A 113,372-nucleotide genomic window follows, 5' to 3' on the forward strand; every position below is an offset into this window, starting at 1 on the left:
AGGTAAAAATATGTTGTTACATTCATAGATGACCACTCTAGATTTACCATGGTTTACCTTCTTAAGTCCAAGGATGAAGCAAGTAATGCTTTTATATCCTATAAAGCGAGAGGTGGAAAATCAATTAGGGAGGAAAGTGAAAAGGCTTAGAACCTGATAGAGGTACTTGAATACTCTAATCTTTCTCGGTTTTGTGAGGACCATGGTATTATTCATGAGACCACCGCCCCTTATCAACTTCGAGTCTAATGGGGTGGCGAGAAGGAAGAATCGAACATTGAAGGAAATGATGAATTCAATGCTCATAAGCTCGGGTTACCCCTAGACATGTGGGGGGATGCCATGTTATCGGCATGTTATATTTTAAATAGAGTTCAACACAAGAAAACCGGATTGTTACCCTTTGAATTATGGTATGGAAGAAAACCTACCATAAAGCATTTAAGGGTATGGGGTTGTCTAGCCAAAGTGGCTATAGAACCAAAGAAAAGGAAACTAGGACCAAAGACATGTGATTGTGTTTTTGTTGGATATGCAGTCACAGATCGATATCGATTTATGGTTATTAAAACCATAGATGATGTGTTTGACGAAAATGATATCATTGAGTCAAGGGATGCAGAATTCTTTGAGAATGTGTTTCCTCTTAAGTCTAACCTATTAGAAAGGAAGGTTGATAGTAGTGTATCATCTTTTGGCCAAGAAGTGTCAAAGAATATTGAACCTATATCTAGTGATTCAAGTCAATTACGGAAGAGTAAAAGGCAAAAGAAAGCTACTTTTTCGGATGGTGATTGGGTTGTCTATCTTTTAGACAATGATCCTTTATCGTATAAAGAAGCGGTGACATCTTTAGATGCCGTGTTTTGGAAAGAGGCCATCAAAAGTGAACTAGATTCCATTTTAGCCAATCACACATGGATATTAGTTGACTTACCTAAAGGTTCCAAAGTGTTGGACACTAAGTGGATATTTCGAAAGAAATTGAAACCAGATGGATCACTAGATAAGTTTAAAGCCCGTTTAGTAGTAAAAGGCTTTAGACAAAAGAAGAATATAGATTACTTTGACACATTTGCTCCAAAGAGCAAGAATAACTACTATACGAGTAATGATGGTGTTGCATCTATGTATAATTTGGTTATACACCAAATGGACGTGAAAACAACGTTTCTAAATGGAGACTTGGTAGAAGAAATATACATTAAGCAACCGAAGGTTATGTTGTGCCTCGGACAAGAACACAAGGTATGTAAGTTGGTTAGATCACTTTATGGACTCAAACAAGCTCCAAAAGCAGTGGCATGAAAAACTTGATTCGGTACTTGTATCGAATGGTTTTCTCATAAATGATGCGATAGGTGCTTGTATAGTAAGTTCAATAAAGGCAAAGGTGTGTTCATTGTACTTTATGTAGATGACATGTTGATAATGGGAACGAGTTTAGACATCGTAAAGCAAACTAAAGGTTTCTTAATGTCTAAGTTTGATACAAAGGACATGGGGGAGGCTGATGTAATTCTTGGAATTAAGATCATCGAAAAAAAAAGAGATTATATTATCCCAATCCCATTATGTTGAAACCATACTAAAGAAATATGGTTATAATGATTTATCATCGGTTAAAACATCTTTGGACATTAATTGTTTTTACAAAAGAATTTGGGGGAACTGTCTCCCAAAAGAAATACTCACAAATCATTGGTTCGATTACATATCTAATGAAGCGCACTGCACTCCGATATCGCTTTAGCGATTGGGAAATTGAGTCAATACACTCATAATCCAAGTATAGAGCATTGGCATGCTATGACAAGATTATTGCGATATTTAAAGGGAACGATAGCCTATGGCCTTCGCTGATGGAAGACCAGCCGTGTTAGAGGGCTATTGTGATGCTAATTGGATTTGGATACCAAAGAAACATTAGCAACTAGTGGATATGTTTTCACATTAGGCGGTGGAGCGATTTCGTGGAAATCGGTAAAGCAATCCGTGGTACAGATCCACCATGGAAGTTGAGTTTATAGCTTTGGAAAAGCGGGAACTAAAGCAGAGTGGCTCGTAACTTTGATGGCAGATATTCCATTGTGGCCAAAACCATTGCCTTCGATATCACTTCATTGTGATAATCAAGCGGCAATAGCTAAAGCTAAGAATAAAATGTACAATGGAAAGAAGCGCCACATCCGCCTAAGACATAATTTTGTACGGCAATATATTAATGAAGGAACAATAGCTATTGATTTTGTGAAATCGAAAGCAACTTAGCGATGTTTTCACAAAACCGTTGCCTACAAAAATAATTCATGATTCATCTAAGGGAATGAGCTTAAGGCACGTGACATAGGTCATGTGATGGACACCCAACCTATGTGAAGAGGTAAATTCCTGAATTAGGTTCAAAGGGTACAAACGAAGTCACTGGATGACCTGTCTAGTACTACTACATTTTTGCTCATTCTAGGTAGATAGGAAAAGTAGTACCACCACAAAGGAAGGAGGATGAGTCTTATAGACTCTTAATCTAGTCGGATCTCATGTAAAGTGGGGGTGTGTTAACTGTGGTGCACACTATGGACTGACCTAAATAGATGTAGGAGGTGAGGCCGCCTCACAGATGAGAATTTTATAGGCTAATTCTCTAAACATCTATGAGACCAGGATAGGGGACAAGGCCGGGTTAAAAAATGTCCATCTTTATAAAAGGGATATCACAAACGGTGCGACTAGTAGGATGGGGTGGTGAACTAGTCGGCTACACCGATGAGGAAAGGTTCAAGAAGTCCGACTTCACTGTACTCGTGGGCGTAGTTCATCGACCTAGTGTAGGTTCAAGTCCTCGAAGACACCGCAACGATGTGTCCTACTATGTCTAATATACTTATCACTCGATATGATCACTATTTTGAAACTTGTGGGGGAATTGTTGTATTATTATTTTATAGATGCACTTTGGGTCAAAGCACTTGTTTCAAAAGCACTTTTCAAGTGTGTGTCAAAGTTTCAAATTGCTGTTTTGTTTCATTCCCTCCTTTTTGTTTCCCTCCTCTATTTTGTTTGAAATTGTTGTACTCTCTGTGTGCAAGAGGCTAGAATTGAGCTCAAGAATAGTCCCACATTGGTTGTGGGAGAGTTACTGAGGGGTATATATATAGGATTGTTTCTTAAGGTGTGAGCCTTTTGGAGAGGAAGACACCCTACTCTCTAGTGTGTGGGGGTCCTTGGGGTGCTTTTGAATCATGCATACATGGGCCGAGCCGAGAGGGCAGGGCTTTGGCCGAGGCCGAGGTCGGGTCAGGGGTGTGGGTGTGGACAAAACCTTATAGGAGTTTTAATGTTTTGTTTAAAACTCGATTTGGTTCATCTATACGGTTGAACCACACTTGTCTATTCGTGCACGTATATATGAATAGTTACACCCTCCTGTACGTGGAGGTATACATACGGTCACACACCTCCCATGTAAGGGTTACACCCGCACGTATATCACCCTGTATTCATACGGATGTATCCCTTCATGAAAGGGTACTCCAAGATATATATATACACCATGGATTATAACAAATTATGCCTTGTTTTTTTTCAGTAAATATCAAATCGTGCCTTGACTTATTGGGGTTCGGATGCCAAAAAATCCAATAAGGTGTAGTTATTAGGTTGTTTTTTTTCGGTTTGCCAATCTGAGGGCCTATAGGCCACTACGAGGCAGCCGGGTTATTAGGGTATTTCATTTTTTTTTTTTGTCAATCATGTTGAGGGTCCATAGGCCACTAGGATGGCAGCCCAAGAGGGCGGCTAGAGAGATTTTTATCATCGGCGTGAGCCTCCCAGACAGGAATCGTTCTCTCCTCCGATTCGCTGCTACCTTCAACTCCTTCAATTCCTTTAATGGGTGTGGGAATGACCACCCTACCCCTATTCGGAAACATTGCTCAAGGTGGGGTCCACTCCTCCCTATTAGAGGAATTGGAGGAATTGGAGGTGTCCACAAATTGGAGGTGATAATTATTCCCCAAACAGATACCCAATTATGATTAGTAATTTAACCTGTTTACAACCGATTACCTTGAGCTTGATTATGGACCGATAGTCAACCGACCAAATAAAGATGTGTCCATGCCCTAGCCTACAAGACATGATTACCTAAATGGGCAGAAATAGTGTGAGACCTTAAATTGGTGGAACTAACCGACCAAATCCAATCAAACGCGACCGGTTCACACAAAATTTAAAGTGAATTAAGCTGAGTAGGTAGCATATAAGACATAGTCAAAGCAGGTCGTTCCACTCCCCCCTTCCCACCATAGAGATGTAAAGGGATCAAATATGGATTGAATATGGTCGGATCCAGATATTTCTTGATCATATACTATACAAATGCAAATCAAATTTAGATTTTTCGACTATCTATTTACATCCCTGATTTGCGTAACTTGTACCTTCCTCTCCCCAACGAATATCAGATATGATTCGTTCTCAATCAATGTCTCTCAATAATCTTATATTTTTCCCTCAATCTCTAGAAGCCGTAGAATCTTCAAGAACCCTCAAGATCATTAGTTATTTAGATGTTTTAATATTTGTTGATATCTATTCGAATCAGATAGATTTTTTCTGAATGGTTTAAATTCGGATACGAATATCCTTTGACTGAATACGGATACCTCTAAATAGATACAGACGCAAATTGAATTCGGATTTTCGTCTATCTATTTGCATTCATATCCCCATGGTTTTAGTGCACGGTATCAGAACGGGTATCGACAAACCGTAAAATCGATACGGTATCGGCTTGGATCGGACAAAAATACTTTTGAGTTTCCTTAAAAAAATGAGTTTTTTTACCATTTTACCCCTTGTTCGTATCTTGCTACCGATATAGTATCGGCGACTAGCAAAACCAATACGTATCACCCGATACAGACGATACAATACCGATACGAATGATATAGGACCGATACGGCGATACGATACGATACCTATCCTACCATCCCAAACACACACGGATGGTAGATTATGAAGTAGGTTTCATTCAATTAAAAAGAGGATGAAAAGTAGCAAATGTTCTAATCATGGGTCCTCCATGAAACAAATCTCTCTTTCTTTCCATCTGCCTAGTTTCAGTAAAAGGACAAATGCAAAATGCAAGATACCTCCAACACTGACTTAAAACCTTGAAAAGATGGAACAAAAAGCTTCCTTCCTTGGTCTTCTTTAAAGTGCATTTCACTTCAAGGGTGTCTTTGCCTATTTAGAATGCCTCTTGGGTCTTTGCACATCCACCTGTAAATTGTCATAGAGAGCAGGAACCCACCGGTTTCACTGACAAAATACCTTAAAAATTCAAAGCTAAAGCAAGACCAGTAATAAGTTCTATAACCTAAAAAGGGTCTATTGTGTCAACTCCTGCTGACCCAATCTCAAAGTAGCAAGTAAAGAAGATAGAAAAACAAAAAACCAAAGGATTCTTATTCAAATCTGGTATGTTATTAAAGCTTGAGTTAGAAGGAAACTTGAACCATGGTTTACAAAATCTGAATTGATCGGCCGATCCAAATTCCAAAATGGGTTTCAAGGTTCGGATCGATTCCAACCAATTCCCGACCGATCTGGCTGATTCCCACTGAATTGGAATCAGATTCACAACCAGGGGTGTCAAAAGTTGGCCAAAACCGATGAAACCAAATCGAACCGACTGAAACCAGCCCAAGCCAAAACAGAAACGAGTTTGATGGATCATGTTTCAGATTGGGGTTCTGTGACACAGAGCCCAAATCGATATAACCCGATAAGAAACCAATACCACCCCAAAATTCATTAAAAAAAACACATTTTTTTCCGTACTTACTGATACCAAACCGAAAAGAGAAACCGAAACCAAATCGGAACTGAAGTGAAACCAATGCATGAACTCCTATTGGATCATGTTTTAGATTAACTCAGAAACCGGTCCAAACCGAATGAGACCCAACAATCCCAAGTGATTCAGTTTTGAATCAGGTTTAGGTAGGCTTAACTATTGAGGAGAGCTGCTACTCCCATTCAACCTTTGTAGATGTATAGTTGACCTGTTATGTCAACTTGATTAATGAAAAGCCTTCTTTATGGGTTTGATGTTTATGGCTGAAATGCTGCAGAACGTCACTCTAGAGGTGAAGTCTCTTAATTGAAATGCTGCAGAGAAACAACCACCCTATCTTTTCACAGAAAATTAGAAAACACACAACACAAGCATTGATTTGTAAATGAGTTCACAAAATCCAAGCTTTCTTGATCTTGGTTGGATCTTAAGAGTTTACTTTCATGAAGAGGCTTTTACCTCGTCAACATCCGGGTTCTTTGTCACTTTTCCCTTTCCTTGGCTGCAGCTTTCTCCATCTCTTTTGTACTGAATTCGAGGGAAATGAGCCCACTGAAAACACTCCACCACAGTTAAAACATATAGGCAAAGTAAGGGCCTTCAAATATATCTGTGTTTGGTATGTATTCTCAGAATAGATTCTTGTCTAGAACGCATTCTAGAAGTTAGAAAATAGAGAAGAATCGGGTTTCAGAATGCATTCTAGATCCAAAATAAAAAAGGCGTACCCAGTGCATGAGACTCCCACCATTGCGTCATCTGGGGAGGGCCAAGGGTCATAATATACACAGCCTTACCCCTGCTTTCACAGAAAGGCTGTTTCCATACTCAAATCCATGACCACTTGGTCACAATGGAGCAGTCTTTACCGTTGCACCAAGGCCTGCCCCCTGTTCTAGACCTAGAATCTATTCTAAAAATGCATACCAACACAACCTTAGTTTCTATTTGGGGAGTGAAGCATCTGATTCACTTACATTTTTGGCAGCTGTGCTAAAGGCTTCTTTGTGGGTGATCTTGGGTTCTCTAGCCTTAAGCCTCTGTATCTCTTCTCTGTCAGAATTAGTATTTTTCATATCTAAGATTACCAATTAAAATTTAAGATTATAAACCAATGGGGCACAAAAACAAATTAAATTTAGAGATGTTATTAGTCTATCTTACTTAATGAAGTGATTGTATGCCGATGGAGCTCGTTGCCTCTTCTCTGGGGCTGTTATGATCAAATCCAATAAACACAAGGTTCAGGGCTTTAGGAACAGAATGTTGAACAAGACTATAGGTTTGATGCATGGGCTTACGCTTATTAACAATCGGGTTCGTGGGTATTTTCTCTTCATCATTGCCAGAAGAGGTCATTGGTGAGCTTTGCTCATCTGAAACTTTCAGAGGCTCCACTTCTTCAATACAGACTTCTTTCCTTTGCTACAAACACAATATATACTTCATAAGGTCCGAATAAGCTTTACTAGTAGTTTCAATACAGTGAGGGAAGTGATGATAATTCTCAGTAAATTTGGAATCATACACTTTCAATCAAAGTTTCTACTTCTACTAATTCCAAGGTAGTTAGTGTGGCTTTCTGAGTAGTGTTTTGAAAGTAGTGACAGTACCTGTTCATGAACTGAAACTTGATATGAATTTATAAGGACATCTTTAATAAAGGGTTTGAATGATTTGTTACCTCATCATCAATGAGGGAAGCATTGTTGAGTGAAGCTAGGACATGTAGAGGAAGAAATGAAGCTCTCATCATGTTTACAGAAAGGAGGCCTTCACAGTGACCACATCTCACAGTAACAACTTTAAATAAACTGCTACATGGAACACTAACCTGCATTTGGAGACAAAGAAAATGGATTTTCTTAAGAGTTCTCCAAAAACTATAGTTACAGTGTCTGAGTTAGTGGTTTACCAATAGAATGGTGTTGCAGAAGCTACAATGTACATAGCAAATCTGCTCTTGGAGATCAAAGTGGGTGTTGCATTGAGACATATCTTGTTTTGGTTTTTTTCTTTTCTTGGAAGGTGTTAGTACTGTGAACAAGGGAGAGGAAAGGAGGAAGAGAAAAAGAAGATACAAAAAAAGATTTTGACTCTTCTGATTGTGGGAAAATGAAATTGATCTTTTTATATGGTTTGTAAGACATTAACTAGGTACGATTATTATCCTTCTTATGTGTTTTTGTCTGCTAAATAAGTTGAAAGTCACTGAAGATCTCCAAAGAACAAATGTTGAATGAAGTGGGAGTTCAGAATGTTTTACAGTTCATAGTCAAATTACCATAACAACCCTGCTTCCTGGAATTATGAATTTGCTTCTCTCTTGGTGATACTTTACTGCAAGGATTAGTAGTGAAAAAACCCACAATTGTTCACATTTTCAGGGATTATTTCAATTTTCCTCAGATTGACTAAGGTGTAACCTTTCTATGGAAGCCAGTATGATCACAACACAGATTTTTAAACCCCAAATTCAAGTACTTGGGAACTTGCATCTGTCTAAGGTTGCAGAGATGCAGAATCTTATGTTGTTTTATTATTAACTCTCCCATCATTTATGTAAACCTTCTTTTCCTGTCACATATGGGTTTTAGCTCTTGTCCATTTCCTAGAGAAGATAGTGAAGAACTGATTCTCTCTTTCTCTGGGTTTCCCTTTCTTTTACTCTCTCTAGTGGGAGAATGTGAATGAAAATGAAGGTGCAGTAAGTTTGCCATACATGAGAGAAGTGGAAGTTTCTAGAAGAGCATTGGAGAAGGAAAGAACAGAGGCATCTTAGGATTTGTCTTTCCTGAGAGAGAATTAAATTGACCAAAACACCTCTCCCCACACTTTTTGTTCAAACACTTTTTTTCTGTTTGCATTTACACTCTTAATGCCAAACACCTACTCCCTCACCAGATTTTATATACTCAACTGTTACCATTCAATAATAATTACCCATGTGAAAGCATGTGAGCATGCATCTTCTCCTTTCACATTCCCCAAACACTCTTTCCACATTGTCTATGAAGAATCTTTAACTGCATATTAATACAATGAGGTATCTTGCAGGTATTAAAGCCCATCTTGGTATAGTACAATTACCAAAAAACAAGAACTATAGATGGTTCTATCTCTGTTGAACTCCTAACATTTGGAAAGCTCATAACACTCTGTGATGTCAAAAGAAAAATCTAAATAAATCAAGAGACTGAGATCCCTTTAAAGGAACATTTTAGTGTCCATGTCTCATTCTTTGAGGTATGGAACTAAGGGAGTCTTTCCTCTTTGGTGCATATATTAAAGGATGATGAAGGTGACCCAATGACTCATACACTCATTTTGATATATGTATATATATATATAGGGAGAGAGAGAGAGTCAAATGTGTGCTAAATTAGTCTTGGCATGTTAATCCCCACAGATGTTGGTTACCCTGTTGCTGCAATCTCATCCTCAGCTGGCTCAGTAACAACTCCCTTGTTTGACCTAATCCACTGCTTTAACTACTGTTTGAGAAGGGCTTTTCACATTAGAATAACTGAGCCCATCATGAAAGCCTACCTCGCGTCCAATGACCAAAATATAATCCTGGTTGGATAATAGTCGTGGAGAAATGCATATACCCTTTCACTAGAGTGTGAAACAGTCGGTTCGATCCGGTTTCAATTGATTTTTTGGTTTTTGTATACATTGGCTAGACTAAAACTGGACAGATAAAGTTCTTAGTTTGCAAAATCTAAACCGAAGCCGATAACTATCAATCTGGTCGGTTTCAGTTCATTATCGGTTTCTTTAGTGGTCTTTTATCAGTTCGGTCTCGTTTTTCATATATAAAAAGGAAAAATAAATAAATAAATCTTATAGTTTGATTTTTTTCCTTCAGTTTTGGTCCAAATGGTCGGTGTTGGTCATTTAAGTTCTAAAAATCAAAACCAATAATGACGAGTAAGGAATTCAATCGGTAGATTTTAGTTCGGTTCAATTGATTTCAATGGGTTCAATTGATCCAGTCTCATTGTAACACCCTTTCAGACTTTCAAACCAAAGGGGTTATCATTGAAGTTGAAATAATGAGCTGCTCTACATCTGAGACTCAGCCCGCATTTAGCTCATTAAGCTGCAAAGCTAATGAGCTAACCTGCTGCTCCCTTTCGTTAAAATTAAAATCTTCAAAAGTTTGATCCATGTATAACATAGAAGAGAGATAGTTCCATGCTACCATTGTGGGGAGGAATCTGCATGTCACACCAATGGGTGTCTTGAATAAAGAATCATTCATATAGGATTGATATTTTGAAAATGTGAGAAAATTTAAAAGAAAAAAATCACGTAAAAGGAAAACTACACACTGACGTCGTGATAATCTTTTTCCCAAATACACTAGTTTTGAGAAAAGATTCTGGGAGAGGGTACGTCTCTCTCATATGAAATAGTCTCACTGCCCTTTCTATGTAAGAAAGGGTTCTATCGCACTCATTAGTGTGCTCCTCAATACCATTTGCTCAGGGAACTCTCTCCCTTAAGTTTTATAGGTACAAATCTCCATCAATAAGACTGGCCCCAAGGGTGGATCTCTTCCTTTCTGCCAACAAAGCTTTGCAGTTGGCTATGAAAAGGAAGAGCACAGATAATTTTATATTCCAACACATTCTTGTGTGCATTGGTTGGCTTGAGAAATTTAAATCTTTTTAGGCGAATTGCAATGCAAATACCTCTTATTAGCCCGTTAGTGGGAGTAAACTAAAGCCTATGGTTAACTAAAGCCTATGGTATCATACAACAACAACAATAACAACCAAAAAAATAAAAAAAACTCAGCCTTATCCCAAAGCCTAAGGTATCATGTGACATTAAATTTCGAAAATCCCTTAATTCAAAGATAAAATTGGCTACCATTGCCCCATTTTGCGACGGCTTCATAAATTATCCATAATTTTTGAACCAATTGGTTAGATAAGGGCAATTCCAACTGGTTTGGTATATTCACATGACAAATTTCAAAACCTAATTCAATCAAATACCCTTCCTATATCTTGGCATGCATCCTTGTATGGTCCCACACTCTCCCATAGTTCTGAATATTCCAAGCACTATTTTTCTACCTTGACAGAAAGAGAAAAAGGATTCTCTATCTCCATAAAATTGGAAACCAAACCAAACCCCCCCCCCCTCCTCACACACTCCCATAGTTTTGAATTTTCAAAGCACTATTTTTCTACCTTGACAGAAAGAGAAAAAGGATTCTCTATGTCCACAAAATTGGAACCCCTCCCCCCCCTCGAATCGTTATCCTCTGCTGTCCCCTCACATGGGCACAAAATGACGATTTAACCACCCTGCCCGAACACACTGCCTGAGGGGTGGTTAAATCGTCATTTCGCACCCATGTGAGAGGACACTCTGCTGTCTGGGCAGCAGATAAAAATTCTCCCCTCCCCTCTCTAATCCACAATGTAGCAGGATTTTAGAGTTGTTTACAATAGATCACAATCTGGTTGTGTAGTTCCTGCACTAGAGCAGGGCCAAGGAGAATTTTTATTTCACTGGGGGCTGAACAGTAAAATCACGGAGTACTGTGTCCGGGCACAGGGCCCACAGAACCAGTAAGCGTTCTTTTCCCTTCAGAAAAATTGCACTAAAAATTTATAAAGTGAAATTGAAAATTTCAGAAACATCACAAAATTTCACAAGAAATTGTATTGATCTAAAAAGACATTATTTTACTGAAACATTACAAAATTTCAGAAAATTTTCAAATTACTAAAAGTGTTTTCAGAGAGAGAGAAAGAGAGAAAGAGTTAATTTCATAAAATGACAAGCAAAATTTCTGGAAAGTATTTCCTGTGGCCATAATACCTTGCAAGCTAAAATAGCAGCTAGCCACTATAAACTAAATGAAAAGATTCCACAAGCTTTTGTTTGTTCATTTTTCCGCAGGCTAGCCCCCACTTAATATGTAAGTATCTCAACCATAATGCAGCCATGGCTACTTCTGATAAGATAGCAGGTCTAGATGTAAATTAAAGTGTTCTCCTTTCAATAAAAGAATCTGACTTCTTAAGAAAGAGAATATGCATTCCAATCCCTGTAAGAAATGATTTTACCCAGGGAATTACTGCTCCAACTTCCATAGCCGGAGTTTCAAACAGCATCCTAAACTTGAGAAATTCAAGCTTCAAGCCGAAAATATCAATCACATAGTAGGCAATTAAAGCCCAGGGCAACATAAATTAACACCAACAACAACAGAAGTTCCAACTCCACTTTTTCCTCACAATAGAGGATAAAGAACAAAGGGTAATTCCAAAAGCAAGATGAGGGAATGGGAAGGGGAAAAGGATGAGCAGGCCGAGGCAATACCAAAATTATTAGTATTCACCCAACAACCACTACAAATGGTCTTAAGATGAGGAGTATGAGGAAATGGAAAAAGAAGAGACCATGACATCCATCATGGCAGACCATTACAATGGCTCATACATGGAAGATTTGACCACCCATAAATGTTACAAAAGTATAATTCATCGAAGTGCCACTAAGAAGGTTGCAAATTGTAGCTTCTGGTAGGCTTAGTTTCGGAGTAAGTGAAGACAAGGTTCGAGAACTCTGGTGAGATCTCGCCGAGTTTCTCGATTTTTCAAAATATCGAGTCGAGATCACATACGCATTCTAAAAGTGCATTTTCTCGGCGAGATCTCCGAGTTTCTCGGTTTGACATAGGAAAATGTCCATCTAGTTCCTTTACATGAGTGCCAGATCTCGAGATCTTGCTGGAAATTCTTGGTATACAGACACCTATCTATGCCAGGAACCAAGACAGACACTTATTTATGCCTAATATCATTTAAGTAAATGCTTCATTTACTTAAGATATTATTCATAAATAAGAAAATACCCCCCATTTGAATCCAATAAAAATAGTTAAAAAATCAAATTCCAAAAGGAAAAAAAATCAACCCCCAGTTCAAGAACAAAAACTGGATTTTCGGTGGTAGGTGCAATTTTCAACTTTCTAATGCTGGGGTTTTTCTCAAATCTAAAAATTCCATAAATCTTATTATGGTAAAACATTGCTAAAAACCAAAAGTGGTGTAAAATATTCATTTGTTTTGATGTCCAAAAAATTATTTCCATTCAGAGCGATTTTGACAGCATTCGTGCACACCGAATTAAGTTTGACCGGTACATAACTCTTTCAATATAAATCAGATTTTAGCAATCTTGGACTTGTTGGAAAGCTTTGTGGACTTGTTGGAAAGCTTTCAAAACAAAGCTTTCCAACAAGTCCAAGATTGCTAAAATCTGATTTATATTGAAAGAGTTATGTACCGGTCAAACTTAATTCGTGTGCACGAATGTCGTCAAAATCTAGTTGCGTTAGAAAGTTTGAAAATTGCACATACGCGAAAATCCAGCTTTTGTTCTTGAACGGGGTTGACTTTTTTTTCTTTTGGAATTTGATTTTTTAACTATTTTTATTGGATTCAAATAGGGGGTATTTGCTTATTTATGAATAATATCTTAAGTAAATGCAATATCATTTACTTAAATGATATTAGGCATAAATAAGTGTGTTTGTCCTGTGTCTGTCCTGCTTTCCTACTAACTGAAATTCCTATTTGGACTTAGTTTTTGCAAAATCTGATAGTGCCATTGTGTTTAAATGGCCTAAAATAGGCTGAATACCAAGTTTCAGACCCAAACTAGGTCTAAAACCCACCGAGATGAGGCTTCGAGTCGAGAAAAAAAAAAGTGCAACAACTCGGCGAGATCTCGACTCGACTCGGTTTTTCAAGGGTCCGAGTTGGCACCGAGACCCGAGTTTTCGAACCTTGAGTGAAGAAAGAGATACATCACAAACAAAATTTCACCAACACAGAATTCCTATCACTTCCACATACAGTATTCACAACACCATCTCAGGTCTTGCCCTGTAAAACCCTATACTTCTTTTCACAGATAGAATCTCACTATACTTCTATATGCCATATTCACAATATCTCAGGTCTTACCCGTTTGAACTCAAAATGGAAAAAGACAACATAATGACCCTAATTGATTCGGAGAGGACTAAAAAAATGTTCCTTCAACATACACCATCAATACAAATGGCAATTAGATCCGTCAACCCTGCTTCTATGTTAATAATATATACCACAAGGGGGGAGGGTGGGGAATCCTTCCCCAGGGCCAGAATGTTTATAAGCTTCAATCCCACAATTGGGATGGGGGGGGGTCCTTCCCCAGGGCAAGAATGGTTTTAAGCTTCAATCCCACAATTCTGTTAAAAAACAAATGACTGTGAATTGACTTATTCCAAACTCGTAAATCATCAAAAGCTTAAATGGCATCATAATCCAACCCGACCTATCTAGTCAAACCTTTCAATGAGAACTACTGTTTCACTCTCGAGATAATCGGCCGGCCCTAAATGGCATCGGTACCCAATTCATTATGGTTTAATAGCCAAGATATCAGGAGAATAGGCTCATTAATAAGATCTCAACCAGAATATCAAACTGGAATACACAAACTTTGAACCTAAGCAATTGAAGACAAACAGTAACAACAACTCAGTCTTATCCCAACTAAATGGGGCTGGCTACATGGATTCTTACACACAAAAAAAGGATTAATAATAAGAATAAAAGAAAGGGAGCACATCAACTACAAGTACAAATCAATCTAAAACAAACTAACTGGGGTTGGCTACGCTGATCCTTGCCCTCCATTCAGCTCTATTCGATGTCACACTAGAAACAATACCTAACTATGCATGTTTTTCCTCACCACTTCTCCTAGGATCATTTTAGGCTCCGAACTGATGCATCCGGCGGCCTCCGTTGAACATGTCCATAACACCTCAGGATAATTGAAGACAAACAGTATGCAATAGAAAGTTGTCAATAAAATGATTAGTGGTCTTCAGGAGGTAAGCATGGGAGTAATGAATTATAAAAGATTTTGGATCAGGAATTAACCGAAAATAGTTACGCCAGGAAGCCATCTTTGGCAACAAGTGACTCAAATCCAACCAACTCAACAACAAAACCACCACCTTCAATACTAAAATGTTATTGCTCAAGTAAATGAAGGCAGTTCTTAAACAAAATTATAAGTTAAACCTAAAACGAGCATATAAAGATAATTTCTACATTTACAAAGACAAGAAGCAATCCAAGAAGGAAGAGTATTACATGTTTCTCAAGAGTAGGACGCATCTCAATGTTAGAATCAAGAGTGAAACAATCAGTTGTCTCATTGACAATTATAATACAACATAACAATAAGAATAAGGAATCCGACATGATAACGCTGCAATACCTGATGGGGAGCAACACCATACATGCCACATTAATATAAACTAAGAAATGTTATCTGATCCATTCAACCACAGGTCCAGGTAAGAAGAATCAATGTTGTAGTCCTGAATTACAAGGGCCCGCACGAAATTTCACGAAAATATTTGACTCATTCATCAAATATTAAGAACTTATGAGCTCGGAAATAGACGAGATTGAAATCAATAAACAATGACTAAAAACATAAAATTTCCCAGTATTTCACACATCCAATTACGGACATAGTAATCAAAATCCTGAAATGAATAGTCTTTTAATCCATGGACTAACAAAATAAACCAAAAGTTCAGGTTCAGGTTCAAATAATCCTACCGAGTTTCCGAGTAAAAGAAATAAAACACTTTTCCCCTTTGCAATCCAAAGGTTAAGGTTCGACATATTCCTACCGATTAAAACACCTCTATTCGCCTCCAGCCTTCTGGTAAACGTAAGTCAATCCACACTTACCACAATAATGACGATCGAAGTGATTCGCCATAAATGTTCCGGCTCCGCACTCTTGATTAGGGCACTCCTTCCGCAGCTTCTGAACCTTTCCTGAATCATCAACCTTGTAGAACTGTAAAAGGGCGAGCTTCACCTTCTTCTTCTTATGTTTGATCTTTTTGGGCTTAGTGTAGGTCTTCTTCTTTCGCTTCTTGGCTCCTCCTCTGAGACGAAGAACCAGGTGAAGCGTCGACTCCTTCTGGATGTTATAATCAGCAAGGGTTCGGCCGTCTTCGAGCTGTTTCCCAGCAAAAATGAGGCGTTGTTGATCCGGTGGGATGCCTTCCTTGTCCTGAATCTTCGCCTTCACATTGTCGATGGTGTCTGAGGATTCGACCTCAAGTGTAATAGTCTTCCCCGTCAGGGTCTTCACAAAGATCTGCATAGTTGCAGAGCTTGAACGCCGAAAGAAGCAGAAACAGAACGAATACTCAAATGGAGGTCGCAAGAGTTCGCTAGGTTTTTATTAGGGTTGTTGTGAATTTTAGGGTTTGGACTGGGTTTTTCAGCACACGGTTTAGGCAAGGGCTAAGGTTGTGATTTTCTTTCTGGCTCATAGTTGGATAGGCCAGGTTGGGTTGAGGCCTTGGGTCCAATCAGTTCTATTCAGGTCCATTTCTCCTGGGGTCATTTTAAGTCTACTCATGGTTCTATTTAGTTCTTTCAATTTGAATCAAATCACTCCTCCTAATAAATCATAAATATACGGACCAATCGTGAGCCGCCACGTGTCCTGACACTAGAGGGAAGACCATCTCAAGCCCAGCTACCTTACGTCTCACTTGATTAGCCCGGAAGACAAAGGACCAACAAAGAAATCCAAGAACCAAGTCCAGGTACTACACGCAGGCTACTATCGTCAACGACAAGATATACATCATCTCATGGGTAGAGGGTACCATCTACCAGAAACACAGTTCCAGATGGACTCATGCACCAAGGACCTTATCCAACACACAAAGACGTATGAATGTCTATCTACCAGGAACATCCTCCCTACTGGGACTCTATCTCCCGTGGGAAAGCAACCAATCAAAAGAGGAATCCTACCAACTAGGAATGTCTACCTACTACAAGGGACTACTCATCATCAACTGGGACTTTCCACACCGCCACACTCCACTATAAATACGAAGGTACTCTACTCCATTACCCCATCTTGAATTCTAACTATTCATCTGTTTGCTCAGAGAGATCTAACTTAGGCATCGGAGAGTCCTAGTCCGGAACCACACCGGTTCTCTTTTGTCACCCAGGTCCTTTGGTAGATTACGGCACTCGAAGGGACCACCAGGCGATTTCTTGACGCAACACCTCCATATTGGAGCATTCAAGGCCTCTGTTGAACATGGTCATGCCAGCTTAAACGACTTTCTCGTTTCTTAACATGATTTGGAACGACTCCCAAATTAGCTTTAATATAATCATTCTTCATCTTATCTTTCTTAGTTTTGTCACACATCCATCTCAACATCTTCATTTCCTCTACACTGAGTTTATCTAATGATGCTTCTTAACTATCCAATATTTATGCATCATACATCATAGTTGATCATATGATTGTCCTATAAAATTTTTCTTTAAGTTTTAAAGAAATACGTCAATCACTCAACACTCCGGACACACCCCTCCATTTCAACCATCCTATTTTAATTCTTTATAAAACATCATTTTCTATATTACCTTCTTTATTTATCATTGAGCCCAACTACTTAAAAAATCACTTTGTGAAATCTCCGTTTCACCAATTTTTACCATTTCATTACCTGTCCTACTGTAACAAAAGTTGTACATTGTATACTATGTTTTCGTTCTACTGGTTTTTAAAGCTTTTGATTTCAAGGCTGATTTCCATAACTCCAATGTTGTGCTAATCCCTATTTTTGTTTCATCCACCAAAATAATATCATCAGCAAAAAATATACACCAAGGAACCTCATCTTAAATGTCTCTGGTTAATTAATCTATGATATATGCAAGCAAATAAAAGGGCTTAAAACTAATCATTGATGCAACCCACTTGTAATTGATTCACTACCTTGACCCCCCCCTCCTCCACAATTCTTAGATTAGTCGCTACAGCATCTGTAGACACTGAAATTGCCACCACCACTGGCGATGATGACAGCAGGACACAGATGGAAGATATCGTACCCATAACCCTTAAAAAGCCCAAGAAAAAAGCCAAATAGGCCCAAACAGACCCAAAAAAAAGCCCAAAGAAACCCATTTGGAGCCCAAAAGTACTTGGTGATGTCACACCTTAAGCACGGCGCCGTGTGGATTACCACAGCGTCGTGAAAGGCCTTCCACGGTGCCCTGAAAGTCCTTCCACTGTGGAAAAGGGCAAACATCATCTTGGTGACATCATCCACGGCGCTATGGAGGTCTTTCACGACGCCATGAGCGACCACCACGGTGCCGTGATTGGTGGGGTACCCCTATAAATAGGGAGGTCCCCCTCCCTCATTTTCATGGAGAAATAGGGTGAAGGAGAGGGTCCTAGTCCGTTTTCTTAGCTCTTTTACCTTCTCTTGAACCATTTTTGAGTGATTTTGAATAGGGGTGTCAATAAAGCCCGGCTGGCCGAACCCGCCCGAACTCCGCCTGAGCGGCCCGGCCCGACCCGATTTTTTGACCCCGAGGGCGGGTTTGGGTTTAGTTATAGTCGACACTGGCAGGGTCGGGTCGGGTCGGGTTTAGATCCTCGGCTAGCTGCCCGGCCCGACCCGACCCACCCTATATTAATTATAGGTATATAATATTATATATATATATATATATATATATATATATATATATATATATATATATATATATATATATTATATACTTAATATAAGTATTTTCTTGACAAAAAAAAAAAAGAGAATTGTACAGAGATAACTACTAGCTTTGTCATCATCATGAAGTGGGAACCCATAAAAAGAGTAGATCATCTACTATTTTGATCGGACCATAAAAAGAGTCACCGACATGATTGTTATTTAGTTGTAGCCCCTATAAGCTTCCAGGCCTATTGAGGGGACACGATAAACTAGAGAGAGAGTTTATACACACGCCATTTTTTTCAACATATTTATTAGTTGTCCCATAGGTTGAGATCCTATGTTACAAAAACATGGTCTAATGAGACACGTGGACGGTGCCATAAATCAAGACCAACCCGCCGGCCCGACCCGCGGCGGGTCGGGTCAGGGTCGTGGTTAAGGCCTCTAGGGTCGGGTCAGGGTTTAGGCAGGCCCGGCCCAACCCGACCCATTGACACCCCTAATTTTGAACAGTTTTCTTAAGCTATGGGTAGATCTGTCGATTACCCCATTTGGGAAACGAGTGCTCCCCTTCCAGTCAAGCTGTTATTCCATTCGCATACGGGTAACAAAAATTCTCTTTTACAGTCGTTATTCTGTTCGTGTGCGGATAACAAAAAACATCCTCAGTAAGCCGTCATTCTGTCCGAAGAACCGGTGACGATTCATCCATCAGTCTCCATCTGAGTCAGGGGACCACCAACAGTCAAGGAATTTTCGTATAAAGGTATAATTGTTAGAATAGTTTGATCCAAATAGGGACAAAACCATAAAACTTAGGATTTCCATAGGACGTTCAATAACATAATCAAACAAATACTAGAGAATCAGAGATAGAACCACTAACATTGTTTCGAATCCATAGTGATGATAATCGCAGCAGAAAATAATGACCAAAGATCTAGGTGCTTCCCCTCTGTGCCTAAAGATAACTGGCTTAATGAGAATGCCGTATGCACAGGGATGATGAACACTGAATATCTCCCTCTCTTTTCAGAATGCATTCCTCGACAAAGATTGAGAATAATTGTTGTGATGGGTAGAGAGGGAACCTAGCTCTCTTTATATAGTAATTCCTATAAGGCCTCTCTCATCATAGTCCTAGTAGGAATCTATTTGCCCACACCAAAGCCAATCCACATAGGACTCCTAATCCAACCCAATGACCCTCTTTATTAGACCAAAACCCTAATTAGCCTGGTTTAAGGATTTAATTATATTCAATAAAATTATATTATGAATAAGATTCTAACAATAATCGCTACATTTTTATCGTTACAATGTAGTCCTTTGTGATTTCCGTTTTAATATGCACAATGTAAATAGAATGCATGTTGTATAGTCATTTTATGTGTACACCATAAAGAGAGAATATTCAACATCTAGCATCTATAATAGAAAATCGATTTTTATCGGGTAAGATGGGGTGCTGACACCTTCCCATAGACTCCTAAGCTCTTCACAATTTTATTGGAACTTCATCAATTCATCTGGGTCTAGTGCCTTGCCTACAGTCATCTTCCTTAAAGCTTCTTTTACTTCACACACCTTAATATTTCGTACATATCTATGGTATGGAGTGTCATTCAGTCTCTGAGACACTATGACTTGAATTTTCTTCATTTAGTAGGCTATAGAAATAGTCTTTACTCCACTCCTTATTGTCCACATCCCTTATCAGTAATTTACTACCTTTATTTTTAGGGCATGAGATCATTGGTTGGTCACACGGTCCCTACAACAGCATTTGGGCCAGTGGGAGAGCACGCTTGGGTATCTACCCAGGGGGTAGGGGCATCATTTCATGACGCCCTGTGAGAGGGCGTAGAGGGCACCACCAAGCAGGGATATTTTTCCCTTATTTTTAATACATCTAATATGGTCAAGATCTCTACTCTTCATGTCCCTCGTTTTAGTTATCTTATAGATAATTTTTTCCTCTTCATTTATTCTCAGATTGTTATAAAGATTTTATATTTCTTTGCCTTTTTCCACAATTTTCTTAGTTTCATTTTTGGTAAATTTATACATTTTAAATCATCTACCTCTTTAGTCCTTTGCAATGTTTTTAAAACTAGTTTTCTTACTCTTAATGGTTGTTCGAACCTCATCATCCTACCACCAAGTTTCCTTAGAGGAACGATGTTTTCCTTTTGATTCTCTTAGGATATTTTCAACAACCTTCTTTATACAAGTAGTCATCTAATTCCACATCGTATTACTCTTTCATAATCTCACTTTCTTTGGTTGAACATTTTATTAATAAATTATTTCAAGGTATCTATTTTCAAGTTTTGCCACCTTATACAAGATAAGGCTATAGATAAAGTATCAAGATATAAGTTAGTATAACCATTGATATAATATATTTAATATACACATAATAAAGGACTAGGTTATCCCTTGAACGCAACTTTCAAATTGGTGGAAGAGGGTATTGTGCAATGGACCCAGATCCTCTCCAGCGCGCCAATCCCTCTAGCGTATATCCGATCACACACCCTGAGTTCCTCCAACCGTCGGATACTCACTGGAGAGGATTTCTTTCTATTGTGCAATAGCAGGGGATATGTTCGGCCATTCACAAATAACAAAACATGTTTTAGGACTTTAGAATGGTGATTGAGTCTGTGAGCCATTCCCAAATGGTGAAGAAAAACTTTCTCCTAATTCTAATATCACAAATCAAGTAAATAGATGTTGAGTTGAGTATAGGTTATTTATTTCTTCAGCGAACTTACAAAACCATCCATGGTGCTGATCAATATTAAATCTGGGATTGGAATTGGGTCGGGTTAACGATGAACATACCTTGAATCCGCACCGACAATTATAATCTTTATGCGAGTTGCAGTTCCCGACTCTCCGCATCACATGATTGTCTTATCTCGCGTTTTAGATTGGTGTCGTAAGAAAATCAAGGTGATTTGATTCCGATCTGACGTAAGATGATCGTAAATCACATTGTAAATAGAGAAGATCAGACGGTTTTGAATTAAATGGCATCGATTCGTATTCGTCTCTCATGTGAAGCTACGATGGCCACAAACATGAAACTCTGAACGCCACGTGGAAGAATTCACGGCTCTTAGCAGACAAGAACAGGAGAGATTCCCTTGCGCGCGAAAGGAAATATCTGTTTCACTGGCACCAGGTAGCGATACGTGTCAGATTCTTCTCCAGAAATCGGAGAGCCGCAAAATTAGAATGTTTAGTTTGGTGGCTCTTCTACAAAAACGGGATAATGCAAGAACCTTTTTTACCAGTTTACCGAAAATGTCACTCTTTTAAGATACAATTACATCTATGGATATTAGGTTCTCAGTTAGCTCCCAAAATCTAGAATCCAAACCACGTCTCGACCAGAGTCCTCCCAAACCGCAATGGTCTGATTAGGGTTTGAGGAATTGGGATTGATCGGATCGACGAAGCAGTAGTCAGTCAACGAAGAGTTGTTCGCTCAGGATTAGGATCGGTTGTGGCTGATCATGATTCCGAACTCTTAAACCAAGAGTGACAGTCCAGTGGAACAGTTTATTTATAAAGACCTGATTAGTTTTTGGTCTTAGACGGTCGGACCTTCTGGCTGGACCAATTTTAGCAGGTTCGTGGTCAGCTTTTACCGGATGGCCCCGGTTGAGGGTTTAGTTGAAATGGTAGGGCTAATTAAGTAAATTCAAATATTTACAACAAATAATGGCGCGTTATGACGGATGTAGCGTAGCGGACGGCTTACATAAACGTATAAAAGTTGCAGTGGATTTCGAAGTTTTGAGAAAAAGGAAGTAAAGAGTTTAGAAAGCAAATATGCAATCGTTGAACCTAAAGGTTTTCACAGAGCTGAACGTAACGACAAGGTCTTGGCCTCGTCGACGAGTAAGAGATGCAAGAGGGAATTTATGTAAGATCGTGGCTTGCAACTCGGATAATAATGGAGCTGCTAGAGAGAATCGGACCTCTGCCTCCTCAGTTTATCGTACCCAAACTTATGCTCTTTTGAAGCAGCAGATGGAAGTTGCGGCCAAATCCGAGGTGGGTATATGGGAATTGCTTTGATTTCCTTTATCTATGGTGCTGGGTTTTGATGGTTTCAATTTCTTCCCCTCTCCATGCCCCACTCCCCTTTAATTTATTTACTTTAATACTTATGGATTTCTTGAGGTGCTTCGGATTTAATTGCAATTTTTTCTGGTTAGAAAACTGACAAGATTTCCTTCGTACTTAGAATTCCGACATGTTGAGAAAACTTTTATGGTTTAAGTGTTATCAAGTTTGTGGACATTGCAGGATTACAAGGAAGCGGCCAGAATTAGGGATTCATTGAGGTCATTTGAAGAAGAAGAGCCCGTTTTGCGCCTTAGAAGATTGATGAAAGAGGCAATCGCTGATGAGAGGTTTGAGGTACAGGGATAATTTCATCTCTTTTGGAAGGTCAAGTTTGAGTCTTGTTTGCATCAGAAACATAAAATGAATTGGATCAAACTAAAACTACGGAGGCTAGGAATTAGGAAGACCTTATTTGCTAGCAACATTCAGGGTTCAACAACAGCTTTATGCACCCAGTATTTGTGCACTCGAATGATTGGAGTACGGTGAACCACAGAAACTTGCGCAGTCTTGGAATGCAAGAAAATAGAATATTAAGTACTGAAAGACACACTAATAGCAGGAGAAGGGTTAGGGGAAACTGCCCTTTGACCTTGTTGTATTCAAATTCAGCACAGTCCTTGGGCATTTCTGGATAGATTTCTCTCAATAGGCAGTATTGCAGTCTCCACAGCTTTGTTCATCAAATAACCCTGAACATGAGAAGAGGGAGAGAAAAATGGGATAGAAAGAGTCATCATTCCTCTATGTATGATGAGCAATGATAAAAATTACTTAGTCCGTTGGTCATTTTATGCAAGGGGTTCATCTCCTGGGGAAAGAAGAAAATTCTTATGGAGAGACGTCTCTCTAGAAAAGCTTATCCACTCATGTCTTGAAAGAAATCAATAGTCAATACCCTTTGAAACAAGGGGGAAAAAGAAAAACGCTAAAATGATGAAGGGGTGATGTTCTCTGCACCGCATTGCCTGCAGGCCCCGTCCAGACACATGGGGTGGTAATTTCAGCCATTCAGGGGGTTCATTTTGGCCACCCCCATGTGTCTGGGCACAGCTTGCACCCCCGGTGCAGAGAACATTTTCCCAATGATGAATGATCTTCATCCTCCAAGATTGAAGCTAAAAGTTTTCCCTGGCCTTTATTTCATGGAGGCCTCTATTGTTTTTATTCTTTTGTTGTTCTTGTTTTATTTTGTGCATTACGGACAGCACGTTAACCTTTCCACTTATATCTTGAAAGTAATCAATAGTCAATATCCTTGTGAGGAATGACAGTGGTCTCTTCTTATATCACGTTGTTGTTGCATATTCTGATTTAAGTAGCATAAGCCATGATAATCTCTGATAACAAAGATCAGTGTCTTCAATTTGAATAAGATCAGATTCTGTCTGCAATACGGGAATTAGCTGCTTTATATCCATCCCCAATCTTTCCCCTAGGACCAAAGAAATACTAACTCCCTGCAGCTTGTGAAGTTTGAAGAGGTATGACAATTACCTCATCGTGTTTGAACTTAAAATGCTGATCAAACTTACATTTACCTTAGTCAGTGTTCAGAAAATCCTAGTATTACTGGAGTTTGTACACTGCAGATACTAAAACGCACTATATTGTGTGAAGGCTTATGCTTCTAATGAATGAATTTTCATATTCACATTTTGTGCACTAGATAAAAATGGGTCTTAGAAGAGCTTTTGGTTGTTTTGGATGTCTAGGTCATTTTTAGCAGGGACATGACTATAATATTTTCCATCACTTTTAGTCTCTGGCTCTTGACTCCTTGGAATTGTTTTGCTCTGAAATCTAACTGATGTTATTCTCTGAAATACAGTCAGAAACTGTCACGCATACTGACTTCTCTATGTTTCTATTGCCTTGTGTATTATCTTCCAGGATGCTGCTAGATACCGCAATGAAATAAAGTCAGTCTCTCCTCATTCACTCCTTAAATGTTCAAGTGATGCAACCACCCTGGTAAGATAACCATCTAATTCTTACAGCAAAATTTTCTTTGGGACTTGTAAGCTTGATTTCCATTAGTCAAAGTTTTGATTTATATGTAAAAAGAACTGCTACATCTATGTGTTTTGCAATCTGATCTGCTTAAGTCTATAAGTTCCAATAAATGATTTCCTTTCTTGGTACGCAATATATTGGATTCCCTATTTGTACTGTAGGAAATTGATACCTATTTGTAATTGACCTTTATTCATTCTTGAACACCCAATTACATTTCTGTACAGAAAATTGTAAATGCTTTAGCAACAACTTCAATTGCCCACTACCAATCTTCAGGCTTTGGACTGGAATGCAGTGCCAAAGCTCCTTTCAGGAATTATATCTTTTTAGCTAGTTAAAACCTTCCTCATATATATTATGCTATATATAGTGGATTGATGAAGCAGGATTTCTGTTTGGCATCCCTATTAGTAGGGTTATTGTTGGACGATAACATGAAATCATATATTTTCACCCAAAGTTTCAAGCAATATAATTTATTTTCCCTCATTTTTTAACAAACACGTCGCTTAACAAGTACTCATTTTGCTTTGTTTTCCTTATAAAATTTGAATTTTTAAAGTAAAAGACGTTGGTGAACTGCTGATTGAGTCACCCAGTTTACACCTAAAGGTCCACAAGTTTAAGTTACAGGACAGTGGGTACCAATCCTTATTACTCTCAACTTTAGTGGGTTTGGGAGGGTGGGGCATTGAGTGTTCAATATTCTCAACCATGGGGTGGTTACAAAATAAGCATGTGTTTCTTCATCTCCCCCCCCCCCCCCCCCCAAGACACACACACACACAAAAAAAAAAAAAGTTGTTTCTCCACAGAATTGGGATTCACTGAATAGATGTGTAAAGGCAGCCAGGGATACCCTCACACTGACATGTCTATAGAGGTACATGATAATGCTTTGATGTATAATTATTCTGTTCTATTTAAGGTTGCATTTAGATACATGTTAGAATATATATATATATAGGTATTTCATATTCAGATACATGGAATATATGTATGTAATTCATAAAATTTAAAAAACAAATGTTACAAAATTTTCCTGATAATTTTGTTATCCTTTCATGCAACATGTCTAAAAGATATAACAGTTATTTTTCGTATATTGCATAAATTATTTGCAGAGATGAGTTAGACATCCAAAAGGTGATTCGGTGTTTTATGTTTTTACCTATATTTGGAGTACTGGACGAGAAGTATCAAGTCTTATCTCCATTGCAAATGAAGTTTTTATAGATAATAGCAAATACCCAAAAATTAAGTTCTTTAGGTGTGGATGGCGGTATTTATTCGTCAAGTAGGAATGTGGATCATTCTTTACATATGACATGAATCCATAAAATAATTCAGTTGTCTGGTCCCAATGCTTTTCTCTAAGTAATAATTTAATTGCTTCAACATTTTTCCCCTATTGGTGTTTCAGGGGATCAGGGTCCAGGTCAGGAGTGTGTACATTGAGGGTCGGAGCCAACCTGCAAAAGAGCAGTACTTCTTTGCGTATAGGATCAGAATTACTAATAATTCAGATCGCCCTGTTCAACTTCTTAGGAGGCATTGGATCATCACTGATGACAATGGGAAAGTTGAGCATGTCTGGTTGGTTCCATCATTCATTCTTATTATTATATTTATAAATACTGTTCCTGATCTTCTTGTCAGATTATTATCCTTTTATTGCATCATATTCTTTCATTGGCATGTTACGCAAAATGTTTTTAACTTGAAATTTCTTTCTGGCAGGGGAATTGGAGTTATAGGAGAACAACCAGTTATTCTTCCTCAGACTGGATTTGAGTACTCCTCTGCATGTCCATTAAATACTCCTAATGGGAGAATGGTAAGATGGGAATTTCTGCATGTTTCAATATAAAATATTGATCACCAAGTAGTTTGGTTCTTTAATGATCTTTGCAGAGAACAAGAATGAACTGTTGCTTTTCATAATTTTTAAGTCTCTAAGATTGGCATATTTTTCTTATTCTTGATATATGGTCATCAATGAGTCTTGTAATGAAATTTTCAGTTTATTGCTGTGCGGCTTTTTGTTAAAATTATCATACTTAAAATTTCTCTGAAAACTTGTCAAAATAAGCACATACTATGGACCAGCAGATTGTCTGTGAAAAATGTCATTGATTTATATAGTTTCATTACAATACAGGAAGGAGATTTTGAGATGAAGAACGTGGACAAAGTGGGCTCTTCATCGTTCAATGTAGCTATTGCTTCTTTTTCCCTCTCTATGATTGGAGATGACACTGATATAATTTGAAGCTATATTGTAAAGCGCACACAGGATTTTGGAGACTTTGTAGGAAAGGCAAACCTTAACACGCATTAGGTTATTACCTGAAGAGTAGTGGAAAACCAGATTGTAATACAACCATAGGGTACATATTGTATGTTTTCATGGCATTCTAAATCATAGACTTGGGAGGCTTTTAAGTCTCTCCCTTTTGTATCTGTATGGAATTCTGCATTTGATTGTGTAACTCCTTTGTGACCGATTCACTCTTGAGTCTAGTTGAATGTTGCTCTCTGGTATGAACATTTGATGTTGTAGGTGGTAGACTTGCTCCAACCTTGTCAGTCAAAGGTGATGGGAGTGGGGAAAACATACAGCTGCCATGCTGAAGGGCATTGTTAACCTCACAGCATCTGTTATGCAGGTCGCTCACTGCTCTATACACATGGGATCCTTTGGCATTGGGAACCCTCTAAAGTATGGGGATGGAAAATTAAAATTATTTTTCTGATAGGTGATTTTGCTGCAAGGCTGAGGAGGCTTAAAGAATCTGTGAGGTTAGCATTTTGTATCCTAAATTATATTACAAGGGAGCTCACCCGACAAATGTACTTGATGGATAAATTTAGTTTTGCTAACATGGGAAAACTGGGGTGGGGGCATGAAGCGCACCACAGCTCACCAACTGTGCTAAGCAGCTGTTGTTGAGTTTGAAAATTTTCACTTGAGTAGGTTTTTGTATCAAGGCAATTTCATTTCTTTATGGGGATCTTGTTTTATTTCATTTATAGGCAAGCAGGTTTTGGGATATGTTTTGAATTGATCGAGTGGAGGACATTGTGTTTGCCCAAGTAAAGTTACATGCTCGACACGGACCTGGGAGCCTCAAACCCTTTTCAAGCTTTTTAAGCCCTCTTAAAACTTTTCTGGGCCGTTCCAAGGAATGCAGAAAATGAACATGTACGTATATGGAGCTCAGTTCCTACAGGCCCATGGTAGGAAGATTTTCTGCCATGTGGAAGACGAGGTGGGACCTAAATCTTGAAGACAAGTAGACTCTTAGGTCCCCTACTCACATATCAAGTTTCAGTCCTCTCTGTGTCTAGCATGTGGCAAACACAGAGCTTTGGAAATCTAGGGAAATGGGTGAGTGCAAATTGCATGGTAGTAGTTGGAGTACAACAAGCATGCATGAATATACATGGGATGCATGCCAATATGTCGTAAGTATTTGCTTAAATTAAGATCACAAATTTGACATATGGCTAATCCAGATCATCCCTATCCATCAATGATGTGTCTCAATAATAGGAAACATGTGGTAAATTTGGGTGGAGTACAAAAATTTTTTCTTTTAAAAAAGGACTGAGTTTCCTTTCACCCATGTTGAAGAGAGAACCACTTAAACAATAACATCTTGGATTGGATTAAGGAAGGGTAGTTTCGACTATGTATAATAGGGGGCTGAAGTTTAATGACGAAATTTACTGGCCAAGAGTCCAATCTTAGGATTACATCACCTGACCGTTTGTTTGATGGGGAAGATGGAAGGGGGGATGTTGTGGGTCTAGGTCCTATAGTGTAGTGGGTTGGGGAATAAGGGTGAGATTTTTACTTTCCCCTGAACAGTAACCAAAGTCCTTTGTATTTTGTGGGACTTTGGATAGCATAGGGGTGGGATTTTTAAATGTTATGTCAACAGATAAAGCATTTACTGTTGTTCCCTGAACTTTTATAAGTTCACCACCACAGGTTAAACAAAAGATTGGGGTGGGATTTTGAAGTGCCAAATCCACATTTTTCCACCCCAAATCTCCCACCCCACCTAAGTCCCTGTCAAACAAACGAGGCAAAATTTTGATGAACGTGGTGTCGGCAAACTTTCTCCTAAAAAAAAGAAGGTATTTGTAGGTTTTTCTTTTTGGGGTTCTTGGGGGAGTAGGTAATATTATGTTTTTTGAAACCATGGTTCCAAATATTAGTATTGGATGGACCGTATCAGATTATCAGTGGAATATTACTTAGTAAGGGTAAATTTTGTTCCAAAAATAAAATTTAAGAGTGGGATAAGCAAACCGACATGAGGTCATTTCAAAGGGGAGCAGAAAGAGATTTACACAACGGGCACTAGTTTGCGGTATGCAGGTGGTGTGTCCAGTCTTTTCTCTTAAATTATTTATTAAAAATGAGAGTAGAACCATCCGATATGATCAGTACATATTGGTATCGATATCTGTATCGATCTTGGCTGATGTCGATATTTAAAATCATATTTTAATCTAAGGGTGTCAGTCGGTACAATATCGGTAATCTGGTTGATTTTGGTACGATACAGAAGATAGAAACCAGGTATTGAAACCGTACCGTACTGGAAACAATATATTTCCAATACTGATATTGTACCGACTTGGTATGGTATGTATTCCGTATAAAAAAATGGTTTTTATTCGGTATTACCTTCATCAACCGGCCAATGTGACTTGTTTCTACTGGATTTGTTCCTGATCCTTGCAACTTGGAGAATGCTGTACTCTATTGTATGAGGAATCACGAGTTTTAGCCTTGAAAGCAGCTGCTATGCCACCGTTACCTATAGCTACCGGTGCCGAGAACGATGGTGGCCAACATGTGCTTCTTCAGTTTCACTATTTTCATGTGGCTCATCCCATCAATAGGTTATGACATGTGGCTAACACCTTGGCACGGAAGGCTGTGTCTATAGAGTGAATGACACAATGGCCATTGTCCACTACGTGGATTGTCGATCTGTGTAAGAAAGACATCACGTCCATCACTCGTTCTTATGAATTGATACCCATTTACTAAAATAAAAAAAAAAAACAGGTTATGACATTAAATGCTCATAATTTGCTTGGAGCAGTTATACATTTGAATTCCAATCAAACCATGCATGTAGCCAACAGTTATTTCTCTGAAGCATCCCCAACTCCTCACACTCCTCACACTCGTGGTAACATAATTTCAACAGTTATGATATCGTATAAAGTTTAATTCCAAAAATCTTAAATTTAAAAAAAAAATAAAAAAATACTATGATGAAACTAAATGTACAAGACATTAGAGAAGTAGTGGTGGTTTTGGCTTGCCCTTTTGTGTGAGTTCCCTCTTATTAAGGAGGAACTACCTAATAATGTGTCCATCATGAAAAGAAGTTTGTAGATTAGCCTTGGATCTCTGCAACAAACCTGGAACCCTCAACCACTATACAAAACAAACTTAACCCACTCCTCTTGCACTATACATTTTCCCTTTTCCTTCCTTGTTTCCTCCTTACTCCTGATGTGCTACCTCGCTATCTAGGACCTAAGTTGTATCTGGTGAATCTCACCAACTCTCAATCAACAAATGAAAGGTACTCTCTCTCTTTCTCTCTCTCAAAGAGCTTTTGTACAAACTATGAATATAATCTCCCTTAGTATTTGTTGTTAAGGGCTACAGTTTCTGCTTTTCCAAAAATGGATCCAGTTTTGAAAGATCATGTCCTTAATTGGGTCAGTCTTGGGTCCATTAAATCTTGCAGATTAGCCCTACTACCCTACAAATAGGATAGCCTGGATTTCTAATTCCTTACAAAGCTCCCAAACATGCTTTCAATTTAGGACCCACACACATTTTTATTTTATTCTCTCCTCTTTTTCTTTTTGACCTATTGACCTATATAGTACCTTCTTCTCTATCTTTGGTGTAGGGTTTTAAAAGTTGGAATTGGCCTCCGAATCCGGTCCAGCCGATTCTGATCTAAAATATGTCGGAACCGATTGAGATCAGGTGGAACCCTAGAAAAATTGTACAGAGAAGTCGATTCAAAGTGACGGCTTGAATTGGGATCAGACTCGATCAATTCCAATTCAAATAATTCGATATCCACCCAATTCGATTCTTTTTTTTCTCTAAAATAAAAAAACCAAAAACCCTGATTTGGTCTGAAGAGGGTTACCCATTGGTGTTGAGGACATGAGTTCCCTTGCTCTCATGCCATTTATGACCATTTAGTGGTCCATTGTCTTCAATATGTTTATTATTATGTATGGATGACCTTTTATTTGTGTTCTTAAATTTTTCTTATTTTCTTATCTTCATGTTCTCTTCTGGTCTATAATAGAAGAATACAGCCTTAATAAGAGTTTAACTTCCACAATCATATTTTTAGGGGTTAGAAGGACAAGATCTACAAATAATGATGCAAATATACCATTATTTTACTCAAGGCCTTCTTTGTTTTTGCCCTAAAATTTTTCCTACAAATAATATTTTACATAAAAATTTTAGGATTGAGTTTCCCTCCATCCACGGTGAATGGGATCACATTCACCAAGGGGCGGGAGAGGGTGGAAATGGTTATCGAAAAGGTATTTTGTAATATACTAAAACCCTAGGATGGTGAGTGAACCGTCCTCTATGGTTGAAGTAAAATTTTGTCCAAAATTTTACTTCAAGTATATTTTTAATATTTATCAATATGATTTATTGCATTATTAGTCAAAACAAACAGTGAGAAATCTTATTATAAGAAGTTAAAAAAAAAATTCCGCCCATTTATATAGAAACAAACAGAGTAAAATGAGTTAAGAAAGACCAATGTGGGCATAAGCTATGCGCTATAAATTTATGAATAATTGGATCCACTAAGATCTAAACAAACATATATGACTCGAGATGCCTATCTAACGGGTTGATAGCTCGATCTATGTGTACATCAGTGGTCCTTACCACTAAATATAATTAAAGAACCATTATCTTAATTTCTTAGTCTTTCATTGGAAGATGGTGCTTCATATGAAATCCAAATATAAGAGAAAGAGCAATGATGGTTGTTTTGCTATATAGAATTTAAATTAATTGAGTGTCGTAATTATACCTCTATAAATGTATTTAGAATTTGACACTTTCTTGTAATTGCCCATTGTCTTATTTCGAAAGCCTTTTAAGATAGGGGCATAAATTATTATATCATTATCATGCACATTTCTCAATTTTGCATTTTAATACTCTCATTGGAAAAAATAGTATGTCATATCAAAAAGACTAAAAATAAAAAAAAAAATTGCAAATTATTTGATGATACCTTAAAAGGTGTCAATAAGAAAAAATCGTTAATAGAAAATTTGTTGAGAAGCGGGGTAGGAGATACATAAAGGTATAGAGTTCAAAGATTTAAAACCGTATCAGTCAATGTTGATACCAATATCGGTACTGATCAACCGTATCAGTATCAAGACGACTAAACTAATAAGGCATTCTCACGGCACTCCTTGATTCCTCCTCTTCATGTTCCAATCCATTTTCATGCAATACATATAGATTTTAGAGGATTAAGAAAGAAAGAAATAAATTTTTTATACTAATCTAATCTAAAAAGGAAATTACTAAGCAGTGCAGTGGGCCTCCACTTAAGTGTATTGAAGGCTGGGATGATTGTAGCAGAAGCAGACTAGCAGTCCTAATCTAAGTTAATTGCTTAGGGTGTATTGCTTTGAAACAAAGTTAGTAATCAAATAAACGCAATTACCGAGGATTACGCCAATGACCATGACATGCTAACAAACCCAACCCAACACTGATCGTCTAAGAAAGATTTTGTTATTTCCTCCAAGCAATTCCCTATCATCCTTTTTGTTTATGATTAATTAATTATTGCCAATTATGCCATACCTCTCAACATCCATGGACCCTATGGAAAATTATAGTTTCCATTTATCTGTCCCTCCATTTCCTTCATTACATCTAATAGGGGGGAGTGGTCCCCACCCGGAGGGGGGGGGTGCATGTAAAGGTGTTTGATTTTGAACATACATGTCCACACTCCACTTCACAACAATAACAAGTACTAACACTTCTGGTTGTTGGTTCATGGTTATTGCATGTTACCACTCATGGATGGAAGGCTTCCCTACCTTGTTTTACCATCTCTTGTATTTATCTCTCTCTTTGTGTGTGTGTGTGTGTGTGTGAGAGAGAGAGAGAGAGAGAGAGAGAAAGAGAGAGAGAGAGAGAAAAAAAGAGTGTATGTGTGTGCCTGTGCATGCATAGCTTACACTATTAGCTCAGAGACACTTTCCCATTAGATTATTAGTTACTAAAAATGATTCATTTTATTCGATTGCTCTGATACCATGTCAAAAATTATGATCACATTCCTTCAATTGGGCCATGGAGACGAAGGTTGAAGTAAGTAGAATCGGCAATTGGATCAACCTCCACCAATTCCAGCTATTGCAAATGGAATTGGCCTGAACCCTAGAAATCTAGTATGAATCAACTAATATGAATCGATTGGGAAACTAGGGTTAAGATATTTTAAAGCCGATTTCAATCCAATTCGATCCGTATCTTGGATTTTTGAACACTATGGAACATGATTTTAGTTCTCCGGAATCGGATCGGATCGAATGGAATTGCCTCTATTTTTTAATAAAAAATAGTTTTATGACTTTTTTACCCTTGGATCGTATCTGAGGATTGGTATCAAATCAGAATTGGCCTTGGCCGATACCGATACTTCGAACCATGTTGTGGAGACTAATGAAATGGTAATTTAGTGAGGGTCACTTTCAAACTATCCAACCAAAATCAACCTGTCTGGAGTTTAGGGTTCCAAGAAGCAGTTAACAGGCCATGAATGGTTGATTAGATAAAATAGAATCAATCAAATTCTAATAAAGAATGGGTCGTAATTGACCCTTGCCCATTAAAAGATGTTTCAGAATTTTAAAAAGTGTTATAATAGTTGATGGTTATTTTTGGCAATTAAACAAATATTATTCCCACACGATTGTGTCGGAGAGAGGTCTTCTGGTTCCATTCTCTCACCAATGGGACCATGCCATGGAGCCATCTCCCTCTCCCTGACTCCCGCTTGAGACGAACAGCTTAAATCCCAGTAATGGCATTTCCAAATTCCATTTCCAAAGTTCCAACCCAAGAAAAGTAAAGCATCCCACCACAAAATCTGAGTAAAATAACCAATTCTCTTTCTCTCCTTCTCTCTTACTTTGGGAGTTTTCGGAGCTTGGAGACCAAGAAAGACCGAGTAACTGTAAAGACAGTTCATTGAAAAGGTGGCTGAAATCTCTATACGCCATGTCTATCATTTCTTAATCTGCAATGGAGATTTGGGTTTTTTTATATTTTAGTCATATGGAATATAGATTGCGAGTTCAGAGGAATATCTTTCTCTTTCTCTTTAGATGAAAAAAAAAGAAAGAGAAGCTTAGGATCAAAGCATAATACCCTTTTAGCCTCTTCTCTGCCTGCCCTTTCCCTTTTTAAATTTTGATTAGTCTAGTTTTAGTTTTGCTTTTGCCTCCAAAGCGAGGAAGCAAAGCATCTCGTTTGCCACACCATTCCCGTCTCCTGCTTTCCCTCTCTGTGAGTATCCAGCTTTCCTTTCCTTAGAATTTTGCTTCTCCTTCTTCAGTTTATTCTTCTTCTCTTCATCGATTCGTTAAGTTTAATATTGCATTTGTCTTTCTGCTACTACACCCACCTAAAGTTAAGAATCTCTCTCTGCTTAACTTCATCCATTAATTGTGCCAACGCCCTTGTCCTGCCTATCCTAATGAATACTAATGTGTCCAACTTCCGACTGGTTCTTCTTGTCTGATTACCCTTTTCACAGAGTTTAACTCCCATGCTCGTATCATAAATGAGAAATTCATTTTCAGTTAAAAAATTTTCTTCTTTTTGTTTTCCCTTAGTTTGTTGTAGCACAAATGGATTCTAAGTTCATCCCTGATTGATGCTGATTCAAACCCTGTTTTGGTTTTTCATTCGTTTCTGTTTAATGATGATTTCTGGAGTTTCTGAGTTCTTTCATTGTTGGGTCTTTCATCAATCTTCGCACTAATGGGTTTGTAAAAGATTGCATTGTTGGTTTGAGCTTCTGCTATTCTTTTTTTTTTTTTTTTTCCTAGTTGGCTTTGAAGTTTTGCTTCTACTCATTTGGTCTTCATGATTCTGTTGGGAATGATCAATTTTAGAGCTTTGATCCCTATCAAGTGCTCTCCATTTTGGACAGATCGTTTTTTGATTGCTGAGGTTTCTCCTGTTAGATAGTGATGGTTGGTTTTTCCAAATAAGAGTTTTACCCTTTTTTTAACTTAAATTTTTTTTCATTCAGATCATCTCACGTCAGAAAGGATTTCTTAACCAGGAACTGATGATTTTATCAGAAAATATTCTAAAATATTTCAAATATCTTAATATTTGATTTTTTTCTTTGTAGAGAGTAGCTTATTCCTAACTTATTTTTTCTCCTCCTTGAACTTCAAGCAGCCTTTCTCTTGGATTTGATTGAACCCAAGTTCCTATTCTATTATTTATACTGTCTAGGGATTTGTTAAAAAAACAAGAACCATACTCTGGAGTGGTAGCTTGAAAAATCAGAATTAAAAGTGAAGTGACTCAATGGATTTCTTCACAGGATCACCAAAACATTCCTGGCAGCCAGTCATGACTGCTGATACAACCACCCCTAGTTATTGGTTGAACTGGAGATTTTTCCTCTCTGCAATTTGGGTCTTGATCCCTATGGTTCTAGCATCAATACTGATATGGAAATATGAAGGCTCCAACACTTCAAAACCTGACAGAGGAGAAACCCAGCAAGAACCAGTAGGGATTTTATATGAGGATGAAGCTTGGAGGACATGTCTGAAAGATATCCACCCTGCTTGGCTATTGGCTTTCCGAATAATTGCCTTCTCTGTGCTGTTGGCATTGCTCGTTCTCAATGTCATTGTTGATGGAGCTGGCATACTTTATTTCTATACTCAGTAAGTCAACTCTTTACATCAGCTCAGATTGTACTTAACTTACATTTCCTACATGTACAATGCCCAATTCAAAAATTTCCTATGGTGTCTTCCTTTTTATGTATGTGAAGTGTTTGTTGGAGGGTTAGCTCTTTGTGAAACGCCAACATAACAGCATGGATCATGCATTCATACTGTTGGCTTAGGTAGCTTCTCTCTGTTTCTTTCAGCTTGAAGAAAATGCATTTGCAATGTATGAATTTGGAATGGCTAATAAACATGATAGCTTATTGTAAGGAAGTGATTTAGGGCATACCCACTGCCCAAGGCTCCCACCACTGCGGGGTCTGGGGAGGGTCATAATGTAGGCAGCTTTACCCCTGCTTCATGGAGAGGTTGTTTCCCAACTTGAACCCACGACCACTAGGTCGCAATGGAGCAACCTTACCATTGCGCTAAGGTCCGCCCTCAAAATAGCAAATGAACCTTTTGGAGGGTCATATTGTATGGGCTGTTATGTGTGATCATTCTCTAAAAGTGTTCTTTTTTTAACAGAAATCTTTTATACAATGCATTCTGCTGAATGGCACCTCTAGGAGGGTTTCTTCAATACCTTATAAGAAACACAAAGGATTGGGACTATCAATCTCCCCCACACACCCCCCCCCCCCTAAAAATAAAATAAAAAATAAAAAGATATGTATTGGGATTTATTTTGTCAATTGGAGATAGACTGTTTCTTAGAAGTTGGAATTGCTCATGATTTTCTTTTCAATTTTTTGTAATTTGAGTCTTTCTAACACTTCCACTAACATGAAGATAGGCAAGGATCATTTAAGATATCTCTGTAACACAAACTTCATGTACTCCAGCTTTATAGTTAACCATGAAATACATAGTTCTTATCATTGTCTTTGTTCATGTGTTTTTTTTGGGGTGATGGGCAGATGGACTTTTATGCTGGTTACCATTTATTTTGGGGTATGACCTCTCTCTCTCTCTCTCTCCTGTATGCTTATCTCACAGCATGGTCTGTTTCCATTAAATGTTTCATCTGTATTATCAATTAATTCATAGTATTTTCATTTACTTAATCTTATGTTGCTGCTGGTGTCATCTTCCATTTCTAGCTCGGTTCATTGCTCTCCATTTATGGATGTTTCCAATTTCGCAATAGAGTTGGCGGTGACGATACTCATCATGTGGGCTTAGAAGCAGAAGGCGGCACCTATGTAGCTCCCATTCATGGGGGAAATGTGAATATGTGCAGCACAACAAAGAGCTCAGATCCCCAGGAAGGAAGTCATATTCACCAAACTGCTGGCATTTGGTGTTATGTCTTCCAAATTATTTTTCAGGTAATTCTCATTTATCAGCAAATGTAGTCTCATTATAAATCACAGGATTGTGTTGGTGTGTGATTTGGTCTGCTGAGTTTATTTTGGTTGCCTTAGTATAGAAGGCATATTGTTTTTTGTTTCTTTTTCCTCCATCTAATTCCCACATGTGTTTTTTCCTCTGTTTCTGTGCTTGTTTTTCATCCTGTTCTCACCTTTGTGACAATGTTACTTACAGATCTAGACTTGAGAACCTACAGAAAGTTTTTACTTTGAGAAATTTAACTGTATACTTACCATTTGATGGTTTTCATCTCAGTTTCTTCTTTCTACATAGTTTAATTCAACATTGTCCTTACCAAGTTGGTGACAATTTTTTATGAACAGATAACTGCTGGTGCTGTAATGCTCACTGATTGCGTTTTTTGGCTTATCATTTTTCCATTTCTTACCATGAAAGACTACAATCTGAATTTTGTAAGTATCAAATACTGCAAATTGGCAGTTAAGTTCCTGGAGTTATTTATTTTGTGATAAACATGTGGTTATAGCTGAACATCTAAGTTTTTTTATTAATGTTTTAATTTGGGTGTATTGGCAGATTAATATATAGAAATCATATATTGATAGACACGTAATTTCCCCTCAAGAAGTAGGATATTATCTTTTATCTTTAGCTGGAAAGCCCATTATATGAGCTTTAATGGTGGTACCTCTGGTTATGGTCCTCCTATAATATGTGCTTGCCTTAATTTGAGACCAGATGATAAATACTTTACTCCCAATAGCTTTGCCTTTTAATTTTTCACATGATTCAGAAACTGTTCTTGCTTTTGTCTGGAAGACCTCCCACCTCTTTCATTTCAGTAATTCTTTTCCTTCCATCTGTAACAGTTGCTGGTTGGTATGCATTCAGTGAATGCTATTTTCCTCCTTGGGGATACGGCTTTGAATTGCTTAGTAAGTGGAAGCTATTTAATGGTTCAGTTACTAGTAATTCTCGAGTTATTATGCTGATCATTTTTTGCATCTTTTTCCTATTTCAGCGATTTCCTTGGTTTAGGATCGCTTACTTCATTTTGTGGACGGGTATATTTGTGATCTTCCAGTGGATCATCCATGCTAGTGAATCAATTTGGTAAAATTGATCACCCTTTTTCATCTTTATTCATTTGAGGACTTTTGGTTGTATTTTTTCTGATGAAAATATGTCATTATAGGTGGCCATACCCATTTCTTGACCTGTCTTCACCATACGCTCCACTATGGTAAGTTACTTAAAACCATCACTGCCTTGTTCAAGTACAAAAAAACAAGAATCTCCTGCCTGTTAAAAATCCATACTGAACCATCTATCCACAATCGATGTGTATATTGATCGTTCCATTCATTTGTGTTTCTGTATAAAGTACCAAAACTATGTAAATGCTTGTGTTTCATGATATATGCAAGGACCTGATACTGTTCTTTGTTTGCTGATCTGAATTTGCAGGTATTTGTTAGTGGGGTTGATGCATATTCCCTGCTACAGCATTTTTGCTTTGATAATGAAGATGAAAAATTTGTCTCTGAAAAGATGGTTCCCTGATTCTTATCTATGTATGAAGTAAACACTAGCATAAAATTAGCAAAGCCAACCATTTCCCGACCATACAGAATTGCGAACTGGGGGTTTATCCCTGTCGCAAGTGGGTAGCTGAACAAGGTCACTACTCCATAGGAGAGCACACCTTTAGAACAGCAGAGAGGGATGTACAAAGACAACTCAAGTAACTTTCAAGAATCAATTCCTTACAAAATTCAAAAAAGTATTTCTGATTGTATGGATAACTTTCAAAATTTATGTTTCAGAAATATGTGATTGATGCTGTAAAGAAAGCATGATATCGTTCATTTCTTCATTTGTCCTTCTGATTGGAGGATTTTACTGAATATATAGACTGTTTCGAAAGGAATATATAAGAATTCCTTAAGAGGAGATTCGGTTTGGTTCAGTTTCATCGATCCCAATCGGTTTATCATGTACTAGTTCAAATCAAACCTGAACCTTTAAGAGGAGATTCGGTTAGTCTCAGTTTCGCATTTTTATTAAGTTGGCTTGAGAGGAGATTCGGTCTGTCCATTCTGTTGGCCCGGTTGTTTTTTGTCAGTAAAAATTCCAAACTGAAACAGAACTAATAAGCATTCGATTCAACCAAACCGGTTTGGGCTGGAATTTGAAAACCCTACTTGCCCAATACCAACAACCATATGCTATAGGTAAACAATTTGGAACGTCAATGCTTGTATAGCTCATATTCTCTATTCCCAAAGTGAAGAATCTCTTCACCTTTAGAATGGAATATCTTCTTTTATGGCTCTCAACAGTAAGTGAAAAAATTAAAAGGGGACGCGACTATGTCACCTCGACCATTTATCTGCTTAGTCCAATTATTGGGATTCTTTCTTTATTTACACCCCAAGAAAAACAAATTCTTGGGAAGACTGGGACCAGCTTGGGCAGATCACATCTAAAATGTGAATGAAACTTATCTTGGTCCTATGGCTCACTTTTTCTGGGGTTTTCCTCCGAAGTTTTAGAGATTCTTGCATTGCATATAATCCTCAACAAAAAAGATGGAGAATAGAGCACTATCCAGTCTTGCGTGAAACCGCCTTAGGCACCTGGAATTTTCGCCTTTACATGGGGATAAGACGGCCATTTCCAGGCAGGCAAAGCAGATTGTGTATCTAGGCGTGGTCGCCACGCTAGGTGCACATCCGAGGAGCATTCTTTCTCCCATTAAAATAGAATTTTATATACATCAAAATAACATGTGGAGAACTCGTACCTATTGATTAGATGATGCGAACAACATGTCCCATGACTTCAGCCCCATCAAGCACTGCCACATTGCTGAAAAGCCACTTAAACCAGAATGACTTCTTATTGTATTTCAATTGGATGCAACTCCCCAGAATGATATTAGGGGGGGGGGGGGGGGAGCCTGCAACATTGACTATGGATATTGAACAGGACTTTGCTTCCACACATTCCCAGAAAAGTATGAAATCCCAGGCATGTCTCCCTTTCTATTGTGCTGGCCACACAACCCACACTACCTAAGGCCCCCCACCTTGATTAGTTCTGTTTTTTCCCCTGCCACCCTTCCATTCCTGCAAGTTTTCATAGTCCATACACCCACAGATTTTTCCTTGTGAAGTCTCTTAGATTACATTTTGGAATATGTAGAAAGTACAAAATGGTCAGAGAAAAACTCGATTTTTTTTTCCCTCGGATGACTCTTATTATTATTTACCAACACCCCAAACAAAGGTGCAACAAAGGGAAACAGCTTCTCTGCGAAGCGGGGGTAAGACTGCGTACATTATGACCCCACAATGGCGGGAGCCTCTTGCACTGGGTACACCCTTTTTTTACCCCAAAGGTGCAACAAATATACCCTCAACTGTTCAGGTTTTCCAAGCACAAATGATACAACTTGTACACTAGAATTACAAGAGGTTAGAGAGAATTACTTGGCAAAGAACCCATGAGAATAACTGTACTGTTATCTCTAGGACTTAATGTCTTCTCTGATCCTACTCTCGAGAACAGCCCAGTGAGAAAACTCATTGTTGACCCGGTGTTGGACTTCCTTGCAGACAAATCTAAAGCTCCATCCACTTCATCACCAGCATTGCACCTGACAGTGTCTGTTGGACCTTCATGATGTTCCACCTCAAGATTTGTGCCACATGGGCAGCTTCTAAGCTTTCTGAAGCAAGCTTCATGGAAAACCGATTCACAAGACCTGCATCTTTCCACCTCAATTGCCTGTTAATTGTAGGAGAGCATTAGACAAGGGTTCCCAAGAGTTTACATCTTTTGTCAAAATATATATATATATATATATATATATATATATATATATATATATATATATTCACTAACTATAATTTGGATAATGTTTCCACCATGCCCTCATTTGGATTCGTTCCACCACGCCCTGTAATAATTTTTTACCCTTTGGACGTTAAATTGATCATTAGATAAATGAGGGATGCCCGAGACTGCCAAATTTGGTGAACTAAACCATATAGCCCTCACCATGTCTCAGATTTTTCCCTTGTTTTCTCGATATTTTCTATTTGACTTACTTCCCTAAACTTTTCAAACCCCTATAAAGACACTTGAGATGTCAAAATGGTCACTGTAGTTAGATGACAATGTGGACAGTATGTCCACCAAATCTGGATCCGGACATGGGAGATATTGAGGATGCAGTGAAAGGATTCCGGGTAAAGGCATGGTGGAACCGTGCTCTCTGTATTATTATACCAAGAGCAAAGGCTTAAACATCTGGAAACTCCAGTTAATGAATTAAAGTAAGATGGTAAAGCATCCAGAAATACAGAAAGGTCTAGCGTTACATTTTTAGGAAAGAAACTTCTGTGCATGCAATCCTTGTGAAGTAAAGTTCTATAAACCCATAATGGTTTTGTTCCATCACAACCATTTAATGAACACCAACCTGAAATGGGAAAATGAGGGACGATGGGTCTTCACAAGCTTGTCGAGCACCACAAGGAACACCGACATCACAGCATATGAGGCACTGGTCAGTGATGTGCTCCGAGATTTTCTTGGAGACATTCTCAACCATGACTGGGAGTGCTGAAATTAAAGTAAATAAATAGTGAGAACATAGACAAGATGAACCAACATACTGAAAAATTCATGGATGTATGGCATGTAAACCCTATAATCTAAATCCATTGCCAGATTTTCTTTTATTTTCTTGTTATTATGTGTATATTAAATTGTTGAATGTTTGATATTTATGTTAAAATAAAAGTTCATTCCTGAGTAAAATAACAGAAAGTATGCCTCAAAAGATCCAAAATTAAGATCAGCAAAAAATTCCATACCATCTTAGACCTAAAATTGAGAAGAATGTAAAGGGAAATGGCAAAATTTAAAATGTCATGTTAGAACGCTTTAAATTGTAATGGAAATCTGAACTTTAAGGGAAACTTCATGAGAACAAACAGGTGAAAGATGAAAAAATGTACCGAACCTATAAACCAACACCTAAAAGAGAAAGAGGAAAAAGAGAGAAGAGCAGTGAACATGATGGAGAAGAGAGAGGAAGAGCTAGTACCAAGATAGGAATTGAATAATGTCTATCTTGGTCTAGCCTCTTACTTATATTAAATCAAATCTAGGAAACCTACTAAGAGTCTTAAATACAATAGAGGTGAATAACTAAAACGAAACAATAAACTAACAAACTAATTGCAACTCTCAACATTATCCTACGGTACACTAACACTCCCCCTCAAGGTGGAGTACATATATTTCTCATACCTAGCTTGGAACAACCACTAAGAAACACAAGCCTGAACAACCCCTTAGTGAAGATATTGCCAAGTTGATCGTCTAAGTTGACAAATGGAGTAGAAATCAGCTTTTGCTAACCGCATCCTCACAAAATGACAGTCGACCTCAATATACTTTGTCCTCAAATGGAAACCGGATTACTATCAATATAAATCTCAGCTTGATTATCACAATACATCTCCAGAGGTTTAGCAACTGAGAACCCCAACTCCTAAATGAGAGATTTCAGTCACATCATTCAATTTTTGTATGCGCCATAGTTCTGTATTCAGCCTTTGCACTCAACCGAGCCACTGTAGTTTACTTCTTACTCCTCCAAGTAACAAGATTTCCACCAACAAACGTACAATACCCAATAGAAGATCTAAGATCACCATCAAAACCAGCCCAGTCAGCATCAGAGTAACCGATAATATCAACATGGCCATGATGCCAGTAAACAAGACCTTTCCCAAGAGCACCTTTAAGATACCTCAAAATGTGACAAGCAGTAGCCCAGTGGACCTACTTAGGATTTTCCATGAACTGACTAATAAAACCCACAAGAAATGAAATATCAAATCGAGTAATAGTCAGATAGATAAGTTTTCCAACAAATAGTGTACTTATGTTTATATGCAAATTCTTTGTCGTCACATACTCCAAGATTTAGATGAGAATCCATAGGCGTATCCACAAGCTTAGAGCCAAGATCACAGTTTCAAATAGAAGATCAAGCACATACTTCCTTTAAGATAGACTGACTCCCTTTGTACTACAAACAACTTCATACCCAAGAAATATCTGAGCATTCCCAAATCTTTCATCTGAAAATGTCAAAGCAAGTACGCCTTGACATCTTCAATCCTAGAAGAATCATTACCAAAAATAATGATATCCACATACACAACTAGAATAACCACCTTGGACCCATGTCGATGAATGAATACAGAATGATCAAAGAAGCACTACGTAAACCTATAAAACAACTAACCTTACTGAATTTGTCAAACCAAGTATGAGGGGACTATTTCAACCCATAAATAGCCTTGTGAAGAAGGCAAACCTTTGATGCACTCCCCCCTGAACAACATACCCAGGTTGTTGCTCCATATACACCTCCTCCTCAATCACCATAAATAAAAGCATTTTTTATATCAAGTTGAAATAGAGGTCAGACAAGATTAACAACCAAGGATATCAGAACATGAAGAGAGTTAAGACGGGCTACTGGAGAGGTCACAAAATAGTCAACGCCATAGTTGTCACGGCGGTTAGGTGATTTAAGGCGTTGGAGAAGCTAAAAAAGCAAGGCAACACCAAGTAGGCGAACAAGGCAACCGACTAGGCGACCAAGTCGGCCAAAGCGCCTAGACGCCTAGGCGGCGCCTTGACAACTATGGTCAACGCCATACATAAGAGTATATCCTTTTGCAACCAAATGAGGTTTCAACCACTCAATAAAACCATTTGGTAGATACTTGACAGTGTACATCCAACGACACCGCACAAGTTCCTTCCCTGAGGGTAAGTCAATAAGAGACCATGTCTTACAATCTAACAAAACATCCATTTTTACATCCATAGCGTTCTTCTAACCAGGATGTAACAATGCTTCCCGGTACTTAGCAAGGCACAGACATAGTACAAGGCAATATTACGAAGTAAAGGTGGAAGATGAGAAACTATAATAAAATTAGAAATAGGGCCAATATTGATTTTTTTAGTACAAGTTCGAATACCTTAACGAAGCGTGACTAGAAAGTCAGAGGAGGTAGTAATCCAGGCAATGGTTTTGATGAAATAGAGGGAAATATCGGAGGATCAATTGGAACCATTGAAGCCGTCTTGGAGCAGCACTTGTATACCTGCAATTGCTTAGGTGGGGAGGTAGTAGTAGTAGTATGGGTGGAATCAATAAGAGGAATGGGTACAAGAATAGATGGAGGATTAAGAAGATCAATGTCCAACTTAAGACTCTCAATAGAAAAATATGGTATGGTTTCAAAAAAGATAACATTAACATTGACAAAATGCTGATACGTAACAGGATTATTACACTAATAACCCTATTAAGTAAAAGCATAGCCGAGAAACACACATTTGGTAACACGTAGAGATAATTCGTCAAGACTAGGGCGAAGGTTGTGAACAAAACATGCACAACCAAACACCTATGGTGGTAAACGAAACAAAGATGATTGGTTGTCAAGCACAACAGATGACATACAATTAATCAAATAACAGAAAGTTAAAATAGCACCACTCCAATAAAACTTGGGAACATGTATTTTAAACATAAGAGATCGAGCAACTTCCAACAAATGCCAATTTTTCCTCTCAGCCACACCATTCTACTGAGTATATATACAATAGCAGAACTAGTTTGTATATCATGCCATGATCAGAACAAAATTCAGATATTTTTTGTTGAGTATACTCAAGAGCATTGTTAGAGCGAGAAAACTTTTATTGACACACCAAACTGAGTCTTTATTTCATTATAAAATTGCTTAAAAACAGTAAAAAATTTAGATCGATTATTTATTAGATATAACCAAGTCATTCAGGAGCATGGTTGTCAAGGCGTCGCCTAGGTGTCCAGGCACCTTGGTAGGCTTGGACGCCTTGGTCGCCTAACTGGTGTCACCTTGATTTGGACCCTCCCCAACGGCTTGGGTTGCTTAGACGCCGTGAGAACTATGTTCAAGAATGATCCTCAGCAAAGGTAACAAAGTATAAAAAAAACAAACTGACTCTTGACAATTGGGAACCATATGTTGAAGTTTGGAAAGAGAAAGATGTTCCAACCGGTAATGTCACTGAAGATTGGAAGAAACATTAGAAGCAGTAGAAACAAATGCAGAAGCAATGTTGTCGATTTAATATAGACATCCTTCTCATGCCCTCCACCAATCGTCTTCCTTGTTTGGAGATCTTGAAAGACATAACAAGTACGATAAAATGTGACTGACTAGTTAAGTGAATTAGTCAATTGATTAACAAAGACAAGATTTAAGGGTAATTTAGGAACATGAAGAACAAATTTTAACATAGGAAGAGAAGATAAAGTAACACAACCAAAAGCGGATACCTGAGTAAACGAACCATCAACAAGTACAACTCTAGAAGGGTGATTAATCTCCTAAAGTGAAGAAAGTATATGGAACTTACCAGTCATGTGAGAAGTGGCACCAGAGACAATGAGTCAATGACCCATGGTGTAGAAGAAGAAGAGGCAAGAAGTGCGTCAGTACCTGAATGGACGATGGTAGCAGTGGATGTAGAAACAGATGTCTCAATTTTTTGAATACGCTTAAGTAATTGATTAAGTTCATTGCGTAACTAAATACCTCCAGAGGTAGAAGGCAGATTGGTATTAGAGAATGATGCCACATTAGAATTCTGAGCAAATGTAATAGTAGCAGATACCTATTGAGCTCACTCAGGTTTACCATGCTTCGCCCAACATGTATCAACAATGTGCTTCATCTTCCCACAGTGAGTACACTGACGCATACCTTGATCTGATGGCTGTCCTCTGCCTCAACCACTACTACGGCCTCGGGCTCCCCATGAACCCCAACCTCATTCCAAAAGCACCAGTACCACAGCCACGACTCTCACTATTTGAAGAAAATGCTAAATTTCTTTACATGAGGTTGACTCAGATTTGGTGAAAGAGGGAGGCACGATAAGTTGGATTCGGAAAAATGCCTCATTCATGGATGGTATCTTCTCACCTGCAAGAATTTGGATTTTCACGGGTTGAAGGTCAGAATCTAATCCAGATAAAAATTTAGCAATGAGGAATTCAGCACGTTGAGATTTAAGGACTTTAATGTCAGTAGAGAGAGGTAGGTAGACATTGAGTTCCTCCCACATGCCTTTCAACGAGCTATAGTAGTCACCAACGGATCTGCCATTCCGCTTAAAAGAGAACTTTTCATATAAATCAAATACCCTGGACATGTTTTTATCTTGTCAATAGCTTTCTTTAAGATCATCCCAAGCATCCTTAGTTGTGGTATGAAACATCACATTGGTAACTGCAGAAGGCTCCATACTATTCCATAGCAACAAAGTATTGTGGCATTCTCTATTATCCCCTCCTTACACTCATCCGAAGTGGTAGCAGGTGGTGGCAAGAGTCGGATAATTCATTTTCCTTTTGGTCGTAATAAAAACCTTAACAGCCTGTGCCCATAAAAAATAATTCGATGCACCACGAAGTTTGACAGAAGTAATATGGATCCATGGGGGGTTTTGAACCACCCATTATAGATGAATGATACCTAATATAAGCTAAAATGACCAACAGCCAATAGACAACCACAGTGATAGAGATATCGATAGCACCAGTAGGGAGCAACTCTGGCTAGCAAACAACAATAACCAAAAGTCTAGAATAATCTTTGACGATGGGTCCCCAAAATACTGCACATGATAGCCGTCATATATTTGATAACAGTGAGGTAGATTCATCTTTCATGGTGCTCCAAGCAATGGGAAAACAGTGGGCACTAGGCAGTATATGTAGAGGAAACCTTAGTTTATCTTCATGTAGTTTCAAACTAAGTCCCATATATCAAATATGGCAGCATAGGTTGCTGCAACCAGAAAGGAAAGACCTCAAAGGACTTCCAAACCAGGAAAAGAAATAGGAACCGATTAACAAGGCTCTGATACCATGTAACACTGTACCGAACCTGTAAACCAGCACCGAAAAGGAGGAAGGAGGAAGAAGGAAGAAGAGAGAGGAGCAGTGAACACGATGGAGAAGAGAGGGTGAGCTAGTACCACGATAGGAATTGAACAATGCCTATTATGGTCTAGCCCCTTATATTAAATCAAGTCATCAACTCTTAGTAGGAACCTATTAAGAGTCTTAAGTCTAATTACGATAGAGGTGAATAACTAAAAGGAAATAACAAACTAACAAACTAATTACAACTCAACATTATCCCACAATACATTATCCTACGGTACACATTAACAAAAGGAAATTGGTTTCTCATTTCAAAGTATAGCACCACTTTTGCACCTGGAAAATGGAAGCAGACACCTCTATTAACATGTCCTATTTTGCAGAGCTTAGGTCAGCCCAGTCGAATAATCAATCGAAAAGCATTCAGATTCAAACAAGTCTACAGGGATTTCAAAATATTTGCATAGTGGCAACTAATTCACTAGACAAGTCCACAATTCAAAATGACCTTATCTGATTAATGGACCAGTATCACTTCAGATGAGTCCACATTGATGCATCACCTTATGCATACAAATGCCACAAAATAAAAATGAAAAAATTTCATTCTATGAATCAAGTTAAAAAGAGGTAATAAAACTATCACATATTGAATCCAAAACATCTGCATCTATGTTGATGGAAGTACATCTACATGGATCTATGAATTATTATCTTACAAAACCAGAAAATAATGAAAAGCCCATTACAGAAACATAACCTGCAAATGCCCCTCTGGATAGATCAACAAGGTCTCGGAGTGCAAAGAAATCATTGCTTTCAACAAGATATCTTCGAGAACCCAGTCCTCTATAGATGGACCTCCGAAATGGGCAGTGAACATATGGAAGCATAGCACCTACTTTCTTTCTGATACCCATAACATGATGAAGGGTTGGAACCCGTGAAACTAGAAAAGGATTAACCGCACTGACACAAAGCATAGGCTGCAAAAAAATAAATAAATAAATCTGTAAGGATGCAATGACTATGAGGCAAAATGAAGGATTGATAGGGCCACAAGGCTGACAAGCATCTTGGTCAGTCACCTGCTTACAGCCATTTGGCAAATCCCATGTGAAAATGAAATGGGATTTCATGCAGTCTAATTTTGTAGACCACATGGGCCAGCAACACAAGCCCATGAGATGGCCCTCAACCATAGAAAAAAGAAAAGGGGAAAACAAAATAGGTCAATTTTCTTAGTCTAGAAAATGTTTGGCATTTGGTTGTCCAGGATCATCTATCATACTGGTTTTCACACACATGATCCATAAAATGAACCAATTAACCGCCATAAGCAATAAAATTTTCGCACTTGTCATGCTGGGGTAGACAAATTGAGCAAGAAAACGCATATTCGGTAATAAATGAGGAAATTTGCCCTCATTCTACCAACTAAAATTATATACATTCATTAACCATGCTAAAATTGCTCCCATCCATGAAAAGGAAAAGATTACCTGGTCATAGATAGACTCAAGGTATGATTTAGCCAATTGTGAAACTGGATATTGAGTAAAATCCCAGAAATGCAAGACTTTAGCAGGTAGAATGGCAGTGTCATTAGTATGGCACGAAGCACAAAACAGTTGAGCAGTGTATTCACATAGTCTAGGCTTGCCCCACCCAAATGTCTCTACAAATTCTTTTAACAGTGTCTTCCCCTCATTAAAATATCTGTGGCATCCTGCACAAGAATAATGTTGTGATTCCAGCAACTCTTTCATTGATTTGTGAGGTGGGACTTCCACCAGAAGTGATATTGTTTTTCCCAAAGTGGAAACACCTTGTGTTGAAGTTTCTCCACCATATGCTGAAGGTGAATGAGGCACAAAAGTGTTTAACATAGAGGAATTAGAGAGGGTTCTTTGAGGGGATAAAAACCAAATCAGAGGACTCGATGCGCTGAATAAAAACCCAAAGTGCCGAATGGAACGTAAACAATCTTGGATAAGAGCACTTCTCTGAGTGACAACATCAGGAGAAGCATTCCCAAATATCTTTCTTGATTCTCGTTCAACATCAAACCAGGGGGAAGGAAGGACCTGACCTTTATCAGCAAAAAATGTTTTCAACTGACGATAAAGAGAAACGAAATCACGATATCGCCGTTCAACCTCCCATTGGTCCTCGCCACTCCATACTCTTAACCTGTAAACTGTGTATTCCTTCACACCAACCAGTCTCTCCCCCAGTGAGACCTCTCCTTTCTTTTGCTTTGCACCTACAACTTCAATCCCATCAATTTTTAGAGGCTGCTGGACTTGTGGGTATGCATCATCAGTACCGGATGTAGAAGCAGTCGAGCTGCCATCTCTAAAAGGATTAGGATGCTGTGATAGAGATGCCCTATTACCCTTGGTGAACCTAGCCCCAGGAGACTCCACAGAATCAAGTAAAATCTCCTCCATTTCATGGACAACCTCATCATAGAATTCATTTAACTCGAGGTTCTCAGCCTGGAAAAAATTTAAAGAACAAAAGAAAATAAAAGGATTAGAATACAAGGTCAAGCAAGGGAAAGTAGCATCGGCCCCTCAAAATTGTGGGTTACAACCATCTACCCAAAATCAGTCACATGTTAACCAACCAAGAGTCCCTTACAAATATGACTAGCCTCAGATGGGTCACAGCTCAGAATGTTACAAGCAAGATAATTCCAAACTCCAACATATCACTCCCCCCCTTCTTTTTTTTTTTGGAACCAGCATCACAAGCAACAGTCACTAAAAGTTCATGAACATGGGCATGCACAAGCACGGCCACAAATTGTGATATAGGAAGTGCCCCTGCATTCAATGGTGGGAGTCCAACATAGGCTACATCTCATTTCCAAAATTGCACCAAAGAAAAGAAACAGCAACCTCAAAAAAACATGAAATGGATTATTGCAAAAAAAAGGATAATCGCAAAACATGTGAAGGATATATGATTTGTAGGGATGATATTTCAAATAAAATAAATAAAGTGAAAGGAGGGAAATTCATATAAAATTATTTTCCCCAAAATTATAAGCCTAACATCATTTCCCAAGTGGAAAACATGAACAAAAAAATAAGATTAGGACCTAACAGAAAGATCCATGAGGTTGGTTCCAATTTGATGCATCATGCAAGGCAATAGCTCAGGTCTTGTGGGGAGGGGGGGGGTTCCAGACTGATCCACAGATCTGACCCCTGTACAACTTGCCTAGTATTTCGTGATTAACTGATTGGGACCAATCATTGCCATGGCACAATCTAAGATATTAACTGCAACAAAGCTAGCCTGAACAGAATTACAATATTCATCTTTCAAGGATTTATTCAAACAGTCAAAAAGAATTTAAAAACATTTTTTCTCTTTTTAGTGTAAAAGATGATATTAAGATTAGTGATGCAGCCGGTAGGCAGAGAAAGGGGAAATGCTTGATCAATCTCATCTTTTTGTCCTGTTTGGTCTTTTTCAGCAGTAGCAGTCTTCTAAGAATTCCAGCAACAGCAACTCCTAGTTTCTCGATTGGTTTTGTGATTTAATTTAGTTTAATTTAATTTCCTTTTAATGTTCTAGAAGTTTGATTGCAGGTTAGAGTAGATGTTACTCTGTTAGAGTTAGACTGGTTCTAGTTGTTTCTAAGCTGGTTTCTATTTTTATTAATGAGCTAGTTTTGGAAAGTTTTCTACTTGGGACTCGAGCAATTAGGCTGATCCCTACATTATAAATAGGGATTGACCACTCAGCTGTAGGCAACAGTTTTGATCAATGAAATATTGCTGCTGTTTGTTTCTTAGTGAGGATTCACTCTGTGTGAGGACCGAAGTTCTACTTTGGGCTCTGGGTGGATTCCCTAGGCTGCACGGGAGGATATCTGCCTCTTTATTTGCTGCTAACAATTCAAGTTCTTTGCAAACTCCTCTTCTTAAATATGTCCCTGTGATCAGCTTCATAAATCCCACCAATCCTTTTCAACACCCTACGAATACCCTGTTTTTGAGCCAATTTCCAGAAACCTGAAACTTTACATATCTTCAATCATGGTCTGCTTGCCCTCAAACTTCACCCAATATCTCTGTTCATCAATCCCTCATAAACCTAGCCATTGATGATTCCAGAACCCTAATATATTGTACCCATCACACTACCACCCTGTTCTGGCCACAAGCTAACATTAACGCCATTGCACCAACATAGAGTTGAGAGAATCCAGGGCTACCAGAGAAGAGAACTCGATTGGAGGTTCACTCCAGCCTTACCTGGAATTCTGAAGATAACGTTACTCCCATCCAAGCTCTAATTCTGCCCTATGTTCAATTCTATTTAATTTTCCTAGTTTCTGTCCATTTTCTAACTTCACGGTTTGTTAACATTGAACAAATTCAGTTCCTGATTTCACTCTCTATGCCTATAACCCTAATCTACTCTCTCTAGCTACTAGCTATTTGAACCTAAAACCCTGATTAGGGTTAGGGTATCCCAATCGGTACCAATTAGATAGTTAAAGAATGATCTGATCACACTCAATTTTGCAATTCATAATCTTTAAGGGGAGACTCAATCATCTACGGAGCCTAATCCTTGAAAATGTAACACATGGCAAGTTATTGGGACCCAGTCTCAGGTAAAAGTCCTTTAGCCCCAGAGCTGAGATGTACCTAAACCAAATATTTTTAAAGGTGTCTCTACCATTGTGGGTTAATTTTCCAAGGGATGGAATTCACCACCAATGTGTTCATTCAATGAGGAAATCTGTAGAAATGCCTGATTTCATCATATTTCCAAATTGTTCCAGTATAATGAGTTCGTGTGACCAGTGACCACAAAATAATACTAAATCCAATTTCCCTCTCATATATTGCTGATATGGTCTGGGTCAGAGTCTTGACTGTCGCATGTACTCGTATTTTGGAGAATAATGGAATTATTCTATTTGTTGTTGAGCTCCAGATTCTTGGTTATATAATTATCAAGCAGTGCAGAAGTTCTATTGCATTTACTACCTTTTTTTTGCTTTTTTCTGCCACTATTCCTCCCAAGAGATGATTTGAAAAGCAAGGCATTCAATACTCTACTTGAACACTAGAGGAGGCAATATACAGTATGAAATATTAAAGGATATAAACCATGTGAAATCTCCAAGATAATGGCAGCTATAGCCATAAGTAGGTTGGAATCTTGGAATAGGATTTCATGTAGCCAACCTGAAGTGGTTGAGATAAGGCTTAGTGAGTTGAGCTGAAACCACAAGGATCTCCCTTTATACTTGGATTAACATGCAATAATGTTAAAGGTAAAGTGGTAGAACACCTATTTCAGGAATTCTTACTGGAATTCCTTTACTCCATTGACACACTAAAGTAGTAAGGTATTCAACTCCAATCCCGAACTTCAGCCAGCTCCGATTTTGTGGTTCTCCCTCTTTCTATTTCCCTTCCTAATTTTGTTTGCAACCATACATAACTAAATTTATTGTTTCAGCAAGATTTTTTTAAAATTTTTCTACAAATTTGTTTCCCATTACATCTCCAACTCACTGCAAAAACAATTGGATTGCAACCGTAATAGAGTAATCGTTATACTTGCTTGATCTCATTAAGTATAAAAGAATTATTACAACAGTACGTGTTACTTCTACTGAAAAAAATCTTACTTCGCCCAAACACATTTCAATATTAAAAAGGTAAGTCAGAAAATGAATTCAGGTAAAATGATTGTAGTCGGTCTGTATTTAAGCTGACAATGATGGAAAGTAGTAATGACAAAAATGAGGAATGTTAGATCAATAATGCTCACTGTTATTTCATACAAGACAAAGAACTGACTGGTTACTTCTACAATGTGTCTAACAATAAAACTAACCTCATTCGATGCCACATTTTCTTTACCCAGATCTTTTGATACAGAAGAATCTGTCACTATTGTCATTAGAAGGGACTCCTCATCATTTTCAACCATTGGCGGGAGTGCATCTTTTACAACATTTTGCAAATCTACTGTCACGTTATCTTGACATGTTTCTGTTGCAATAGAACAAAGTTGGCCAACCGCAGCATTAGAAAGAGGATCCAACTGAAGCTGAGTTTCTAATATCCCCAAGGACCCCAACAAGTCAACTTTTACAACCTCACTCTTATCAAGGCTGCTCATTTCATTGTCATTTATATACTGAAGCTCGGTTTCTGCTGTATCATCCATGATGTTCGAATCTATCCCTCCTGGAGCCTTTTGCACAGATAGGTCCCGCAATGTAAGGACGTTGCTGACTGAATATCTTTCTAGATATTCAGTTGATTTATTTGTGGCTTGGACTCGACAACTACTTATAGGTATTTCTTCCATATTTTCAACTTGCTCAGAAACACCAAAAATTGGAGAACCACTGTAGGCCCCAAGGGTGGAACTCAGAAGATTCCTTTCAGTTTCTACATGCTGTTGTTGCGGCTCTTGAATTTCATCCAACAGTACAGCCGTTAAACTGCTTTCCTTTGCTTCTTGCTCAAACTTATCCCAATCATCTGAACCAAAGGCCACAGCTGAGTTAATAAGCAATGAATTTTCATCGTCAATTTTGCCCTTGTGATAAAAATCTACGTTTATCCTATCACTTAAACCAATACTTTGTTCATCATCTGTACCGTAATCAACCAATGACCTCTCATCTTCTGAATGCTCATACCTGGTTGAGGTTTCCTTGTGTGTCTCAGTAAACTTCCCAACTTCCATTCCATCAACTGAAAATCCAGAAACTGAAGTCAACCCATGCAACTGAATCACGTCATTGGGGCATGGTTCATTGAAATTCTCTCCGCAAGAAGGAACATCAGATGGGGAATGCGGTGAAACATCAGATGGGGAAATTTCACCAGATTGCAAAACATTGGATTCATTCACAACCGCAAAATTAGAACTTAGAAGATTCCTTTCAGTTTCTACATGCTGTCGTTGCGGCTCTTGAGTTTCATCCAACGGCACAGCCATTAAACTGCTTTCCACTGCTTCTTGCTCGAACTTATCCCAATCATCTGTACCGAAGGCCACAGATGTGTTAATAAGCAATGGATTCTCATCGTCGGTTTTGCTCTTGTGATAAAAAGGTAGGTTAATCCTATCACTTAAACCAATCCTTTGTTCATCATCTGTACCATAATCCACCGATGACCTCTCATCTTCTGAATGCTCGTACCTGGTTGAAGTTTCCTTGTCTACCTCGGTAAACTTCCCAACTTCCATTCCATCAACTGAAACTCCAGAAGCTGAAGTTGACTCATGCAACTGAACCACGTCACAGGGGATTGGTTCGTTGAAGTTCTCTATACAAGAAGCAACATCAGATGGGGAAATTTCACCAGACTGCAAAACATTGGATTCATTCTCAACTACAAAATTAGAAATCAGAAGATTCCTTTCAGTTTCTACATGCTGTCGTTGCGGCTCTTGAGTATCATCCAACGGCACAGCCGTTAAACTGCTTTCCACTGCTTCTTGCTCGAACTTATCCCAATCATCTGAACCGAAGGCCACAGATGTATTTATAAGCAATGGATTCTCATCGTCAGTTTTGCCCTTGTGATAAAAAGGTAGATTAATCCTATCACTTAAACCAATCCTTTGTTCATCATCTGTGCCATAATCCACCGATGACCTCTCATCTTCTGAACGCTCGTACCTGGTTGATATTTCCTTGTCTGCCTCAGTAAGCTTCCCTAACTCTGTTCCATCAACTGAAACTCCAGAAGCTGAAGTCGACTCATGCAACTGAAACACGTCATTGGGTCCTGGTTTGTTCTCTCCACAAGAAGGAACATAAGATGTCGAATTTTCACCAGACTGCAAAACATTGGATTCATTCACAACCGCAAAATTAGAACTCAGAAGATTCCTTTCAGTTTCTACATGTTGTTGTTGCAGTTCTTGAGTATTATCAAATGGCACAACCGTTAAACTGCTTTCCACTGCTTCTTGCTCGAACTTATCCCAATCATCTGAACCAAAAGCCACAACTGAGTTAAGAAGCAATGGATTCTCATTGTCAGTTTTGCCCTTGCGATAATAACATAGGTTTATCCTATCACTTAAACCAATAGTTTGTTCATCATCTGTCCCATAATCCACCGATGACCTCTCATCTTCTGAACGCTCGGACCTGGTTGAGGTTTCTTCTCCAGCCTCAGTAAACTTCCCAATTTCTTTTCCATCAACTGAAACTGGAGAAGCAGAAATCGGCTCATGCAACTGAACCACGTCATTGGGGCCTGGTTTGTTCAAGTTCTCTCCACAAGAAGCAACATAAGATAGGGAATTGTCACCAGCCTGCAAAACATTGGCTTCATTCGCAACCGCACAAATGGCGAACTTATCCTTATCGTTCTGTACAGTAATAATCTCTTCCGATGAATAATGCTCAGTTGAACCAGGTAATAATCCTCGGTCCTTGTGACCTCCCAACATTGAACCTTCTGCATTATCCTCGGCACAATCATCCTTGGGCAGTAAATTATTTACAGTACGAGTTGTTAAATTTTCAACATCATTTTCTGAACAAATGGCCCCAATTGATGAATTCTCCTCCTGTCTAGGTAATGACTTGGACCATTTATTAAGGCCTGGCAACACCTTACTTTCCAATGCAGAAACAGAAATCCCAACATCACCTTTTTCTCTGCAAGTTCGGACTCTTCCATCGGAGGAATAATCAAAACTACCCTCGTCGCTAGAGTTCTTTGGGAATCTCGCCCCAAAACTAAAATTTTCCAGGACAGGATCCTCTCCGAACCCCAAACTCCTCGTATATCCTAAATCAGAATCCAAAAGGTCATTACAAGTTCCTAGGGAGCTACACAAACTTGCTGTCCCCATAACTGAATTCGCGCTGCAATACCTCTCGAACTCTGATTCTCGACATGAAGAGTAATCTGACAAGACATCGGACTTCGACCCTACGCAGGGCAGAAACTCGTCAAGCGGATCTGGAGAGGGGACATCGGAGGAAATCTCTCGAGCCTTCTCTCCATTGATCATCTGACACTCACAAAAAGGGAAAAAGAAAAAAACAAATCAGATATTCCACACCAATTAAGAGAATTCGCATGAATACATAGATTAAAACGAGAAGTATCAGTTGTTTCCACTGAAACTGCCTTTCATATGTGATCACCAATGATCCAACAACAACCAAGGTGGGGCAATCGGAACCGATTTTAATTCTGGTATGAGATAGGGTTTATCTGTATTTGTCAGAACGAGAGAACATCGACAACAGATACAAATATTATTCCCTATTAACAGTTAAAAGAACAAAAAAGTGGGAACTGACCTTCGAAATCGTACTTCGAGCGAGAGTGCTTTTGAACTTTGAAGCTGTCCGATTTGGACAAAGCGTCCCGCAGTTGCAGAACTCTTCCTTTAATTACATTTTTTTTTTTTTTTCAAAATGAAATCCTTAAAAAGCAACATTGTTTCTTTTGTTGTCTTTTTTTTTTTTTTTGGATAAACTTCTTTTGTTGTCACTCGTGGATAATAGAAAAAAAAAAAAAAAAAAAACCAAGAGGATTCTTTTTTGCGTATTCCCATTCAGTTAAATTTTCTCTTAAATCAATGGGCAAAAATAAAATATTGAAGGGAAAAGAAATATAAGATTCAAGGAGATGGGTCTTACATGAGAACGATGTTGTATTGGTTAATTGAAAGAAGGGTAAAGAAGATTCGATTTGATTTTACCCAAAAAATAATAATAATAAATATTCGATTTGATAAAGATTATAACAGCAATAGAATGTGTTTGGTTGACAAGAAAAGATTTGGAGGGGAAGAAAAAAGGCGTACATTTGCCCCTTCCCGATTCTGTAGTAGCGAGAGTCTCGTGCACTAGGATGCTTTTTTTTTTTAGAAAAAACACAAAACCTCATGAGAGGGGGATTTACATGCTAACGATGTGTAGTGGAATCTTACATACTATAGACATTTCAGTCATTTGATCCACGGTTAGTGCATCACTTGCGATCCACCATCATTCCTCCACCATGAACCTTTCCCTCCTCTGCCTCCACTACCATAGATGACGGCACTACATCATCTTCGTCAATGCCTAGCAAACGGTTAATAGTGGGGCACCATCATCTTTTTGCTCTTCTACCTCACCATCACCTCCTCTAGTAATATCTGTATCGCCACCACTATCACCTTCTTCTTTAGTTATGTTAGCAATGCTTCCACCCTCGTTGTCGCCTATGGTACACTCACCACCAACACAGTGCCCCCTCCTCCAGTAATTCTACCATCCCCTCCATCGCCACCAGTTGGGAAAGGGACGGAAAACCTTCCCATGTATCTGATCCAAAGAAATAGCAATTCACGAAATTGTGTGTGGCTCACAAATATGTATACACAACATTGAAAGCAACATTAACGAAACAAACAAATACAAACCAACACAACACTAGATTTAACATGGACAATCCTTCAATTTGAAGAGAAAAAACATGGCACAACTTTGAGAAGAATCCACTAATATCAAATGAGGATTATAAATTTTCTCTTCTTAAGTTTATGGTCATAACCTGAGATTACAACAAAAAAGATAAAAGAACAATAACATTAGAAGAAATATAAGATTACCTCAGAAGTATCAATAAGATAACACTAGTCCACCTCTAAAAACCCCAAATATATCTCCCAAGAAGCTTGAGAACCAATTGAAAACAAAAACACCAGTTTTGATTACCTAGCTTTATCAAGAGTGTGAGATATAACACAAAATGACCTTAAGAATGACCCAAATGTGATATAGAACCTCCTGCAAAAAATTTGCACTTCTTCTCTATGAGAGCTTCAAAACTCTTCCTCTTGCTATTTTTTTTTTCCTTCCCAAAACCTTGCTCGCCATCTTTTCTTTGAAGACCCTTCTTCATTTTTTTTCAAGTGACTCTTCGTATTACTACAAAGCCCACTAAACAAAAGTACTTGGCAACTCATTGGCACCTTACCCACATGGGGTTGGACCCCACATGGCCTAACACCACCAACACTATTGTCTCCTTCACTCCTTCACCCTGTGCCAAGTTGTTTCAGACTCACACAATCTCCCAATTCCACAAATCCACATGTCCGAGAGAGAGAGAGAGAGATTTAATTACTTGGTCTTGTATAGGGTTTTTAAGGAGAATATAGGGACATGGATTGGGAAACAACATCTATTCATTGGGAGGAAATCAAGGGAAAAGCAAAGTTGATTTTAGGTGAAACAACAACAACTCAACCTTATCCCAACTAAATGGGGTCGACTACATGGATCTTTTCCCTTCAATCAGCTCTATTCGAGGTCATACTTGATACAAGACCTAAGTTATGCATGTCTTTCCGTACCACTTCTCCTAAGATCATTTTAGGTCTGCCCCCTGACTTTTTTAGTTCCTTCAATCTACTCAAATCACTCCTCTATACTATGGCATTCCAAAAGCCTCCGTTGAACATAGCCATGCCACCTCAAACGACTTTCTCGTATCTCATCATGTTTCGAAGCTACTCCCAAATCATCTCTAATACGATCATTCATTACATAATCCTTCCTAGTATTACGACTCAATTATTTCCACTGTACTATATCTATATGATGCTTCTTAATTGTCCAACATCCCACACCATACATCGTAGCCAGTCGTATGGCTGCCCTATAAAATTTTTCTTTAAGTTTTAAAGGAATATGCCAATCATACAACACCCTGGACACACCTCTCCCACTTCATCCATCTTATTTTAATTCTCTGTGAAGCATCATCCTTTATATCACCTTCTTTATTTATGATTGAGCCCAACTACCTAAAATAATCAATAATCATTTTGTGGAATCTCCCTCTCGTCAATTTTCTCCCATCTTATTATTAGTCTTCAATCTACTTACCTTAAAACCTTTTGATTCCAAGGATGATCTCCATAACTCCAACTTGGCATTAGTATATGTTTTTTGTCTCATCTATCAAAGGAATACCATCATCAAAAAACATACACCAAAGAACCTCAACTTGAATGTCTATGGTTAAATCATCTATAATAAGCACAAATAAGGGCTTAAATCTAATCCTTGATGTAATCCAATTGTAATTGTGAATTCACTACATTGACCCCTTCCCCAGTTTTTACACTCATCACCACACCATCATACATATCTTTAAGGGAAAAAAGATCTTTGTCCGGGAATTTGGCCTATGCCAGCACTCCCATGAGTCTATCTCTCTCCTCCCCATGTGAAAAGATACCTCTATCCCTTTGTTTTAAAGAAGAGAGAGATAGACACATGGGAGTGCTGGCGTAGGCCACACTCCCGTGCAGAAAACGTATTGCTTCCCTATATTTAATTATGTCCATATATTTACTTGAAACACTTTTCTTCCCTAGTACTTGCCAGATTAACTCTGTCATAAGATGTTTTTTAGATCAATACAGACCACATTAAGACCTTCTTGAAATCTCTAAATATGTCCATGAGTCTCCTAAATAAATAGATAGCTTCTATCATGGATCTTCATTGCATAAAACCATATTGGTTCTTCATAATAGTAGTTTCTTGTTTTGGGTGGGTTTCAAGAACTTTCTCCCATAATTGCATAGTATGACTCATTAGTTTTAGCCTGTTCAAGTGAAAGACATAACTAAATTCTGAAGCCCTTGTTGGAGTCCTACGAGTTAATAATAGGAAAAACATTAGGAAGAAAAATATTCTTTTTGGTAGATAACAGGGCTATTCATTCACGCGCGCCCAACGCCAACAGAAAAACAGAATACATAAAAAGATACTAAAAAAAGATAAGTAGCATGACCAACAGAAGGTTTGGGTATACAGAACCCAGACCGGGACCGACGGAGCGAAAAGCGACCTGGTCTCGCATGCCAAAGACTGAGTCATCCAGAGAAGGGGATGGGTGAAAGCCATTGTCCCAGATAAAGCGCTGTCAACACAGCAACTGATAAGCTCATGCACTTTCGTGCCAAAAGAAAGGATCCCAAAAGTGTTGAAAAGATCTGTGCCATCATGCCCATGCAAGCCGGCAAGCTGCTGCGCCGAGAGGAGCTTCGGTGAATGGTGACCGGGCCACAAGATCTGTATGGCTAGAGGGGTAACGGAGCCGGCCATTTCCATGGCAACATTAGCGCTAGAACCGGCGTAACCTGCAAAACCAGATAAAGAAAAACCTAAAAAAGAAAAAGAAGGTGGTGGAACTCGGCACCACCCAAATAAAAAAGAAAAACCTTCCACACCAAACACCTTGGCATTGCTCACAACTAGCATTGTCGATACTTCCAACAACTGCAGGGACTGAAACTCCATCAGCATCAGCCACGTCCCTTGCCTATGAGGGTTCCGCCATCCTTATCGCGCAGGTCAAGAGCCCACCCGAAACCATCGACAGAGATGAAGATGAAGACGTCGACCCTGCCCCCGCCCCGGTGGGAGTCGAAGAGCACCTTGACGTGGGTAGTGAGCAGGGGAACCACGGCCTTGCACTTGAAGATCCAGAGAAAACAGAAGGTAACGCTGCTGGAAGGAGAAGGAGAGCTTGTATTTTCTATGCACTTGGGCTCAGCATCATTCCAAACGAAATAGATGCTGAGGAAGATTCCGGCGTTGGTCGGCAGGGCAAGCTTCTGGCATTCCTTGTCCTGATTGAAGAGATCTGTTGTCGGAGGGTAGTGGTGCTCGAGAGACAGGTTGCATTTGGACCTAAGCTCGCCGTTGGAGTCGTCGTCGGTCGTCGTCGGCTTCAGCGTCTTCTTTGCTGGGGGATCCGATGAGCATGGTGAGAAATGGAACACGCACTGAGGTGGAGAGTTAAACACGCACTGCGGCAGAGAACGAAACACGCACTGCTGCGGAGAACTAACAAGCACGGCCGCAAAAAATAAAATCACACACTCTGCGGCGGACAACAGGAGAAAGAAAAAAGAAAAACCCTAACGAGAGCAAAAAGGGTAAAAATTAGGAAGAAAAATGTTCACCAACACTATGGTTTTGCTGTGAGGTAGAAGTGCATAGTGGAAACCGCAAGAGAGGAGTTGTATTTCCTTTTTTATACCAAACACTTGATACAAATAAGGGTACGTGGAGCTCACGACCAAGAGTGTAGCAGTGGTGGTGGGAAGGATGGTGGAATGGATGGTTCAAGTGGGGATGATGGTGGGTAGGTCGGGGTTGCAAACGGAGTGGGGTAGGGTGCAATGCAATGGCGGTGGATTGTGAATGATGTTAGGCAATGACCACAAATGGTAAATAAGGTGATAAGATTCTATTACACCTTGTGTGTGTACATCATTTTTCTTAAATTCATCATTGGTTTCATCATTACTTTTAACTTATTGCATTTTTCTTTTCAATATTTATTGTCAACCAAATAAAATGGTTGACAATAAGACAAGGATCCATATAGTTGATCTCATTTAATTAGGATAAGGCTGAGTTGTTTTTTTTTTTTTTTGTATTATCAACTAAATACAAGGAGGGAGTGTTTTGAGAATTGAAAAGGCTAGAGAATGCTATGTTGTGACATTACTAAAAGTCAAAAGTGAAGACAACTGTAATTGGTGGTACATCTGCTAGTAGATTGCGGGGTTTAGCAAGTCATGTCATGGGATTGAGTATCGTGCTTCGTCTATGGCTTGGGGTCAAGTGGTGTAGAGTTAAGTGAAATATATTTTTGGGATAATTTCTAAGTTGTACAAGACAAGAAAAAGAATTACAAAACAAGTAACTTTGAGAATTTATTTTACACTTACCTATCTTATAAGCCTACTTATCTTATAATTCTTTTTGGGTAAAGGTTGGGCATGTAAGCATTGTGCTCAACCTGAATCTGTCTCTCTCCCACCCCCTATGACCGCCCTGCCCTCCCCATCCCACCCTCTCCAATGGGCATAGTCTATGTGCCCAACCCTCTCCCTTCCCTTTTTTTATTTTTTTATTTCTTATATCTAGGTATTTGTCCCTATTTTTTGTCTGTTCCCTTTAAGTAATATATTTTGTTTTTTCTTAAAAAAAAAAAAACTACCCTTTATTATTGGAAAAATGTTTTCTAAGCCGTTGGGAAATGTATGTTCTACCAAAAGATAAAGAAAAAGAAATGTATGTTGGCACCTCTTTTATCTGTCCTTGTCCTCATGAAATGATTTCGCTGCCCTCAAGTGTATAATACCATTTGATTGTTCTTCATTGGTGCACTCTCTATGCCGTTTGTTAACCCTGCCCCTTGATTATTTTTTCTCTTTTTTTAAACTATGGTTAGTTTGGTCAAAACTGGACTGAACCAAAGCAGAACTGAGCCCTTGTCCGGTTCGCCCTTGGTCTGGTTTAGAAATATGGTGTCGTGATATATAAAGTGTCACGCAGACCTTCAGTTTAGCACTCTAGCCACAGCTCACGTCCCCCAAAATTTGATGACTCAAAACTGGTAAAGAGTAAAGAGTGTGGGAAAGAAGGATGGCGAGCCCTAGCACAGGAGGCTTGGAAGCTCTGCACCGTCTGAAGTCGACAGAGCCTCCTCTCTGGCTCTCTCCCTCTACGGAGCTCTCCCAGGCAGCTCGAATAGCCTCTCAGGATCTCTTCTCATCACTCCAACCGTTCTGTCCCAAATCACCGTTCGACCACCTACTTGTCGACGGCTTCGACGCTGAGCAGATATGGCAACAGATAGATCTCCAGTCGCAGCCATTGTTGTCGAACCTCCGAAGAGAAATAAAACGCTTCGAAAAGAATCCTGGCGAGATTTCGAAGCTTATTGATGTAGAAATCGTTAAGGAAGAGGCAGAAGGGAAGACTGATGTTATAGAAAAGGAAAACAGGGCTCATGTTGAGGAAGATGGTGGACAGCAGGAGAATCTTGAAGATTTTGAAGACATGGAAGATGAAGAGATTGGAATTTCTGATGAGGATGATGAGGAGGATGGAGAGGAAGAAGACGAAGGTGAGGAGGAGGAGGAGGAGGAGGAGCATGGGGGTAGTGAGGAAGCAAGTGGCGGCATTGAAGATCGATTTCTGAAGATTAAGGAATTGGAGGAATATTTGGAGAACGATGAAGCAAGGGAGTATGGTCTTTCCAAAGAGAAACAGCGCAATGATCACAACGCCGCTGACGATGATGATAAAGAAGACGACGAGGGGGATGATGATGAAGACGAGGACGAGGATGATGACGAGGTGAGTTTGCTTAATAGCGTAAGAGTTCCTAAATTTTGTGTGTTTTAGTATGTTAATTGAAGGGAGAAAAAGTTGAAGTACCTCAGCTGGGATGATAATGGTGGCTGAATCATGGTGATATTTTGGCGGAAAAAATTCTGAAACTTTCTGCAATGCATGACCTCTTCCTTATTTTACTATAGTTATGCTGACCGTGCTACTTTCAATATTTTCTCATTGTGTAGGTTGGACAATTTGGTGATAATGCGGATGTAGATGATGAAAAGTTCGACAATGCAAGGTGCTCTTTTCCTTTCTTACTATCCTTATATCTTCATTCTTAGAATGTAGTGGCTGAGGCTCTGATTGTATTACATTCGAAGCTATCTTACTATGCCCTTTAGCTATTCCGTTATTCGTTAGAAAATAGAATATTGATATTAGAGACTTAATGATATAGTTCAAGTGAAGCCCAAAGCTTGAGAGGAGCCATTCCTGATTACCATGTGGGACATGTTGGCAATTAGTAGGGATAAATGGCAAGTTAATGGTCATAACGTTTTTACTCTGTGACATGGGTTTATCTTCTTTCTTTTGTAATATATGCGGCAGTAGAGCCCCTTTCTTTGGTGGCTGTGATTTTCGACTCTGAATTTTTTTTGTAACCGTCAACTGAAAAATTATCAGGAATAGCTTTATGCTCAAGTTTCTGCTATTTCAAGCTCTATTAGGCAAGAATAATGGTTTCTTTGGACAAATGTGTATAAACACTATCATTAGTCTGCTGACTGCTCAATTCATCAAAGGCTTATTCAAAATGCTTGGTCCGATGCAAAATTCCTACATGATGCTTCTCTGTCTAGGGCAGAAAAGTTTAATCAATTACGAGAAGATATTGTATAGGAGTGCAAGCATATTCAGTTTTGTAAGGCCGCTTTAATTGACATTGATACATCTTTGTATAAGGTGCTGTAATTTTTTTTTTTAAATTTAATATTCTTGGAACGGACACAAGTCTCATCATCTGTCATTCTCAGGTATGAAGATTTCTTTGTCAACAAAAAGAAAAAGAATTCAAGGAAAAGGTCTAGATCTCTTGGTGGAGAAGATTCAGGCATGGATGATGAACAAGAAGATGACAAGGGATTTAATGATCAGGTCTTATATCACACACAAATTATATTTGGAAATTCCTTGAAACACTGGGTACTGTATGCTGGAGATCTCGTTCTCTATCTGATTGATTAGACAATTTTTGTACCACTATTATTGTTTCACAGAAGAAAGAAACTTCTTCAACCCATGAGAAACGACTAGAGAAGCTTCGTTCAAAAATAGAACAAATGGAGAGGGCAAATTTGGAACCCAAGACATGGACAATGCAGGGAGAGGTAACTTTTGTTTTTTAATATATTCCAGTTATAAGGTTCATAAATTCATAATCCAATGGCTTTGAGTCCTGTTTCTTTCCTTAAATGGATTTGTCCTTATACCAATGGGTATTATGGAAACAGATAACTGCTACTAAGAGGCCAAAAAATAGTGCTTTAGAAGTTGATCTAGATTTCGAGCATAACGTGAGACCTGCACCAGTGATCACAGAAGAAGTCACAGCATCCCTTGAAGATTTGATTAAGAAAAGGATTCTTGAGGTAAACTTCACCTCTGATTAATGTTATTAATAGAAAGTGCATTTTGTCCCAGATGCTATTCTACCATGGCGTGTAAAGATGTTCTTTGAGTCCTTCGGCATGCTTTTGGTCATAAATCATCATCATCTAGTTCTCCTGTCTGCTGAAGGATGATTATTGATAAGAAACTGCTTGATGTTTAAGTCCACGTGGGCATATTTTCATTTAATTTTTTTTTATTCATTTTTTTCCCTCTCATCGTGTTTATGCTTTGTATTTCAGTTCAGTATTGTCCTTTTCATTTCTCTCTGAGAGTATTGTTCGTTTTGCCAATTAGACTTCGGGGTTCCTATCATTTTTTTATTTAGAGCATTAACTGTTCATTTTCTTTCTTCTGGTTCTTTTTTCCAATACTCCTAATAAATTCAACTGCAAATGACAGGGGCATTTTGATGATGTTCAAAAAGTGCCAAGTCTACCATCCAAAGCACCAAAAGAACTGAAAGAGATGGTAATGTATTGTTTCTGTGAGATGTTAAGTAGTTTTCAAGACCTGAGTTGGAGTTACTTTTGTGTTAATAGGCAGCTTCATGCTCAGTTGTGAATTCTTAAATATCTGCAGGATGACAATAAGAGCAAGAAGGGGCTAGCTGAAATTTATGAGGTCAGTATGTTTAAATGTATCTCTGTTGTCTCTTCTTGGTTTTGTATGTAGGCTTGGCTTAGTTTGATCAATCACTGGAATGATATCACTTGTTAGCTACTAGCCTTTGGTTTCATCATCACATTTTCTATTAGCTTCTCTATAATATGAAGAAGTAACACTCTTAACTGTTTTATTTCTTTCTGCAGGAGGAATATGTGCAGAGGACAGGTCTGGCTTCTGCAACACTCTCGTTCTCTGATGAACGGAAGAAAGAGGTATGCATCCATATTGTTTGGCCTCCATGATCATTAGGATTCTGTTTTCTTTCTATCCCCCTTCCCCATCCTCACTCCCAGCTCACCTCTTAGTCATAACAGTAGAATTTTTCTAATAATAGGATTGTATAATAAGAATGTAAAAGAATAAAGGAGAGTAAAAAAGAGAATAAGATGCCTCACAATGATTATTTCAGTGAATATACTGTGCATGAGAATTCGACCTCAGATACACTACCTGTTATTGGAGTGAAAGAGAATGAGATTTTCATACTCAAGAACAACTCATGAAATCCATTTATCATATGCATAATGCATTGATGTGGTGGTCTTCTGAATATATTTTCAGTGTGTTTTCTAAAATCCTGTGAGAGGCTTTTACAGCAGAAATAATGTCGTGGACTTGTTAGGAATTACTTTACCCAAAAGGTCCTAAAGGCCATGAGAATTGTTCACCTCATTATTCCTTCATATGCAATGCCTAAGGGCCTGGGTTCTTACCAGAAGATCTGGAATTAAATGTAGGCTAATTTTGAGTATAGTTCAAAATTTCAATGAAATGTCAGCGAATTTTCACTAGTTTTGACATGCCGAGACGAAACAGGAGGTGAAATTTCGGTCACAAGAATGCACCGTTTCGTTGAAATTTTGATAATTTCGGTTATTTCGGCCATTTGCACCCCCGGAAATGGCCGTTTACCTCCAGTATGTAGATGAGGCCATTCACAAGAAGCTGTGGAGGACTACGAGATTTTTTTCTGCACACTATGACGTGGCATGCATTTGTCACACAGTCGAAGGAAATGCACGTCGGCTCCATCGGACCATGAGTGGACTCGATCCAACACGTCATGGATCATATTAGCAAGCAATATTGTATTGTTGGAGACTTGGGTGTCTATGTTGAATGTACTTTTTAGTTCATACTTTTTCATAAATAATTAATCAATATTAGGTTATTTCATTCATGGTGCATAATTTACTTGCCTATTCTGTTTTCTATTACTAAAGCAATGTGTAGAATAAGCAATATTATATAAAGTATGCAATAGGGTTCAACGTTTACTGCCAACCTAGGGTGCAAATCCAAAACACCACTTTGTGTGACTTTTCTTGCAGTATGAAGGTTTACATTTGTTTATATAGACTAAAACAAGGTTTACCTGAAGTATCGGAGCATAATAAGGCCGTTGCCCACTGAAACAGTCTGCCAAAAAATACATTGTTTAGGCGAAATGTCCCTGAAATTTTGGTATTTTGCTCATTTTGGTCTGACCAAAATGGCCTACCGAAACGAGTTTTCGAACTATGATTTTGAACACCCTTGCCTATGTGCCTATGTGGCTTGGGAGAAAAAAGATTCCCCTAGTTTTTCCAATATTTTGTTCAAACCTTTAATGCCATTTTTAACATATATATATAAATAAAATCCGCCGGGTGGACGGGTGACTTTTCAGCCCAACCAATTTTATAGTGAAAAAACCCGGAAAAATGTTTCCAGTTAAAGAAATGATATTTACTTTTTTAACTGCTACTTATTTTAAGAATGATGGATATTTATTAGAAGATTTAACTTTTGAATTTCCTGTAACTTTCTTGCCTACCATCTTTTGATTTAAATAAATCTTTTAATTTGATAATATCCTCAGCATGGTATCATTAATTTCAATGTCAGAGGTGAGGCTAAACTAGTTTTGCATGACTCGTCAAGGTGTTTTATTCAGCCGCTTCATTTTTTATTGTAATAAAATATAAATTCGTGAAGCAGTTGTGGATTTCCAGAGTGTCAAGCATATTGTAAAGTTATCATGGAAAGTGATTTCTATAAATTTCTTATTGCTTTTTCTTCCATGTGCATAACTTATAGGGGAATTGGATTTGCATAATTTTTTGGTTTTTATCCATTTTCAGGCAAGTTTGGTATTTAAGACACTCTGTTTGAAGTTGGATGCGCTGTCACATTTCCACTTCACTCCAAAGCCTGTATGTACCTCTACATTTTCAATATGGTGATGTATACCTGAATCTTCCATAAATACCTTGATATTTATCTAGGATGCATGACATTGACAGGTTATCGAGGACATGTCTATACAAGCAAATGTTCCAGCCCTTGCCATGGAAGAGGTGAAATTCTTCCATATTTTTGCAATGTCAAATAACTAGGATTCAAACTGCACAATGGGCTTTAATTCAAATATTTTAAGCCAACATTTCTCGTTAAACTAATTGAGACATTTTCTCCTCCAACAGATTGCACCTGTGGCAGTCTCAGATGCAGCTATGTTGGCTCCTGAGGAAGTGTTTTCTGGCAAAGCTAACCTTAAAGAAGAAACCGAACTAACCAAAGAAGAGAGAAAGAGAAGGAGAGCTAAAAAGAAGAGGAGATCAAAAGGTGAGTCTAATCTGTTTCTTTTTGTGGCACTACTCTGCTAATGGTTATTTCTCCATCTTAAGGTCCTGAATTTGTTATAGCATACACATAACAGTGCCGCATATTATCATGGTTTTAGGAATCGGTATCGGATAGGCCGTGGCTGATACCGATACCTTGCTGATACTGGATCGGTGTTACAAAGATAGTAAAAAAAAAAAGGTATCAGAATCTTTTTTTTTGGGGGGGGGGGGATTGTCCGGTCCGTCCCGATACATATTGGTATCGGTTTCGAAATTGGCCAATACCCGATCTGATACTGTGAACTAGAGCCCTGCTTATGGTGGGTTATGAGATCAGGATCCGCCATGGCAACATTCATTGTTCAATTTAGATATCCCTTACTTATCGCAACTTCGCAGGTATCTGATTTTCCCAGTGGTTTGCAAAACTTGTGCGGAGAAGGGCAAGGGAAAGGGAAAGGGTACAGAGATCATATGTTTATCCAAATCTCTGTTTTTCATCCTTTGTACACAATGAGTTTAAAGACATCTATTGTAAAAGAGCTGCCAATTGGTGTACTTTGGGAGGAAGGGTAGGACTAGTAGAAGACATGGCTTGCTCAAGGGATGTAAATGAAGGTGCTTTACACTACTGCCAATGCGATGCCAGTTCCATTTATTTGGCTAAGACATGAACTTCGCTAGGGTAGGGGGGGGGGGAGGAATGGTTGAATGTTGTTGATTTCAAGACTAGGAATGATCTGTCTTTAACCATGGTAATTAGATTGTCGAATTTTTTGGAGATCTATCTGAAGTATGTTAGCCCCCCCCCCCCCCCCCCACAAAAAAAAAAAAAAAAAAAAAAAACCCTAAGTACAGACAGTTCCGATCTGATCCTAGTCAGAATCGGCCCAAAGTTGCCCTAACCATAGATTCTGGAATGGAATCGGCAGAATCTCCCGATTTTTTCAACTCTGGGTTGGGGGGGGGGGGTTGTGGATCCTGGGTCCTGGGTACTTGGTCAGTTCTTCCAAGACAATGACAAATAGATTACCTGTCCTAGCGTGGTCCTTTGTATGAACAGTTATTAAACCATCGAGTCTCTTGGCAAGCATCTAGACTGTAAGTACATACATATGACTCTCCCTCCTAGGATGCTAACAGTTACATCCATTAATTGCAAATAAGTGGTAATTGATCTGGTTACTGCTCCTTTTGTTGTCTTCAAACCCTTTTTAGCTGCCAGTTTCTGAACACTTGCTAACTAATTTAAACGTGGCTGCAGCTGATAAATCTAAAAGGATGTCGAAAAAGGCAGTGTTAAGTCCTCCCAGTGGTAATTCTTAATCCATTTTCCTCTTGTTACTGTTTGATTTTTCCTGGAATCTTCCGTTATGAAGTCTCCAAAATCATAACTAAATAACAGGTAAGGAAGAGGCGTGAGTTCCCAAGGCAGATATATATTTCAAACGAGCTCCTGCTGATCTGATCTGCGATCTGTGAAGCTTGCCATGGTATCGTTGGACAATGGAGGTCCATGGTAGAGCTTGCAAGAAAATGGCCCATGTTCTTCATTTTGGTGAAATCTCGACATTGAAGTACGACTGAGGGATAAAGAGGAAGAGAAGAGAAAGCCAATAAAAAGACATCTCCAAGAGGACTCTGGCCTGGGAATTTTTTGTTGTTTGCTTCTTATCCTTCTTTTTCTTTTCTTTCTTTTGAGGGATAGTTTTTTCCCCCCATAAAACGTACTTCTTTTTTTGTGGGGTGGTGGGATGAGTGCGGGATTTTCTTGTCATCATGGAATTACTGTATAATACATATTATTTTAGATAGTTAGTTTAATCAAGATCGTCTTTGAATAATTGAATTATATGAAAAGTCTCAAGCCAGTAACTCGGTGAGTATCAGGGTTTATCTTTAAAAACAAGGATATCGGGTTCAGGATCGGTCCAGCTGATTTCAATTTTGATTCTGATCTGATGGCTCCGGAGTCTAATGAAGACTTCTGAGTCATAGTTGACTAAGGATTTTAAAAATTGAATCGGATTGGATTTAGTTGATCCAAATTGGATTCAGCCCGATTCTCTCGATCCGGCTTGGGTGGATTTTGTAAGAAAAAACCTTGGGGCATGCATGATAACACTTCTATTTCTTTGTGTCTTTGTGTCTTTGTTTTTATTCTTGGGAACAAAAAAAAAACAGAAATCCGTATGTTAATAATATCAGATCATTTTTTTGTTCCTATTAATGAATCGGGATAAAAAAAAAGTTATTGAGAAATAGAGAAAAAGGAGTTCCAATTTGAAACTTGTGTGTCCTAGAAATAAAAAGAAGAAATAAAGAGGTGGGTTGGGGAGTTGCCCTTTAATGAGCTCACACTTAATTTTATGGGCAAAACAATAATTTTAAGTTCAAAATAAAACACCACACCTCCAATGCAACTTCAACTATCACTGCCACCGTCACCATCACTTTCTCCACCACTAGCATTGCCACCAGCACTGCAACCACCTCCTTCTCCACTACCACCACCTCCACTAGCATTGCCACCATTACCATCTCCACCAAAATTTTGGGTATTCAATGACATTTTTTAAAATTTATAGAAGTTTTAGAAACAGAAATTATTGTGCATAACAAATACATTTATGTTTTTTTTCTGACCTAGAAATACAAATGACTATGCGTTACCATACATTTTTTTTTTTGTCTAGAAATTTGGCCCAATAATATAAATACAAAAAGTCTTTTATCGAATAGAAACATGACCCATAAGCAAAAGTGTTATCATGTAGACCCTTAGATGCCTGAAATATTTCCATTTCCCGATGGATCATTCGGATCTCAAATCCCGATTTCAAGTTTCTGAACCTTGAGTTGACTTGAGTTAGCAAGCTATGCAATGTGAGTATGTGACAAGTTTGATGTTCTTCAAGTTTTGAAAAAAATGGATGCAATAAATTTTCATGTTATTTATGGTAGCCGGCCGGTGATCGTCAGGAGATTTTTTTTTGTCAAATAAAACTTTCACGCACATAAAACCAGAACAACAGAAGTTGATGTAATCAGTTCAATCTCTGCATTGATCTTCTCAGAGAATTGGCTCACCCAGTAGTTAATGGTCCTGGATCTTAAGTTTGGAACTGATTCGCTTTTTGATCTGGTTATGGTCTTGACCTCTTAGGACTGGAACCATTAAGGGACCGGACCAATAGCCCAAAACTGAGCCAATTGAAACCTATTGGCTAGCACAGTGGAGAGCTGTAAACTCAGCCGTCCTAAGTTCGAATCCCACTGCCCTCACCTCCTTGGGCTAGCAATGAGCCATCGCTTAGTCTCAAGCCAGCTGACCGCTGTGACGGAGGTTTAGTGCAACAGTAGGCACTGTGGCTGTCCTATTGCCCAGGGGATTAGTCGGGACAATGTGTGGGATTACCCCTCGTTATCAACAAAAAAAAAGAAGTAGGCAAAACTATTCGGTATGGGCGATCCGTGCTAATACCCGATCCGACACCGTGCATTAATTCAGGAATAACTTCAAAAATCCTCACTGAGAAAACATTTTGATGGGATTTTACTTGAATTTAAGAGATTTAAAAAAAAAATAAAAATGGAATTCACGTAATAGCCCAAATGAAATAAGAGAGGTAGGTTGCCTGATCTGACTGGCACAGATGGATTTTCACAGCACAGACTCACTAGAGGGTATTTTAGTCATTTTAATAAGAACCCTAAGAACTTTCCCTTGCAACAAATACAAATCTTCGGGCAACCGCGAAAGTCTCGGTTCAACACTTCTACGTTGCAGGGGCGAAGCTTAGTTGGCGGTAACCCATTACCATTCACCTCCAAATGGGTAAGCATCTTCTGATTCGTCTCCTTGATTCCGTTATTCTGCAACTTCTTTAGATCCAAGATACAATTTCTGGCATTCTACTCTATAAGTTTTGTTTCTATGATTACATCATTTTAGCGTCTATTAAGATATTTAGGGTTTGTCTTCTTCGGTAAAGATTGTACTTTTGTTCGCTCTTGACCTCAATTCTTTCTGTTCACCAGCTGGATTTTACTAACTGAATGTGATCTTCTGAACAGCGAGAATTAAAGTCCATGAGCTCCGAACCAAGTCGAAGACTGATCTTCTGAACCAGCTCAATGAGCTTAAGGCTGAGCTTGCGCTGCTTCGAGTGGCCAAGGTCACTGGAGGTGCACCTAACAAGCTCTCAAAGATGTGGGTAGTGTTTGTTATAGGCTTTGCGCCCTGTCTAGGTTTTTTTAAAATCTTTTGTATGTTCTATTATATTGGATTGACGATGTTTATGTTTTATTCGGCATTGCAGAAAGGTGGTTAGGCTTTCAATTGCTCGTGTGCTTACCGTCATCTCCCAGAAACAGAAAGCTGCGTTGAGAGAAGCATACAAGAATAAGAAGTTTGTTCCGCTGGATCTTCGACAAAAGAAGACCCGTGCAATTAGGCGTCGCCTCACTAAACATCAGGTGCTTCATTGCTTTTCCTTTGTGTTGGTTGTTTTGTCTCATTACAAGATAACTTGGTGGATGGGAAGTTGTTTACTGGGTTATGAGACAATAGAAGGGAAACTCAATGTCAATTTAAATTATGTTGCATGTATATTTCCAATCAATTAGGTGATTTTGTGAAGCATTATTGGATGGAAGAAATAAAGAATTAGGCAATCTGCGGCAGGTGCTCCCAACTGTTAAATATGGTGCTATTTCACTACCACAGCTTATAATGAAACTTGCATTAGTTTCGACTTAAGATGTAGGAATATATCTACTTTGTGAAATCAAGCTAACGAGTAGTGTTGCAGAATTATTTGGGGATAGAAGAATTTTAAGTATAAAGATGGAATTGGTAGAAACTAAGTGGAAATAATATAGCATAACCTCTAGATGGCATGGTTGATTTTACTACCCAAGTATTATCATTTAACACATTCATTTATTTCTTACAGTAGATGGTTCTATTTCTCCTTGTCTTTTTCAACAAAATGCTAATTGTATGGGAACCGTTTCTCGAGGTAGTGTGGGAAGCTTCTCTATGCATAGTTATGACTCGTTTTCCATGTGAATAGATCTTCGTTGTTTCGCAAGTGATTATGTCCCCTCTTTTGTCCCCCTCTGCATTCGCTTCACTTTTCTCCTGCTTCTCATTTCAAAGCCTACATTTTGTTGTTGTTGCCTACTGTTTTGCTCGCGGTCTCTGAATTGGGCCAACCTGACTTCCCACAATTTCCTTCGGAATGTTGTGAAGCTTTGACTTGGGCAGCTATCCAGTTGAGAGCGGGGATTTCTAGATTATTTGACAATTGCTCCACTGTACATGATAAATTTACTTCTTTCAGTACCCCTTCTAACTAAGCATAATTCACACACTTGCTTTACACCACAATATAGCACTCCTAAGTTGCAAAACAATTACAAACATGGTAATATGATAGTATATGTTCTCTTGTTGTTTATTTGAAGTAGTTATTGGTCAACTGTCTCTGGGATGATTTGTTTCCAGATGTATGATAGGTGGATGTTTAACCATTTGTGGTAGTGTTGATGTTTTTGTGATATTTTTATTCACATATTTTATCTATTGTAATTTCTTTTCCTCGTTTCAATGACAACATGTTGATTGCTGATGGAGAGAATGGATGGTTGCCGAAAAAAGTTGTCTACCCAGTCCTGGGCATGTGTGTAGGTGTCCAGTATAAGGTGTTGAGAGTTGAGACCGGGAAGGGGTATAGTGTAAAAGGTGATATCCTTTGTCGCTAGTCCCAGAAACAGGATAAGAACAATGGCGCAGTAGTAGCTTTTAATACAAATCTTGAAAAGAGTTCATTGACTTGAGTTATTTGCTTTGTAAATGTAATTTGAGACCTTATAACTTAAAAGATCCTAGGGAGTGCCAATTGGATTGGTTAGATATTAGAGGATGCATGGGAGATCAAATCTAGTTTGGGAGCAGGTAGAGTTTTTTCCTTGGACAAAGCTTGGCTAGTTTGAGTAGTGTTTTGGAGAAGTCGTTTGAAACAAGGAGGAATATGAAAAGTTTTAGATTATGAGAAGGACTCAATGATTTCATTAGTAAGAGATCAAGATGCATATACAAGAGGGATGAAACCCCTTTGCTTAAGGGATAGAGCTACAAAAGATTACAAAGAGTTATGTTTAGATAGAATCGGTGAGGAGGAGATAAGGTTGAGGTGAGCTTAATTTGGGAGGCACTGTTAGGCTGGACTTCTCCCAATAAGTCCGCTAATAGAATGTGTGTTCCACAACTGGAAAAAGATAACTAATGGTTAGCAATTATTGTGAACTGTAGGGTACTAAGAGGAACATGAAAATGAATCAGCATTTTTTTCCTTTTTGTTTACTTCCTCTATTTTTTTTTTTGGGGGGGGGGGGGGTGTTAGGTTTCTTGCTATTTCTGCATGATTCTACTATTTGTCAAGAAACTTAGCTACATCGTGTAGTTTTGGGATGACTTGGAGAGGTCATATAGCCTTGGAAGTTTTGTGAAATCTTAGATCCCTAAATTCAAGATCTGTTGCCATTACTATTATTCTTTTACTCTCTTTTTTTTGGGGTGGGGGTTTGCGGGGGTGTGGTTGGGGTGGAACCAGCCGTGGTGGGATTGCTTATCGAAATATATGGGTTGCATTGAATGTTTTTCATGGATTTAATTCTTGTTGATCTTCCACCATACACAATAAATAACTAATAATGAAAAAAAAGAAGTAATTTTGGGACCTTGGCTGTTTCTAAAATTTAGATTGCAGATTATTATGTTTTTGCAACCATGCAGCTAGAGGGCTTGCAAAGCATATACCTGAACATGGAGGCATATGTATTAGCAATTACTTCGGCAAATTACATGGTTTGGCTTCTAATTTGGATCTTGGGTTTTCTTTTTTCACTTCAGGTATCTCTGAAGTCTGAGAGGGAGAAGAAGAGAGAGATGTATTTCCCAATGAGGAAATATGCTATCAAGGTTTGAGATAGCAGCTCGGAGCAAAGTGATTGTAGTGGTGTTTGAAGTATATGCATTTTTGTTTAGCTTCTTGCTTGGACCAAATGTAACCTTTATGATATCTATATTCTTACTTTCACCTACACCTAGGGATACAGTGTTGAACTAACTCCCCTTTTACAGTTATTGGTTCGATTGAGATTTTAGTTAAAATTAGAACTTAAGGCTTTATGCTGTGAAACCTGGGTGGTTATTCATCAAGGAGCTCGTATGTGATGCAGTGATGACCGGGAGAGGTCACTATACTTATTCTGGTTTCTGGTTGGTTGGAATGCCTCAGGTGCCAGCACTTATAACGGTTCATGTATAGTGAGACAGCCATGGGCAAGCGTGGAATCTGGTTGGAGGTTGGGTGAGGGTTTTAGTCTTCTGTCAACCTCAGAAATTTATCAAAATTATGAAATCAGATCAATAAATTTCCTTTTAACGTATCGTAATTTATATACCAAATTAGCTGCCGGAGACCATAGATAATTCTTTGGGCAGCTTTATAGGTTGTGGAAGCGGTGAGGCTAGCATTGTAATCTTCGATCTGCATTGTAACACAGCTCACAAATCTCCAAAGATACTCTATGGAAACAGAGCTGGCTATACATTGAAGCTCTGTGCTTTCCAATCCTCACCTTTGAAATCCAGATGATGTCTTTCCCACACTTGGGTTTCGTTTGTGAACGAAGGAACAAGAAAACCTCAAGGCTCACGCTCATGGGGTCGCCTGTATATGCAAATGGTAGTGAGTCATTAATCATCAAAACAGATCACATAAGAAGATTGTTTGGGCCGGGGAAGGCTTCAGTCTCTTTTGATATATAGTGAGTCCCTTCTCCAACTGAACAGTAGCGGCGAGCTATGGTCATTCGCAGAATTTAGGTACCTCATGTGTGAAAACAAGTAGATCCAATCTTCTTTTACTGTTGGGTTACAGGAAAGATAGACATGCTTGAATGTAAAGCAAACCAAGGACAGGTCGAAAATATTCTGTTCTGATCTGTTCATGGCTTTAAATTCTCAAAGCAACTAAAGCAGAGAACATCATAAGAAAGGAGGGCATTAAACAAAATAAAAATTAGATTCCTTAGACATAACCACATGGTAAATGAATAAAGTCCATACTGGAAAAGCAATTCTTCTAACAGAAAAACACAATAATTCCTTCGACCATCACAAGCAAAGAATAATGATTCTCATCACCCTCACCGAGACACAAATTATTTACTCTGACTCCATTTGACTGTCTATTCAGCTCAGACATTACTCAAACACATGGCAGCACATCTCCCGAGTCTGAGTTTCTTCTTCTTCACCTTTGTCCTTCCTACCTTGATCTTACGGGTTTCAGGAGATGGACATCTAGGCAAATGTCGAACCTATTGTGGGAACCTAACAGTGGAATACCCATTTTCAGTGGAGCCTGGTTGTGGCCACCCAGGCTTCAGGGATCTCCTCTTCTGCGTCAACGACGTTCTCATGTTCCACATTAGTTCTGGATCCTACAGAGTTCTCCAAATCGACTACGCTTACCACTCACTCATACTCGACGATCCAAGGCTATCGACTTGCCATTCGATCGTACGAGGAGGGAAAGCGAACGGCTTCGTGCTAGAGACATGGCGAGCTCCTTACTTGAACCCAGCAGCCGACAATGCTTTCATGCTCATAGGGTGTTCGCCTGAATCCCCTCTGTTCCAAGGCTTCCCTGGGAAAAACTTGCCATGTCGTAACGTGTCGGGTATGGGGTGTGAGGAGTACTACGGTTGTCCCGCGTGGGAAAGGAGCGCTGTGCTGCGACGAACGAGTCCACCTCAGTGTTGCGCAGTTTCGTTCGAGGCCATTCGTTCGATAAACCTCACTAAGCTTCAGTGTGAGGGGTATAGCAGCGCTTACAACTTGGCTCCCTTGCGGATGTCAGGGCCTAGTGGTTGGTCGTATGGCATACGGGTGATGTATTCGGTGCCCGGTGGTGACACATTCTGTCGGGCGTGTGAGTCCACAAACGGTGTGTGCGGCTACCATGCGGCTTCACTTGCGGAGCTATGCATTTGCGGTGCAAGGAATTCTACCTCAAACTGCGATTCAGGTGAGACTAGGATAGATAAATCATAGTTTCCCATCACCTTCTCTTCACTTTGCTGCTGCTGTTGTTATTAAACCCTAAAATTTGAGTTCCTTCCTTCTAATGTGCAGTTAGCTCAGCGGCTGAACCAGTGTTGTCATTGATTACTGCAGTATCAGGTATTTTCCAACTTACCTTTTTTCTTTCTTGTTTTTAGGCTGTAGCTGCATTTTTTTTTAAGACCTCTATTGCATGAACTTTGGTTATACATTTTTGGGAATTAGGACCCTCAACTTTAGTTTGATTTCGGTTGGATTTTGAATTTTGTTGTAAGATTAGAGGTCAACATTCCTCAAAGCCAATAGCATATGATATCCAAGTCAAATTGAGAAAATAAGGCGTTGTCATCATCAAAGTGATCCTTACAATTAATTAAGGATCGAGTTTTCTATTATTACCCACGGACCTAGATGAAGAGAGAATCTCTTAATCCACGAGTTTATGGTAGTTAGATGGGACTCTTCGAATGGTATAGTGATACCCCAATAGGGTAAATGATATCCCCCACACCCCACACCCCAAAAAAAAAGGAGTTGATTGAAGATTTTCCCTTTAAAGAACTCACTACTTAAAAGTACAAGTAAATTAGTAAATAAATAGCTACTTTAACCATCAAGATACCTACTCACATGATGAATATTTTCTCTTGTTTTAGTGTTGCCTTTATTTCTTTTTCTTTTTTCTTTGTTGGGGAGGGGGATCCCTTCCAACATGTATATGTATATGGAGGAAAAGGGTTCTCTAAACATAGATGTAGTAAACGCCTACACACATGGTTTTTTTCTTATTCATTTTTCTAAGGAGATAAAATTATAATGAAAAAACTGATGTGATTAGGCGTACCCTACGCCTCATATTCAAATAGATTTTTTTTCTGTATATGATAAAGAAAAAAGGATCAAATATTATCAATATTAATTGAGTTGGTTGAACAAGAAAATCTTAATGGACAAGGAACCCATTGATCACTCTGGATCGAGTTTTCTTTCACCCACATTGGTAAGATACCTTCATTGTCGTTGGATGGGCTCCTTGGGGCACGGACGACTACCTACAACAGGTGGGGATAATTATGACATTGGTTGTTTCCTCCTTAAGCTGCCAACTTGCCTTTTTACCATTTAAAGTTTAGGCTCCGTTTGGTTATATGTAAAATCTAACAAAATTCTTTTGTTCATTTTATTTCCAATGAATGACACCTTTGAGAATTCCATTTTATAAAAAAGAAAAAAGATTGCTACACTGCTCTTGTACCTATTCTTTTATACCCTCTTCACATTGTAAGAAGTGAGATCCATACTGGCATTTCTCTCATATTATGACCATGTGGGTCCATATGGATGATATTATTTTTCAACCCTTCAGTGGTTGTAATATGCATATTCCTTTTTACATTGTCTTGTAGGAAACTCTCCCTCCACCCCACCAACCTGCCCCGCCTCCCCCAAAAAAAAAAAAAAAAAAAAAACCTTTAATTCTTAACCAAACAAGATTTTTATAGAAATACTTTTTCTTAGTTGTATATTAGTTGGACTATACTTCAGGTATGGGTTTTGTTGGGTTTGTGTTGTGTGTGATTTTTCAGGTGGTTATCTCTTTTTAATTATAGTTGAACAATAAAATTTTAATGGTTGCTCATAAGTAAGAGGGGAAAATGATAGAGTTTGTGAACTAACACAATTGATATTCTTACAGGATTCTTAACATCTATGACAATATGGATGGCTACCATCAATATAAATGTAATGAGGTGATCAAGTGTTGCTTTCTAATTCAGGTTGTGAGATATTTTATTATTTAACATATCAACGGGCGATCCTTGAAGCTTCCATGTAAATGCTCGCGTAATTAAATTTTGCAATATAAATTATTCCTGTAGATTTTTGTATGGTCTTAAGGTTTGTATCACTAAGATGAAGTGATTTAATTTTCAATTTTCATAGTCTTTGCTTTGTATCTCTGTGTGTGTGGTGTATTTTTTCTTTTCAATTCTTATTTATGTTTGGAGTGTACTACTAGTATTGATTATTTGATTTTACTACAATTTTGAACAAAAAATTATCAATATAATGAATAGGGAAAATGCTGGGCACAACATGTGTCATCCTCTCTCTTTCCAGTTGGAAAAATTACTCTTACCCTCTTGTGTCCTGCCCTGTGATTGGTGCATGCTGTTAGTTTATCAAAAATTGGCAGCATGCTCGAAATACCTTAAACGGGGTATCAATTAATATGGGTAAGGTGCTTCTTTTTCGACTCGATGGACCAAATCTCTCACCAGAGATGGTTCAACTACAACCTGATCGTGCTGGGTCATCAAGGGTAGTTTCAACGCCATTTTCAATTGGTGGGATGAGATCAACATCTGTGATTAGCTCTGCTCCCCGATTTGCCCTCTCCCTAATGAATAATAACCAAATAATTTTTATAACAACATATGTTGATGATACCATACATTCAAAAAAATAGAACATGGAATGAGCAATGCACACTTGAGACCCTCATGATTTTTCATTTAATGGAATGTATTGGTACTAAATTTTCAAGATATATGGTAGTATGATATCGTAAATGGCGGGGCAATATGAAAGTCATTTCAAGAATAAACTTTTTTTTTGGTAATACATTTGAAGAATAATCATGAACATAGAAAAAAGGCATATGATAGTGTAATTTATTTTTGAAAAAATCTTATTGTAATCAAATGGTGAACTAAAAAGTTGTTACCTTACTTTTTTACCCTTTTAAGATAACACATATTTTTTTTCCATTGAGGGCAAATCCTGTCATCTCATATAAATACTGCATTAAATAACTTTCAATTTTAAAAAAAAAATATATATATATATATATATTTTTTAACCTCTGCATTAAATAATTTTAGAGAATAAAACATGAGGCAATTAAAAGAAGGTTACAACTTCTTAGTTGACCACTTTGATGACAAGAAGTTTGCGCCCTTTATTTTTTCATATAAATACATTTCTAATCTATTATTATATGGTTATGTTCTACTAACTTAACTACGCCGATGGACATTATATTAGTTCCATATTGGAAAAACTAGGTGTATTAGATCACATAATTGGACAATTAAAAATGGAAACGGGCAATCTACTTCTCGTGCTCTTCAATTGAAACTTGACTAAATTCTCAGAATTATCCAATATCAACAATTGTATATTTCAATTAGAACAAACCATATACTCCATGTAATTCAAGTATACAACCTACAAGCTAGCCCGACATATCGGAAAAATTATCTCCCCCAGTTCCTAGCCAGCCCCATTCCCCCATTGCTTGCAATAAAGGGGGGGGGGGGAGTGGACCCCACCCGGGTAGCGTGTTCGGGTAGGGGTAGGGTGGTCATTGCACCCCCCTTGTTACAGGCCCTGGGGAACTAAGCCGAGCAAAGAACTAGAGGGGACAAAGATCCCTATATATTGATCTTGAGAACCTGTTTTTTAACTGCTTACAATGTGTTGTAAGCGTGGTTATAAAACACGGCATCGATATTCATATCTCAAACGCTCAAATTTTTTTCAATTTAAAATTTAAAAATCTTTTGGGTGTTTCATCATTGTCGTATCGGTCTGTTATCGAAATCGATGTGATTGATACTATATCATGGTTGTAAGCTATCCTTGGTAGAAAAGAGATGACTATGTACTATAGCAATGAAATTATTGATGGAATGGAAGAAAAACTAGTTACAGGCTTTCAAACGCCTCTTGTGCTCTTCTTCTTTCTCTTCTCCAAAGAAGAAGAAGAAATTTTTTTTTTGATTTTCTTTTCATTTGATTTAGATAAAAAAATCACAATATGTATGGTTATCATTTTTTTGTTTTTGTAAAAATATGTATAGTTGTCATTTATGGATTTTTCGTCCCAATTGGAGGGACTCAAGAACATAAGGAGGGACCCATTAAGAAAAAAGGATCACTTTGCTTCTCACCTAACACCCTATTGACCTTCCCTTGTAACCCAAAAAAAGGGAGTATAGAAAGATGGATTCAACAACTCATGCAAGGAAAATCTTCAAAGAATGATCAGTGGTGTACGTAAGGTGTTAGAACCTTTGACATGAAGGACTGACAGGTATATGAAGACACGAAAGTCCCAATCCTTAATAGATTTGGAATACCAAGTGATAGATTATTCATTCATGGATTTAGTTCATGGTATTGATGACAGTATCGATTACGGTTGATATTGATATTGATATGTATTGGTTGTATCTAATCAATTTCAAATCAAAACAATTTTTTTTTTTTTGCATAACGAAACACAATATTGGTTAGATATTGGTATAAGTTACGACTGATGTCGATACTGCTTCTGGGAAGGGTATGCGAGCACCTTTGTGTGTGTCTCTCTTTTTCTCACATGAAATAATTTTGTTACCCTCCAATGTACTACATTTTATCACACCTCATCGATATTGTATTCTGGTACTTTTTTTTTGATATAATATGTATAAGGGTGGGACCATGGTTCTAAGCATTGCTATCGGATTGGCATATCAACGCATATATTGCCAGAGAGATTAAGGGTGTGAATTGCATACCAAAACCAAATCGAACCTTTTGAATTAGAACCGATAAACCATATATTAATTGGTTCTATTTTGATTTTAGAATTGGTATGTTGTTGAACCGACTATTCATACTAAGTCGATAAAAAAAATACAAAAAACTGGTTACTCCTAGCATTCCGTGTATGCTCTCTAGTTTATTGTGGTGCATTTACTAGGGGTACAAGTTTGGCCCTGATGGCCCGAGCCCGTCTTGAGCTCAAACAGGGCCTGGGTTGAGATACCTTGTCCCTGAGGGCGGGTTAGGGCCGCACCGGGTTAGGGTTGAGGCCTCGGGCTGAGCCGAACATGGCCTGACCCAACCCGATCCTGTCTTCTTCTTTTTTGTTCTTTCTTCTTCTACTTCCCAGCTTGGCCAGCCCATGCATCTCCCTTCCCCCCATAGTCAGGGCCAATCAGGGTCAGCCCGCCATGACCCTAAAGGCGGGTCAAGGTTGGATTTTTCAGACCCTAAGTCAGGGCCAGGTTGGACCTGAGCCCAGCTAAGGTGACTCAGGGTTGGCCTGGAGTTTTAAAAGGCCCGGCCCAATCCGACCCTGTTGCAACCCTAGCATTTACACCATGTAAAGTTTTTATTTCTTAAATCACAATTTAGGCCTACAGGTCGTTCAAGTCCAGCATAAGATTTCTTTATTGGGCTTCAAAAACAGGTTTGTTTCGTCTAAAACTGTTTTCTCGACCCAGTAACAAAATCAAAACTAGAACCGATAAAAACCATAAAACTGAAACCGTATTTATTAATTGAATTCGATTTAAGATATTGGAACCGTTTGATTTTGGCTTTTGCCCTTAGCACTTTGAACTATACCGATGACCGATATCGATACTGATACTGGTCTCGGTGCCGATACCGATACCGATTCTAGTGGGATGTGAATTATGGAGATAGTCTTTGGCTCCTTTGGATGTTCCGTCATTAGTCGTTACAACTTAAGAAGCGTTGCATGTTCACTTAAAGAGTCAAAGTTCAATTCTGGTGCACTGCACCACCATCTTTGGATGTTCCGCCTTTGCTCCGTTCATGATCAACTTGCAACCCTATAAATTTATTTAAAAAACAAATAAAAAACAATAGAAGAAGTCAATTTTAAGAGGAAAATTTTTGGAATGTGAAAATATATCGATTCCGATTATTATTTTCCCTTATTTTATTTTGTTCTTATAGCTGGACGGTTTTGACTATTGACTCTATGACTCTATAGGCATTTTGCAAAAGTTTGTCCTGGTTCAACCGTCCAAGTGGTTTTGAGTTAAGCCAGTGTCAATGAACCAGAATCACTTCCATTTTGGGCTTGGGCTTAACCAGTATGGAAAAATCGGATTGTCCAATTCAGTCCAATCTGGATTGGAATCGACCGAGATTGATCCCTATTCTGGTCGAACTGAATCAGTAGGTTAGATCCTACAAGCCGATTCCAGGGTTTTCCAGATAAATTTCGATTCTAGATTATAATCGGTTGGGCCAATACAGATCCGATTCTGGATTTTTAAACCCTGATCCTCCGGGGGTTGGCCTTGGCCTCATAAGGATGAGGTACCACTCAGAGTTGAGCCGGCCTGGGTTGACCGAACTCAATGCTCGGTTTAAATTCAGTCCCTCATAACTAAAGGCGGCTGAGTTGCATCCGCTGCCAGCATCTCCAGTCTAATCCGTCAAATCGGAATTATAGAAGGGTAAATGGGGAAAATAATTTTTACCCTGAAAATTTTTTTAAAAAAAAAAACAAGAAAAGAGAGGTAGTTGGTCTCTGCTCTGTAACGGTTAGGTGACCTCATTTCTTTCAGCAGTCGCAACTGGCGAAGAGGAAATATTAAAATTCCCGCGAGGAGAAAAAACCCATTTCATCTCTCTATAAATAACAACCCCGAAGTTGGGAAATTTTGTTTCGGTTTTGCCCTCTATCTCTCCTGTCTCTCTCTCTGCATCTGTTTCAGAGGTTGTTGCATCTCTTCTGCATTTTCTCGCTCAGGCAAGTCTCCGTCTGTCTTGATCTAAGGTTTTCTTTACAGTTCTAGATCCCATCTCCTTTCTCACTCGGAACTCTACTTCCTTTATCTGCTTTTCTCCGTTTTCGTTTTCTCATCTGTGTTTGATTCCATCGCGGAAGCAGAGTTTCCTCTCGGTTTCTGTAGATTTGTCATTAATTTGAGCTTGTAAACTATCATCTTTGGTACTTTGCAGATCAAATATGTGTCATTGCTTTCTGGAGGAAAAAAAAACACAAACTCTGTTGATGAATTTTTCATTTTCTTCTATCTAATTCCCAGATCTAATTTAAAGTTTCATTCTGATGACTTGACGTTTCGTGGATTTAGGTCGAAATGGCACGGAAGAAGATCAGAGAGTATGATTCCAAGAGACTATTGAAGGAGCATTTTAAGAGGCTCTCCGGTACAGACTTGGGCATTAAATCTGCTCAGGTGTGTTAATCTTCTCCATTTAGGCTTTGATTACGCAACATGGTCCCCTTTTTCTTATTTGGTGCTGGGGTTGCTTAATTAATGACAGGAAGTTTGGATATTTTTTTCATTATTGTTTGCTTCTGAAGTCCAGGAATGAGCTAAGCTAATTGCTTGACTAAGATCATCGTTCTATTAGCTTCTTAATCAATTTCAGCTTCTAGTTGCCTAACTACAATGAATTGAATAAATGATCCAAGTTATATATCATAATTATCATCAGATAAATTTCTAATCTGTAGGTAGATGTTTAACATTTATTATCACCATTATGTGTCAAAACGAATTCTGAAAACGTAAGATCCGTTGACCTACTACCCAAAATATGGTTGTCTCAGTTCTTTCAGGAAATGCACTCAAACTGGGATCCCCCCCCCGGGAACTTGAAATAGTAAATAGTATAGTAATAATCCACGTGGGAACATTTGGATCATATGCTCCTGAAACTTGGTGCAAAAGCCACGGAGCAAAGAATCATTTATCACGTTTTCAGCCAGGCAGATCCACTTGTCTAGGCAACTGCTTTCCCAAATTATTTCCGAGTCTGGAGTTGCTTTGACAACAGAGCTGGCTAGACTGGTGTGTTAGAAGTTCCACCTTCAAATCTTAAAGTAGGTATCCTGTAATTGGAAACTAAAAGAATTTATGTTTTTTCTTTTCTTTTCACCCTTTGCTTCTTATGATAGTTGACTCTTACAAGTGGTGAACTTTATGCATGTATATTATATTTTTTAGTTTTATACAGTTTTTTAATCTTGGTTATCATGTTTAACTCATTGGTGATGGATTTTTGTTTTTTTCCATTTTATGAACTAGTTCTGCAAGAAGCCTATGGGAGCTTAGCTCAGATTTACTTTCATATTTAATTTTGAGGATGCATTCTTTTTCTATTTGATGCTTTAGATTACAGAGTCAACCGATCTCAATGAGCTAGCAGAGAAAGAACCATGGCTTTTGTCAGAAAAACTAGTTGTAAAGCCTGATATGTTGTTTGGGAAGCGTGGGAAAAGTGGTTTAGTCGCCCTAAAGCTTGATTTTTCTGAGGTTGCTACGTTTGTCAAAGAGCGTCTTGGCAAAGAGGTATTTAGTCTATTCGATGAAATTATTCAGTTTGATTCTCATAAGCAGGAATATTTCTTGCAGTGCATCTCCCTCCAGTAACAAATTTTAATTTCCATTATATTCTTCTTTGTGCATTTATAGGTGGAGATGGGAGGATGCAAGGGACCTATAACAACATTCATAGTTGAGCCCTTCATTCCGCACAATGAAGAATTTTATCTTAATATTCTTTCGGAGCGACTTGGGTGCACCGTAAGCTTTTCAGAATGTGGGGGAATGGAAATTGAAGAAAACTGGGATAAGGTATGCACAATATGAACTTGTTATTTTTTTTTCAAAAGAAAACGAAATTGTATTACATTGAGAATATGTACAAGGGAGATTCTAAAGAGCCCAAGTACAAACATAGGCCAAAATGACTGGGGAAGTCACCGGGGGTGGGGGAATACATACATGTGCCATTGTGTCGTGGAAGACAGTCAAATAAAACCACATAATTAATAACTGCAACATCTTCATGAACATGTCAGTGGATTGGAAGATGACCCTTTTGCAGTCGAACAACACGTGCAAGAATGAAATGCAAATGGAAATATACTATACACATGCTTTTTCCTTATATAGATTCAAGAATGTATTGTGGCAATATATACAAAAAAAGTGAGTACAACTGGAAGTGCTAGCTGTCTGCTAATTCAATGGCTATAAATCTAAAATACAACATATCTTGGCCATCTTATTTTTCCATAGTTGCTGAATATATTTGTCTTTATCCAGGTGAAGACCATATTTGTCCCAACGGGGGCATCCTTCACATCAGAAACATGTGCTCCACTAATTGCAACCCTTCCACTTGAGGTAATTTCCATATGATATTTAACCAAGTGGACTACTGATCTGTTTACTATATTTTACGATCTATCACACGACATTCAAAATTTGAGTTTAAAGCTTTAAATGTATATTTCCTTTCTCAACTACCAAGCTTGTTTCCATGTAATGCACATTGCAAGGAGTAGTCTACATTTTATGCAATGATACACTACTTCTCTGTCTATCGCCCCCTCCCCCAATCATTATTTCTGGAACCTTTCAGTTCATTGTAGTGAAAATTGCCATTATTAAAGCACACTTAATTGATCCAGGTCAAAGATAAAATTGAGGAGTTTATCAAAGTAATTTTCACTTTATTTGTAGGTATGTTCTTTTTTCCTGATGAACATATTTATAGCTATGCTTGATTTCTCTAATGTATTTATGTACCAGTTTCTGAAATTCCATTGGAATTTATTGGAAGTACTTTACTTGAATATTAACACTCAATATCTGTGCAACCAGATCTGGACTTCACCTTCCTAGAGATGAATCCTTTTGCTTTGGTTGATGGCATGCCTTATCCTTTAGATATGAGAGGCGAGCTGGATGACACTGCAGCTTTCAAGAACTTTAAGAAGTATGATTTACTTTTTCTTATGTCTTTGTTGAGTTTATGTTACATACAGTACATAAAATGATGTAGTATAATGAATTAGTTTGCTTTACTGATACCGCCTTATTCTGCAGGTGGGGAAATATTGAATTCCCAATGCCATTCGGAAGAGTAATGAGTGCGACAGAAAGCTTTATTCATCGGCTGGATGAAAAGGTAGATGCTGGAAATTTTACGTGATAACCTCTCCTCACAATAGTGGGAGTGTTCTTTATAGTTACAGCATAACACTATTATTTTGCAAGTCTTTATCTAGACTACCACTAATCAGAGACCCCTTTAATCTAAACCCCTGGGCTCTGAACATTTTCATTAATTTTTTTGGGATTGGGTTCCCCACGATGCCAGTGTGGGGAGGAATCTACACGCCAAACCCATGGCAGTGTGGATAATGGAATCATCAACATAAGGCCCACATGGTCAGGGTAGGAGAGGGAAAATAATAAAGAATCCCATGTGGGGGCGATAGTTCTCTGGCGTCCTGGGAAAGTTTTTTTCATTTTTCTTTTTCTGCTTGTTCAGATTACTATTATTTGTTCATGAAAACATAGGTCAATGCACCGATGAGATTAATCTTTGGTGATTGGAAAATTTAATTTTATCGTTCAGTTTATTGGTTTTGTATTGAGGATCTTTGAGGGTTTCTAATTCATTTCTAGTCTTCAGAAATGTGCACTTGTGAAAACACACTTCTGAAATATACCTATTTCTGCATCTTTGAGTTGTTATGTGTTTTCTTATACATCCCGAGTAAGGGTGTCAATTTTGGACCAGAACCGACCCACCCAATAGCTTATTGGTCTGGTTCTGGATCTACCGGTTAAGTTATTGGTCTCCCAACGGTTCTAGAACCGATAGACCAATTAGGAACCGGTACAAATCCACATCTTAACCCTATATATTATATATAATTCTTAAGACTTAAGGTTATGATAGCTATGGTCAAGCCCTTTATTTTTTTATTCTTTCAATTTTGACTGATACCTCTTGTCCCATATTCTATGTTACTAAAGATTCAACTGTTATTTAAAGGTCCATTTGGGAATGCTAACTTAAGAACATGCCTTAAAATAATCTTAGTTTAGGAGGTTGGTGGTGTTCTTCCTTATTAATTGAGTATGAAGTTATGAACTAGTTTCGTGATTTGAGAAAAAAATTGATGGTGGGTTGCATATCTCATGTGATTGAAATTAGTCTTATTATAACATTATTGGATTTATGTAGCATGTGTTAGGGAATTTTATTTTATTTTTTAATTTTGGACTGCTTGGAACCGATTAGGAACTGGAACCGGCCCACCCATTAGTTAATGGTCCTGGATCTCAGGTTTGGAACCGATTACTTATTGGTCTGGTTCTGGTCCTGACCTCTTAGGGCTGGAACCGTTAAGGAACTAGACCAATCGACACCCTTAATCCTAAGAGGTATTCTTCTTGCAATATTATTATATGAAGTAATTGATGCATTGAATGTTGTTCTTTGTCTGCAGACCAGCGCATCTTTGAAATTCACAGTTTTGAACCCAACTGGACGAATTTGGACTATGGTAGCTGGAGGAGGTGCAAGTGTCATCTATGCAGATACAGTACAGCTCTTGTTCTTCCTATTTCAGATTTATTCCAAGTTTTCGATTACCTTTATTTTTCATTATTTACTTAAATGCTGGAGAATGTTTCCTAATCACTAATCAGGTTGGGGATCTTGGCTATGCATCTGAGCTTGGGAACTATGCTGAATATAGTGGAGCCCCAAATGAAGATGAGGTGTTGCAGTATGCCAGAGTTGTAATTGATGTAAGTCTGTGCCTGTGTGTGAGACTGTGTTTACATTGTCAAAATGCATCTTATTGTGGCACATCGCAGCAACAAATTTACTACCAGGATGCTGCACTGAATTAAAAATGCTGCCAATTATCCCTCTTAATTTTTTTTCTTCAGTGAATACTGATTAATATAATATGGGAGAGGGTTGGGCATGCCTTCAACTTTCGTTAAGCTAGCGGCATAGACCAATCACAGGTCTGAACACAAGAGGGCAAGGGGGTCTTTTCCAAATGGGGAAGAGAGAGGAAGACACATGCTGGGCACCCTGGCAACGTGCTCAGCCTTATATAATATATTACTGATGGAGGAGAACTTATTTCCCAGTTTATCCAGATTGTCCATGAACTGGATCTTATAGTAGTCCTAGCATTAGTGGTTGACATAATTAAACATTACAGTCACAAATGAAAAGAGTAGTAGTGTAACCAAATTGTCCTGCAAATATGGTTACACAAATTATGAATTGACCTTCTATGTTATTTGACTATACCACTTTGTCTTATGTAAGTTTGGCCGCTCATTAAATGATATAACTACTCATTCATCCTAGATTTCAGTGTGAACTATACAGTTACTTATTCTTCCTAGCTGTCATGTGTGAACTATGTAATTATCTACAGTGTGTAACTGCAAATCCTGATGGCCGCAAGAGAGCTCTTGTAATTGGAGGAGGGATAGCTAATTTCACCGATGTTTCTGCTACATTTAGTGGCATAATTAGAGCATTGAGGGAGAAGGTGAGGCAAATCTGGGCTTTACTACATTACAGCATCTTTATACCTTCTAATAGACAAGTCATGAAATATCCATTGGATTGACAGGAAGCAAAGCTTAAAGCTGCACAAATGCACATATATGTGAGGAGAGGAGGTCCAAATTATCAGAAAGGTCTTGAAAAAATGCGTTTGCTTGGAGAGGAAATTGGCATTCCTATTGAGGTAAGCCAAAGTTACATTGGATATGATATATCAATGATGAAACAAGAACCTGAGGCAACAATATTTTTAGAATACTAGAAGATTTTCTCATGAACTGACCTATTTCTTTGTTCAAATATATAGGTTTATGGGCCTGAGGCTACAATGACTGGCATATGCAAACAAGCAATTGAATACATCAGTGCTGCTGCATAAAATCATCAAAACCAAATAAAAGTGTTCCTTGGCACTTCATTCTTTTGCCGTTAGTTATTAGTTTCACAAAGTTTCAAGTAAACTGTCAGCTCTTAGACAATTTATTCTACTGTATTAGAAAGCTCTGAAAGCTATGTTTGTACTTTTTCATTACAGAACAAGTAATGTTGGATAACTTTTCTTTAAGGTGATGCATCCTATGTTTGCCAATTCTCAAATGGCTTTTTGAGGCATTAACTGAGACACCTTCAAACAATCACTTGGGAGTTGGGACCTCTAATATAACAGTTTCAATATCGCCGTTTGTCGAAGGCCATGAAGAACCTTTTTTTTTTAACAGCCATAGGGTCTCCCACATTGGGATACTTTGTCTGGTGCAATCTGGTTAACCTAATGATAAGTCTCAAATGCTGAACAATTGTCAGACAACCAAGGTGTCCTTGTCTGAACATCTAACCTAAAGGACAGCATCACCTATCTCGGTAGAGAAGATTGAACCAAACAGAACTGTTAAAGGTAGTCCACGCAAATAGGAGGTTTTAACTCTCTTAGACTCTTTCAACAATGGGCATCTTCAATTACAGCATATAATAACCACATGACTCTCAAGAAGATAAGAATACCTTCCCAAACAACAACCACCTCTTACAAGGGCCTCTCACATATGGCTTTGGTCAGTCTCTCCCTGACCTTGGTTTCTCACCATGGCTGAATCACACAGCACAAAAGCATTCTTTTAAAACTTCAAATCGTGGGGTGTTGTGTAGACAACTTCTCTTTTATTTATAAATAGAAACTAGATCCCCCCTAGGGATCCGGATCCTCTCCAATGAGGAGATCGCCCAATGAATGTTCAATGAGGCATCCACATGGCTGGGCTGGCTGGCACACGTCATGGTGTACGCCCAACCGTTGGATGCTCATTGGGCACTCCCTGGGCGATGTGCTCGCTGGAGAGGATCTCAATCTCCCTTCTTGTGTACAATATGATAAAGTAAAAACTACATACAAAAGAGGATCTAACTTGAAAGCTAAATAACAAAATAGACACAATCCTTAAATTAGTAATTGGGGCAAATGGGAGGGCTAGGTTACGAATTGTACAATAGGGGTTTTTTTTGGTGGAGAGTGTGTGGGTCCTTTATTTTTGCTGAGAGGGCATGACAAGAAATCCACATGATGGCCTCGTGCGGATCAAATTCCCACACAACTAATAAGTACCCTACGCATGGACTGTCTAGCTCAGTAGTGGGCCTCAAATGGCTCAAGAAAGTTAACAGTTGGCCCAAAGGTCTCGGTTGGCTGGCTTGATGGGCCAGACTCGATGGGCTGGTTGGTGCTCTCTCTCTTCTCTTCAAGTTCCACTGATATGGATCATTGTTCCTATTGAAATAAAAAATATTTATACGGAGAAAAATTTTCATGTAGAATATCATTTACATGCAAAATTTCACAATGAAACAAACAGGGCCTAAGGTGAAAGATTCTTGATCTGCACAAACCATGGAGCTTACCTCGTCTGATACCGTCATGTCACTTGTAACCCTCACATTCAAACATTTTCCTTCCTGTGTAAATCTATGCATCCCATAGGTGGTCCATGCACACTTTTGATAGTCTCAAATTTTTCAATGCATTGTTTTGCCATTTGGCAAACTTCTTTTTGGGGTGAAACTTGACATGTGGGTATTAGGCTACTTATTTTCAAAATTTCAGTTCCATCAAATCTGCCAAGTGGTAGATGTTGTGTGCAACCCAGGAGAAGAAGTAAGATTCCCCTTTTCCGTGTCTTAAGAGAATATGTGAATTACTTCTTAGGTGAAAGAGGCAAAACAATGCATTGAAAAGTTGATCTCCCTAGGTAAAACTGTCCTACTCGTAACAGACAGGGCATTTTTGGCTAAGGAGTCAGTTATAAAGTTGATCTCCCTAGGAATGAAATGAAAGAATGTGAGATATCTCTCAATCACCAGTTGGATGCTCCCAGGAATGGATGTGTTTCCAAGCGCTGATGTCGGTGCAAAGCTCTTTGCAATTTGTTTCCACAATAACGTGATCAAAACATTCGGTGATTACTTCTAACAACCCACTGCACACCGCCAAAGCGTCCCCAAAAAGACTAGACTCAAATGATGAGGGATTCGAGATCGTTACACAGACCTGGCTTTGGTGGTCTCTAAGAATAAAACCAATGCCTCCATGATGAGCCTCCTTCCAAGCTGCATCTATATTTAATTTATAAAACTACACTGGGAGGCCAATCCATATTCTACTACTCGCACTAGCAGACTCTAGAGTATTCATTTGAACCACCCTATTGCTGCTGCCATGAGCTTGTAAGAATTTGATCTCGGCCTTTTGCATGACACTAATCACATTAATTGGCTTCCAAACCCTATTACAAGAAAAGGTCGCTTTGAACCCTCCAGAGGTACCATGCAAGAAAGCCACATAAGCCAAGACACTCTCTACCATGCTTCTTCCGAAGGTGGCTAAAAAATATCCTAATCTTGAATCCAAGATTGAATAATAGCATGACCATTAGATTGTACCCGGTGGAACAAAGGGCTTCCAAACCAAACTGCTTTTGCAAAGAAACAATTTAAGAGGATATGCGTTGGGGTCTCTTCTTCCTCTCCACAATGTTGGCATCTAGGATACACTGGTACATTACACTACCTGAGTCCCATATTAGTTGCTAGCCCATTTGTGCAAAGCCCTCCATAAGAAATTTCTGATTTTGGACAATGTTGGACGCCAAGTGTAAAGTAATATGACTCTTTAATCAAAATATTGGATTGTCGAAAGGACAACAAAAATTAATAATAGATGGCCATATGATTGAATTAAGGCTCTAAATTCCACACCAAAACCAATAAATGGTGTCCTATTCTGATTCAGTGGTTTGGATTTGACCAATTGGTATGCCAAGTGATAGATATTGAGGTGCAAGATCTATTATTCTCAAGCTTGAGAAAGCTTTTGGCCGATTTTTTTTTTAAAGGATAATGTTCTTTGTTTGGGAGCGGAGGGTGCACTAGCACCTCCCAGGCTCTGTTTTTCTCCCCTCCACATGCAATGACCTTTTTGCCCAGAGGAGAGAGATAGAGAGCGGGAGGTGCTAGCACACCTATGCTCCTAAACAAAAAAAATTTGCCCAAAAATATAAAATTTAAGAACAACTTTTTTTTCCGGGGGGGGGGGTTAGAAGAGGAAGGACAACCCCTATTAAAGGGGAAAGTTTTCCTTCACCCCACATCATTACTTCCCATCCTATATATTGGAGGTCCAAAATACCCTACACTATGACTTTACTTTGTATCAACAACGAGTGAAGAATATTCTTACGCAAGAAGGGACAATCAAGGGTATCAAGAAGAAATCAGAAAAATCTCAGAAGTTGAAGGACAATGAATGGTAAGAGTTGAGGGATTTAGCAAATAACATAATATATATAATTGTATCTTGTAGATAACACTATTCGTGAGGTCATCGAGTTGGCTGATACAGAGAAGTCTGGATAAAACTGGAGAACAGGTACAAGTCTAGGTCATTGACAAATCGACTATTTTTGAAGAAACATCTATATAGTCTTTGGTTGTGAGAGGGACTGAAGTTTGATGTGCACTTGGATGAGCTCAACATGATATTGATGAAATTGTTGGTTCTTGATGTGAAGATCAAAGAGGAGGTCCAAACACTTTTCCTGGTTAGCGCCACTACCTCTTTTATTTGATCACATTGTGACTACATTACTGTTTAGTAAGGATTCTATCAAACTTGATGAAGTTATTGTTGCCTTGGTGATGAATGAGACATGATAGAAAAATAGTGGTGAGGGGGTGTTAGAGAAGGATAGCATATTGATTGCAGGTGGTAGTCAAGGTAGAGACAGATCAAGTGAGAAACTGAAGGAGTTCAACAAGTACAATGGTCGCTCAAAGTCTAAAGGTTATAAAATGATAGGGAAAAGGCTAGGTATGCTAGCGGTACCGTAAGCTAGCACCCTATGTGTCTTTATCTCTCTATTCCGTCTTTTGAGGGATAAGGGAGTCATTTCAAAGGGGGAAGAGAGAGATGGACATGTAGGGTGCTACCTTATAATATTCCAGTAGCATACCCATCCCTCTCCCAAAATAATATGTTATTATTGCGAGGAGAAATATCGTATAAAGAAGATTGTTCAAGGTATAAGAAGGATAGAAAAGAAAGGGAGGCTAAGGAGAATGATGGTAAATCATCTATTGCTAGTATCGTGAAAGGGTTTGTAAGTGATGGTGGAGATGTTTATCTCACTATTTTAACAGGTATGGATACTTCAAATTGGATTTTATATTCTGATTGTTCATTTCATATGTGTTCAATCAGCGATCAGTTTGCACATATTATGCAATTGAGAGTGGCATTATCAAAATGACAAATAATGCGAAAAACAAGATTGTCGGTATTGGGACAATACAGATTCACATGTTTAATGAGATTGTGCAAACTTTGATCATGGTGAGCCATGAGCTAGATGTAAGGAAGAATCTGATTTTACTGGGAACAATGGATTTGAGAGGTTTCAGATGCCATCTGAATGTGAAGTTCTCATAATTTCAAGAGGGACCATGGTTGTGACACAGGGGCAGATGATTGAGATTCTACACAAACTTGCAGGAAATGTTGAAACAACTGGAGCAACTGTTGGAACTCAGCAAGAAGTACATGTAGATGATAGAGATTGTAGATAGTCCAGGCGATGAACAAGTGCAAGTTTGAAAAGAAATAAGTGTCTTTCACTTCAAATTTGGTCAGTGGTGATGATAATCTTTCGGAGCGAACTGCAATAATAAGAGAGGTGGAGTTACGTCACATTGTGCGATAATGGTGACAATGTACTCTCTTATAGATAAGGGTTAAAAAAAAAGTGGTTACAAAGATCTGTTGTACCCAACTTGGTTACAAACATCTACCAAAATAAAAACTTGGTTATTACAAACAGATTTTTTCCAATAATGTATTTATATTTCATACACTACAGTAAAACCCGTGAAAGAGAAAGAGATCGCCTGGTTTTCCTTTTATTTTCGTGCGTTCCTAACACAGCGTTTATGTGGCAAAGCCGCACAGCGGACCTCTCTTCGTCTTTCCCAGTCGTCTCGCCTGATGTTTTGAATCTCTACTCTATTGTTTGAACAAATTTCATCCTCTCACACAGTAAAACCCAAATCCATAAATTCTTTGAATCGAAGTTTATAGAGCTCTACTCGTTAGCGAGACATAAGGTATGTTCTGATCCTGAATCCTGCAACATTCTAAGCTTCTATTCTTTTCTCTAATTATTGCTGTATCAAGGTAGATAGATTCATCATAACTACCCAAAAAAGATAGATTGATTCATAGGATATCATTCAATGCCCTCTGTCCCCTCGGCTAATCAATGCAATATCAGATGTTGCGATTTTGTTTTGGAATAGGAATGGGAGATTTGATTCTTTAGTTTAGTACGAGGGATGTTCCTTTTCCATTTTTTGATCTTTCTTTCCCCAACAACTTGAATTTTCCCTCAAAACACCAAAAATATGTTCTTCAGATCTGGGCTATAATCTACATCGATTTGTTCAGCAGCACTTCGTCACTGTAATGTATTATTTCTACGGTACTTCGACTGACAATTACGTCTCTGCAGACTCTGCCTGTAACAGTCGTCTACTCATGCAATTCATTCACTTGTTTCACTGATTCTCTGATCTTTATCGCCATTGCTGCTGCAGCCTGCAAGGACATCCCGATCTTATCCTGCAATTTTGATTCAATCTGGAAGGGCTGCGGACTAATTTCCCAGAGCAGCTCTGCAATTGGGTCTTCGACCGATTTGAAACAAGTTGGCAATGGCAGCTCATGGTGTCCGCATTCCGGCTTTCCATGCGGGCATTTGTATTCCTCCACGGAATCTCTTTGGGGCCCAGAAATGCTTTTTCTCTTCACCAGCCGTTCAAATCAAGCAAAAAGGTTTAACCGCTGCTGTGATCTGTGAGCCAGGTGCTATGCACAATCCCACAAATTCAATAGGATCCTTTAAGGAGGTTTGGAAGTTGTCTGCTATATTTTGCCCTGGTTTTACTGTTATTATTTATTTATTAGTAATGGAAGCCTTCATTGTGGTCTTTTGTGGTTTTGCAGTTGATTGAATCTCTTATAAGTAAGGTAGATTTATCCGAGGATGAGGCTGAGGCCTCTCTTGAGTTTCTGTTGAATGACACTAATGAAGCATTGATCAGTGCTTTTCTTGTTCTCTTGAGAGCCAAGGGGGAGACGTTTGAAGAAGTGAGCCCCCCTCCGTATTTTCTTGTGATCAAATAATGAATACAACTTACTGAGTTCCTTGAAATTTAATCTCACTTTAATTCTTCTAACTAATTCAATAATTTCACTTGTTTGACACAATCAATAGTTATGAAACGCAGATTGTTGGATTGGCAAGGGCAATGATCAAACACAGTCTCAAGGTTCAAAATATAGGTGATGCAGTTGACATTGTTGGAACTGGTGGAGATGGGGCAAATACAGTTAACATCTCAACTGGGGCTTCTATTCTTGCTGCAGCTTCTGGCGTGAGAGTTGCAAAGGTGACATCTCCTTTTGCACAAGATATGGTTTCCTGAAAATGACGTTAGTTGGTATCTGTTCGGCTAAAATTAGAAGGGGAAAATGAATGAATAAATAAGAGGAAGAAGGATGACATTTTCTTTGATTTGCAGCAAGGAAACAGGTCCAGTTCTTCTGCTTGTGGAAGTGCAGATGTGTTGGAAACATTGGGAGTTGTCATTGACTTGGAGCCCCAGGTTAGCGTAAATATTATGTTATTTATTGGTGAACACCGAAAATAGTTCTGTATATTTAAACGTTTGATTGATGTAAACATGGTGGTTTTCTATTTTAACATTCTAAGAACTGGGGCAGCACTTCTCAACAGTTTCAAAACACAATGTACTACATTCTTGCATTAATTCTATGGGAGGTTTGAATAAATTTATCAATAAACAAGCCTATTGCATCAGACCATAAAACTCTAAGCCTTTTATGTTTTCTAGCAGTAGTGATTGAACCTTAATGTTTGTCAACATACAATATTTGCAACCAATGAATCTTGGTTCTGCTAGTTCTTAGACACTTTCGACAAAGGATCTGGTTTAGTGGATGGAACAAAAATGCATGAGTTGCGTCTCCCTACACCTAACTTTGTTCATACAACAAAATAGACTATTTTACCTAGAACCCTGAGAATGTTTGCCAAACCTGTGCCACTTATGATGTTCCAGGTGTAAATCCCCTGCTATAGCTATTTTAATCTGGGTAAGATATTTAAACTTGGCATTAATTTGTTGTGCATATTTTTAAATTATATTACATATCAAGTATGTGGCATGTTTAGATACAAATTTAATTTTCTTGGCTATCAATCTATAAGAACATAACAAGTATTATAAGACAAAGACAGTTCATTTTTCCTGATGAATTCCATCATCATATATCTAATTGTATCAGATCTGTCATAATGCATTAAGCTTTCCATTATTGTTTCCTCTCACTTCTGCTCTATGAGGTTATTTCACACAATATCTAGTCCATAATTTTTATAGCGAGTAAAAAATAAGTAACAGACTTTATATGAGAATGCCTAGCGGTAAGGTTCTTGAAACTATATGAGGTGAATTTGTGGCTATGGAGTTCTCAAAGAAGAAAATAAAGAAATTCTAAAGTGAGCCTTTTGAATGTTTTCTTTAAAGCATTTAATGCATATATTCTTGTGTTTAATTGGGTGAAATCTAATGTGTTAATGTTATTCCCCACTCCCCTCCCCCATTTTTTTAAAATTTTATTTTAAGCCTTCTCTTTTTCTTTTTCTCCTTTTTATTATGATACTAGGGGGTGGAGAGATGTGTAAAGGAAGCAGGCATTGGTTTCATGATGGCTCCAAAGTACCATCCAGCAATGAAAATTGTTGGTCCTGTGAGGAAGAAGCTTAAAGTGAAAACTGTGTTCAATATCTTGGGTCCTATGTTGAATCCTGCACGGGTACCTTTTGCAGTTGTTGGTGTATACAAGGAAGATTTAGTAAGTTCTACCATACTGAAATTTAGCATTATTAGTTTTTTTTTTCCCCCCATGTCTTGTTTATGCTATGATCATTAGTTAACCTACATGCTGCTTGTTCTGGCATGTCTACCCTTTTCTGAGTGAAGTTCGTCACTATTGGTTTCTCCTTTAATCTCTTGATACTGTCTGTTTTGTCCCTAGTTCAATATGATGTATCTTTTCCAATGTGCTTAATGGGCACCATAAAAGGGAAAAAAATGTTATTGATACAAACTAGAAGAATCCACCCTTCCCAACAAGAAGGCGAGTATCTTCTAAAGCAAGTTGATCCAAGTCCAAAGGACACGGAAACAAATTTTCCTTGGAAGAATCATCCTCATGTTGACCCACCGTAGAAGCACCTGTTTTTCTGCAAACTAGCAGAATCCACCCTTGCCAACAAGAAGTTAGTATCTTCTAAAGCAGGTTGATCCAAGTCCAAAGGACACAGAAACAAATTTTCCTTGGAAGAATCATCCTCATGTTGACCCACTGTAGAAGCACCTGTTTTTCCCCTGGTTTCTTGGTATAATCTAGTAAAAGCTCCATTGATATGTTTAAATAGATGTTAAGCAGAAGAAGCATGCTCCTAGAGATCTAAGCTTTGCATTTCAGGTCAAACTATGTAATAATACAGACTCAATGGGTTTAACAAGTAACAGACATACCTTATGCACAAGACATTTGGTTTGCATGGACACTTCTTTCCATCATACAATGTGTACATGTCCTAGCGGCTGATATGTGACTTGAATTATTGGTTTTGGCCTTTTCTCTACTAAATAGTCTTTCTCATAACGGGGTGAAAGTATGCTATGCAGGACGCTGAAAGAAACTAAAGGACTAAATAAAATTATCTCATCCCTAGCCTAATAAAACAAAGAGTAAAATGACGAATTAAAATATGTTGGTTTCAGGGCTTCAAGACAAGTGAAATATCAAGAGATTATGATGCAATCTTTGCTGAACTATGGACTTCTACATTACTTACCTTACCTTTTGAAACAATAAAACTGATTTGTTATGTCACTCCTAAAAATGAAATCAAATGAAACTTTACCAATTTTACCTGATGAAAATGGATGGCCCATCGGATACCAATGTTAGATATCCTGAAGATCGCATCACGTTAAAAGGTTAAAGTTTGTGAAACCTGCAAGTATACGTATATAGCCATGTTCAAGCAGCAGGTTTATCCAAGCCCTGCTTACTTCTTAATGTCAACAGAGTTATTACCCAAAAAGAAATTTCTTGTGTGTATTGAATGGTTAAACAGGATTCATCTAGTTGACTCCATTTAGTTGGGATAAGGCTCAGTTTAGTGGATTTGTCCATTTAAAGCATGTTGATTTTTTCAGTTTCAAATAGATTTCAGCTATAAGTTTGTTACAGCTTATTGTCACGTTTTCTCTATCATATAATTTTCTATGGTATGTGTTAAGGGAATGCTCATTTTTGCATAGGTCGAAAAAATGGCTAAAGCACTACAAAGATTTGGCATGAAGAGAGCATTAGTTGTCCATTCAGAGGGTTTAGACGAAATGAGCCCCCTTGGTAATATCCTTTTCTTTTTATGCTTAAATCTTGAGTTTTCTCTGATGTTTCCAAGGCCTCTTTCTTTCTTTAAATTCTGGTATGCAACAGAAGAGAACTTACAAACCTATTGTTTTTACCTATGTTGGCAGGAGGTGGCCTGGCCCTTGATGTTACTCCTGAAAAGATTGAGAAGTTTTCTTTTGATCCATGTAAATTTCTTGCTTGCCTTGTTTGTTTCGGTTCACAGTATACTATGAACAGAGTAATTTTTTTTTTGTTTACAAACCTACAAACATCAAAGCATGCCTTCCTCCTTTTACTTTGCATCTTCCACTTGATAGTTTTAAGATTCTAACTAGACCCTAAAACATAACGCATACAGTGGATTTTGGAATACAAAGATGTACACTGGAAAGCTTGCGAGGAGGCGGGCCAGAGTATAATGCAGAGGTACTGAGGCGTGTTCTGTCTGGGGATAGAGGACCCATTGCAGATGCATTTGTAAGTCTTTTTGAGCAATGCCTTTGTTGAACAAAATTAGGAAGGATGAAAAAATGGGAAAAAAAAACCTTGAATGACTTTTGATCAGATGGTAAAGAAGGTACCACACAGTTTCTTTCTGCAAATTCTCCTAATAGATTTTGATATGAGTACAGAGTTCCATTAAACAATATAATTCAAATACGAAAAAATAAAAATCTTTACACATGGAAGATAGTAGAAATGGATTAATTGGGTTGCTGGTGAACATACCTCTAAGAGATCGTTTCTCTTGGTTTCCTGAACAATCGAACAGATACTAAACGCAGCAGCAGCTCTCTTAGTGAGTGGGCATGTGAGCAGCCTGAGTGAAGGAGTAACCCTGGCTAGAGAAACACATCACTCAGGGAAAGCTCTCCAGACGCTTGAGTCTTGGATACAAATCTCCAAGGTAAGTGAACATGTCTGCCTTGGGTTCTATTTTTTGACTTGGGTTTTATAAGATTGATCATCTTCTTCCCTTTGCCTTTGGTTCATGATAATCACAGGATGAGAGAGAGAAAGAGGGAGAAGGAACTTCTGGCATGGTGGGCTCAGTGTTGAGAGGGTGACAACGTGATGGTGTTAAAACTGGAGTCCTATGGAAGAACATAGCAGTTAATGCAGGGGGGCCAGAAACCAATATAATTCTGTACGAGTTACACAACAGATTTAAGAGAAATTAAGCTCAGGAGACATTATTGTCAAGGAAAATCATTGCTAAAGCCTGCCAGGATTGGCCATTAACTAGGAGCTTGCAGGAGCTGTTATCTGGTCCCATATGCAATAAACCAATGTAACTTCTTGACATTGACTTTTCTTGGGAGTATCAAAGTTGCAAATCTGATTTGTAAATATTGACTTAATTTTGTCCTTTCTTCTTTTGAAGGAGCAGGTCTCTCTCTCCATGCTGCTCTGTTAGATTAAATCATTCACATGACCCACTCAAAAATGGTTGTACAGGCTGCAACCATTAATTGCTCATGGGCCTTTTTTTTTTTTTTTTTTGACATTTTTATCAGTTTAAGGTCCTTAAAGTTGAACACTGCATTCCATCCACTAGTTCTTATCAAACAAAAATGTTCTGTTCATCAACCTTCTTAAGTAGAGTACTACACTGATGATTGGAATTCTCCTCCTTCCTATTCATCCCTCTTCTGCGCCTGTAAGCTTATTGTTTAGTTTCAAGCCATTTACAGTGATGGATTACTAGCAAGTGCACCGGCATCAGTAAGGGCATAATTTTCCCTTGCTGATGCATGCTTTGCCATTAACAGCTGCAACCACCAGAACCCCCATAAATCAAATCATTAGTTAGAAGAATTCTGAAGATATTTCCTCTGATCTCGACAATTTCTCTCCTCTCTATGCGGGCCCTCTATTGACAAAATCGGTTCCCAATTGCGGTAAGGTGGCGTGGGAGATTCCCCCATACTGGCAGCATCATAAATCCTCTTTTGTTTTTTTTTTTTTTTAAACAATAAACCCTCTCCCATATATATATTTTTTTGTTGGGTAGAACTTGCCCTGTCAAAAAATTCAGTCATCTCTTCCAATTGATTGGGCATTTAAAGTTATTCACCAGTTTCCATTGTGTCCAGCCCCGATTCTCTTGAATGGGAACATCGTTTTAGGAATCGGCATATGGAGTAATCGAATCGGTGATAAGGTATGGATAGAGGGTAAAATGGTAAAAATATGTATTAGTATCAAAATCTTTGACGGCAAAATGTCTGATACTGTGATACATCGGTATTTGATTTTGGAACTGTTTTTTCTGGAAATCATCTCATGGAAAAAAAACAAGGGGGGGCAAGTTTAGCCCAGCAAGCCCGCCTTGAACCCGAACGGGCTTGGACTGGGTTTTTCAGGTTGTGGGTTGAGCTAGGGTTGAGATTTCCAAGCCCAACGGTTAAAAGTCCATTTGATTTTGATATTACTGATTTAGCCCAAAGGGGGTATTGAGAATTGACTACAGATTTTAATACAGATAAAATCTGCTTCTCTTTTTCTGCTAAAATCCGCTACTGCAACTGTGGGTGCAAGTTTGGCCCAGCAAGCCCGTCTTGAACCTGAACGGGCTTGGACTGGGCTTTTCAGCCTGTGGGTTGGGCTGGGGTTGAGATTTCTAAGCTCTGGGTAGTTGGCTCAGGCCTCAGGCTGAGCTCGGTCTGGCCTGACTTTGTATATTGGGAAAAAACTCTCTGAGCCTAAGGCGACAAGGCATACACTCTGCCATCTCACATGGATTATTATATTACTTAAAAAAAAAAAAACATAAAGAGTGATTAAAAATAATAAATATGAGAGGGTGTAGAGTACTCTACTTGCTCATAGAACCCTTTGCCTTGTGCGTGTATAAACATTAATTATATAATATATAATTAATATAGAATAATATTATACATAAAATAAGGCTAGTCTATCCTTGCCTAGCCTTGAAATGACAAAAATTGGGGCTAATTAGGGCCAAATTGGCCCAGCCCAACCCAATCAAGGTCAATCAGGGCTTGGTTGGATTGGGTTGAGCTTGGTAAAGCTGGGTCTAGGCTGCAATGTCCCAGCCCGACCATGGGATGGGCTGGGCCGGGGTTGAACTAAGGGGAGATAGGGTTAGGCTATTACTGAACCCCTAACTGTAACCCACTCTACAATTTTCCAGCTAGAAATGAATATCCCTCCCCCACTTCAGCTTCAAGGATTTTCACCTAAAAAAATCCACCTCTCTTTCTCCTCTTTTTCAACTGCCTAATTTGTCCCTCAATTTTACCAAAATAAAAAAATAAAAATTGTCCCTCAATTTTCACTATTTTTCCAGTTAACCTAAAAATCTGTCTCTTTAAGTATGTATTAAGATAAACTAACTGTGTATTATATAATAATTAAGAGTAAATTACTCCCCCCTCCCCTTGATTATGCTCTAATGACAAACCCCTCCCCTGGGTTTTGAGTAATGACTCTCTCCTCCCCTGCATTCCCAAGATTCTATCAATCGTACCCATTCCATTAAAAAAGGAGTTAAGTGATGACATCACTTTAATTATATTCGTTTAAACCCCAAACTGCGCTTAAATTTGTAGTATTCCAATAATACCCCCTTAATAACAAGAGAAAACGAATAAGAAAAGAGAAAACTTCTCTCTTCTTCTTCCTCCTGCGGGAGCAGAGAACATCATCGTACATGTTAGCGGTTATCTCCGGCCATATTCTTCTAAATGCTATCCAGCTAAACTGAAGGTAAACCCAATCGATAAACCCTAATTTTTATCTCTAATCCCATCTCGAATGTTGTCCCAACTGATTTTACTAGCCGAGAGGCTAAGGTATGGGAAGCTAAATCAAAGGCTACAGAGAGGAACTGGAAGAAACGGAAGGAAGAAGAAATGATCTGCAAAATATGTGGAGAATCAGGTCACTTTACTCAGGGTTGCCCTACCACTCTTGGAGCCAATCGCTAGTCTCAAGATTTCTTTGAAAGGGTCCCTGCTACAGAAAAACATGTAAAAGCACTTTTCACAGAGAAAGTGATCCAGAAGATTGAAAAGGATATTGGATGCAAAATTAAAATGGAGGAGAAGTTTATCATTGTAAGTGGTAAAGATAGGCTATGCTTGGCAAAAGGTGTGGATGCTGTGCACAAAGTGATTAAGGACGAGGGCAAGAAAAGGGGTTCCTTCTAGTTCTCCTCACCTGAGGGAAGACCTGTTCCCTTGCGGACGGGTCGTTCTTCTATGTCGGCTTTGGGCTTTGGTGGTTACAACCACGTACCCTAGTTACTCTTACCATAGCCACTCGTCAGGCAATCCTTCTTTTGCAGGGGCTAATTTACCTATGGATTCAAGGGGGCAGCTACCCATATCCAGTTGAAAATTATCCTACTTCAAGGCCTCATGATGCCTATGGTGAGTTCCAAAGGCAGAGGCGATTTTGGGAAAGCATTCAACTGATATAAATCAGAATGGGAGGGATAGAATTTGGTGAGTTATTAAAAAAAAAAAAAAAAAAAAACAGAGCATTCGCTGGTTCACACTAGCTTATTTCGTCTTTAATGGAGGAAATACCAAACCCTCACCAATGCTCTCTACCTAATTAGAAACTGTCGCCATGCTAACCTTTCCGCCGGTAAGCTCAGGACGCAGAGCCACATCGACGCGATAGCGGCCAAGCTCCACCAGCACATCCAAGATTGTGACCTCTTAGATGGTGAAAATCGGAGAGTGATGATGGTGTTATTGTCTTTTCATTTGCACACCGTCAGTCAAAATGGACACAATTGATAGAATTTTTTAAGTTTAGGGGAGGGGAGAGTCATTACTCAAAACCCAGGGGTGGGGTTTATCATTAGAGCATAATCGAGGGGAGGGGGGAGTAATTTACTCAATAATTAATGTTATTCCCTTTAATATCCATATTCCATTCTAACCTTCACTTGGCCATCCTCAATCTCTGGTGTACATTGCAATGGCATAATTTAACCATTGTGCCAAGACTCATCCACATTAAATTAATTTAAATATATATTAAAATAATGGGCAAGAGATCTCTGCTTAATCGCATGGTCTCTATACCAACATTTGGATCAATGGGAGAGCATGTCTTGGTATCCACCCAGGGGGTAAGGGCATTATTTCATGGTGCTGTGTGAGACGGCATAGGGGGCGCAACCATGTAGGGATCTTTTCTCTAAAATAATTTATTGTTTTAATAAACCCACTAATTCAGTGAGAAATATATGTAGTTAAGTTAACTTAGGAAGTTAAATTAAAAAATATACATATAAAAATTTAATTGTGCCATCGAAGGGTAATTTGACCATTTTAAAAAGTTAATAGAGAAAGAGAGGTGAAAGTCTCCTTTAGAGGGGAAATTAGAAAAGAAGTATTCAATATAGGGATGTAAATGAATAGTCAAAATCCGTTTCCGTATCTTTTTAGCACTATCCGAATCCGTCCGAAAGCTAAATAGATACGGATACAGACAGGCTATAGCTATCCAAAAAGCTATATATATTTACATGTAAACGGATAAAACATCCGATCCGTATCCATGTCTGTATCCGTTTAGCACTATTCGAATCCGTCCAAAAGCTAATCGAATGCGGATGTGGATATAGCACTATCCAAGCCGAATCCGATCCATTTACATCCCTAATTCGATAGGTAAGTTTGGATAAATATTTGAAATGATAAGCCCAAGAATATGGCTGTCCATGAAATTGTGTTCCTCTGCATGCAATTCAATGAAGATGTCCCAATTGCTTGGATGTGGTGGACTATTGAAATTTATGATGATATGAGCATTAATTTTGTGGACACCATCATCTCTAATCTGATCCACTAATTAATTATTAAGGAGATTAAGTTGGAAAAATTTGCTTAAAATGAAATTGTCAATCATATAAATTCAACTCTCTATCTTCTTTTGTAACTCAAAACTCTATTTAATATCTTATATGTTGTTAACCTAAGATTACCTACCCATGATTGTCTCAAAACAAAAGTGGGAAAAGGAACTCTAAAAAAGGAAAGAGACCACATCTTTTTCATTTAGATGATCATCTTCTTAAAAGTAATTTTAGATTAATACGAAATGTTCTAAACGTCATTTTCATTGCCGTTAAGAGTTAAGAAGCAACACTTTCTGATGTCGTTGTTAGGCAAACGATTTATATCATGAAAAGGGAGATGTGAGCATAGAAGCAACATTTACGTCATGAACGATGTAATCAGAATTAATTTAGTGGCCAAGATCTCTAATCTCATTGAAAATTAAAATCATATAATAATAGAGAAAGAATGAAAGATATTCAAATCTTTTAGATTCAAGATCATCTTTCTAATATAATTTTAGATTAATACAAAATAGTTTAAATGTCATGTTCATATTAATAAATAGTTGAGAAGTAACATTTTATGATGTTGTTGTTAGGCAAATAATTTGGTGGACAATATCTCTAATCTCCACCTAATTAAGCAAGTTGTGACCATAAAATTTGCGGCTTATCGTTGCTCAGACCTAAGAATAGGTTTTAGCTCATCTTCACCTTACAAATTAACTATATTAATCCACCCAAAAAATAAAAAAAAAATAAAACTTATGAATAGGGTTTGATATTGTGGAGGATGAACCCTTATGAATCTTTGTCCAAATCAACTGAATTAATCTCTCAAGAATGTGATCTAGAAGACATAACTCGAAATCTTCTTGGAATAAGCCCGAATCCTAGAAATTGGAATTATGAAGAATAAGCAAAGATTTTCCTACATCTGTGATTTTTTAGGGTTTTTTTTTTAAAATTCAAAACACTCGTATATCTTGCTATAAGAGATAATTTTCATTGATTTTCTACTATTTTACCAGCTAAAATGGGGAGAAATGACTAAAAATGAGGACCCAATGCAAGTATATTGATGCCCATTCAAAAGAGAGTAGCAAAAAATTTATGATTGGCTGATTTGAATCGGAATCGGTTCACCCGATTCGATTCTGAATTTTGAAACCATAGGCCATTCGTGGTTCAATATTACAATATAGTCCAATCCCATGACAGAAAATAAAGTTTATTTTTTTATCCCTCTCAATAGGGCGAGGTTCCAAAATCAAGAATCCCATGTCTAGGACCCCTGCTATCTATTAATGGAGGTACTATCAATCATGGATCAAGAACTCGATCGAAACTTGTCAAAACCACCGAGATATCTTGGTTTCGCAGGTTTCCGAGAGGAGTTGGAGGTGGAATTTTAAAAGTGCAGGGTTTCGACCATGTATTGGTGGTTTCGACCAATTTCGACCATGTTTCGGTTGAACCACCTTGAACCAGGCCTATATAATACCTCATCTCGACCAAGAAAGGCATATCTCGACTTGGTTTTGATAGAAACCCTTCCAACTCAGTAGTTTTGGCAGAAACCCCTCCAACCAAGGTTTCTCCATGAATGGGAGAAAGTACCATGTTTCAACCAAAATTCAGTTTCCACTAGGTCAAAACCCAAGTTCTTGATCCTTGCCATCAACTGTTCTAGCAATTGTCTTCAACGAATTGTCAGGCACACCTTCATAAAAGAAGTGAGAAGGCTTGAATTCTTGAAATAATGATACATTGGCTGAAGGCCATTGGAGTGATGGAATGGATGCCAAGCTTTGTTTCGAGAATCATAATTGAATCGGCCGATTCAAAGCCGATTCAGAACAGAACCAATGCAGACTCGGATTCCGAGTTTTGGATATTTGTTCCAAGCATTAGTATTGGAAACCCAACTCCATGGAAAGTTTCCTCCGCTGGTGGAGCAAGATTCATCCACTATCCTAGGGTCTTAACTATTCCTCCCTTCCCTTCAATATGGCGGTTTCAAAAATTCCCTTGGGGACCCGTCCTAGCACCCTCAAGCCCTGCAGTGAAGGATAATTCCTTTGCCATGTGTGCAGAAACATTCGATCCTAAAATTAGTACGAAAAAAATCTTTCCTTTGCCGTGGGTGAAGAGAAATGCAGTCCTAAAATTAAAACAAAACAAAAAAAAAAAAAATCTTTCCTTTGCCGTGGGTGAAGAAAAATTCGGTCTTAAAATTAATATAAAAAAATATTTCCTCTGCAATGGGTCCAATGTTGTTGCTCTCTCTATCTCTCTCTCCAATTATGATTTTGATGGAAATTAATAAGGATTCACACCCATCTAAACTTAACCAAAACCTCATAGAGGCCGGGGTATGGGAGCTTGTGGAGGTTTACCATCTCCAAATTAAAGGTCATTCTTACAACCATTGATGATGAAAATAAGAAGCAAGCTTGATTACAAAAGAATTCAACCACTATCTAACTAATGTTGTTAACCTTTTCCAAAGAAAGTCAAACTGAATTGATCTCTCTTAAGCATGTTGTGTTTCCAAGAATATGTCTCTAACCATGTGAACTAGAAGACCCTGTCCCCCAATTGTGCTTTAGCCTTACATCAGTTTAGGAAGTAGGGGACCCCCCCCCCACACCGACCCTTCGATCTGCATCCAATAATGGAGAGCCCAAGGGGAAAAGAATTCTTTCACCTAATTACCTCTTTTTATTTGCTGGAGATCCGAAATTTCCTTTACTTTTCTAAGACATCTATTCAAGTGCAATAATGGCAATCGGTGAAGCTATATTCCCCCTTAATTATGGCTCAAGAGAAACTCTATTTGAGCCTGAGAAATTTTTTTTTTTTAAATTCTTGTTGATTGGAACAGTTCCATAATATCAAGATTTGTCAATGATCGAAACCCTTATGCTGATTCAAGGGTTGCAGTTTAAAGTTCAAACTTAAGATTTGTCGTTTATATGTTTTAGTTCTTGTTTGATTTCAACTTATTGGGTCCTCCTTGATTGTTTGTCCAAAAAATCAAATCCCAAGGGTAAATCCAACCTGTTCATCAAGCCTGCAAGAATCAAGAAAAGTAATGGAGACTTGCAAATCAACAAGCAAATGCATGTCATACCTGCAAATGCAATAAACAAATATAGTAAAATTAAATACAAATAAATAAATAAAAATAACTTACTTCCACAGGATTCAGGAGCAACTCCTGAGATTACCTGGAAAAAAAAAAAAAGGGAAGGAAACCCAAATAGTCTTGAATCACAAGGGAGAATATACGAAAAAAGAGAAACGTTGTGACTTGGGGACCCAAATTTCAGTTAGAGTGAACGTTGAGGAACACAAAAACTATTAAATCTAGTTAAAACCCATATATAAACTTTCTATATAATGATCGATAGCCCTCGTATGAAAGAAAATAGCATGAAATCACACGGATGATAAAACTTTTTTTTTGCTAAAGGTCAGCAATGTATATATATAAGAAATGGGAAAATATGTACAAGGAATGACTAATGATTTTCAAAAAATATATATATATATATATATTTGAGTATATTATATATGTATATCATATATGATTTAAATGCATGGTAAATTATATGTTCATGTAACATATATCTAATCAATATTCACCAACAAAGTCAGACCGGAATATATAAATATTGAATGTATATAATTATCAATATTCACCTAAAAATCAGATCGGATATATACATATATATGAAACCTTTCACCTAAAATATAAAGGCGGAAGACTCAAAATATATGTTGATGGTAGGTTAGATGAGACTCAAAATTAATTTTATGGGACAGGTAGACTTTTGAGCCAACCTTAGCGATAGACTAGCATGTGGTCCAATTAGGAAACAATAACTATCACCCAAAAAAAACCTAGGAAACAATAACTACCCTGATCAAGTAGATAATGTATAAAATGTGGAAGTCCCAACTCCGAAGGTCTGATTGCAAAGGACCGACCTAACCTAAAAGTCAGATTGATGATTGGAGTTGACGGATTGATGTGGAGAGTATGGAGGAATTTTTATCCTCGGACAGCAGACCCCTCACATGGGTATAAAACGATGATTTAACCATCCCTTGGACAGTGTGTTCGAGCAAAGTGGTTAAATCATCATTTTGCGTTCATGTGAGGGGACAACACTCTGTTGTCGAGACAGCAAACAACCGGGAATAACGATTCGAGCATAGAATAATTAAATTTTTTTGGTGGGATTGTTGGGGCAGTTGGTGGAATAGCCGATACCAGATGACAAGCAGGGGAAAATTATCTCCTCCATTTCTTTTTCGGGTCTAGTTTCCCAATGCCTGTAATAAGAGGAGGGGGGTGGACCCAACCTAGGCAGAGTGTTCGGATAAGGGTAGAGTGATCATTGCACCACCCTTATTACAAGCTCTAGGGAACTGGGCTGGGGAGGGAATTGGAGGGGACAAAGATCCGAGGAACAGAAGGTCTGGAACTTGAAACCTCCAGCAGGTTAAGCTCTACTGCACTAGTTAGCCTCAAGCCAGATGCACAAGCAATCACACTCTAGGAAGTAGTTAATTAAATACTATACTAACGAGGGGAGAAGACCAATTAATTATCAATACGTAGCCAAGCAAGTTCATAGTTTTAGTTTACGATATTGGATTGGGTATCAGGCAGTTTCGAAATCAAAACTGATATCTATTGGTCTGTGTAAGTCGTATTGGATGTTTTTATATTCAAAGAAACTAATACCAACATAGAGTTTGACCATTTTACCCACCCTTTATCTACAACGTATCAATGGTATTGACCAAGTATTGGTGTCGGTTTCGGCTGATACCAATATGGTATGACCGATCCAATATTCGATTCTGAAAACCTTGATCACATTTGTTGGTTATCAGATTCCCTTTCTCCGAATCTGGGCCCGAGCATAGTCATTGGTTTCTTTGTGTATCTCAAGGTTGTTAAACTTGGAATAGGGATCCAGATCGAATCCCATCGATTTTAATTCTAAGTCAATCGAAATTGGAATTGATCTAAATCTTAGAAACCCAGTATGGATCGGCCTCCAGATTGACTAGAACCAGGATCGAGCATGGTTGATCAAATCTTTGAACGATCCATTCCCGCTTCTTGTAACCCATCTCTCTCTCTTTCTCTCTCTCGATATGGTCTTTGTAAGAGAATTCTCTTTTATAAATAAATATTAAAAGGGAAAAAGAACACTACCTGATTGCATGGCTCTTACACCTAAGATAAAAAATCGTATCTATGTTCATGCCCCTCCATGCGCTCTCATTGGCCAAGTTCTCTTGCCCATATTAAAATTAAGAAACATGCTTTGTGGAGTCGGGGTTGACATGTTGTTGGGGTTTGGAAAGTGGATGGATAAGTATTGATTTTTGGGGATTTGTTACTTGGGAAAGAGAACGCCACTCGATTGGGAAATGACCATCGCACCTCTAGTCATTTCCATCTTTCTAAAGCTGCGACATAAGGACAGAATACTGCTGATCTTTCTCCCTAGTGATTTATTTGGAGTTTTGAGTTTTTGAAATGATAAGTGTCGAGTTTGAGTTTACCACAAACGTTTCTAATCTAAATTTTAACAAAAGCAAAACGTTTTTATTATTATTATTTTGATGAAAAGAAAAAACGTTATAAACTAGAGGAAATTAATTTACATCATTTCCAACTTTGTCTGAGCAAGCGTTTCTAGCCATATTTTTAACTACAGTTAGACATAACCTATTACCATCTGTAGTGAACTTTACATCTTGGGTATGGTTAGATATATATAGAAAGTCTTTGAACAAAAACCACGGCCATGGGCATTTGGTAGGAGATGGAAGAGTATTGGCTATCAAAGGATGATCTACCCACACTTCTTTAATCTTCAGCCCAATGCAGGTCGCACGATAGCATCTAGAGCGGATCGCAAAAAGAACTGCTACAAGTTCTGCAGTGTTAGGAAGCGTTCTTGTATCAAAAAACTTTAGTCTGCCATCTATCAAAAAGACATAGGAGCACCCTACTGTGGTTAGTCCAGTGGTAGAGTATCCTGCACATATTAAAACAGGAGAAGTAAGAGGGGGTATGTGGAAAGACGAAGGAGATAAAGTCACAACATCACCAATATCGTTTACAATCCGGGATGGAATGGTGGGGGGGGGGAATCTATAGATCCGAAATCCATTTGTGAACATTTTTCAGTACCCAATCTGGATCAGGTTGCTTTAAGGCCATAACAGCCTTGTTTCTAACCGTCCAGATGAAATAACAAGTAATGAAAAAGACACTAAAAAACCACTGGAGCATGGGTTTATCTATCTTAAAATAAAGAAAAAAGAGGAAGCAGACAGACTTAAAGGTCTCCAAATCCAGAAAATTAGTTCTTAATCCCAAAGGACCTCCCACCCAAATGTGTTTGACCCAATCACAAGATAAGAACAGGTGCCATGATGATTCAACACCAGTTCTACAAAGAGCACATGAGGAGTCAATCTGAATCCATCTCGATAGAGTGGCCTTGGTGGGTATTCCTGCATTTAGTAAACACCAAATAAAAAACTTAAACTTTGGATGAATTGGAAATTTCCAAAAGAACTTCCACCAAGAACATTCAACAAAAGAAAAACTAGTACAACCAGAATTAAGAGCACCATCTATTATTTTTTGGTTTGATAGGACTTGGCACGTCCACAACCACAAAAAGGTTGAAAGCAACTACCAACACGTATTTCATAAAAAAGGGGAAATTTCATGAAATATAATTATAAAAAAGGAACTAGAGATCTCTACTTGGTTGCATAGTTTTTATACAAGCGTCTAAGTCAATGGGTGAGGACGCCTAGGTATCTACCCAAGGGACAGAGACAACATCTCACGATGCCTAATGAGAGGGGTAAGAAACACCACCAAGTAGAGATCTTTTTCCCTAAAAAAAGGCAACAAGTAGAAATGGTCATCGAGGTCATTTCATGGTATTGTATCCTACCAACAGCTCATAGAATCTTTTCCTTAAAATAGATTTTGTGAGACAGAACGCTATTTGATCGAATAACCCCTGCACCAGCACGGAGGCCAGTGCGAGTTCGCATCCATGCCATGAACTATGTGACCGTTGTTCATGTAAAAAAAATGAGCTCAGTTAGATCCCACTTCCTAAATTATTTATTTTTTATTTAATAAAAATGGAGATAAGGCCTATTTATAGAAAATGACTGCGTGATACATCCCATATCTACTATGAGCCTGTGATTCAGAATGGACTCAATTCTCTTTATCCTCTCCAATTCCCTATAGCTCGGTAGTGCGGTAGTGCTAGTGTGGATGTTCGATACGTGGTAGCTCGGACATCCAACGGTATGAGCTGAACATAGTCAATGAGTTCGGACCGTTGGATATCCGAGCTACCACATGTCGAACATCCACACTAACATTATCGCACTGCCGAGCAATAGGGAATTGGAGAGGATAATTTTCCAATATTGAAGTGGACCATTCCTCTTCTTTTTTGGAATCATGCGCTCTGATGCCCACATAAAGAGAGAGAGAGAGAGAGTTGACAAAGAGGAGAAGAGAAGACCCACCTAAATAGGGTTGTAAACGGATCAGATTCGGCTCGGATAGTGCTATATCGGCATCTGCATCCGATTAGCTATCGAACGGATTCGGATAATGCTAAATAGATATGGACACGGATATGGATTAGATGTTTTATCCGTTTACATGTAAATATAACTTTTCAGATAGCTATAGCCTATCCGTATCCACATCCGTTTAGCTTTCGAACGGATTTCGACTATTCATTGACACCCCTACACCTAAGTCGTTGTAACAATTGTTTCAACCTAGACAAGAATGTGCTGCACCTAAACAAAAACCTAGACAAGAATGAGAATGGACACAATAGATGGTTTAAGTTTTGGGAAAGACAACGTTATCTGGGCACGTGTGGTACGTTGTG

The 113,372-nt window shown here is 38.4% G+C and overlaps 10 protein-coding genes and 1 long non-coding RNA gene across 15 annotated transcripts; 7 read left to right on the forward strand and 4 right to left on the reverse strand.

Moving 5' to 3' along the window:
• Nucleotides 1–6,237: 6,237 nt before the first annotated feature.
• LOC122638378 (axial regulator YABBY 4-like) lies at nt 6,238–7,900 on the reverse strand. Its single transcript, XM_043831307.1, has 6 exons — nt 7,779–7,900; nt 7,548–7,697; nt 7,165–7,288; nt 7,028–7,076; nt 6,841–6,916; nt 6,238–6,415 (listed from the first exon to the last, which is right to left on the reverse strand). The coding sequence occupies exons 1-6, from the start codon at nt 7,857–7,859 to the stop codon at nt 6,305–6,307; spliced, it is 591 nt and encodes a 196-aa protein (XP_043687242.1). The 5' UTR covers nt 7,860–7,900; the 3' UTR covers nt 6,238–6,304.
• A 7,711-nt stretch (nt 7,901–15,611) lies between these two features.
• On the reverse strand, nt 15,612–16,156 carry LOC122638379 (ubiquitin-40S ribosomal protein S27a-like). Its single transcript, XM_043831308.1, has one exon. The coding sequence runs from the start codon at nt 16,082–16,084 to the stop codon at nt 15,614–15,616; it is 471 nt and encodes a 156-aa protein (XP_043687243.1). The 5' UTR covers nt 16,085–16,156; the 3' UTR covers nt 15,612–15,613.
• Nucleotides 16,157–22,284: 6,128 nt separating this feature from the next.
• Nucleotides 22,285–27,060, forward strand: LOC122638377. Its single transcript, XM_043831306.1, has 6 exons — nt 22,285–22,541; nt 22,797–22,910; nt 24,510–24,590; nt 26,059–26,231; nt 26,376–26,472; nt 26,797–27,060. Exons 1-6 carry the CDS (start codon nt 22,317–22,319, stop codon nt 26,905–26,907), a joined length of 801 nt encoding a protein of 266 aa, XP_043687241.1. The 5' UTR covers nt 22,285–22,316; the 3' UTR covers nt 26,908–27,060.
• Nucleotides 27,061–33,873: 6,813 nt separating this feature from the next.
• Nucleotides 33,874–38,861, forward strand: LOC122638310. 5 transcript variants are annotated; one of them, XM_043831211.1, is made up of 9 exons: nt 33,874–33,959; nt 35,324–35,675; nt 36,602–36,635; nt 36,785–37,012; nt 37,379–37,468; nt 37,886–37,951; nt 38,038–38,129; nt 38,212–38,259; nt 38,484–38,861. In XM_043831211.1, exons 2-9 carry the CDS (start codon nt 35,353–35,355, stop codon nt 38,599–38,601), a joined length of 999 nt encoding a protein of 332 aa, XP_043687146.1. In that variant the 5' UTR covers nt 33,874–33,959; nt 35,324–35,352; the 3' UTR covers nt 38,602–38,861. The 5 variants fall into 5 exon arrangements, with proteins under 5 accessions (XP_043687146.1, XP_043687148.1, XP_043687149.1 ...); XM_043831213.1 differs by lacking the exon at nt 33,874–33,959 and adding an exon at nt 34,102–34,269; XM_043831214.1 differs by lacking the exon at nt 33,874–33,959 and adding an exon at nt 34,382–34,392.
• Nucleotides 38,862–40,407: 1,546 nt separating this feature from the next.
• Nucleotides 40,408–56,517, reverse strand: LOC122671129. Its single transcript, XM_043868226.1, has 6 exons — nt 56,393–56,517; nt 52,939–56,097; nt 48,564–49,562; nt 47,822–48,047; nt 41,506–41,648; nt 40,408–40,808 (listed from the first exon to the last, which is right to left on the reverse strand). Exons 2-6 carry the CDS (start codon nt 56,095–56,097, stop codon nt 40,497–40,499), a joined length of 4,839 nt encoding a protein of 1,612 aa, XP_043724161.1. The 5' UTR covers nt 56,393–56,517; the 3' UTR covers nt 40,408–40,496.
• A 5,997-nt stretch (nt 56,518–62,514) lies between these two features.
• LOC122672761 (U3 small nucleolar ribonucleoprotein protein MPP10) lies at nt 62,515–69,528 on the forward strand. The gene is made up of 12 exons (XM_043870245.1): nt 62,515–63,259; nt 63,484–63,539; nt 64,276–64,396; nt 64,519–64,629; nt 64,753–64,890; nt 65,312–65,380; nt 65,492–65,533; nt 65,722–65,790; nt 67,702–67,773; nt 67,864–67,917; nt 68,044–68,185; nt 69,452–69,528. The coding sequence occupies exons 1-12, from the start codon at nt 62,543–62,545 to the stop codon at nt 69,511–69,513; spliced, it is 1,653 nt and encodes a 550-aa protein (XP_043726180.1). The 5' UTR covers nt 62,515–62,542; the 3' UTR covers nt 69,514–69,528.
• Nucleotides 69,529–71,889: 2,361 nt separating this feature from the next.
• Nucleotides 71,890–75,291, forward strand: LOC122670507 (60S ribosomal protein L35-like). Its single transcript, XM_043867414.1, has 4 exons — nt 71,890–72,025; nt 72,265–72,400; nt 72,510–72,666; nt 75,107–75,291. Exons 1-4 carry the CDS (start codon nt 72,022–72,024, stop codon nt 75,179–75,181), a joined length of 372 nt encoding a protein of 123 aa, XP_043723349.1. The 5' UTR covers nt 71,890–72,021; the 3' UTR covers nt 75,182–75,291.
• A 918-nt stretch (nt 75,292–76,209) lies between these two features.
• On the forward strand, nt 76,210–79,164 carry LOC122670593. The gene is made up of 3 exons (XM_043867536.1): nt 76,210–77,291; nt 77,399–77,446; nt 79,023–79,164. The coding sequence occupies exons 1-3, from the start codon at nt 76,478–76,480 to the stop codon at nt 79,079–79,081; spliced, it is 921 nt and encodes a 306-aa protein (XP_043723471.1). The 5' UTR covers nt 76,210–76,477; the 3' UTR covers nt 79,082–79,164.
• Nucleotides 79,165–83,738: 4,574 nt separating this feature from the next.
• Nucleotides 83,739–90,098, forward strand: LOC122671269 (ATP-citrate synthase alpha chain protein 1). The gene is made up of 13 exons (XM_043868399.1): nt 83,739–83,891; nt 84,238–84,342; nt 85,285–85,461; nt 85,585–85,746; nt 86,221–86,301; nt 86,589–86,640; nt 86,782–86,896; nt 87,007–87,088; nt 88,422–88,517; nt 88,624–88,725; nt 89,376–89,492; nt 89,577–89,693; nt 89,817–90,098. Exons 2-13 carry the CDS (start codon nt 84,244–84,246, stop codon nt 89,886–89,888), a joined length of 1,272 nt encoding a protein of 423 aa, XP_043724334.1. The 5' UTR covers nt 83,739–83,891; nt 84,238–84,243; the 3' UTR covers nt 89,889–90,098.
• On the reverse strand, nt 88,906–100,429 carry LOC122671271. Its single transcript, XR_006334324.1, has 3 exons — nt 100,299–100,429; nt 93,430–93,433; nt 88,906–88,916 (listed from the first exon to the last, which is right to left on the reverse strand). It is a non-coding gene; the product is annotated as an uncharacterized LOC122671271 (long non-coding RNA).
• On the forward strand, nt 95,676–100,919 carry LOC122671270 (anthranilate phosphoribosyltransferase, chloroplastic-like). Its single transcript, XM_043868400.1, has 10 exons — nt 95,676–95,956; nt 96,054–96,197; nt 96,338–96,499; nt 96,632–96,715; nt 97,800–97,988; nt 99,473–99,563; nt 99,695–99,754; nt 99,928–100,046; nt 100,342–100,476; nt 100,574–100,919. Exons 1-10 carry the CDS (start codon nt 95,762–95,764, stop codon nt 100,634–100,636), a joined length of 1,242 nt encoding a protein of 413 aa, XP_043724335.1. The 5' UTR covers nt 95,676–95,761; the 3' UTR covers nt 100,637–100,919.
• Nucleotides 100,920–113,372: the final 12,453 nt, after the last annotated feature.

This window comes from Telopea speciosissima, chromosome 8, assembly GCF_018873765.1.
Source record: "Telopea speciosissima isolate NSW1024214 ecotype Mountain lineage chromosome 8, Tspe_v1, whole genome shotgun sequence".
Classification (NCBI taxonomy): Eukaryota; Viridiplantae; Streptophyta; class Magnoliopsida; order Proteales; family Proteaceae; genus Telopea; species Telopea speciosissima.

What these genes read in the sequence shown, in the direction of transcription:
- LOC122638378 (XM_043831307.1), bottom strand. Translation starts at nt 7,859, where the DNA reads ATGTCTCAATGCAACACCCACTTTGATCTCCAAGAGCAGATTTGCTAT. An exon ending in GAACCCGATTGTTAATAAGC is followed by an intron (nt 7,077 to 7,164) that starts GTAAGCCCATGC and finishes TGATCATAACAG; the next exon opens with CCCCAGAGAAGAGGCAACGA. An exon ending in GCATACAATCACTTCATTAA is followed by an intron (nt 6,917 to 7,027) that starts GTAAGATAGACT and finishes TAATTCTGACAG; the next exon opens with AGAAGAGATACAGAGGCTTA.
- LOC122638379 (XM_043831308.1), bottom strand. Translation starts at nt 16,084, where the DNA reads ATGCAGATCTTTGTGAAGACCCTGACGGGGAAGACTATTACACTTGAG.
- LOC122638377 (XM_043831306.1), top strand. Translation starts at nt 22,317, where the DNA reads ATGCAATCGTTGAACCTAAAGGTTTTCACAGAGCTGAACGTAACGACA. An exon ending in TCGCTGATGAGAGGTTTGAG is followed by an intron (nt 22,911 to 24,509) that starts GTACAGGGATAA and finishes ATTATCTTCCAG; the next exon opens with GATGCTGCTAGATACCGCAA. An exon ending in GGGAAAGTTGAGCATGTCTG is followed by an intron (nt 26,232 to 26,375) that starts GTTGGTTCCATC and finishes TCTTTCTGGCAG; the next exon opens with GGGAATTGGAGTTATAGGAG.
- LOC122638310 (XM_043831210.1), top strand. Translation starts at nt 35,308, where the DNA reads ATGGATTTCTTCACAGGATCACCAAAACATTCCTGGCAGCCAGTCATG. An exon ending in ATACTTTATTTCTATACTCA is followed by an intron (nt 35,676 to 36,601) that starts GTAAGTCAACTC and finishes GGTGATGGGCAG; the next exon opens with ATGGACTTTTATGCTGGTTA. An exon ending in TGGTTACCATTTATTTTGGG is followed by an intron (nt 36,636 to 36,784) that starts GTATGACCTCTC and finishes TTCCATTTCTAG; the next exon opens with CTCGGTTCATTGCTCTCCAT.
- LOC122671129 (XM_043868226.1), bottom strand. Translation starts at nt 56,097, where the DNA reads ATGATCAATGGAGAGAAGGCTCGAGAGATTTCCTCCGATGTCCCCTCT. An exon ending in AAAATGTGGCATCGAATGAG is followed by an intron (nt 49,563 to 52,938) that starts GTTAGTTTTATT and finishes AATTTTTTCCAG; the next exon opens with GCTGAGAACCTCGAGTTAAA. An exon ending in CCCTCATTTTCCCATTTCAG is followed by an intron (nt 40,809 to 41,505) that starts GTTGGTGTTCAT and finishes TACAATTAACAG; the next exon opens with GCAATTGAGGTGGAAAGATG.
- LOC122672761 (XM_043870245.1), top strand. Translation starts at nt 62,543, where the DNA reads ATGGCGAGCCCTAGCACAGGAGGCTTGGAAGCTCTGCACCGTCTGAAG. An exon ending in ACAAGGGATTTAATGATCAG is followed by an intron (nt 64,397 to 64,518) that starts GTCTTATATCAC and finishes ATTGTTTCACAG; the next exon opens with AAGAAAGAAACTTCTTCAAC. An exon ending in CAGCCCTTGCCATGGAAGAG is followed by an intron (nt 67,918 to 68,043) that starts GTGAAATTCTTC and finishes CTCCTCCAACAG; the next exon opens with ATTGCACCTGTGGCAGTCTC.
- LOC122670507 (XM_043867414.1), top strand. An exon ending in CCTAACAAGCTCTCAAAGAT is followed by an intron (nt 72,401 to 72,509) that starts GTGGGTAGTGTT and finishes TCGGCATTGCAG; the next exon opens with AAAGGTGGTTAGGCTTTCAA. An exon ending in GTCGCCTCACTAAACATCAG is followed by an intron (nt 72,667 to 75,106) that starts GTGCTTCATTGC and finishes TTTTCACTTCAG; the next exon opens with GTATCTCTGAAGTCTGAGAG.
- LOC122670593 (XM_043867536.1), top strand. Translation starts at nt 76,478, where the DNA reads ATGGCAGCACATCTCCCGAGTCTGAGTTTCTTCTTCTTCACCTTTGTC. An exon ending in TACCTCAAACTGCGATTCAG is followed by an intron (nt 77,292 to 77,398) that starts GTGAGACTAGGA and finishes TCTAATGTGCAG; the next exon opens with TTAGCTCAGCGGCTGAACCA. An exon ending in ATTGATTACTGCAGTATCAG is followed by an intron (nt 77,447 to 79,022) that starts GTATTTTCCAAC and finishes ATATTCTTACAG; the next exon opens with GATTCTTAACATCTATGACA.
- LOC122671269 (XM_043868399.1), top strand. Translation starts at nt 84,244, where the DNA reads ATGGCACGGAAGAAGATCAGAGAGTATGATTCCAAGAGACTATTGAAG. An exon ending in TTGCAACCCTTCCACTTGAG is followed by an intron (nt 86,302 to 86,588) that starts GTAATTTCCATA and finishes TAATTGATCCAG; the next exon opens with GTCAAAGATAAAATTGAGGA. An exon ending in TTAGAGCATTGAGGGAGAAG is followed by an intron (nt 89,493 to 89,576) that starts GTGAGGCAAATC and finishes TTGGATTGACAG; the next exon opens with GAAGCAAAGCTTAAAGCTGC.
- LOC122671270 (XM_043868400.1), top strand. Translation starts at nt 95,762, where the DNA reads ATGGCAGCTCATGGTGTCCGCATTCCGGCTTTCCATGCGGGCATTTGT. An exon ending in AGGGGGAGACGTTTGAAGAA is followed by an intron (nt 96,198 to 96,337) that starts GTGAGCCCCCCT and finishes TATGAAACGCAG; the next exon opens with ATTGTTGGATTGGCAAGGGC. An exon ending in CTGGCGTGAGAGTTGCAAAG is followed by an intron (nt 96,500 to 96,631) that starts GTGACATCTCCT and finishes TTTGATTTGCAG; the next exon opens with CAAGGAAACAGGTCCAGTTC.